General features: G+C 33.7%; 9 protein-coding genes and 1 pseudogene across 12 annotated transcripts; 5 read left to right on the top strand and 5 right to left on the bottom strand.

Annotated features, from left to right (window-relative positions):
• Positions 1-11,985: 11,985 nt before the first annotated feature.
• LOC122589043 lies at positions 11,986-21,786 on the top strand (annotated as a pseudogene).
• A 687-nt stretch (positions 21,787-22,473) lies between these two features.
• Positions 22,474-25,002, top strand: LOC122588284 (protein NRT1/ PTR FAMILY 2.8). Its single transcript, XM_043760398.1, has 3 exons — positions 22,474-22,588; positions 22,720-22,937; positions 23,450-25,002. The coding sequence occupies exons 1-3, from the start codon at positions 22,474-22,476 to the stop codon at positions 24,908-24,910; spliced, it is 1,794 nt and encodes a 597-aa protein (XP_043616333.1). The 3' UTR covers positions 24,911-25,002.
• Positions 25,003-31,839: 6,837 nt separating this feature from the next.
• Positions 31,840-32,852, bottom strand: LOC122588285. Its single transcript, XM_043760399.1, has 2 exons — positions 32,416-32,852; positions 31,840-32,338 (listed from the first exon to the last, which is right to left on the bottom strand). The coding sequence occupies exons 1-2, from the start codon at positions 32,850-32,852 to the stop codon at positions 31,840-31,842; spliced, it is 936 nt and encodes a 311-aa protein (XP_043616334.1).
• Positions 32,853-40,843: 7,991 nt separating this feature from the next.
• Positions 40,844-43,963, top strand: LOC122589417 (protein NRT1/ PTR FAMILY 2.10-like). The gene is made up of 4 exons (XM_043761710.1): positions 40,844-41,066; positions 41,735-41,952; positions 42,194-42,744; positions 42,854-43,963. The coding sequence occupies exons 1-4, from the start codon at positions 40,961-40,963 to the stop codon at positions 43,752-43,754; spliced, it is 1,776 nt and encodes a 591-aa protein (XP_043617645.1). The 5' UTR covers positions 40,844-40,960; the 3' UTR covers positions 43,755-43,963.
• Positions 43,964-45,216: 1,253 nt separating this feature from the next.
• Positions 45,217-50,736, top strand: LOC122587319 (protein NRT1/ PTR FAMILY 2.11-like). The gene is made up of 4 exons (XM_043759450.1): positions 45,217-45,439; positions 45,536-45,753; positions 45,991-46,550; positions 49,699-50,736. The coding sequence occupies exons 1-4, from the start codon at positions 45,337-45,339 to the stop codon at positions 50,603-50,605; spliced, it is 1,788 nt and encodes a 595-aa protein (XP_043615385.1). The 5' UTR covers positions 45,217-45,336; the 3' UTR covers positions 50,606-50,736.
• A 516-nt stretch (positions 50,737-51,252) lies between these two features.
• On the bottom strand, positions 51,253-55,837 carry LOC122589333 (dnaJ homolog subfamily B member 1-like). Its single transcript, XM_043761621.1, has 2 exons — positions 55,063-55,837; positions 51,253-51,914 (listed from the first exon to the last, which is right to left on the bottom strand). Exons 1-2 carry the CDS (start codon positions 55,680-55,682, stop codon positions 51,473-51,475), a joined length of 1,062 nt encoding a protein of 353 aa, XP_043617556.1. The 5' UTR covers positions 55,683-55,837; the 3' UTR covers positions 51,253-51,472.
• A 7,689-nt stretch (positions 55,838-63,526) lies between these two features.
• LOC122586525 (calcium-dependent protein kinase 10-like) lies at positions 63,527-67,095 on the bottom strand. Its single transcript, XM_043758512.1, has 7 exons — positions 66,276-67,095; positions 65,504-65,647; positions 65,258-65,410; positions 64,945-65,060; positions 64,675-64,842; positions 64,317-64,544; positions 63,527-63,895 (listed from the first exon to the last, which is right to left on the bottom strand). Exons 1-7 carry the CDS (start codon positions 66,937-66,939, stop codon positions 63,722-63,724), a joined length of 1,647 nt encoding a protein of 548 aa, XP_043614447.1. The 5' UTR covers positions 66,940-67,095; the 3' UTR covers positions 63,527-63,721.
• Positions 67,096-73,074: 5,979 nt separating this feature from the next.
• Positions 73,075-73,800, bottom strand: LOC122588286. The gene has a single exon (XM_043760400.1). It carries the CDS (start codon positions 73,798-73,800, stop codon positions 73,075-73,077), a length of 726 nt encoding a protein of 241 aa, XP_043616335.1.
• Positions 73,801-88,068: 14,268 nt separating this feature from the next.
• LOC122589072 (pentatricopeptide repeat-containing protein At1g74750-like) lies at positions 88,069-92,505 on the top strand. Its single transcript, XM_043761317.1, has 2 exons — positions 88,069-88,225; positions 89,748-92,505. The coding sequence occupies exon 2, from the start codon at positions 89,751-89,753 to the stop codon at positions 92,271-92,273; it is 2,523 nt and encodes an 840-aa protein (XP_043617252.1). The 5' UTR covers positions 88,069-88,225; positions 89,748-89,750; the 3' UTR covers positions 92,274-92,505.
• A 444-nt stretch (positions 92,506-92,949) lies between these two features.
• LOC122588792 (zinc finger protein BRUTUS-like At1g74770) lies at positions 92,950-101,199 on the bottom strand. Of its 4 annotated transcripts, none has more exons than XM_043760993.1 (13): positions 100,687-101,149; positions 99,876-100,097; positions 97,445-97,639; positions 97,017-97,369; positions 96,700-96,928; positions 95,020-96,599; positions 94,725-94,946; positions 94,506-94,643; positions 94,202-94,436; positions 94,062-94,121; positions 93,713-93,784; positions 93,494-93,607; positions 92,950-93,233 (listed from the first exon to the last, which is right to left on the bottom strand). In XM_043760993.1, the coding sequence occupies exons 1-12, from the start codon at positions 100,933-100,935 to the stop codon at positions 93,506-93,508; spliced, it is 3,657 nt and encodes a 1,218-aa protein (XP_043616928.1). In that variant the 5' UTR covers positions 100,936-101,149; the 3' UTR covers positions 92,950-93,233; positions 93,494-93,505. The 4 variants fall into 4 exon arrangements, with proteins under 4 accessions (XP_043616928.1, XP_043616927.1, XP_043616931.1 ...); XM_043760992.1 differs by having other exon boundaries at positions 94,506-94,652; XM_043760996.1 differs by lacking the exons at positions 92,950-93,233; positions 93,494-93,607; positions 93,713-93,784; positions 94,062-94,121; positions 94,202-94,436 and having other exon boundaries at positions 94,505-94,652; positions 94,725-94,766; positions 94,876-94,946; positions 100,687-101,199.
• Between the last annotated feature and the right edge of the window lie 14,750 nt (positions 101,200-115,949).

The following is a 115,949-nucleotide window of genomic DNA, read 5'->3' on the forward strand; positions in this document are numbered from 1 at the left end:
AATCAAAAAGATTGAGACATTTAATTACATAATTTTGTAGTTTATTTACATGTAAAATGTTATAGAAATATATATTATAGAATAAGAGCTTTTTCTCTAAATCTGTAAGTGGTAACTGGTAAGAGTGTTTCATTGAGTAATTTAAATAAAAGATGTATTCGACGATGAATTTTTTAACGCAAGACAAATTATATTGGGAAAGGAGAATAGGAGCCGTTGTTTAATGCAAAGTTCAAAATTAGAAGTTTTTGGTCAAGTTTCCTCATTGTGCGAGTGTGCTTCACGTGCTACAAGTTGATGACATGTTAAGTTTTGATTGGCTGTCCAAATCATGTATGGTATGGAAAATGTTGAAAGAAATAGCTTCTGGACATGGATTAAAAAAGTCTAACGCGACACTGCCCAACTCTGATCCTTTCACAAACATCCAAATCTACGTCTCTCTTTTTTGTAGAGTTAATTCTTCGGATCATCCCTATTTATCCCCAAAATCAAATTTTATCCTTTTAAGATTTAGTAATATCATTAATAAGAATATATTTGATATGTCTAGATAATAAACTTAAAAGATATGTTTAAATATCTAGCGATAAGACATAACATGATTAAAGATGAAGATTAATAAAATAATGTGTGATATCCATATGTACATATTTTTAAACCTATATTTTAGATATATGTGTCATTAACAGTTAATGATCTTTGATAAGATAACTAGATTAAACCCGCACGTTATGCGGAAACTGAGAACATAAATTAAAAATATGATAACTGATAATTACAATTATTCATAATTTATGATAATATAAAAACTATTATATTACGACTGATGTAAAAAATAAAATTATAATTTATAAATATATGATACACGTCAAATATGTTAAAGCATGACTAATGAAAAAAATAAATATTTATAAATCATAAAAAATAATGATATGTATTTATAATAAATAATTTTCAAAAAAATATAATATAACGTATATTAATATCTTTATACCAATGTAATGTTTGAAAGACTTATATATATTATTTAGAAATTTATATAATACAAATCAAAGTCTGAAAAAAAAATTGTAGTTACATGATGACAATATCATCAAATATTTGAGTAAAATTGTTAAACTAATAGTAATAAAAAGAAAAAGATAATTATAATGGTTTGTACGATTAATTAGCAAAGTATATGTGAAAAATGCAACAAACAAAGCCACAATGTATCCAAAACACTATTAAAAATATTCTAGAATATCACAAATGGAAAAAAAAATATCCTATAAATGTTATATCTAAAATTAGTAGCAACCCAATAAATAAATATACTATTATTAAATCTATATTTTATCTTTATATACATATATTATATCCATATTTATATTTTATACTTATATTATATTTACATAATCTACATGGCATAAAATAATACCAAAAATTTTAAAAAATTCCAACTAAGTAAAAATCCTAAATGTCATATAAATAAAAGTGCCACTTAAGATTTTTTATATCCTCTTATATCCTCTTTTAATTATATAGAGGAATATAAGATTCAAAAATAATCCTTTCCTTTAACAAACGTTTAATAGATCAGTATTTGCATTGCACGTGAATGTTTCACCTCTAAAAAGACCCTAGTGATTCTTTTTATATTTTTCTTTTCATCTCTATAAAATTGATAAATAATAATGAAAAAATAAGTTTTGTTTCTTCCATGCTTTTGTCAACCAAGAACTTCACAAACCAAAGAGAAAAAAACCATCCATGCACGAACATGCATGGGCCGATGGGCGGTATTACATGGGACAGGCAATTGAGCAGTCTCAAGTTTTGAAATTTTGTAATTTTTTTTTTAAAGTTAATTATTGAAATGGTACTTAATGTTTGCGTCATATTACTGGTTTCATACATTTTCTTTCGAAATTACGCTGATCATACCCAACGTATGCAAATTTTCACTCAGACCATACTGGAGGCTAACGTCGTCACGTGGCCGTTAAAAACTCCCCCACGTGACTTGCACGTGAGGGGTAAAGATGTAATTTCACGTTTCTTATTTATTTAAATAGTACCTAACGTTTGAATGATATTTCTGATTTCATACCTAATGTTTTTCTTAATTACTTAAATGGTACCTAATGTTTAGTTATTAGAAACAAAACCAAATACTACTGTTCTCATTATAGTTCGCCAACCATATTGCTACAGAATTCAAACGAACAATATACATGATACGAGCAGCAACCCTGATCCATCAGCCCAATCATCTTCACAAGCCCAGCTCGTTGATGCAAGGCCCAAAAGGGAGTCCAAGAAGAAACCAGCACGTTACTTAGTTTAATTTAGTTTATTTGCATTATTTTGTTTTACTACACGTCTCATGTAGTGGATAAGGTAGTTGATAGAGTCAAAGAGTCATGCATGGAAGTTTCCTAAGAAAATGGCATGTCGCCATAGTGGTAGGTTGAGTCGGTTACATTGCACGTTTATATATTCTTGTACTTGCATTTGGAGAAATATATAGAAAATTGTCCCAAGCTTTTGCTTTATCTCTTGGAGCCTGATCCCCTCTAAGGATCACCCATCATTGGTGCTTTCATTCTTCAAACTCCACCATGCCTCCACGCAAAGAACAATCTGATGAACAACAACCATCCATAACCGACCTCCTGCAACAACTTATTACTTCCACTAACCAAGCCACATCCCAACAATCAAACAATCTTCAAACTCTCATTGACGAGACGAAGGCCCTCCAAACCAAACTTGACCTTCAAGCTACCCAAATCACAAACTTATTAGAAAAAATCTCGCCTGACACGTTCTCTAGTTCAAAGAAATCAAACTCCCTAATACACCAGAAAACTGGTCCATCATCTTCTAACACCAACAACAATGCAAGATCACCAAAAATTACAATGTCTCTGTTTGACGGATCTGACCCTTTAGGATGGATTTTCCAAGCCGAAAATTTCTTTACCTTTTACAATATCCCCAACACTGAACAAGTCGCTCTTACAGTTTTTTACTTCATTGGTGATGCCCTCGCCTGGCACCAAAACCTCTCCAACAATGATTTGCTTCCTTCCTGGACCACGTTTAAACGCGAGGTTGAAAGACGTTTCGGACCTTCAACATATGAAGATCACAAGGCCACCCTTTTCAAGTTGAAACAAACAACCACAGTATCCGCCTACCTAGCCGAATTTGAGAAGACCAGCAACCGCGTCACGGGATTGTCCCCAGAGTCACTACAAAGTTGTTTTGTTTCTGGTCTCAAACAAGACCTACAGAACGAGTTAGCCATTTTACGCCCCACTCCTCTATATGAAGCCATTGCCTTAGCCAAACTTGTAGAAGATAAAGTGGGTCAACCTCCAAAATTCAGATCCAATTACCCCAATTCCAAACGTTCTACTTCCACCACAAACCAGCCTATAACATCAGTCACACTTACAACCACCACCCTTACACCTCAAAACACACCAGCACGTCTTCCCACACAAACCAAACAAACCACACCCCTCACATTCACACGGCTCTCAGCGGACGCGCTACAACAAAGACGAAAAGAAGGCTTGTGCTTTAAATGTCCAGAAAAATACGTCCCAGGCCACAAATGCTCACCACCGCAATTTCTTCTGATTGTTGATAATGATGACCAGGTCAAACTTCAGAAAATAAAACGGACAACCAACCAGCCCCTGATATACCACCACAATTTTTAGCACTTTCTGATGCTTCTTTTTTTGGCATCTCATCGACGCAGACCTTGCGAATCACCGGCTACATTAACGGTACTCCTGTCACCATTCTCATCGATGGTGCTAGCACCCATAATATCATCCAACCACGCTTAACATTGTAACACCCCGACAACGGCGGAAAACTCGGGATGTGAGATAAAGCACACGCGCACATGGATGTTACATAGGAATACTAAATGAGTGCATACATTAAGAATAAATAGTCAATTTCATAACCAAACAAGCATAATAGTAGTCATCACACACAAGTTAAAACAGGCATTCAAATAGAGATGAGATAAGTTCCCACGCAGGGGAAAAGGTTAGGCATGTTGCCATCAAGCATAAACAAAAGCATGCAAACTTCAAAATCTAGCCTGCAGTCTGCTAAAAGTCCCATGCTACCAATCCTAGCCACGATTTGCTTGATTACCTGAAAGTAATACTTAAACGTGTCAACACAAAGGTTGGTGAGTTCGTAGGTTTGAGTACATAAACAAGTTGTATAAATATGTTTTATGTCGTCAATAGAATGTTGAGAACAAAGTAGTATGAAGTGGCTAGAGACTAACTTTGCACATAAGTATGTGTTGAGTATAGATGTGCACTTACGGTACCAGGCTAGCATATATTAATCGTGCACACACAGTCATCAACATGACCGGCAAGTATATCAATCGAGCACTCACAGTCATCAACATGACTGGCTAATATGTATCAATCGAGCACTCACAGTCATCAATATGACCGGCTAATATGTATCAATCGGGCACTCACAGTCATCAACATGACCGGCTAATATGTATCAATCGAGCACTCACAGTCATCAACATGACCGGCTAGTATGTCACAAATTAGTCAAATAGCCATAGAATAATAAAAGCAGTTACGGCATGTAAAAGCATGTGTAGTATTCCTTTCACCCCAAAACATAAGTAAAGAAAAAGGGGCTACGAAGACTCACAGTGATCCGGTACAAGCATAGTTCGCAAGCACAGAGAACAAGCACATATATAAGTAAGATATATCTATTTGAATCCAAGTACGTCTTGATGTAAGCCTAATCACAGGTCATTGATCATAGATGAACACATGTATTAGTTCTTGTGATTAATTATTCACTGAAATAACCTTGATGAACTGATGATTTGGTCCTCTGAAGATCTATGAACGTTTTGACTCAAAAGAGTTTAATTGAACTTTAAGTACGTGAACTGGACTCGAACCGAACATCTTAGAACTCACACATAAGTACTTATCGTGTTAATGAGTTGAATCGTGTCTTTAATACTGAACTTTAGACTTAAGAACTCAATTTAGTTGTTCATAGAACTCGTGCTTTAATAATCAAGATAGAACATGTCTTTGTATGCTTAATTAGGGTTTGCACAAAGTACGTTGCTTTAGATCGATTCATGAACTAGCTTTGATGTTAATAAGTAGCCTTTGGTGTGATTGATTGAGTGATAATGTTGTTATGAATTGGTTTGGTGATCATGTACATGATTAGATTGATTTAGGGTTAAGCATGAGAAGCTATGGAACAAGTTCGTCTAGGGTTTGGTACAAGATCGTCTTGGCTCCCATGTTTCAAGGTCGTCTTAGCTGATGATGTCTCAAGATCGTCCTAGCTATGAAGCTCAAGATCGTCCTAGGAGCTAGGGTCCAAGATCGTTTTAGGTTAGGCTTAAATCAAGATCGTTTCAAGTACACAAGACTTCAAGATCGTCTCAAGGTTTCAAGGGCAAGATCGTTTTAGGGTTTCAAGTGCAAGATCGTTTTAGTTTCTACCTTAGCCAAGATCGTCTCTCAAGATAAGAACAAGATCGTCCCATTCCAAGACAAGAACAAGACACATGATTGCTTGAATTAAACAAGTGTTTGAGCAAAACCAATCCAAAGGATCAGTTACCCATTCAACGTACCAACAACACAACACCACACAAGATCGAACGAGCAAACTCAAGGTACCAATAGGCTGCCTAGGACGATCTTGGGGACCAAGATCGTCTTACTCAAGACCGTCCCACCTCTCAAACGGGCTGAAACAACACATGAACAATATACGAAGATCTAGATCAGTTTCCGGACTTGTGAGAACTTAAAACTAGTACATATATACATAATAACACTAACCAATAACACTTTTAACAACTTCAAGACCATCTATAACATGAACAAGGCGTGACACATCAAGAACAAGTTTTCCCTCATTTTCAAAAATGGGTTTTGTAGATTAAAGCATGTGATGACCCAAATTTGTTCATAAAAAGGTTACTAGACACATTTAGACACAAACCCATTAGCTATTAACACGTTTTTCATTTAAAAATTTGGACCAAATCATCAAGAACATAAACTTGAAAAAGTACACTTTTAATTTGATCAAAAACTCAAAATTTGTTGTTGTTACCTGAGATTTGATTTCAGAAATATATTTTGATTATCACAAGGATGCTAGAAATACAAATGATTTTGGTTTAACAATCCAAAATCAAAAGATGAATTTTGTGTGTGTGAATGTGGCTGCAACTATGTGTTTTAGAGTGAGAAAGAAGAAAGATGAAGAGGATGATGAATAGTTGTTTTCTCTCACTAGGGTTCTCCATCCTTTCTTTATATACCTTTCCCATATTAAATGAACTCAATAAATACAAGGGCTATTTGCGAACATTTGAACTAGAACTTTTATGAACACGAACGTTTACGACTCGAATTTTGGTATTTTATCGTATTAAATTATAGACTCGTCATTTAAATTAAGATTTAAGATCAAATGGGCCTTCATGTATACACATACTTGAGTCTAAAATATATCAAGAACTTAAGTTAAATTGAGCCGTCGAATCGTTCTAATGGCGACTACACGATTTGAGGAATTTATTTAAACATTTCTATGACGGTTGTTACAAACATCCGCCCTTAAAATCCATACCAAACCAATGCAACCCTTCTCGGTTATGGTCGGGAATGGTCAACACATTTACTGTGAAGGTTACTGCCCAAATGTGAACTTGAAACTTCACAAGACCCACTTCCAAGTGCCATTCTTTGTGTTTCCGGTTCAAGGCGCAGATGTCTTATTAGGTATTGGCTGGTTAGCATCATTGGGCCCGATCACATCCGACTTCTCAATTCCTCAGATCTCGTTTTCCAAGGATGGCAGTACGTGCACTCTCACGGGTGAACCCATGAGTAGGTCCATATCTCCGAGTTCCTTGGCTTCATTAATCAAAAACGGGTCAGTTGCTTCTTTACATTCTCTTCTTGGTGATTCAGACCCCAACCATACAGTGTCCAAACCAACTACTTTAACCTACACTGACCCCACAATTGCCACCCTACTCACAACTTTTAAAACACTGTTTCAAGAACCCACCTCTTTACCACCAAGCCGCCCTTATGACCACCACATTCCATTAATAGACGAAACCCAAACTGTTAACGTTAAACCATACCGTTACCCACATTACTGGAAACAAGTGATGACAACATTAATTATAGAAATGTTACAAAATGGGGTCATTCGACCAAGCCAGAGCCCTTTTTCTTCCCAAGTTCTCCTCGTACAAAAAAAAGATGGGTCATGGCGATTTTGTGTCGACTATAGAGCTTTGAATGCAGTCACGGTTCGGGACAGATTTCCTATTCCAACCATTGATGAATTGTTAGATGAACTCCATGGTGCAACCGTTTTCTCTAAAATAGATCTCCGCTCCGGTTATCACCAAATATGAGTCGCCACCAAAGATGTCCACAAAACTGCTTTTCGTACCATGGACGGACATTACGAGTTTCTCGTCATGCCGTTTGGTCTCACTAATGCCCCATCGACGTTTCAATCAGCCATGAATGATCTTTTCCGGGCTGTTTTACGTTAATTTGTGCTAGTTTTTTTTTATGATATCCTCATATATAGCCCGGACTTGCAAACACATTATGGTCACTTACGTTTTGTATTTGACACCTTACTGCACAACAAGTACCATGTGAAGCCATCTAAATGTGTTTTTGCAATTCCACAAATATCCTTTCTAGGACATCTTATCTCACGTGAGGGAATGGCACCTGAGCCCGAAAAAGTGCAAGATATTCAACATTGGCCAACACCAACCTCCTTTACCACCCTTCGAGCTTTTCTTGGCCTCACCGGTTACTACAGACGGTTTGTTCCACATTACGCCCACATAGCCTCACCGCTCACAAATATCTTGAAACAGAAAACCTTCCAATGGAGCACCGCCGCAGAAAACTCATTCACTGACCTCAAACAACATATGGAACACTTGGTCACACTAGCCCTGCCCAATTTCGAAGAACCTTTTGATGTCACTACTGATGCATCGGGCATGGCCATTGGGGCAGTTCTCTCTCAGCAAAACAAGCCCATTTCTTTCTTTAGCAAAAAGTTGTGCACAACTATGCAGGGGCAGTCTACTTACACTAAGGAACTCTATGCAATCACTGAGGCAGTTAAAAAGTGGCGCAAGTACTTATTGGGGCGTCGTTTCAGAATTTTCACTGACCATCATAGCCTTAAACATTTGCTTACTCAAACCATTCAAACACCTGAGCAACACAAATGGGCAACGAAATTAATGGGGTTTGATTATGAAGTGCATTATAAACCAGGGAAAGAAAATGTTGTTGCGGATGCTCTCAGTCGGGTTGAAGTTCCATCATGTTTTTCTATCTCTTACCCTATAGCAGCTTGGCTAGAGACACTTAGAGAGTATTTTCGACAAGACCCACAAGGAAAACAATTGGTTCATCAGATTGTGGAAGACCCAACAGCCTTTGCTGCCCATTCCCTTCGTCATGGCTTAGTTTACCGACATGGCAAGATCATGGTTCCCCCTATTCCAACACTACGCCTTAAGCTCTTGCAAGAATATCATTCTTCATACTTAGGTGGCCACGCGGGTGTTACAGCAACTACTAAAAGAATTGCTTCGATCTTCTCTTGGGTTGGCTTACGTAAAGATGTTGAGCTTTTCATCCAAAATTGCCAAGTATGTCAGGCAACCAAGAGCCCCAATCGTAAGCCTTTCGGTCTGTTACAACCACTCCCTACACCAGCAGGTCCATGGCTTGATATTTCGATGGACTTCATAACCCACCTGCCATCATCAAATGGAAAGACAGTCATTTGGGTGATCGTTGATCACTTTTCCAAGTTCGCCCATTTCGTCGCCTTGCCAACCCACTACACAGCCACTTCTTTGGCTTTTGTTTTCATGAGGGAAATTTATCGTTTACATGGTTTTCCAAAGACAATAGTTTCTGATCGTGACCCGTTGTTTGTGAGTCACTTTTGGTCAGAATTATTCAAGCAAATGGGAACTAAGTTACTTCATTCGAGTTCCTACCACCCACAAACAGACGGGCAAACTGAAGTCGTTAATAGGTGCTTGGAGTCATACCTTCGTGCTTTCGTCTTTGATAAACCATCAGATTGGCAGCGGTACTTGTACCTGGCAGAATTCTCCTACAACACAAGCCACCATTCATCTATTAATATGTCTCCATTTAAAGCAGTGTATGGTCGTGATGTTACATCCATCCATGAGTATTTCCCAGGTGACAACAACATTGAATCTATTGATTCATCACTACAGGAGCACGAATGACTACTTCAACAATTGACAACAGCTATTGTACGAGCAAAAGAACGCATGGTAAAGCAGGCAAACAAGAAGCGACTGGACAAGGAATTTTAGGTGAATGATCTTGTCTATCTACGTTTACAGAATTATCGACAAACTTCAGTTCAATCAAGGTCCAACCAGAAGCTGTCAAAACGCTTTTATGGTCCTTATAAAATTCTGGAACGTATTGGCAAGGTTGCATACAAGCTAGAGCTACCAGCAGGTTCGAAAGTACATCCGGTGTTCCATGTCTCATTACTCAAGAAACATTACAGCACTGAGGATATCACCACAACTGCATTGGATGAACTTCCGGTTGTCGAAGACACTCAATGGGTTCCTGAAACAATCCTGTAGAAACGAGTGTCTGATGCTGGCCACAATCAACTTCTAGTTAAATGGCACAATCGGCCTCTCGAGGAAGCAACATGGGAATTGGCTGAAGACTTTTGCTCCCGTTTTCCTCAGGTTTCCAACATTGCGGACAATGTCGATTTTCAGGAGGGAGGTATTGATACGAGCAGCAACCCTGATCCATCAGCCCAATCATCTTCACAAGCCCAGCTCGTTGATGCAAGGCCTAAAAGGGAGTCCAAGAAGAAACCAACACGTTACTTAGTTTAATTTAGTTTATTTGCATTATTTTGTTTTACTGCACGTCTCATGTAGTGGATAAGGTAGTTGATAGAGTCAAAGAGTCATACATGGAAGTTTCCTAAGAAAATGGCATGTCGCCATAGTGGTAGGTTGAGTCGGTTACATTGCACGTTTATATGTTCTTGTACTTGCATTTTGAGAAATATATAGAAAATTGTCCCAAGCTTTTGCTTTATCTCTTGGAGCCTGATCCCCTCTAAGGATCACCCATCAATACACCTGATTAGTTTGGTTACAAGAATTCTTTTTATGTCCAAACTGTTATATTTTAAGCACTTACAAAATATGAAGCCTCGTCTTTGGCAGTTACTTTTTTTTATGTTTATTCTTTATCTTTAAAAATATAAACTCAACAAGAACAAATATTTACCCATTTGTAGTTGTTTCATAGTCGTGCCTTGCCTAGTTTATAGTTATCGAACATAAAAATAATAACGTATAACTTATTTGGTAATTTAATCTATTTAATATTTTAATCCAAGTTTCTCCTTTTTCTATTTTATTAATAATAAAAATATCGAGAAAACTAAAATATAAAATAAAAATTATATGACAGGTCGAAAATTTGGAAAGCAAGTTGCATGCGTAGCAAGGTCGCTCCTAATCCTAACCGCCTCTCAAGTCTCACCATCTCCCTTTATATATATCCCTCTATCTCCGAACTTTTTGTACGGATACGACTAAAATCAACCCATTTGGTGTGAATACGAAGTTTTGTTTGAAAATTTACAAAAGTACAAAAACCGGTGTCTAAGACACCGGTCTTAACATTTTTGGGCAAAACCGGTATCTCAAATACCGGTCCTATCATACGTGGCAACCAAAGCCGGTGTCTTAGACACCGGTCTTCAACTTGTTTGTCGCTTCCCTGTCAAAGCTGATGTCTTAGACACCGGTCTTAAAACGTGATATGATTATTTTTTTTTGAAATTCGACTATTATTCAAGTAGATCAATCGAGAGGTGTATGTATATAATGTTTAAAGTTATTTTGTTATGATCTGAAAAAGGGAATTTTATATTTAAAAAAAACTTAGTTGCAGTTTTTTTTAGGAAGACGATGACAATTCTCAGATTCTTTACTTTGACTATATATTAATATCTAAGTTTCATTTTAACCCTTGCATTATTAACATATTTATGAAACTGCTTTATTAGTTAACAAATTTTCCTTTGAAACCTTTTTTTTAATATATTTTATTAGATTTATATTAGGTGTTTTTTTTTATTCAAAAGGAGATTTTATTAAATATAGCACTAGCGAGAAACTAGTAGTACATTTCAAGAGAACAAAAACAAATCAAATTACAAGTTAAAACTACACCAACTCGACCAATCTATTCGGAGTTTTGGTGATCTATTTGTAATCCACGAAAGATTTATATTAGGTTTATTTTTATTATTAATAAAAAACTATTAATTATATGTTTTAATCACTTTATAAAAAAAAATGTTTTTAATCTATATAATGTGTTTTATAATATTAATATAAATGATGATGTGTTTTTAATCTTTTTTTTCTTTCTTTCTCCTGCCAATCTAAAGCCTTTTTTCATTAGATATTTTGTTTAATTTAACTTAATTATTGTGTATCCAATCTAGTTTCCACTCTAATCTCCCCTCTTCATCAATACCAATATACCATTAACCCTTCTATGTTCTACTTCTACCTCCAAAGACGATTGAAGATAAACGCCAATACTTCATCGCCTAATATGTAAGTGCGCTTTTTGATTTCAAAAACACATTCCACCCCTCACTCTTCTCGCATAGCCACCTGGAAAAAAGTTGCAGCCATGTATTACTTTTTCGTCTACGACAACACCGTCCCTATAAATTTTATCCATCCAAAACACCATTACACATGTCTATATATAGCTCCACCCTCATTTTTTTATTCTTTTATTTGCCTCCACATAATATATAGTGATAAACATACGTCACCTTTCAAATTTTCAATTCCTATTTCTATTTCTTTCTAAAGTTATCTTCTTCCTGAACGAATAACAAACTGCTATGTTTTCTTCTTTTTCTTCCGCCATTGACAATCTTTAGTTTTTTTTGAAAGTAAACAAACACTTGGCTGGGAATTCAACACGTGGAGTAGGACCGGTGTCTAAGACACCGGTTTTGACGGAGCTACAGTTCATCCGGAAATCCGTAATCTGAGATACCGGCTTTTAGTTTTGATGAAGTGAAGACCGGTCTTTAGACACCGGCTTTGTCAGAAATTGCGCCACGTAACCCAAGACCGGTGTCTAAGACACCGGCTTTGCCTCTAAAACATTAAAACCGGTGTCTAAGACACCGATCTTCATAGTTTTACAAAATTCTAAAACAAAGTTCATATATGCATCACGAGGCTCGAAAAAAGTAGTATCCGTAAAAAAATTCTCTATCTCCATGTACTATTTACGGTTTCAAAATCACTTCCGGCGTCAACGAATTTGCTATATCCAAATCAAAGGTAATTATAATTTTTAACTTTATTAATTTGCTCATAATCATTCTCAATTATTATTATATACGTTTTATCTACAGTTTTAACTTAGTATTTTACTACTCGTATTATTTACAGTAGTCATCTTTCTAGCACGCATACGAACCCTAGCACGTGATCCGCACGAGGGAAGCGTGTTCACTTATTAAATTTGGATATATTGTGTGTGAATATATTATTAATTAACTGATTCCGTTATATTTTTTGGGGGGTGATTTTTTACGTTTCATTGAATTCGAAAGCTCGGTTGATACTATAAGAATGTCGAATTTAGGAAGTGCAGAAGAACATGCTCGAAATAAACAATACGAATACAAAGCGAACTCGAGTTTAGTGCTGACAAGTAATTCTAGGTTTGTTAAGCGATAGTTAGGAGCCAAGTGGAGAGGCAGAGAGTCTTTGAATGGAAAAATCGAGCCTAAACGTTTCGGTGATCGGGCTTATATTGGGAGGCCACATGAGTTAAGTAATAAGAATAATAAGAAAAAGAATTGTTTTCAAGATGTGAATGATGATATGATTAATAAGGGAAAAAGGCGGAGGATTGTAAAGGAAGAGAGTGTGCTTGCGTTAACAGAGGATGGAGGGGTTTACGAGCCGAGAATGATGGAAACACGAGCTGCTTATGAGGAAATGCTGAGTGTGATACAACAGCAGTTGGGCGGGCAGCCCTTGAGTGTTGTTACTGGTGCTGCGGATGAGATTTTGGGTGTGCTCAAGAACGATACATTGAAGAATGTTGACAAAAAGAAGGATATTGAGAAGGTGTTGAATTGTATGTCAGATTGGGTTTTTGATCAATTGGTTTCTATTGGGAGACGTATAACAGATTTTGATGATGCAGGAGCAATCGGTGAAGATGGTTTCAATGGTGTTGATATTGGTGTGGCTGTTGAGTTTGAAGAGGATGATGAAGAGAGTGATCTCGATTTGGTGCAGGAAGATGATGAGGATGATGTTTTGGATAAAGATGGGGATAACGGTATGCAGATGGGTGAAGGTATGGCTGTTGATGACTTAGACGATGGTGATGAGGATATGACACTTGATGTACATGAGATTGGTGCTTATTGGCTTCAGAGGAAAATATCTGAGGCTTATGAGCAGCGAATTGATTCACTGGAGAGTCGGAAGCTTGCTGAAGAGGTACTAAAGATTCTTGAACAAGGTGATGATTGTGAAGTTGGAATGAATTTGTTGGTACATCTGCAGTTTGATAAGTTTAGCCTTGTCAAATACCTTTTACAGCACCGGCTGAAGATTGTGTGGTGTACCCGTTTGGCCAGGGCGGAAGAGGAAGAACAGAGGAAACTAATCGAGGAAAAAATGATGGGAATGGGTCCTGAATTGTTTGCAATATTGAAGCAGTTACATGTTATGAGGGAAACAGCAACGGAACGACAGAAAAACGTGGAGAAAAGCTTAAGAGAAGAAGCAAGGCGTTTGAAGGATGGGAGTAGTACTGGATTAGAGGACCGGGATCAAAGGGAGATCGTTGACAGGGATACTGGGAACAGTTGTTTAAATGGTCAACGGAGCTGGGAATGACTCAGTTAAATAGGGTTCAGAGTAAAGTCTATGATGCTGCCCTATTTAATGCAGATAATATGTTACTTTGTGCTCCTACTGGAGCTGGGAAAACCAACGTTGCTATGCTCACCATACTTCAACAGATAGGTTTGCATATGGATAGGGATGGTTCGGTCAACCATAGTAACTACAAGATAGTCTATGTGGCACCAATGAAAGCCCTTGTTGCTGAAATGGTAGGAAACCTGTCTAAGCGTTTGAAGCATTATGGTGTCACTGTGATGGAGTTGAGTGGAGATCAGTCTTTGACCCGACAACAAATTGAGGAAACACAAATTATCGTGACTACCCCTGAGAAGTGGGATATTATAACTAGAAAATCAGGAAACTGTACCTATACTCAACTTGTGAAGCTTCTAATTATTGATGAAATCCATCTTCTGCATGACAACAGAGGACCTGCTCTTGAAAGTATCGTGGCAAGAACTGTCAGACAAATTGAGACCACAAAAGAAAATATTCGGCTGGTTGGATTATCAGCCACTCTTCCCAACTTTAATGATGTTGCAAAATTTATGCGTGTTGACGTAAATAAAGGTCTCTTTTATTTTGACAATAGTTACAGACCTTGCCCACTTGCTCAGCAGTATATTGGAATCACAGTAAAGAAGCCACTGCAAAGATTCCAATTGATGAATGATATTTGTTATGAAAAGGTTATAGGTGTGGCTGGAAAGCATCAGGTGCTTATATTTGTGCATTCAAGGAAAGAAACAACGAACACTGCCCGTGCAATTAGAGACACTGCTCTTGCTAATGACACTTTGGGGGTCTTTTTGAAAGAGAATTGTGCAAGCCGTGAGATTCTTCGTGAGCATACAGAGCTGGTAAAAAGCAACGATCTTAAAGATTTATTACCCTATGGTTTGGCAGTTCATAATGCCGGCATGGCCAGGGCTGACCGTCAACTTGTTGAGGAACTGTTTGCTGGGGGACACGTTCAGGTACTGGTTTCAACTGCTACTCTTGCCTGGGGTGTAAAGGAACGCAGATTTATAATCCAGAAAAAGGAGCATGGACGGAGCTTAGTCCACTAGATGTTATGCAGATGTTAGGTCGTGCAGGGAGGCCACAGTTTGATATTTACGGAGAAGGGATTGTAATAACAGGACACAGTGAGCTGCATTATTATCTTTCCCTTATGAATCAACAGCTTCCAATTGAAAGTCAGTTTCTGTCCAAATTGGCTGATCAATTGAATGCAGAAATAGTCCTTGGAACTGTTCAAAATGCAAAAGAAGCCCTCAATTGGCTTAGCTACACTTACTTGTCTGTGCGTATGGAACAGAACCCCGCTCTTTATGGTTTATCACCTGATGCTTTGAAGAAAGATCAATTACTCGATGATCGGATGGCTGATCTGGTAATTTTCTGAACACACTCCAATTTCTTTTCTTTATAGTTTTCATTTTGCAGATTATCATTTATTATATTCCGACGGATATTTTTCTTGAATATAAATACTTTTCCTAAGAGCTATTACCTTTTTAGTTTAATTAGGGATGCCATTGTCAGAAGAAAATTCAAAAGATAGTGATGTTTCCATTGTTTTAAGGATATAGCTTTAGTGCAGTTTTCTGATGTGTCTCAAATTCATGTGCTGCATTTTCCCCATTCAGGCCTTAACTCTACGCCATTTAACCAAAAGCTGGTTTGTTCTGTATCTGTGAAAGCCATAGCCAATAAGAGAGGTGCATCTTAGCGTCTGCAATTTAATTGTGGAATTTGGTTCATCATTTTCTATGGTGGCGCATTACCTCTGTTTAATTGCTAGAACTTGTTGGCTTGGCTGTTATTGTTGTAATATAGTACCCCCTTACTGTGCCAAAGTCCAGATTCAGTGCTATTAATAGGTGTTTGAATGCACTTAGTCAACAATATATCGGAGATTGTTAAACCAAGTGCTGGGTTGGGGTGGACAATAACTTAGTGTGTGAAGTTTTAAGTTGAGTGCTATGTGGTGCTTTAGTATTTCTAAATGCATTTCTTAGCTAGTTTTTACTTTTTAAACATGCTGAACATGTTCTATTGTATATGGGAACTTAGTAGTTTATATTGGAATTTTTTTTTTAGCATTTTGTTTAATGTTGTTAAATACGGAGGATTTAAATGTAAATTGCTGTATATAGTTTGGTAATAGACATTAGAAATATCTGAGAAATTGATGCTTATGACTGTTCCTTGCAGGTCCATTCGGCCGCCACAATACTGGACAAAAACAACTTGGTGAAGTATGATAGAAAAAGTGGCTATTTTCAAGTCACTGATTTGGGCCGAATTGCAAGTTACTATTACATAACTCATGGAACGATTGCCACTTACAATTAGCATTTGGATTCCACTATGAGTGATATTGAGCTATGTCGAGTGTTCTCACTTAGTGAGGAGTTCAAATATGTAACAGTAAGACAAGATGAGAAGATGGGATTGGCAATGCTTTTGGACCGTGTTGCTATTCCCATCAAGGAAAATTTGGAAGATCCCAGTGCAAAGATCAATATCTTACTCCAAGCATATATTTCTCGGCTAAAGCTTGAAGGACTCTCTTTGACTTCTGACATGGTGTTCATAACTCAGGTTTGTTCTATCTTTTTACATTTTCATTAACTTTCTATAACTTGTGATTATTTTTTTTAACTCAAGTTTGTGTTTTGGTTTTGCAGAGTGCGGGTCATCTTATACGTGCTCTTTTTGAGATCATACTGAAACGAGGGTGGGCACAGCTAGCTGAGAAAGCTTTGAGTTTGTGCAAAATGGTTAATGACAGGATCTGGAGTGTCCAAACCCCTCTTCGCCAATTTCAAGGGATTAAAAATGATATTTTGATGAAACTGGAGAAGAAAGATCTGGCATAGGAAAGGTATTATGATCTGTCATCACAGGAGCTAGGAGAACTAGTTCATGCCCCAAAGTTGGGGAGAAATCTTCACAAGTGCATTCACCAGTTTCCAAAGCTTAATCTGGTATCATATACTCAACCGATTACCCACACCATCTTAAGGGTTGAGCTTACAATTACTCCAGATTTCCAGTGGGATGACAGCATTCATGGTTATGTAGAACCGTTTTGGGTGATTGTAGAGGATAATGATGGGGAACACGTACTTCATCATGAGTATTTCTTGCTGAAAAAGCAGTATATCGATGCAGACCACACTTTGAATTTTGTTGTCCCCATTTATGAACCTTTCCCTCCGCAGTACTTTATTAAGGTCGTCTCAGATAGGTGGCTTGGGTCATTATCGGTTTTACCCATTTCATTCCGTCACTTGATCTTACCTAAAAAGTATCCACCACCAACAGAGTTGCTGGACATGCAGCCACTCCCTGTGACTGCTTTGAGAAATCCATTATATGAAGCTCTTTATCAAAAATTCAAACACTTTAATCCCATTCAAACTCAACTTTTCACGGTGCTGTATAACACCGATGACAATGTATTGGCTGCTGCACCAACAGGAAGCGGGAAAACTACATGTGCTGAATTTGCTATTTTAAGGAACCATCAGAAAGGGCCAAATAGTGTTATGCGTGCTGTGTATATTGCTCCTGTTGAAGCACTTGCCAAGGAACGGTGTAATGATTGGAAAAGTGAATTTGGAGACGGTCTGGGGTTGAGTGTTTGCATGCTGACCGGAGAAAGATCAACGGATTTGAAATTACTTGAAACAAGCCAGTTAATAATCAGCACTCCTGATAGATGGGATGTGTTATCTCGTTGTTGGAAGCTGAGAAAGCATGTTAAGCAGGTAACTCTTTTTATTATTGGCGAGTTGCATCTGATTGGGGGCCAAGGTGGTCCAGTTTTGGAGGTGATAGTCTCAAGAATGAGATACATTGCTAGTCAGGGTCATAGCATTCGAATAGTGGGGTTATCGACTTCTCTTGCGAATGCAAAAGATTTAGGTGAATGGATTGGTGCCACCTCACATGGTATTTTTAACTTTTCACCAAGAGTTCGGCCAGTACCCCTAGAAATCTATATTCATGGCACAGACATTGTTAATTTTGAGGCCAGAATGCAAGCAATGAGCAAACCAACTTACGCTGCTATTGTACAACATGCTAAGAATAAAAAGCCAGCCATTGTGTTTGTTCCTACAAGCAAGCACGCCTGCCTAACAGCTGTTGATCTGATGACATACTCGAGTTGGGAAAGTACACTTTTTGCTGCAGCGAATAATGAGAAGCCTTTGTTCTTACTACAATCTGAAAATGAATTGGGCCCATCTATTGATAGAATTCGGGAACCTGCGTTGAGGGAAACTCTGAAATATGGCGTGGGCTATCTACATGAGGGCTTGACTACCACTGACCAAGATATAGTTAGGACACTCTTTGAAACTGGTTGCATTCAAGTATGTGTAGTGAGTGGTGCTATGTGCTGGGGTGTTGCTCTTCGTGCACACTTGGTGGTGGTCATGGGAACACAATATTATAATGGTTCGGATAATTCGCACACTGATTATCCCGTTACTGATCTTCTTCAGATGATAGGCCTTGCGAGTCGACCTCTTGTGGATCAATCTGGGAAATGTGTTATCTTTTGTCACACCCCACGTAAGGAATACTACAAGAAGTTCTTGTTTGAAGGGCTTCCAGTTGAAAGCCATTTGCATCATCACTTACATGACAATTTGAATGCTGAAGTGGCTGCTGAAGTGATTACAAACGAACAAGAAGCTGTTGATTATATAACCAGGACTTTTATGTACAGAAGGCTCACCCAGAATCCTAATTACTACAATCTTCAAGGTGTCAGTCAAAGGCATATATCAGATCACCTTTCGGAGCTTGTGGAAAACACGTTAGGTGATTTGGAAGCAAGCAAATGTGTTAACATTCAGAAAGATTTTGTTCTTGCATCTGACAATTATGTATGGTTGCTTCATATCATTATATCAGTTATAAAACTATTGAACGATATAGTTCTTTGATAACTAGTAAGACAAATTTGAAGGCTCTTTTGGATACATTAGCTTCAGCATTGGAGTATGAGTCACTCCTGGTACGGCCTGGTGAAGAAGAGTTAATTCAAAAGTTGGTTAATCATCAAAGATTTCTCATCAACAATCCAAATTATGCAGACCCACATGTTAAGGCTAATGCACTGCTACAAGCTCACTTTTCGAGGCATATAGTAGCTGGAAATCTTGGTTCTGACCAGAAAGAAGTGCTTCTTATTGCTAGTAGATTGCTTGAAGCTATGGTTGATGTTATTGCAAGTAACAAGTGGCTTAGCCCTGCTCTTTTAGCTATGGAAGCTAGCCAGATGGTGACACAAGGCATGTGGAGACAGGGTTCTGTTCTTTTGCAGCTGCCACATTTTACAAAAGATTTGGCCAAAAAATGCGAAGAAAATCCCGGAAGTAGTATTGAGACCGTGTTTGATTTAGCGAATATGGAGGATGATGAAAGGCGGGAGTTATTACAAATGTCAGATTCACAGTTGATGGATGTCGCAAAGTTTTGTAACCGTTATCCTAGTATTGATGTATCATATGACGTGTTGGATAGTGATAATATTAGGGCTGGGGAGGATTTTGCGTTGGTGGTGACTCTTGAACGTGATCTTGAGGGTAGGACTGAGGTTGGGCCTGTAGATGCGCCAAGATTTCCGAAAGCTAAAATAGAGGGATGGTGGCTTGTTGTCGGTGATACAACGAGTAACCAGTTGCTTACAATTAAGTGGGTTTTGTTGGAAAGGAAGTTGAAGGTCAAACTTGATCATATTACCGCTCCAAGTGAATCCGGGAGGAAAAGCTTTACTTTATATTTCATGAGCAACTCGTACATGGGATGTGACCAGGAATATAGTTTCTCTGTCAATGTCAAAGAAGCAGTCACTGATGATGACAGTGGAAGAGAGTTATCTGTAAGTATGGTTTCAGTTTAGTTCTTTCTTTCTAGCATGTCATTCTCTTTATGGAATTACAGCCTTTGGTTGTGACATCTTCTGCTGTGCTGGGTGTTTGACGAACAGCTATTTATAACCTCTTTTTTTGTAAGGATAATTTTTCTTAGACACTGGTCTCAACTCTACATTTTTATGGGTAAATGGGTTACTATTTGTTGGATGATTAAACTTGGTTCTCCTTTGAAGAAGCTTCCTACCACTGACATTGATGGCAGTGCTGTGGTTATATGTTCCCTTTCTCCATCATATTATGCTAATATATATAATAATTCATATGGGTTTTTTCTTTGTTTCTTATGATTATTGATATGTTTTTGTTACTTCTGAATCAATCAAATTGTTCATTCGATCTATGTGATATTAATTCAGCTGGCAACACATCTTTTTCAACAATATACAAAATTTTAAGACACCATTTTGCATAGTTTAGATATTTATATGACTTTTGAGATATGATTTGTTTTTGAGATTTATATGCATAACTAGTATTGCCTGCATTTGTATAGATTTATAGAAATTAAGTACTCTCTTAAATGTGCTTCTTCAATGTACTAGTTTTGAAGTGGAAGGTGGTAGCTATAAGTGAGCGATCGTATCTAACAGGTTTATTTCCAATTTTAATAAGTTTTCGGTTAAAGGGATTATTCCGAGAACATCGGCAATGGATGATCTCAGGTTTGTTTTTATATTTTATCATTCGATTCAATTAAAATTTGGCTATCTGTTATTCCTTTATTGTTATTGATGATTTGTTCCATTATTATATCATGCCGCATATAGGATGGTGCCCTTAAAGAGTAAATTAAATAGTTCGTTCTCTGTTTATTTGATCGTTTTTCAAATGAAAGGCTTTTATTGAGACAATTGGTTGCATACGATGTACTTTGTTTTTGTGTTGCCTTAGTCATTGTTAGAATTAATGCCCGCAGGATTGAGAGTGATTATTTTAGCAGAAATGTACATGGGTTTTGGTTCATTAGAATAATGGGGAGGTGCCGCGAAAAAGAATATTGCTTTTCCGATTTTACAATTTCTGATATCCTTTCAGCCATTTTCAAGATTTGGTTTAACTCAGGAGATGTGTCCAGTATCGATTTCAGGCACATTGATAGCAGAAGTTAAGTCTCTTGGTAGCACAAAGAAATCTATAAAACAGATAGAAAGAAGGGCTTTGGTTGCAAGATCAAAAGCCATGGGAATCAAGTGTTTTGTACGAGTAGTAAAGAAGGTGAATTGGAGGTATGGTCTGAAGTTTTGATGGGTGGCTTATAAACGGAATCGATGGAAAGGATGAAAGAGTGTTTAGAAAAAGTCACTTGGGAAGAATAAAGGATATGGGAGGAAACAGGGTTATAGATTTGTGTTTTAGTGGAAATAAGATGTTTTGTGACTAGAAAAGATGAACAATGTGTTGATGTTTGGGAAAGCTGGAGAAAAGGATTTTGATTCTTTGAGCTTTAAAGTATATTCATTTATTGTATAGAATAGCAAAACACAATATTAGAAAAACAAATGTTACAGTATTAATTGATATGTGGTCTTTTAGTTTGAAGTTCATACAGAGATTATATGTCCAGTGCAGCACTCAGTTTTTGGGAAAAAGCTTTAGTGACTTGGCCAATGGGCTGTAGTGGGTTGTAGTGGAGGGTGTCTTAGAGTAGGTTATTTATTGCTGTATTTAGACTTCCAGGTCTTCGAGTGTTTTGGTTACAAATTATAATTTGGCAGTTATGTGGAATATGTGTTCAGAGTATTATAGTAGTTCATCAAATGTTTGCTTTATAGTTCTTACGCATCAAAAAAACCCAACCCATTACCGAATAAGCTTGCACAAACTGACGCCAACATTGGTGGCGCGAACTACCTTGTTGAAATAAATTCTTTCATCTGGGTCTTTCATCTGGCCCTCCAACCTTTCACGTGTATGTGTATATTGTAAAAACTTGCTGCGTAGATTTAAGGAAAATATTTAATTACATAGTGCTCAAAGCCTCGAACAATACCACAATGTGGCTATAAAACAACCGAAGATGTACTTCTTAAAGTTTGATGACACATATTTAGAAAAAGAAAAAAAAAAAAAAAAAACTACTACAATAGATTAGAAAAATCGAACAACAAACTACTGCAGTCATTTTAATTTAAAAAAAAAAAAAAAAAAAGCATGTGTACGTGATGACTAATTAAGTTGAAGTTCATTCATTCGGCGAAAATGTAGAACTAAACTCCATCAACTTAGGATCCTTAACAAACTTATCCTTAATATTTTTACTCAACAAAAAGATTTATTCACGTGTGACATAATCACTACTACAAAGTTACCATTTTAACCCTGATTGTAACGATCATAATTACCCTTATACCCTCACCGATCACCGATTCTTTATATATAATTTCCATGGTCATAAAACTAGCTTGAATAAAAATGGAAACCCGCCGTCATTCTTCAGCCACCTCCGAGGATAGAGAAAACACTCCGCCGCCGTCACAGCCGGCCAAGAGTACTAAAGGAGGCTGGAAAGCAATCAAATATATTATTGGTAACTAATAATCAACGTTTTTTACGTATACGTATTGGTTTTTGAGTGTATATTGTGTAACAAAAGTTTTTATTAGTTCAAAAATGAAAGTGTTTGATTTATTTTTTCTTTTTTGTTTTTTGATGGAACAGGAAATGAGTCATTTGAAAAGTTGGCGTCGATGAGTTTGGTTATGAACATGACTGTTTATCTACGCTCGAATTACAACATGAGCGGCATTTTTCTTGTGAATGTGGTTTCGATTTGGATTGGTACATGCAATATTTCGTCCCTAGCCGGTGCGTTCTTATCAGATGCTTATATTGGCAAATTCCTTACTCTTCTTTACGGCTCCTTCGCATCCCTTCTGGTACGTAGATCGAGTTTATACAAATATATATGGCATGGAGTAGATTTTTATATATCCGTTCAAATATATATGGTGGTTGTTGGATATCGATCCAATCCAATTCTAAAGTAATTTTTATAAAGGTGCTATCACATACTCATAGTAGTTATTATTTGTATTAATAAGGTGTTTGAATATGCTATATTTAATTGTGAATATTAACAATGTTGGGAACAAGCTAGAACGTTATGTGCAATCCTCTCATGTCTAAAATGAACATAATAAATCATTTTAACATATAACCTATATGGCTATATATCATGTTTGAAGAAAGAATATGTTAATGCATTTGGGTTGTAGTACTATAAATTATAGCTAGTACTACATCCCGCTTCGACCCGTACCCAAACATGCCCGCCCCGCCCATTTTGCCAGACCTATAATTCATTAAGACTTTGTTTTTGGATAATGTATGTTAATATTTTTTTGCATGGTTTTAAGTGGTTTAACAGACTAGTTATTTATTTAAACAGGGTATGGGTATGATGACATTGACTGCAGGTGTACCAAAATTTAAACCACCCAAATGCAGCACCAATCATCTTAACTGTGTTCAGCCTGAAAACTGGCAACTCGGGCTGCTCTTCATCGGGCTCGGCCTTTTAGCCTTAGGAGCTGGTGGTTTAAGGCCATGCGGTATTGCATTTGGGGCTGATCAATTCGATACCACCACACCCAAAGGCAAGAAACAACTCGAAAGCTTCTTCAACTTATGGTATCTATCCTTTACTGTCGCTCTAATCGTAGCTCTAACCGTAGTTGTCTACATTCAAACAAACATAAGTTGGGTTATTGGTTTCGCAATCCCTACGTTCTTTTTGTTTTCCTCTGTCACCATTTTCTTGATTGGCCGGCATACGTATGTAGTCAAGAAACCGGAAGGAAGTGTTTTCACTGATATCGTGCAAGTGATCGTTGCTTCAATACGAAAACGTAAAGTCCCATATGATCATAACAAAAATTACTCATTTTATCATCCTCAAAATGATGATAATCTAGAACAAAAGAATGTGGCCCGAACACAGAGATTTAAATGCTTAGAGAAAGCAGCAATGATCGTTGACCCGAGTGAAGTCAATGCAAATGGTGTGGCTGAAAACAAGTGGAGATTATGCAGTGTACAACAAGTTGAAAACTTGAAATGTGTAGTTGGAATCTTGCCTATTTGGGTTTCGGGTATGGGTTGTATGCTTGTGATTGATCAACAAAGCACATTTGGGGTTCTTCAAGCAATGCAAATGACCCGAAAAATTGGGCGCAAGTTCATGATCCCACCGGGCTGGATGAGTGAAATCTCGATGATCACTTTATCGATATGGATCTTTATTTATGAAGGGATTTACATACCTAAACTTATGAAGCTTTTAAAAAGAGATTCAAGGTTAACAATGGTAATGAGAATTCGACTAGGTATCATTATGTCCATTTTTTGTATGGTAACAGCCGCGCTTACAGAAAGAAAACGTCGCGATTCATCTTTGGAAAACGACACCTACATTGCACCTATACATATCTATTGGTTGATTCCTCAATTCATGCTTTCGGGTTTGACAGAAGCATTTAACAGTGTAGCCATTATGGAGTTTTTCACTACACAAATGCCCGAAAACATGAGGACAGTTGCAAGTGCAATATTTTTCATCACATTATCGATCTCGAGCTATTTAAGCTCGTTGATTGTCAACATTATACATAAGTTAACAAGATCAAATGGAAGGACCCCATGGTTAGGTGGTCATGATCTTAACAAGAACAAGCTGGACTATTACTATTTTATCATAGCTGGTTTTGGGGTTTTGAATATGATTTATTTTACATTTATTGCTTCTAAATATGTTGCTCCGGCGAAAGTCATCGCGGTGGAGAAGGAGTTGAGAACGGTTGAAGCTGGTGGCAGTGGAAGAAACCTGTCTGGGGGACACCGTGAATTATGAAGAAAAAAAAGAAAAAGGAAGAGTGTATATTTGTTACTTATGGTTTATATTTCTTAGAATGAGAGACTTTTGTAATTTATGTTTTCATTATTGAACCCAAAGTTGTTTATCAATATATATAATGAATTTAAACGTAAACAAAATCAATGTGATCTGGTCATCATTTATAAATAAGATAATTTTATATATGAAATTGAACCTGATAAAATGAAGTATAAAGGAATAATAGAAAAGAAACTTTAATTAACTAGAAAACATGTTAAAGATGTAAGGAGAAAAAATAAGTAAAAAAAAATGAAAATGGAAAACAATAGAAAAATATTTATAAGTTTTTCATTAAAAGTTAAAAAACATTGTTTTCTGTTTTCATAGAAAATTTTCTTGGAATAGAATGCGATTTTGTTTTTGATGTTTTTATAGAAACTTTAAGTATTTTTATATTTACAACTAAAGTTTTGTTTTAGTTACTTTTTGCCACATAACTTTTAGTTTTTAAGCTTCCTCCATCAAATGTTTTTTTCTTTCTTATTTTTACCGTTAGGTATTGCTTGAATAACTAACGGTTGTTATAAAAGGATATTTAATGCAGTTTTTTTTCAAGTTTTTTCAAGTTTAAGTTTGTTAAGTTTTCTAATATTTGTCACATAACTTTGTGTTTATTAAGTCCTTTACTACATAAGTTTTGGTTTCTTAATTTTGTTACCAAAATTTTATTTTCGTACTTTTAACCACAACTTTTGTTTTCTTAACTTTTGCCACGCAAATTTCGTTTTCGGCTTAATGTTTTAACTTTTGTTACTACGGTTTTGTTTTTAACCCGAGACAACGCCCGGGTAAAAATACTAGTTATATACTTAGGCCTCTCCTTATAAGGAACCGTTTCTAACCTACGTCTAACACTATTCATCAGTTTCTCTCTCTTCTAGACACACCAAGACACACCCTTCCTTATAACCCCCACTTCTAACACCATTCATCCATTATTATATTATTTTATTTTATTTTTCACAAAACTAAACAAACACATTTATTTATAATTAAAACACATTTTATTATTAAAAAACACATTACAACACTTAAAAAAAACATAAAACACATTACATTTATTTGAAAACTTAAAATTAAACTAAAAAACATAAATTGTGAAAAATCACATTATTAGGAAAGAAAGAACTACGCATCAACGTTGACGGTCGCGTTCTAGGAGGTTCCAAACATGTTCAATCAGAGCATTGCCGAGTTCATGATGTGTAACATTCGAGAAATTTGACTTTTGTTGACCCATTAGTTTTGTGTACATTTGATTAATAATGATCATTTACTCTATATATGATCGAGTTTGGCTATGATTTAATTGTGTTCAAGGTGAATATGCATTTATATATATAATGATCGTTTTTTTTAGTCAAGTTGTGTTTACATGATATTCAAGGTGTTTTATGAGATCGAATGGTCGTTAATGTAACGGTCGATTGCAAACTTGTGGTGTAACTAGATTGATTATATAAATGAACTATCCATGGGTCAACCCATATCCTAGACCCATACCCATGACCCAACCAAAGTCTTACACCTCTCTCCCTCTCATTCATTCATTTTCCTTATCTCTTTTGCTCTCTTAAATGCAAGAGCATTTAACTCTCTTGCACTCTCCTCCTTCTCTCTAAAATTAATACATCAAATTAAATGTTTCAGTCAAGATTTTGTTAGGGTTATTCATCTATATCATCATCTTATCAACATATCAAAAATTTGGGTTTATAAGTGCAAGAAATCATCCAATTCGGGTCAATTTCGGGTTTGACACTTTGGTGGAAGATTTGGTAAGTAAAACTATCTCATATTCACCATTTCATGTTTATAATCATGTTTCTAGTCATATTCAAGTGTTTTTGGGTCAAGAATCAAGTCAAAAATGAATTTGGGTCAAACTAGGGTTCCATTAGGGTTGAAATGGGTTAAGGATCGATTTGAGCAAGATTTGGTGTTATCGATCGAGTTTGTGATGTGGGTTATGTTCATTTATGTTTAAGTTTGAGTCTTGAAGCTTCTCCTAGTCGATGGTTAGGTCAAAATGAGTTTTTAGTTGGAAATTTGGGGTTTATGCCCGTCACTGGGAGCACGGCCTCTGAGAGGCTTAGCACGGCCTCTGCAAGGCTGAGCACGACCTTTGTTCTGCACAAATACCCTGCTCCACCGTCCTCACCGGATACTTTTTCACTTCCCGCTTCGTTCCATATTCAATCGACTTGTAACTTCATGGGAAGTCTTATAACATCATTCTAAGGTCAACAAAATTGTTTAAACTCAAATCTAAACACTTTGATTTTTATGTCGATTTTTGGTGCTAAGTCGTTAAAACGTATTTGACCAAAACTCTTACTTTGTATCCAAACATCATAGAGTCACTTCTAACGTACCTATGGTGATTGTGGCATTGTATAACTACTTATACCATATCGTTAGGATACCTTGTGATGCTATGATGTTGATGTAATAGGTTTGTGATCGTTGTGCTCTCCGTTCACCCACTTAAATCTCTTTCTAGCGACTTCTAAAGCTAAGGTGTTCATAGCCTCTTTTCTTTACATGATTTTGGGGTGAAAAGTGTACATCGTGTTTCATGGCTTTGTTTAATCGTTATGTGTTTGTTTATGTAAGTAATCAAGGTTATATGATTGTTTGGCTTGTTTATCAAGGTTATGTACTCGTTTGAATTGTGAATCAAGGTTGTATGAATGTTTCGCTAGTTTATCAAGGTTATGTGCTCGTTTGAATTGTGAATCAAGGTTGTATGATTGTTTGACTAGTTTATCAAGGTTATGTGCTTGTTTGAATTGTGAATGAAGGTTGTGTGATTGTATATGTTCATATCGAGGTTATGAGGTTCATTAAATGATTCAATCAAGGTTTCAAGGCTTGGTGATCGTTTAACGATCCTAATTATGAGATCATTTAATGGCTCAATCAAGGTTTCAAGGTTGTGTGATCGTTTATCGATCCAATTCAAGGTTTTATGATCATTTAATGATCTAATTATGTTCGTATCAAGGTTAAACGGTTGTTATCCCGACACTTGTTTCTTATAGTCAAAACCCACGAACTCACCAACTTTATGTTGACGCTTTTTAGTACGCTTTTCAGGTAATCAAGTGAATCAAAGACGTGATGGATGATTGCATTGCATGTGATAGGATTGAGCTTGGACTTTTGTGGATCCGTGATCCATTGCACCCGTTTATAGGTTATGCCTAGGATCGTTAGCCATCATTTGGACTATCTCTTTTGTAAACTATTGATGGTGTTGTGCTCCTTGTGTATTATTTGATCCGTAACTTGTATATGTACTTGAATTATGTATGGATTACTCAATCCTTGAATGCAGTTAGCACCTCTACTTAATTTCCATGTCACGCTGAGATTTTCTACTAATGCCCTAAGTTTCCGCCTTGTTGGGGTGTTACAGAATGGTATCAGAGCCGTGGTTATAGAGAATTAGGTGCAATGACCTAGACTATAACCATTGCATAAACACTTCATATTTAGCTTGCTTGATAGGAAATTATGTGTGCAATGTGAATTGTTTGGAATGTGTGGAATTGTTTGATCAGAGTTCGTAGGGTTTTGATAAACTTATTGATGATCGTAATAGTGTCGGGATACACCGTTAGTTGTTGGATCATTGTGATGAATGTTGGTGTGTGGAATATTGGAACCATTTGTCATTTGTCCCTAGCAAAGTGAAACGATGGCATAGGCGGAAGTATGACATTCGGTAATCATAGAGGAGCCTGATCAACGAATCCATGATTACCCTAAGTCATATGGAAATTAATGATCTCGTAGATTGCGCATTGCGGATAAGGCATAGTAGGTAACCCGGTGTGTCTAATGAGTGTTGGTTAGGTGGAGGGTTAGCCGTTGGTACACCTTGTATACATACCCGACCAATACTTAGAAGACATAACGGAACCGAGTTCTGACATCCATTCAATATATTAACGGCGTGGAGGGTTAGCCGCTGGTACACCCTGTATACATACACCTTTAATGTAGTGAATGTTGAAGTTAGATTCAGACTATGCTTAACCCGCCTTGTTATGACTTGACCCCCCTTGATATGATATTAATTGATTTGTGATTATATTGTTGATTGTGAACTGTGTGATCGTTGAAGCCTTAGATTATTGCCATGTTAATATCCCCGTAGAGGTAATTATATTTGTGCAATGATTTAAAAGGACTTGATGTAGAAATTGTGTGTTACTTGAAGGTCGATTTTGATATCCGTGTGTGAACTGTGGAACTTAACTTGTTAATCTAACACGTGTGTTCAGGAAAGATGGTTAGACCAAAGAGAGCTAACACTAACTATAGGCGTCAAAACGAGCAAGAAGAGCCAATTGTTCAAGAGAATGAAGGTGAAATCGTGGCGGAAGAGGTGGTAGAGGCGGTAGGGGCAATCGTGGAGGTCGTGGTGGCCGAGGTGGCCGGGGTGGTGCCAAACCCCCGGTAAGAACCAAGGTTATCACTCAAGCTCTCAATGAGCTTATGCCGGAACTTGTGGCCCGAATCTCGGCGGCCATGGATAGGAATGAACAAGAAGAACCGAAAGATGAAGCGGTTCATATTGAAAATGAGAATGAGAATGAGAATGCGAATGGGGAAGATGTTTATGTTCAACAAAAAAACAACAATGCTTATCGTCAAGGTTGCATTTTTAAAGACTTCAAGGCTTGTAGAGCTGTGGAGTGGAAAGGTGAAGGTGGAGCCACCGGTTGTTTAGAGTGGCTAGAGAAGATTGAATCCGTGATCCCTAGAAGTGGATGCACTCTTGATCAAAGAGTCTCACACGCCACTGGCATGTTAAGTGGTGATCCACTTGAATGGTGGAACCTTGAAACAGACTCCTTGGGGATCGATCTTGCTAACTCCATTCCTTGGGAGAATTTCAAACAAATGATCATTGCTAAGTATTGTCCACCCTATGAAATGAGGAATTTGGAGGAAGAATTTACTAAGCTCACTATGAAGGGAGCCGATCATGTGGGGTACACTCGCCGATTTGGCCAACTTTCTAGACTCATACCCCATCTAGTTAAACCCGAAGATCGAAAGGTGGAGAAGTATGTTGTCGGTTTTCCCCATAAGGTGAGGGTGCTTGTTACTCACCCTACCATGCCACTAACTATTAATGAAGCTATCACCCGAACCGCTAGTGTCACCATGGAGCTTGTGAAGGGTGGTGAGCTAGGATAGAATGAAAACAAGAGGAAAGATGTGCCCGAGTCTAGTGGCACAAAAAAGATGAAAGAAACCACCAAAAGAGGCCATCAAGAGGTGGAAAAGTGTTTGCAGCGGTCGTTCCGGCAAGGGAGGCTAGGGCTATTCCTTTATGCCCTCGGTGTAATCGTCATCATAGGGCTCACACTCGGTGTGATGCTTGCTTTCATTGTAATCAAGTGGGTCATATTTCAAGGATGTGTCCTACCAACCCTCGTGCCGCTCCTTTGAATCCTATGCCTCTCAATGTTCGATATCCTCCTATGGCCCGGGGTACTTGTTACGAGTGTGGTAGCCAAGACCACTACCGTAATAGGTGTCCCAACCTCATTGGCCAACAAGTTCAAGTGACCGTGCACCCGAATCAATTGCAAATTGCCGGTCCCAATCAAAATCGAGGACAAGGTCAACAACAACAAGCTCCTCAACAACAACAACTAGTACCACGTGGAAGAGCTTTTGCCATGAATGCGACCGAGGCTCGTGTCGATCCCAATGTTGTAGCAGGTACTTTTCTTCTCAATCACCAATATGCTACCGTGTTATTTGATTCCGGGGCCGATTATAGCCTCATTTCCAATGATTTTATTCCGTTGATCGATGCTAGTCTTAGCCCGTTGTCTTATCACCTTGAACTCGAAATGGTAAATGGTGGATTGTCTAGAATTAGTCAAGTTGTTCGTGATTGTGTGCTAGAATTATGTGACCACCCGTTTTACATAGATTTGATGCCTTTTGATATCGATAGTTTTGATGTAATCGTGGGTATGGATTGGTTGTCGGCTATGAATGCGATGATCGATTGTGGTAGTAGGGTTGTGAGAATACCATTGGAAAGCGGGGAAGAATTGGTGGTCCAAGGTGAGACAACCGAGCCATGGGAAGGGAAAGTGTATAGTGCAAATGTTACTAAAATTGAGTTAAAAACCGTGCCCGTAGTTAAAGACTTTGCGGATGTATTCCCGGATGACCTACCGGGTTTGCCTCCATCTCGTGAACTTGATTTCCGTATCGATCTCATTCCAAATGCTTCTTATACCGATCTCATTCCAAATGCTTTTTATGATCATTTAATGATCTAATTATGTTCGTATCAAGGTTAAACGGTTGTTATCCCGACACTTGTTTCTTATAGTCAAAACCCACGAACTCACCATCTTTATGTTGACGCTTTTTAGTACGCTTTTCAGGTAATCAAGTGAATCAAAGACGTGATGGATGATTGCATTGCATGTGATAGGATTGAGCTTGGACTTTTGTGGATCCGTGATCCATTGCACCTGTTTATGGGTTATGCCTAGGATCGTTAGCCATCATTTGGACTATCTCTTTTGTAAACTATTGATGGTGTTGTGCTCCTTGTGTATTATTCGATCCGTAACTTGTATATGTACTTGAATTATGTATGGATTACTCAATCCTTGAAGGCATTAAGCACCTCTACTTAATTTCCATGTCACGCTGAGCTTTTCTACTAATGCCCAAAGTTTCCGCCTTGTTGGGGTGTTACATGATGAGTCCTTCTATCGCGCACCTCCCCGTACATACGAAGCTGTGTTGAACACCTTTCAGTCCACGTACTAGTTGGGAGGACAGTATTAGCTATCAACTCCTCTTCAAACTGTGTGATTGCGCGCCTGTTATCTTTAACGATCATGTTGTGCAGAATCACACAACATAATATGATATATTTTGTTCACACTATAGGCCTGGGCTTGTTGCTCAACAATCTGCCAACGACCTTGAAGAACCCCAGATGCTCTCTCGACATCCTTCCTTGCAGCTTCTTGGAATTTCTTGAACTTGGTGGTTTTCGGGTCCATCCGGCATTTGAAAGACTTCACAAGAGTGACCCATTCAGTATACATACCATCTGCTAGGTAATATGCTTTTCCAAACTGGTGGCCATTAATCAAAAACTCTACTTTAGGAGCCCTGTCATGCCAGATCCACAAATCATATGAAGCAACCGCTTCAAGCATGATTGTAGGATGGCCCTTGTTGCCTCGCGTGTACTGCCCTTGCCATGCCATCGGACAGTTCCTCCACCCCCAATGCACACGATCTATGCTACCAAGTATACCCGAAAAACCATGAACCTGCTCATGTTTAACAGTTAACCGCTCGATATCTGCTTCTGTTGGCCTTCTCAAGTACTCGCGTTGATACAGCTGCCATACAGGTGTATCACACACTTGCAGAAAGCGTCTAAACACTGGTACCCCATATCTTGCGCCATTTGCAAGTACTCGTCCAAAGCATCAGCCTTATAGCTATACGCTAACTGGCGTATTGCGGAAGTACATTTCTGAAAATTGTTAAAACCGGGGCGACCAGAAGCATCCGTCGCCCCTTTGTGGAAAACTGAAAGTGCTAGCGGTTGAACGCTGTTAAAGGAGTGTATATCTCGCGCTATGCGGATAAACATTTCCTTTCGCATTCTAAACCTTCTACGAAACATGTCAGGTGGGTAAGTGCAGTTAGGCGCAAAGTAATGATCGTATAATAGTTTTGCAGCACCAAGGTGATCTCTATTGATCACCCTTCTAGTCAACTTGGGTGCTGAAGAACTTGAAGCTGCTTGGCTCTCGTTTTCTTCTTCGTCAAAAATAACATTAAGACAAGCGCTTATTGCCCCGGGATTGAAAACTGCATTCATTTATGAAACAACTCGATTGATTGATTCGTATTCGGTTGATTCATAATCAGAGCTAGAGGAGGATGATGCTGATGAATTAGACATTTGTTTGGGGTGGTTTGTGCTTGAGATGGTTTAAGATAGATAGAAATATGTATATTTGATAGTGTGAAATAAAAGGATAGTGTGATAGTGGTATATATAGGAGAAGAAAAAGAAAAAAAATACAAAATTCAACAAAACTAGCCGTTGTATTTGAAAACTTTTGAAAAAATCTTTTTTTTTATTGGCAACGGAAACAAGACAAGAAAGACCCACAATCTACACTTCTTGTTGCGTTCAATTTTGGAAGCGTTGCCCGCTAGACGCAACGATGCTAGTAGCGTCGAACGGGTCTTGCGCGTCGGATGGCCTTCAGACGCAACGCCGATGTCCTATATAAGGACCGGCCTTAGGACTATAGTTACCACACAGAAAAATGTCGTATATAAGGTTAGAGAAAAGTTTGATATCTTAGAGAAAAATGAAGTTATACAGTCAACCACTCCTTTGTGATAACAACATTAAACATTAAATTAAAAGGGAATCGTATATCAACGTTGAACTTGATCACAAATATACATCTTACAAAATTGAACTTTTCTATCAATGAAGGAGAAGTTTTTAATTAAATATTTTCTTCTATTCATTACATATTACGGATATTAGTATATTACTTCGACCAATATATAGATTGTAAATTATGTGTTCCATGTCCAATATCCTTTCTTTATAAAGTTACAAATTTAAGGGATTAAAAAGTTAATAGTCCAAGCCTTAATTTTAACGTGTTTTATTGTGCTAAGTGAGTTTATTTTTTGTGAGATGAGTAATAACTGATTTAAAAAAATAATAATTTAAGATCAGAGGAATTTCCTATCAATCCACACTTTAATATTATTTCCAATAAGGAAGGAAAACCATATCTTGTAACTTGTTTCATTTTTCTAGTGATAAAAATAAAACACAACAATATATACGTCAATATCTTGCTCCAACAACTATCATATATGCTCAAAAATGACTGCCATTTTAGTATAATTATATTTCCTTTTCATGATGATGTCGATCAATCATAGCATAAGATGATAGTCATATATATATATATTATTAAACAAAATAATAACATACATGTTAATGTAATCTTAAAAGCATTTTTAATATATTCAGCAAACGATATATGAATTTTACAAGGTCTATCTCTCAATCTCTACCTTTAACTGTCGGATATTTGATGGGTTTTGTACATCGAGAAAAATAAATGAGACTTTAACAGCTGGAAATATATGATGATGGATTGATGGCTTAAAGGTAGATTCTTTGGAAAAAATGGAGTTAGTCAAAATGAAATTTGGCTTGGAAAAGATGGTGCTTGGGCGGGTAAGAAGATGACATACAAATGTTTCAAGTGTAATACGGAGTAAATGGGAAGGGATATCCTAAAATTATAGTTAGGATAATTTTAAGGAATCTTTTCTCGTAATAAGAATAGGTACTCATAGATGCATTTAAAAGTTACATACTCATATTATACGTTTTTTTAACTAAGTAGTCCTTAAAAGAATCCGTGTAAAACCAAATATTGTTACAACTTTTATTAGGAAATATTTTCATTTTATTATGTTTATCTCAAGATCAGTGGTGGATCAAGAGATTTAAACAAGGGTGTACACAATTAAATAATTTTTTTTTAATATAATGTAGTTTAATAGATGGGATTTGCTAACTAGTATCCTTAGTGCATCAGTTAAGTAGCATTTAATGAAGTTCAACCTTTCTAAAATATGAAAATATGTATTAATTATTCATTTAAAAATAGAAATTGTTATGTTAAATTAATACACATTAAATATAATTTTTGATTAATAAGGAAATAACAAGTTCATTAAATGTTTCTTAACTAATGCACTAGGGGCACTAGTTTTAGAGTTTTTTTGTTTTTTTATTTTTTTTTGCATTTGAGCATTTAGCTGTTTTTCTAGTCATACATATTGTGCAAATCACTTACCACGTCATTTACAACTATTATTATACTCAATAAATCCTAAGAGTAATCATTAAAAGATGTTAAAAAGGAAAATCAAACGATAAAAGAACATTGAGCTTAAAAGCACTTTTTAGAAAAATAATGAGTAACACTTAAAAAGACTTTCTATACAAGGAGTTTATGAAGAGTGATTTAATAAGATTTTGTAATAAAAAATAAGAAAAAGATGATAAGTTTCAATTCCAGTAGGGAAATAGATAGGAATACATACATTAGCTTAAACTTTATTGACCGGGATGTCAGATTCTAAATAAGCTTTGTTTTTGAGGATATGTAGTTATGCACTTAGTAGTAAAATTATAAAAATAAACATAAAAAATATTTTTTTTTGCCATTGTATAGGAACTAAACAGGATATGCAATTGCATACCCCCTCTACAATACATGCATCTGCCACTGCTCAAGATGACGAGTTAGTTTTAATTTATTGTTACAGATTAAATGAGATTAATTTCTACGTTTATGGTTAACTCCAACTAAAAATTCGAATTTGAAACTTCTTTTGAAGTAACAATAAAATAAAATTTGTATTTAGATTAATTTTTGAATAGTCATATGCGGACAAAATATCAAGTGGTTATAGTATAAACAAGGATTTCCTAAAAATTTGGTTTACATGTGCACCAATTGAATAAATAATATATGTTCATTATTGATTTGATAGTGATCTTTACGTCTTTACTCCCCCCCAATTTAAAAACTTAAACTAATTAATAATTGCTTTTCGAAAAGAAAATTGTTATTTTCTATGAGTAATATACCTCATGGAATATAGATGGAAAATTTGTAAATGTGGGAGCGACAATAAATTAATTATCACTCTTCTTTCATAATAAGTGATCCTATCATATTATTTTATTTATAAAAAAAAACCTATCAAATGCATGTTTACAACATATTATATTATTTTTTTCGCATTTTGGTCATTATTATAAGTGAAAATAATTATGATGATTATTAGTTCATAAATTTTGGTTTGACTTGTCATAAATTGAAGTAAAATGAAAAATGAACCCAAAAGGCTTAAGCATGGGTTTAAGCAAAAAGATAACACAAAACCAATGTTTCAATTAGTCGGACTGTTTACTTGAACCAAATTAATCATGAAAAACGGAATACTTATCCGGTCCAACCAGATTGACTAAAATATTAGGAGTAATTTTTACATCATCATATTTACAAAAATATTAATTTAATTAATACACAATTACACACTCATGCATTATATTAAATTAATGAAAGATACTAATATTTAATTTTAAAAATATTAAAAATAAAATGAACAGAATTACGGATTTAATTAACGTTTAATTTATGCATATATTTTTATTTAACATAATAATTTTTTTACTAGGAACAAAACAATAGGTTTAGCCGATTATAAACAGATCCACTTATATTTAAGTTGGTCAACCAACCGGATAATTAATGATCCAACTTAGTGAGCTGGTCTATTAAAACATTTCATCAAACCACATCTTTTCTTCCTCTTACAAATATAATGATGAGATTTATGTCTTTGTAGAGAAGTAAACAGCGAAAATAAATTAACAAACCATATGTATAATCATAATTAAGAATAATCAAATATCCGATGATTCACATATATATGTCACACATGCACCCTCTTGAGTTTTTGTGTTATAGTTCACGTACTAAATTGATCTAAATTATACTCAGTTGGTATAATTAGCTGTAATTAATAGTTGGGCTAAGCAATAAAAATGATTCAGTAAGTTGTTCAGATCCAGTAAATATAATAACAGTACAAATCTGTTCTTCAAATGAATGTTATTTTTGTTTTTTTAATCTCTTCCCGTCAAATCTTATCTTTTTTTTTTGACAGGTGCACATTACAATAATGTCGAAGCACTTCCCACCATAACATGGTGAAAACCAACTCAACATTGGGTAGTCGGTTGTCTAAACTGGATCCCGCTACATCCAAACTGAGTTGGCTGCCATAGAAAAGCCCACGCGAGTACTCGCACCTAGGCAACCCACAACATCCAATAAACTGGTCTGGGTTTTAAAAGGGACCAAGAAATGCTCCTGGCAAGTCTTGAACCCCCGCCTAGGGGAAAACCAAGGTATCCTCGACCAGCTGGGCTGGCTTCATTGGATCCGTCAAATCTTATCTATTGATCGATAGATGAATAGATATTAAAAAATTATTTTGATGCCAGTGTGAACGGTTGAGATGAGGGAAAGCAAGTTCAAATCCAAAACATCTTCATATACATCGGATGTGTATGTGTATAATACGTGTTTGTATAGTATGTATACGACGACTAGTGCGCATATGCCACTTGAGCGACCTTGTCGATTTATGCTTTGACCATTGGCGAAAAATGTTACATTTGGTCCTACATGACTGATCAAAAATCTTGCTCTAATTTTAAATTCTAATAAAAACAAAGCTCATAATTATTCAGGTCCCCTGTTTTTGTGTGGTTATATGACTGTTGCGAAACTAGCTAGACACATGTGCCTTGAAAAAAATACATTATTTGCAAATTATAAAGAAATTGAAACCAACCATTGAAACAAAATGTTTTAAAAATCATTAAAAAGTTGTTCATCTATACTATATTATATGAAAAAATAACATTTTATTTATAGAATTGTTAAAATATATATAATATCTTCACTTAACACCTTTAAAATACTTTCACATATAATATTTTCTTAACATTAATGATTAAATTACACTATCGATCCTTTGTATTTTAAATATCGTCATTAACTCTTTATATCAATTACTTTTACTTATATTATCTACACCACTCGACAACGCCTTCACCACTAACTGTTGCCTCATCGTCGGTACGACCACCGCCGCATTTGCGTGGGTACCGTGCTAGTATATTGAAATATATATATATATATATATATATATATATATATATATATACGAGTAGTGAAGGGATCAAGTGAGAACCAATATATATGGTGAGAACCGTGAGAACCATTGAAAAATCATCTCTAAGGGTTTTGCCCTTAAAATTAAGGGCTACGCCCGTACCGTAACAACCGTCACCATTTTCGCCGCCCATCAAATCCATATTATTCTCATATGCGTCCAGTTATAACCCCTTTAGAACGGATGTAGGGCAACGCCCGTACAGTATTCATACGTTTTCTTAACCCGTAACTCATATGATTTTTTACAATTTTTTTTATTTATTTTGGAATTGGTTTTAATTTGTTAAAAGAAAATAAAAAACAAAAAAAGTTTCAAAAAATGAAAAATAAAAAAATCACACAAAAAGAAGAAAGATAGAGGGAAACTAATGGTTCTCACGTTTCTCTCCATATTTGTGGTTCTCACATTAACCTACCCTATACAAGTATATATATATATATATATATAAAATGTAATATGTAATTAGAGGGCGTGTTCAAGCTAGCTAGAGTAGTGCATCACTTATTGCAAAATTTTAGAAACTAAAAAGTGATTTTTAAACGTGGAAATTCAAAAAGTGTATCTACGTACGTTTGAATAGTTGAGTATATATATGTGCTAATTTTAAATAGAATAAACAAGCAAATCCAAACAACACTCCATGACTCGCAACTAGAAGGAATACAACTCATATATGAATGGTAAGTGATATTCATACCATTTATTTTAATGGATGTATCACAGTTGTGTATTACTAACTTGTACAGTTAGCTATATAATTTATACATTGTGGTACATCCATTAAAAATGATGGTACGACTATCATTTCCCTATATGAATGAATGTTTAGCTAGTCGACCGATACAAGTGTGTGCTTGACTGCTTGTCGAACGATTTCTTATTTTTAAAATACTGCCACCATAATTACACTCTCTAAAATACACTCCCAGCCTATGCAAACGTATGGCCACTGGTCAATGGGTGCCCTGTGGCTAGGGATAATGGCAATGGACGAGAAAAAAAAACCGTAACCCACGGATATCCATCCGTCATGGATGGGTAATATAAAAACCGTGTATACATAACGGATATCAATATGAACCCGTTTACGGATTGCGGATGGATAATGGATATATCATATCCGTCATGGATATATCCGTTTAGCAAATCCGTCATACCCAACTAAAGCATATTTATTATAGTTGAAAAAACTTGATAATGATGCTTTTATTGACATAACTTAATAATAATGTTTTTATTGACTCGGTGTCGTTGATCTTAGTAGTTAAAGAGATCAACTCAAGTGTTACTTGGAAGTTGGAACTTTAGTAGTTTTATTGAGTTCATTTCTTTTTTAAAAAAATCTAGTGATCGACTGACTTTTTTTCTTGGAGATTTATTGTTTTTTTCTTTTTTTTCTTGTTTTTATTAATGGCATGTGAAAATTTGTGCAATGGTTGTTCTTTGTTTAGTATGCATGTCTTTTACTGTGATGGATACTGTTAGATTTATAATGAAAAGCGTGGATCTATTTGCGAGCTTATATACCCGCGGATGATGAACATGGATTAAATATTTAATCCGTTTGCGGATAAATAAAAACCCGCATGGATGGTAATGGGAAAATGATATCCGCATCCGTTACCCGCGGGTGTCATCCCTACCTGTGGCCGTCTACGCACATTACAAGCAACTTCACAGATACGAGTAAGGCTCATGGACCAGCCTCTGGTGTCACGTTTTAGATATAGACATTCTTATTTGTAAAACTCGACCTCGGTCGAGGACTCGGCCTCGAAATCAGCTCCTCCAAGAGTCAGGTCCGACTGAATTGGACTAAACTTTGTCAACAATCAAGACTCGGGTCAACTTTGGTCAAACCCATCCGACTCGATCAAAAATCAGCCGACTCAGTCAAGACTCGGTCGACTCGGTTCAATTTTATTTTTCTTTTTACAAAATTTTTTTGATAAAATTCTAATTGGTTTAAATTTTTGTTTATGAACAATTTAGTTTTAATTTTAAAGTATTATGTAATATTCTTTAACAATTATATCTAGGTTTGAAGTCTATTACATATAATTTCAAATTTATTATTATTCTATATAAAAAGGTTAATAAAGGTTCTCCCCGATTCCGATCTAAGTTTTTAAAAACTCATGACTCTTTTACTCGTTCTTCCGATCCCACGTTAGGGTTCTCCAACGTTGTATGTGGTAGTAAGACGCAACATAGGTGAATACTATGCACAGATGAACACGGTCCTATACTCCTATATATGTGCTTTGTATCTGCTTTATATGCTGTCTCGGAAAAAAGGGAAAACCCATGACTTCCCGTCATGGGTCAGATGGTGAGAATATACATGATATATGGATGCACACAAGATAACAAATTTTATAAGCTTTACAATTATTTTTTCTTTGTACTTCCAAAAAATGTACTCGTATATAAGTTTGTCAATTTGTTTACATTTGTAATGTTTTTCTGTTTTCAGTTTTGGTTTTTCGGTTTCATATCAAGCAATTAGATCTGATTATCCAATTTTACGATTTTGTTTTCACACCCGTAGATGACATATACAAAATATCTAAGCAAGCCACTTCAACACATTAGCAAACTATTATAGCACATCGAACTAAAACGCTAAACTCATTTTGCCTCCAACCAATATACTGAAACTTTAGTTGTCCATGTCACCAAATCATCATTTACATAAAATTAAAAAAACACTATATATTAAATATACATACACACACATACTAAAAAAACGAAAAAACTAGAACAGGTCTCACAAACTAAGTTTGTATTCGGTTTGTTTAGGAGCAAATTGACAATCAAACTCACAAGTGCAATAAAAGAAAATTGATAAACCAACGGGTAAAGTGTCCAATGGAGATACGCATCTAACACCACACACGGTGTGGCAGTGTACCTCATGTAGTTGTCTCAATCCAAATATATAGGACCCACTCCTCCCAAGTTCTTCAATAAATACATGTATGTCATTCTTTCCCCTCTTATATAAGGAACTTCTGTTATGAGCCAAAAACTCACACACACGCTTATCCCACTTTTACACATAGATTTAGATATACATTATAGAAAGAAGAGAGAATTGTAAGTAGTGTGAGAATCATGGATATGAAGGAGAAAGCTGCAGGTATGGAGAATGGAGGTGAGAAAGTAGAAGTAACCAAAGAGCTTAACTACAGAGGAGTCAAAGCCATGCCTTTTATTATAGGTATATTTTTACTCATCATAGTAATTATTAACCCATACAAAGACCTTAATTATTAATTACTATCTACAGTTAACAATATCCAATTATGCCATTTGCCGGGTTTCGGAACAAAAAGCTCAAGTATACATACTCTTACTATTGGTTATTAATGCATGATGAAGTGCCTAACAGTAGGATTCTTCAAGGTTTTAATGAATTGTATTCCGTGTTTGATTAAGCTTACTAGTTTTCATCATACAATTAACATGCATAATTGCATATATATATATATATATATAGCTAGTTTGATCATTTGATGATATTTGACATTTTTCTTTAAAACGGTAAAGAAATTGTTAGTGGTGGGTTTAGAATTTAGGTATTTTCCCCTAATGTTTGATTTATGCAACTAGAACTAAATCACCAAGATTTACCGATTTGTATAATTATGCACTTGAAAGTTCTTCGATACCTTGATCCAGATATATTGCAACTAGCTTTTAGTGAACTACAGCGTTACGTTAATTAATAATATGTCTTTTTGGTGAACTTACGTCAACCATCTCTGTACGTAAGAGAGTTATTGAAGACTTTTTTATAAACACAAGTTGCTACATACCATTCAAATCTAATAATAATTCAAGTATAATTTTTGTCTGCATTTTAATTTTCCACATCATATCATGTAGGGAATGAGACATTTGAGAAGCTAGGAACGATTGGGACATCTACAAATCTACTTGTTTACCTAACCACGGTATTCAATATGAAGTCGATAACGGCTACTAATCTTATCTACGTATTCAACGGTACTTGTAACTTCGGTACCCTAGGTGGAGCTTTTCTTTCTGACACTTATTTCGGTCGGTACAAGGTCTTAGGAACGGCTTCATGTTCATCATTCCTGGTACATACCAATTCTCTTATTTTTATAATATCTAACGCCCTAAGGGTTGCACTTAATGTGCATAGAAAGTCTGTACTTTTCGTATCAAAAGTCCAAAATTTAATAATAAGTATACAATTATTCAATGAACCATAAGGGCCGCGTTTAGCAAAACTAGTTTCATATATACGCTGATTATCATATTCCAGTTTATACCAATTTATATTCATTTTATTAACTTTTTTATGTTATAATAATTCAGGGGATGCTTGTGTTAACATTAACAGCAGCAGTCACAACACTTCATCCACCTGATTGTGTAAACGCCCCATGTGTCGGACCAACACCATGGCAAATGGCTTTCTTGCTCTCTGGTTTCGTGTTTCTAATCATAGGAGCTAGTGGGATCCGACCATGTAACTTGGCTTTTGGTGCAGACCAATTCAACCCGAATACAGAATCTGGCCAAAGGGGAATCGCAAGTTTCTTCAACTGGTACTACTTCACATTCACTTTCGCTATGATGGTATCATTGACTATCATTGTCTATGTGCAAGCCAATATCAATTGGGCCATCGGGTTAGCTATCCCTACGTTCCTTATGTTCCTATCATGTGCCGTGTTCTTTGTGGGTACGAGGATTTACGTCAGGGTGTTGCCCGATGGCAGCCCTTTAACAAGTATTTTTCAAGTCCTTGTGGCCACTGTGAAGAAGAGAAAATTGAAGATTCCAGAGGAACCAACAGTTTCCCTATTTAATCGTGTCTCCTCGAAATCCATCAACTTAAAGCTTCCATACAGCACACAACTCAAGTATGTATTAAACCCTAAATCCTGAACCCTAAATAAGTCGATAATTATAAACACATTGTATAAAGAAACTATATATTTTTTTTTAACGACTTGGTTGCTATAATAACAGGTTTCTCAATAAAGCTGCGATCATATCCCCAGACGACAAAATTAACCCAGATGGAACATCAAAAAACCAATGGACACTTTGTAGTATCCAACAAATAGAAGAAGTGAAATGTGTGATCAAAACTATTCCAATTTGGTTATCTTGCATAATGTACAATGTTTCAATCAACCAAATGCAAACCTACACGGTCTTTCAAGCACTACAATCCGACCGAAGACTTAAGCCAAGCTCATTCCAGGTTCCAGCTGCATCCTACTCGGTCTTCCAAATGCTAGCCCTTACCGTATGGATCCCAATTTACGACCAAATCATAGTTCCATCTCTCCGGAAAATAACAGGCAAGAGACAAGGAATTTCACTCCTTCAAAGAATTGGAGTCGGAATAAGCATTGCCATTTTCACAATGCTTGTTGCAGCTATAATCGAAACAAAAAGAAGAGATGTAGCCCATTCCAAGCCAACACTCGGGGTTGAAAGAGGAAAGGGTGAAATTTCATCAATGTCAGCCTATTGGTTAGTGATTCAATTGTTGGTGGCCGGGCTATCAGAAGGGTTTGCCATCATTGGTTTTGTAGAGTTTTTCTATAGGGAGTTTCCTGAAAACATGAAGAGTTTCGCGGGCTCTTTCTTGTTCTGTGGGCTAGGTATGTCGAGTTACTTTAGTAATTTCTTGATAACGATCGTTCATAGAACGACTCGTGAAGGCGGGTCTAGAAACTGGTTAGCTCAAGACTTGAACGAGGCAAAGCTAGATTACTATTATTATTTATGCATGGGGTTAATGGTGTTAAACTTTTTCTACTATTTGATGGTCGCAAAATGGTATAAATACAAAGGAACCGGAGAAGAATCAGCTGACGTGGCATTAGAAGATATGTCTACCCAGAAACATATTGTTTGAATACGTTCAAACTTTGAGGGTTTTACTTAAAGATCATATTTCCTATATTTAGTGTTTATGTAGCCAGATTTGTGGATGCACGTTAGTATATATGGTGATTGGAACTTTACAATAGTTTGGATTTCGGACCGTGTATATAATATGCTATAAGCGGAATATTGGAATTCATATCTTTCAGATAATTTATTTCAACTAGCTTACAAATATCATGTGATGCATGTCATAGGTCTCAAATTAGATTAAATTTTAAGAAAATACATTAGTATCATTACTTAAGAAGTTATGATCATGTGCAATAACTGATGTTATCTGTATGCATAGTATATATGGTGTTGATCGAAATTTATCGTATCGTACCCGAATAGGCGAATAATAGCGGAAATAACACATCTGAATCGCTAGGGCCTATTCGGTTAAACAAGTTTGGGTTTAAGTTGAGATTTTTCAAATCGGGTTAACCCAAAACCATTAAAGCTAGCTAGATTGAGGCCCAAGAAGTGTTAATTAAGGCCCAAATGGTTGACGATTGAGCTTACGTGTATAAATTTAGCCAGGAAAAAAAAGTGAGAAAAAGAACCCATAACTTGTATTTTGTAAACTCACTATGTAAATGACTAATTAAAAAGTTTGATCCAAGATCAATATCTTATCAATTAACTGATATTTCAATGATTAGTATTATCTATATTTGTATTATAGTAACAATTTAAGAAGTAGCAACCCATTATTGTAAATGGTGGTTGTTTATACCTATATCACTAACAATATATATCTAAAACTATATGTAGCTAGCTAGTTTATTTGTCTTAAAATTATGATTAACATGCAATAACAATGTTGTGCATATTTAGTAACTCTCTTTTAGAAATGCTTTTCAATCATCATGTAAAAAAGTTTACTGCAAGTTAATCATAGTCATCGTCATAAAAACAATAATGGTAAAACTCCATTTTTATATACATTTTCTTTTTTAAGAAAAGGAAAGCTTAACACGATTTAATAGGAAGAAATTAATAAAACCTGAAACAGAACAATGAGATATTGACAGTCAATAATATTGTTAACTTATGAAAAGGAAGAGCTTAGCACGACTTATTTTTTGTTGAAAATTATAGCTATTCAAAATTATTATTTTTTTAAAACTCATATCTAAGTATGAACATCGATATTATTATTATTATTATTATTATTATTATTATTATTATTATTATTATTATTATTATTATTATTATTATTATTCAAGACTTTTCATATTTGTAAATGTAAAGATATTTATACATTCATACAAGTGTTATTATGATATTTTGTTGTATATTTTAAAAAGTATTAAAGAAATAAAATGTAAATGAATAACATTAATTTTTGTCCTAGTGCTAGTTAGATTTTTTATATAAAAAAAAATAGAAGGGAGTGATATTTTAACTCGGGCCCGAAAAGATAGCATGTATATAAAACAGCAAGTACTCTCACAACAAACGAACATCCAACCTACCACCTCCTTTCACATTCTTCTTCACAAGATAACTTTCAATTCATCAGCTTAATTAACTAAACTATTCAATTCAATTCCAACAACTTAACAATGGAGAAAGACAAAGCTGCCCAAATGGTACCTAAAGAAGAAGAAGAAGAAGACGAGCCCGAAATCAACTACAGAGGAGTCAAAGCTATGCCTTTCATCATAGGTAATTTCTGTAAACATACATATATGAAGTTGAATTTCACATGGTTACAATAAAATTGAGCTAACATATATTTTTGCTGGAAACTTAATTTGTCAGGAAATGAGACATTTGAGAAGCTAGGAGCAATTGGAACGTTATCGAATTTGTTAGTCTACTTAACGACTGTGTTTAATATGAAAAGCATCACTGCCACAACTCTTCTTAATGTCTTCAATGGCACCACCAATTTCTCAACCCTGCTTGGTGCCTTCTTGTGTGATACTTATTTCGGTCGTTACAAAACATTAGGCTTTGCTTCCATTGCATCTTTCTTGGTAATTTGCACCTCTTATATTCTTCTTATCTTTGTTACTTGCAAAACTACTATATATGTAATGGTTTAACTTTTATGAAAAGCAGACTATGAAAAAGACATCATTAATCACATTTTTTAACGATGTACGTCTTTCTTATTTGTAGTCTGCTAGCTTTTCAAATAAATAAAAACTACACTCTTTTGATTTGTTTTCTTGAATTTTATTGAAATGATGGTTTTATGTTCGACTTTTTAGGGATTGCTGCTAATTAACTTAACCGCGGTATTTAAAGCACTCCATCCGCCCCAATGTGCATCAAAGAAAGGTAGTACGTGCGTGAGTGCCACACCTTTTCAATGGCTATTTCTGCTAGCTGGATTCGCGTTAATGATAGTGGGAGCAGCGGGTATTAGGCCGTGTAACCTAGCTTTCGGTGCTGATCAATTTAATCCACACACAGAATCCGGAAAAAGAGGGATAAACAGTTTCTTCAACTGGTATTTTTTCACTCTAACATTCGCCCAAGTGGTTTCGGTTACTCTTGTAGTTTACGTTCAATCCGACGTGAGCTGGTCCATCGGGCTAGCCATCCCGGCTATCTTCATGTTGTTTTCGTGTTTCTTGTTTTTTGGTGGTACAAAAATATATGTGAAAGTAAAACCGGAAGGAAGTCCATTCACAAGTATGTTGAGGGTGTTGGTTGTTGCGGTAAAAAAGAGAGGGTTAAAACTACCACATGAAACACAAAGATCACTTTACAATTATACACCACCGAAATCAATTAATTCAGCTCTACCTTACTCGACTCAATTCAGGTAACATATATAATGTTTTACTTTACCTACTGATCGATCATTTATTTTGCATCATACAAAGTATTCTTTATTACGAGTATATTTTATACATATATGTCCTGAATGAAAGCATGACTATCGAACATTAAATTCTCACACAATTCAACATGCATAATAGAACTAAATATAGAAGTCAATTCACCTTTTTCATTTGTTTCCTAGAAGTCTAGCTAGTACAATAATTTGTTCACATTATTTTATTGTGGAGATATTATACGAGTAAATGAAGGATTGTGGAACATGTGTATCTTAATTCTTAAAGCAGCATCAAATAACTTTTTCTTTTCAAAATAAAAAATATCAACATTTTATTGAAAAGATAGCAAATTATAGACTATATATTGATCCACATAAACACTACACAAGACTCATTCACGTTTTAAACCCCGGTGTATGAGTAAAAGCCCTGATCATATACCTCCAAACTGATCATCGGACTATTGTCCGTTGGTCTAGCTAGCCTCGTTGGAAAAAAAAAAAAAAGTATCAACATTATTCTTAAAATATATTTATACATTTTGATGTAATTTTCCAAAAGAATATTATATACATTAATTGCATCTTAAACCATATACAAGATAATCCACGTAAACAAATATTATGAGTTAAGTTTCAAGATCTCTTTGTAGTATTCTATCAAGATAAAATAAAAACCGTTACCGACAACTATATTAAATTAAAAAAAGTATTACGAGTACAAGATTATATAAAATAACAAACTATTTGTTTTATAAGAAAATTCTCTGACATGATATATATGCAATCAAATATGAATAATGGAAATGGGATGGTGGACATATGTCAGACAGCATTTGCAAGAAATAAGCTGATAAATGAGAAATTCATTATTAAAAGTTTGAAAGAAGTCGTATTCGGAATAGATGGATACATAACAATTTGTTGCCTACCATAAGTGATAAATTTTGTTTTCTAATAATTGTAATAATATAATAAAGTTTGCTTTTCATGTATCAACTTATTATTTCAGTTCAAAAAAAAAACTTATTAATTAATTTCTCTAATAATCAAACGACGTAAAGTGTGTCGATCAACAACTGAATGGCAAACTTCCATTTGAACAAATATGCCTCTTTTGGGTCTTTGATTTGCCATTAGAATGGGTATAACGTAACTTGTTTCGAACTATAACTTTGATAAGTTAATATTTAGCTAACTCGGGGTATTTGGAAACTACGTTTTAGATCGATTATTTGATAATTATGTTTACATAACGTAAGTAACAAAAAAACGAGTGACCGAAAAGTAGTAATTATAAATTTTGAAAAAATAGACTTGTGACATGCATTTTCAAAATGCAAAATTTATATGAGACTCACGTTATTGTCATATCTCAAATCCGTCGACACACATTTCCATAGAGTGGCCCACAACAGTAATTGAAACAAAATCAAAACTCACAAATCTTTTGTCTCATAAGATAATAATGGGATGTGAATATGTGAATGGTTATATCACGTTGCGAATTTACTTACTTAGAACGCTATTTGTACGTAAAAATTTAAAACAAACAGTAAGTGAAATTTGAAACCTCAAAAGTCAAAAACCTGGCTACCTTATGCCTTCATCCTTGTTTGGTCCCCCATTCGTCCCTCCTTGTACCCATTCATCCCCCAATGACGAGTTGTTTAACCTTTTTTTTTTTTTTTTCTTTTTAATTTGTGAATGTATAATAAAATAAATAGTGAGTCCAAGACTAGTCCTAAGTATAAGGTTAGTTTTATGGTTTTTTTGCTGATGTGGCGCTGATTAGGACTAATCCTCTGGAGGATGAGTCCAGGCATAAGGCACCTCCTAATTAACGCCTTAATATTCCACCTGTTTTCGGATCAATTAATCTATGGGCAACAAGTATATACGTACAGTATAACCACACATATCATTCAATCATTTAAGCCTTTTTGGGTATTTAGCATACCATTTTTGATGTGGACATTCAATATATATCTTCGCGACAACTCACTTTTAGTCTTTTTATATTAAAAAAAAAAAAAAAAAAAAAGGTTATATTTTCGTACGTAGTTTACGTGCTTTTAGTAATGCTAGTAAATCCTACCTTTGCATTAACTAACACATTTCATTTTCTACTTTGTGTAAAGTGGGATTTGGGGCATATGATAAATGTCGGAATTGGCCAACAAGTGTTGGTTAATAAATACTTTTTGAGTTTTAGGTAAGAAGAACAGATGGGTAACTTAAAGTTTGTGTTCACATATCCATTACGCGACATCAATAGTTATTGCTGGTACCTACTACTCTACACTTATGGACCATTTCTTTTGATATCAAAATTTCAATTTAAAAGACAAAATCCTAGTTCACACATGATATGTGATATAACACTTTAGTAGAAGACTAGAATATTATGCAAGGTCCATGAATAAGTGACCTTAGTCTCTTTTCAATTATTGGAAAATCTTAAAAGCTCTCCACATGCCACGTCAAAAGTCAAACTTCAATCACACACCCACCTTTGACTAAAGTTGATAACCTAAGTTATATTATTATTGTTGTCTAAAAGGTACCCAATTCAAAAACAAACTCTTCAGTTAATAATTCATGACTATATTGTACAATAAATATGATGATTGGGGGTATACAGAAAAAGATTTGATCCGTTTATGTGTTAGGTAGGGTTCGAACGTTTGTTCGTGATTAGTTAGTTGATACATTCATTTGTATTATTTAAGTTATTTTAACACATTTGATATCAATTTAATCATTTTATAAAACATTAATTGTTATCATAGTTAACTGATATTATAATTTGAAGTAATGAATAGTGTTTGTATCACAAAGTTTTCCATTATTTGGAGATGGCTTAGGAGCGTGCAGCAACCATAGCTTTAGGGATACCTTCAAAATTGAAATTTTATCATGAATTTTTAAAAGTTTCCTATCAGTTTTAAATTTTGCTTCTTTTTTTTTTAACTTTTCTCTCATGAATTTTTTAATTTTGCCCATTTTAAATCTTAACCTGGTACCGGCATGGATTTTATGTCATCATTAACGACATGTGTAAGAGAATTTTCCAATTAATTAGGAAAGTATAACGGATGATTGATAATCGCAAAATCATTTTTTGTTTCAGATTTCTTAACAAAGCGGCGATCATAACGCCCGAAGACAAAATCAACCCAGACGGATCAGCATGCTATCCGTGGAAGCTATGCAGCATCCAACAAATAGAAGAATTGAAATGTGTAATAAAAGTATTACCCGTATGGGCTGCAGCCATCATATACTCAATAGCCATGACCCAACAAACCCAATATGTTGTGTTTCAAGCCCTTCAGTCCAACAGACATGTTTTCAACTTCCGAATCCCAGCTGCTTCATACACTGTCTTCACCATGATCACTTTAGTCATCTTCGTGCCAATATACGACCGTCTCATCGTTCCTCAGCTTCGTCGCATAACTGGCAAAGAAGGCGGTATCTCACTTCTCCAAAGAATCGGGTTTGGGATATCTTTAACAGTTGTAGCTTCACTTGTTTCGGCTTTAGTGGAAGAAAAAAGGAGACATCTTGCTGTTACAAAACCGACATTAGGATTTGAACCACATAGAGGCGATATTTCATCAATGTCTGCATTATGGCTAGTTCCACAACTATCATTAGCTGGGTTTGCCGAGTCGTTTACTTCTATAGGTTTAGTTGAGTTTTACTACAAACAGTTTCCCGAGAACATGAGAAGTGTTGCTGGTGCATTTTTCTTTTGCGGGATGGCAGCATCGAGTTATTTGAATAGTTTTTTGATAACGGTTATTCATATGACGACAAAAGGGGCACCCACTGGGAACTGGTTGCCTGAGGATCTTAACAAGGGTAGACTGGACTACTTTTACTTCTTGATAACTGCTATGGGGCTTGGGAATTTATGTTACTTTTTGATAATTTCAAGGTGGTATAGGTACAAAACTAGCGACGCCTCTGTACATGGTGATGGTGGTGCCATGGTCGAGATGGAGAAGAAATCTGCTAAATCTCAAGTTTGAACTGTAAAACAGAACGTTTATATATAGAAAATGAGATTGCTAGAGTGGTATAGATTATCTAGTGGCAGGTATAATTGTATTCAAATTAAGTTGCATATTTATACTTCTGTAATTCATGTCTGTTGTTTTAACTCTCAAGTCAATGGCTCTATTTATCCAACTTTGTACAAGAACATCCTATTGTTCTGATGTCAGTTTGATTGTCTTTACTCTATATCAATTACAAAAAGTAGAAAAGGAGGTTTATGAGTCGTAGTTGCACCGATAAATCACACCTACATATCAACTAAGGCTTGAATCAGCATGCGTATTAGATTACGGCCATCGTTTCCATAACATCTCTTGTTCGATATTCTATATGGTTCATGCAGAACACTCTCACACGGTCAGAACAAAATTAGGGCCTTTAACAAACAAGCACAGGCCTAAAAGTTGCAAGCAAAGAATCTACAAAAGATAAGCGCTTGCAGAACCGGCTTCTTCAGAAGTAACAAAGCTTGTACAAAAATGTAAAAGTGATCCAATTTCTAAATAAATTGAGCTTCTAGTACTGATCCTGTTCAAGTTAATGTATTCAACTCCGTTAAGATAACTCCAAAAACCAAGCAAGTTACAAAATAAGTACCAATCAACAACAAATGACAATGTAAAACCAAAGGAACAAGTTATTTCATTTATCTAATGCGAGTTACTCGCCAACAATATGTGCCCATTCTCATTAGTCTAGACTAACTGAATCCAACACCCACTAAAATACCAGAATCCATGCTCCAAACTGAATCATATACACCATTAACATGGATTTTCTTCAAAAACCTTACTTCAACTTTTAAACTTTTAATAAAATAAATAAGAATAATTAAGCTATCAGCTTCCACCCAAAACTCTCTTCAAATCAGACTTCTGTTCAGATGTAAGCCTTGACGGGTACCGCACATCAAACTTGATTCTGAGATTCCCTTTCTTCCTAGGCTCTTTTGATAATGGCATTCCTTCATTAGGAACAGTTAGCTCATACCCCGGTTTCACCATTTCGACCACTGAGATCGCGAGATTTCTTCCATCAAGGGTTGTGATTTCAAGAGTCTTCCCTGTGAGAGCCTCCACAAGTGATATTTCTTGATTCATCAATAAGTCATTACCATCCCTTGTGTAAACATCATGCGGCTTCTCATCAATTACAAATATGAGGTCTGCTGCTATGACACCAGGTTCTTGGTTACCCTTCTCGGGAAAGGTAATTTTTGTGCCCTTCTTCCAACCAGGTCTTATCTCAATTGTTAAGATCTCCTCCACAGTCCGAACCTTACTGTGTTAAAAAAAAACAAAAAAAAAAACAAAGACAACTAGGTAAAAATAAAGAGAAGGGATGCTGCACTCTCTGCACTTCGGAGCATAAAGAACATAAATATGTAAAACTAAGCCAAAAGGCCAGTCATTCAACGTATGAATTGTACAAGAAATTAGACACATAAAGAAAAACACATGTATACAGACTGGTGAGATAAGACTCCAAATCATAGCAGGTCTTACCATTGATTTGTAGATTTTTTACTATAAAGAGTTAGAGATGTAAAGAGACCACTATCAAACCCTTGCATAAAAATGGACTTAAATTCTCTGAACCAGCAGATCATGCATTATTTCTTACACGTGAGAACCTAAAATGTTCTCTACCTAAATTAATGGGCACTAACGCTTTCTACCTAAATTATGTGGCTGTACTGCTAATAACACGGACTCCTGGAGCATACTTATCGTAACAGTGCTCTATCCATTTTCCTGATGTAGAAGAAACGAATAAAGAATAGTGGCAAGATGATGGCAGGATTACAAGAGGTATTCATAGGAGAAGATATCTATGAAGCCAATCTAGAGAAAACATAACCGCAAGAGTGTCGGCAATATAATTTGGTTTAAAGCTCAATGTGAGATGCAGTCTCAGAATCAGCAAAAAAGCGATAGTACAACCAGATATACAGGCATATCCCTTTACAATAATACAGCAAGTGGAACCAAAGTACCAATTCAAGGTGGTAACAGAGCACAAGCTCCTGTTGATAAGAGAGAAGATGAACGATATATGACAACAGAGCTTTTCAAGAAACTTAATCAAAATCAATGAAAATTATTTCATATAGTGATTGATTTTTACAAAATTGCTGACTAATATCAATATTATCCATGGGTTATATTTCGAGTTACAAAATCCTAATAACAAAATTCAGATTGTGAATAATTCATATTTGGAAAACAGAACCAATAAACTAAGAACCATAGTGAAGAGGCATAAGAGTGGCGTTAACTCAAAAGTCCACAAGGTTTGGAAAGGTTTCCAAATGTTAGTTTGTAAAAGCATCTTGTAGTATAACTTTCATCCAGAGATATGTCACAAATTATGTGGATAATTAAGGATCTGCAGATATATAGCGAAAGTAACTAAAGTGTGCGAAGTTGCTAGATGTGTTGATCACACTTCAAGCACTATTATTGAAGCTTAAATGCATGTACTTTCCAAATCAAGTTCATTGAATTGATTGTAATGTCCATGTAATGTTATTTTGATTAGTCTGTTTTGCTACAAGCTAAAGTTTAGGGAAATAGATTTATGAGCAAAGTATGTTGTTGCAATGTGGCCAGATATGCTTGCATATTAATGATAAATAAACCATGGTCCATGGCCAACCGCCAACATTCTTATGCTAACACCAGTTTGTGCTAACGTGATGTATTTTGCAAAAAGAGAAAGCATGATACATTCTTAGAATATCTATATTAATATATTCACTTGTCTTGATCAAATAATCTATAAAGCAAACATATAATAGTTTTTCTCAAAGTTTCAAAAAATGGCAAAGGTACATTTATTCGAGACAATTACACATGATTCTTACATACTACACTACAAAAATGGCAACAAAAAAATTAAAATTAATCCGAAAAGACATTCATATGTTGAAACTTTAAAGGTAACAACTTGATATCTTGCATATACTTATAAATTAGATAGTGACGTATTTATATAGAAAAGAAATTAACTCGTGTCTAGAAATTACCTTGAGATTGAAAATACTACAGTTATAACTAGATCTTACAATCTTGCTTGCTATTATACTACAAGGCGTCTCTATCCTATAACTCTATAAGCCATAAATTAATCCATATGTCCCCTCCCACCCAAGGTATTAACTTGAATTACCGTCATATTGCATTTCATGCAGATTAACTACATCCCATAATATCCTTCAGAATTGATATGATCCAAGCAGTTCTACTTTCTAATATGTTACTGGAAGTTGTTGAGTTGGCTAGTTGTGTTCATTGTAAATTTCTTTTGCCACAATCGTAGATATGGGGTAACGGTGAATTTAAGAAGAATAAACGAGAAGATATACATGTTAAGAGTATCAACACTCAACAGTACTATTATACTTACCACTTTACCAGGTCTCTATGTGGTAACTTGTGAGAATCAGTAATTTAAAAATATAATGGATTGCGATCTCCTTCCAATCTCCTCACACCCTATGTTAGGACTTGTGACATATAGAAGATAGGGCAATTCAGATACTAAATATATCCCTTTTGTGTCACACTACTTAGTTCCCTTTCATCCTTGGAAAATTATTCCATAAAGTTTCAATCTTTTGTTAGAACTTTGACAACTGACAAGTTATCTACTTGTGCTTATTCAAGTTTGCTTCTAATTGGCTACATTAAACCTTTAAGGCGATCACTCCGCCAGTCCGCTGTCCGCCTATCATTCCACGAAGGCTAATTCTCTAAAAACTTCCAATTCAAAATTTTCGTGAAACAAGGAACTGAAGTCAAAAGCTTAGCAAAGTTTGTTACTTTAGTTTATAGAAGGTCCTGGCTTTGCATCTAGACAAAATGGACACAAAGGAGAAGATTTTTTGTTACCAAATACTTCCTAAAACAATAAAATTTAAGGTATACTCACATAGCTCAAACTTAAACATCATCGCATATCACTTTTATAAATACTTTTTAAAAAACATAAATTTGTATTTACATATATATATATATAATCCGGAAGTAACCAATTCCTGGAACGTGGAAAGCAGTAACAAAGAACAACTAAATACGTGTAAAGAAAAGACATTCAAGAGGCAGATAGGATAAACAATCTACAATTGTCGATCTCCTAAATCTTACTTCTAATTCATATCAAAAGGATGCCTAATGTCTTGAGAGAGTCCAATATATAAAAGGCAACAAGAAGTTTGTATTGATTTAGGAACAAAGTCTTAGTCTTTCAAGCTTTCCTAATATTAGCTCAACCCCGAATCACTTAAGTTGGTACTAATACGATACAATAATGCAATGGACCATCATACATCCTACTCATTTACACACCTACCTATCAATCATACATCACATTTTCTCACAATTACACATTAAACACCTCAAAAATGATCACGAAAACAAAAACGTACCCGAAAGAATCAAGAACGGTCCTAGAAATCTTCATCTTTTTCTTGGCACCTTTATAGAGATCAGCCAAACTACACGCCAACGGATTCTCAACAGCCGGCGCCTTCCTACTCGACGAAGCACCCTCCCCTGAACCCGAACCCGCCCCATTATTCACATTATTCCTAAAATGCCCTTCCTTAAACTTCCTCCCGGACCCACCACCCCCACCCCCATCAGACCCACCAAACAATTCCTCATATATATCCTCAGCATCCCTCGGATTAAACCTATAATTAGGGTTTGGATGTTGCTGCTGCTGTTGCTGATGATAATTACTACTACTATTATTAAAGTGATGATGGTAATACCCACGGCCGGAAGATGACGGCGGCGGCGGCGGGACTTGGCCGGACTTCAAGGCTTCTTCACCATAAAGATCATAGATCTGACGTTTTTGTGGGTCGCTAAGAACATCATAAGCTTCAGAGATTTGTTTGAACTTAGATTCTGCTTCTGTCTTGTTACTGTTGTGGTTTTTGTCGGGGTGCCAGATCATTGCGAGACGACGGTAGGCTTTTTTTAAGTCTTCATCGGTTGCGTTACGATTCACTTTAAGTATGTTGTAGTAATCTATACCCATTTTTTAAATATGGTGGTGGTGGTGGCGGTGGCGCGTGGAGGGTTTGGAAGATGATAATGGTGGCCGGAAAAAAGGGGGGGTTTATTGGACAAGGAGAAAACGTGTAGGTGTGTATGAAAGAAGAAGAAACGGCTATTGTGTCACACATTCTAACGTGGGTCCCTTGTATTGCTTATGAGTTATAACTTATGACACATTAAAAAAGAAAAAAAATATATGTTGCTAAAATCATGAAATAAAACAAAAACATGTTTCATCTTTACAACCCCATAAAAATCACATGTTTGAATATAAAATATCTCTCCATGAAAATCATAGTAAAAGATTGAAAGCATGTTGCTAAAAGCATACTAGTTAACCCCTGTAAAAAAGTAAATACAATTCGATATCATCTTATTATTGTTTTTGTTTATTTTATGAAATATTAAATGAACACGATGCGACAACAATGCTGACAGCTACAAGACGTAGTGTTGGTTACGACGATGGCGAATAGCCAAATACTGTATGCTATTATTGTAAGAAGAGCAGTGTATTTATTTTTAAAATAATGTATAGATGTTATAAGTTAGTTTTATTAAAGGTATATTTTGTATTAAATTAATTCATAGATAATGTTAGTTGTATTTGTAAGAATGTTTTGTTTATTTAAAAAGTAGAAAATTTTTTAAATGGAAAAAGGTTTGCTTTAATAAGGAGTATTGGTATTAAATGTTAAAAAATCAAGCATACATCATTTTAATTTAGTTTATATTAAAGTAGCTAATAAATGTACAATAATTATTAGCCATCTACAACAAAAATATATATATTTTATTACACGGTTTATATTCTTATGGATGGTTAATAATTATTGTAGATATCTCATCTTTTGAACAAGAAGATTCCTATATAAGTCCTCGAGAAATAATGTTAGAGAAGCAATAGATCTCGAGCCTCATACTATATCATCAAATTTTGTTATATCCTACCGATTTTGTTTGTATAGACTTATAATATCATATGTTTGAAAATTGGTCATCGACAATAGAAAGGAGACGATCGATTCAAGTATTTTTTTAATGGTTTTTTTTTAGTCATTAAGTGCTGATTATATTATTAAATGATTGAATATATAAATAATATTTTTATACATTAAATAAAAAATAGATAAATATCAGTTATTTTTGTTTATTAAGTTAAAAAAATATTGACCAAATATATTAAAATCTTAATTATTAAATTTATTAAGTAAAAAAAACAGAGTTTTAGAGTAATAACTATAATATTCTATAAAACAATATTGAAAAAATAAAATGTAGTAACATTTTTGTTCTTTCTCTAATCAAGATTTTAGCATAAATACCATTTTAGCTACATATATAAGCTCATTTATGTCATGTTAATGCAATAAGATTTTAAATTAATCCGTAAAGTTTTTCAACCTAGCATTGTTCTTTTTCAAAACGACTTTTAAACAAACTATTTAGAGATAAGACTCAACTCAGACAAAATCAGTTTTTTAAACCAGATGTCACACATTCTATACTAAGTAGTCATCTGAAGAAAAAAAATGACAGACCTTCTTTCAAATAAGTTAACGAGTATTAATTCTCTAATCTTTTAAGAAAACCTTGATGTCCGTTAATCCTAAATTATTGACTAGCAATTAAAGTAACTAACAAAAGCATTTTATTCATAAATCCAACAATATTCTCATTTTCTTCGAGGTTTGTATTCTTTTTAGTGATTTGAACTTTTGAAGTACATTGAGAACCAATTAATTATTGTTATATTCTATATTTTTTTCTTTTAATATTAAATGTCTAATTTTAATTTTTCTATAACTTTGAACAGGATTATCTTTGTTTTTGTTATACGAAGGTTGGTATTCGCGCATTGTTGCGGTTAAAAGGTAATGATAATACAAAACAGTGGGGGGAATCGATATGCGTGTGTGTAAATAGGAATGAGAGAAAGAAGTGACTGTGTGTTAGATCTTGGTAGGGTGTTTGTCTGATTGTGTTTAAAAATATAGAATTAAAGGTAATGTGTGAATTAGGCATTTAGGGACAATATGAGAATACTGAAAAGATTGCTGAATTTCTCAAAATATATAGTCTAATATATTTTATAAGAGATTATAAATATAGATATTAATTGATGAAAGTTATATTAATGAAAAGTATATTTAAAACTTAACTCCTACATGTATTTTATATAAAGTGTTATTTAGCCTAATCAAAAAAGTTTACAGTTAAATTTGAAAACAAATGATTTAACAAGTTAAAATTAAATAATTAATATGAGAATGAAAGAGTAGAATTTTAACAAAGATGTTAAAAAATAAAGTGTTTACAATGTTTTGATGTATGGGATATATTTTAATGTTGTGGACTTGTGGAATGTCTGTAATCTGTTTGCATTATTATTTCTTTATAGGTCACTGGTAAAATGTGAATATTTTAATTTGCTTTAGTGATGGTCTATCATTTTACTGACTCTAGATAATTGTATTTAAATTATAGGTACACTATTTTTTTTACCATAACCAGTGAAAACTTTGACTTCCATTTGACTAGGAAAAATCAAATACCAACAAATATTTTACTGTTACCATTATGTCATTAATTAAATTAATTAACCTTAAATCCCAAAAAGAATATTAAAAAAAAATGATATTAGAGCTTCATGTAGATGTGATCATCAAATCGAGACGTATCAGTTAGCAATGATCATTACAATTTACAAGTATCGTTAAAAAGTAAAGATGTGTGGATTTACCTTAACGTACAAACATTTTTCGTCATTACCCAATGGTCCCAAAATGTTACACCTTTATCCATGATATTGTGAGATTTATAACTTTATCATAGAGTACAATCATCTCGACATCTAGTTGTAACTTGTTGACTACTACTTTGCTGGAATGTGATTATGTGAACTTAAATCACTATAATGATTTTTTTTCCAATCATGTTACTGTGTATTTTTATATAGAAAATTTATATTTTCTAAAATTATATAGAATAAACTTCAAACTTAAAACATAATTGTTTAAAAACTTTAATATAATTCTTCAAAGTTCAAGCTTCATTCATTAGAATCATAAACTTAAACCAATTTAGCATTTTCTTTTTTTTAAAAACAAAAAAAAAAACTTTGACCAAAATTGACCTGAGTTTTGACCCGATCCGGCCGATTCTTGACCGATCCACCCGATTTTTGACTGATCCAGGCGAGTTTGATCGAGTTTTACAAGCGACGAAGTCGTTGACCGATTTTTGACTCGATTCCAGCCAACTCGACCCATTTAAACCCCGATTTCGATCCCGAGTTTCCGACCGAGTCGGCCGAGTTTTACAACACTGGTATTAACACCAATGGCATGGGTTCTTTCATTGTTTCTAGGACTTATACTGTGTTCTAAAGTCTTATTTTTAAAGAATAAAAATAAAAATTATGATAGAGAACGGAAAAGATGAAATCATTTCAAGTCTATCATAAATATGCAAAAAGGATTTATTTAACAAAACTAACATGGTACCCGCGCGTTGCGGCAGAATACCATGGTAAAGGTTTCTCATGTCATGATTAACAAATAAAAGTAAGGGTGAACAATCAATTAAACAACATATGATGGATAACGCAACTGCAACAACGACCAATGTTAAGCTAAAAATATCATGAATTAAAAAATATCTAACAAATATCTGTATATGCAATTTGCAACTTAGATGTAAAATTAAATATGTATTGAAAAACTCATGCAAAAATCAGATCCTTGTTTCGGTAACATAAAATTAAATATGTGGGGATGGCTGGACAGGCGGTGGAGAAGGTGCAACGACCGGGTACAAAGTGGGAGTTGGGGCTGGAACAGTCCGGTTCAGGGTGTTGTTGACTGTAGCGGCATTGGGGGCTGCAGAAGGCGAGGTTGGAGCGTGTCCATTGGATGCATTGATGGCATTAACAGGTGTTTGGGGATGTGTGTGCGATCATCGGTGGTGTTTCCTCCGGCAGGATGAAGAAGCATCGGTGGATAGACCCGTGTTAGCCAGTTCAACACACAATGTAAAGAGCGAAGGGTTTTTGTATGAATGTAGTATGAAAGTTTTGAGTGGAATGAAAGGTATTTATTTACAACTGGGTATTGATAATGTGTATTTTAATTATGGAAATTATTATGAAATGATGAAAAGATTGTTGTGAAAGTTACAATCAATTTTGATATTCGTTTATAAAGTTTGAAAATCTTCTTCTATTTGAAAAATATGTACTGAAAATCTTCTTGGTGATGATCACGTGGGGAGTTGACATCTGTTTGGAAAAGGATTTGGAAAAGTTTTATGATCATTAAAAAAAAGAGAAAATTACATTTTTGGTACCTCAATTTGGCAAATTTTGTATTTTTAGTCTCTAACTCAAAAAATTGCAGTCTTCATACCTAAAGTTTTGTGTTTTTTTCAGTTTTGGTACCACGTTCAAACGGCGTTAAATTTTGCCTTTAACGCCCTCACGTGACAAGCACGTGAGGGTTATTTTAGTCTTTTGACCTCGTTTTTTTGAGAAAAATACAGTTTTGATAACCTTAAGTTGTTAATGTTTTCACTTTTGGTACCTCAAGTAGGCAACATATTTTTATTTCACTCTCCAATTTTCATCTCAGACATTAACATCTATCAAAGAACACATGCTCCAAAATCAACAAACATGATTTTTTTTTTTTACGGCTCCTAAAAAACACCCAATAGTGTGTATCTATTCTTGAAATATTATACGTTGTTGGTGTAATTCAGGTGATTGTGAATGAACCGAATGCATTGGTGGATAGATGGCCAGAAAAAACTCATGTCGCCGAAAAATTCTCTCTGGTGGTGTATGATCTGAATCCTCTCACCCCTAATATTATATGTTGTTGGTGTAATTGCGGGTGATTGTGTTGATTTTTAAGTGTGTGTTGTTTGATAGATGCTAATGTGTGATATGAAAATTATAAAGTGTTAATGTGTTATATAAAAATGTTGTCTACTTGAGGTACCAAAAGTGAAAAAATTGACAACTTGAGGTATCAAAACTGTAATTTTTCTATAAAAAGAGGGGGTCAAAAGACTAAAATACCCCTCACATGCTTGTCATGTGAGGGCGTTAACGGCAAAATTTAACGCTGTATGAACGTGGTACCAAAACTGAAAAAAATACAAAACTTTAGGTATGAAAACTGCAATTTTTTGAGTTAGAGACTAAAAGTGCAAAAATTACCAAATTGAGGTACCAAAAATGTAATTTTCTCTAAAAAAAAAATAATTACCATAGTTAGAAAAACAATTTGATAAGAAAGAATTGATTATGTTCACATGGGGTGGTATTTGAAATTCAAATAGATGTAGGCAGGATTCGTTTGTCACACTGGAAGTTTTGTACATTAAGTGTTTTATTTAGTGGAGGACAAAATAGACATTTCTCTTCTTGTAACTTTCAACCAGGGTTATTTTCTTTAATATGGAGTATAGATAATTATGAAATAATGAAAAGATTCTTGCGAAAGTTACAATCAATTTTGATATTCGTTTATAAATTTAGATATACTTCTTTTTATTTGAAAAATATGTATTGAAAATTCCTTTAAGGTAACCCCGGGTGATCAAAATACAGGCCAACCTGTCAAACCCGTTTAACCGGCCCGAAAAAAACCGAGCCCGACCCAACCCGTTAAGTATATGGTCCGGTCCGCAGGCCTATATTTTATGAAATCTCGGGTTACGGGTTGGGTTTGGCTAACCCGGGGAAAAACCCGAGAACCCGCCAACCCGAACAACATTGACATTACATTATAATAGGACTCATGTAAACTCACAAAAATATATATATATATATATATATATATATATATATATTATATATTATAATAATAATTTTTACTAGTATTTTTATATATTTATATATGTATTTCAGTATTTGATTTAGTTTTGAATTTCATCCAACACACTTTTTTTTTATGTAAAATCATGTTAATAATGTAATTAGAAATTCTCACATAAATTCTTAATGTTGTTGTTGATAGTTAAAGCACAACCAAAACGAGAACCATTATGAGATATTGTATTGTAATTACACCATTATTAAAAAAACCTTAAGAACACTTAAAAACCATGAAATATATTGTTGTTCTCCGGGTTACGGGTTGGCCCGCAAAAACCCGAGCCCGCGTGCTAACCCGGACCGGACCGACCCAATGAAACATGAGCTGGTCCTCGGTCCACATATTTTGTATTTTTCGGGTCACGGACCGGGCCGGGTTGAGGTTGGGAGTTGAGCCCATGATCACCCCTAAAGGTAACCGTTACCAATGAAGTCTAGACCAAAATGTGAAGTTTAAATATGCGGTTCGATCTTTCGGGGTGCCCAGATCATGTGGGGATTAGGATTGAGATATTTTATTGGCATCATATGGCTCATACGGGGTGGGTCGATCAGTGGCGGACCCAGGATTTATAGGGACGGGTAGCACAAATTTTTTATTGTTGGCTTTATATCGACGTAAAATAACGATACCAACTAAATTTATATGATTTTTTTAGATTTTTGACTATTTTTAATGATTGTTAAGAGTTTTTGGCAGTTTGGGTAGTTTTCATTTATCATTTAATGCACAAGTACGTCTTTATGAGTTTATTATTAGGATAATCTTTTGAAAGTTTTGAATTAGTTACATTGACGGGTATCACATATTTGTTTGACCCGTAACACCAATGAATAATATATCATTTTCCAATTAAAATTACACTACATGGATCTAGCGGACCCGTAGCCCGATCTACCCCTAGGTTTAATGTAGGTCCACCCATAGATCGATGGGTATCCAATTGTAATACCGATGCTAAAGTTCTCCCATTACCCTTTTTTTACACTTATGGCCTATTCGTCTAAAAAGTAATATAAATACAGTTAAATGTAGACTCAGGTTAAGGTGTGTGGTATCTTTAAGAAAAATAAGAAAAGGGCAATAAATTGTTGCAGGGAAAAAATCGAAAATAACATACATATGGCATATGGGCATATGGCCATATGGGATTATGGGCCAATGTAGCAGATACCTAAAAGGCCAAAAGTCCAAAACATACCAAACAAGCATCTGGATGTATTTTGGTCATGCTAAGCCCAAACGCCCATGGAAATCAGTCCAAGATAAGATTTCTTACAAAATCTATATTTATACTTCTATACTTTTATATTATACTTCATTATAATACAAACGGTGAATTCTTAATTCAACAATTTTTTTCTACCTAAAATACCTCTGTACACAAACAAAACTATACACACTCCTCATTTCTTCTTCTCTAAACACACACAAACACACATATCTCACCATAACCACCCACCGTCATCAATCACCGCAGTTCATTACCACCTCAGCCATAATTCCCAAAGCCATCACCGTTTAGCTACCGCAGCGCACAGACATCGATCTGTATTCATACATATAATTTTCCTTTCAATATTTAAGGGATTAAGGTTAAAGATCAAGTGTCAAAATCATTGGTTTTATTATTTAAGGTATGAGATGCTATTTTGTGTTATCATAGTTGGTTCTCAACTCTATCATTTTCAGATTTGCTGTCAGTATAACCAAAAAAAATGTTTCAAAAGTATTATATAATAATATCATGATGTATAAGTCATAGTTTTTTATTTAATAAAGATTAAGATACATCAACCAAAACATTTCATATGCAACTCTCGTCAGGAGGCCTTAAAAGTATACAGAAACATGTAAACAAACAAAATATCTATAAATTCATATTACCAATACATCTGTAAACAAAAAAAAAAAAAAAATGAAAATCAAAAATTTTTAGAAGTACAAGAAATTAGGATGAAACAACACCAAAAAAAATGGTTACAGATATACAAAAAGACATATATCAAAATATATACAACTTGAAGCAAAAGCCGGACCAACATTTCTGTTTGCAATGAACTCTAAAACCCGATATGCAAATCCCTTTTCAATCCGATGACAAACAAAATGAAAGAATATTATGGACTTTGTATTCTCAAACCATAACAGTTTGACCCGTTAAAGCGTCTTCAAGCTGCAATGCTCCATCCTTCATCAAGTTAACACTCAAGCTCTTAAATCTATCTCTTGAGTATTGTCGTGATGCCTTCCTCCAATCCGTCCCTGATTTCATCATTGCAACGAATTCCTCAAAACTAATCCGGCCATCCTGAAAACAATGTTTGCCAAACGGTAAGCTGGTAAGATTTGCGGGTGTCAATTATGACTCATTTACTTATTAATGATCTGAGTTCGATTATGTTTATCTTAAACGATATAAAGGGGTAAGATCATGTACTTACTTCAAAAATGAAACTGCTTAAATGGGATCAATGAATCAAACATATAAAAAATAGGTCAAATAGTATATTTAATGCATAATCTGTGTAATGTATAATTCAAATCAAAGTATATTTTGTTTCTGAAAGAAAACCTTGGTATGCATATTGACACGAAGGTAAGTACATTTCTGGACCCAAAAAAAATTGTTAGATCAACCAGCCCGTAGAACAAATTGTATGTTTTGACCCATTACCCAAATTCCTACCCTGCCAGATTTTTCTAAGGGTAGCAAGAGTTGAATATTGTACCTTATCTGTATCGACTTCTTTCACAATTTCATTGAGTACTGCAATGTCTGCTTGACCAGGTTCATATAACACTTGTTCTAGCTCATCAAGTTCAATAAAACCACTGCCATCTTTATCAAAGAACATAAATGCTCTTCGAAGATGCTCGTCGTTTTCCATCTTTTGCAGGTGAATTGTCACTGCTACAAACTCTCCATACTCGAGGACTCCATTGCCATCAACATCAGCCTAGTCAATGAACCAATGATAAAATCTTAGTACCCAAATCTTGATAACCCCAAATATTTTTTGTATAATTTTAGTCAAATATCAATAAAATGTATAGATGTATATGATATCCAAGTTTAAATTAAATTACCACATCCATGAGCATTTTGATCTCAGGATCAGCCAATTGTGAACCAACTTTCTTTAAGCCAGATTTAAGCTCATCAAATGTAACTTTTCCATCGCCATCGGAGTCCATCAATGTAAACATATCTCTAATAACTTCTACTTCTTCAATAGACAAGTGCTCTGCAATCACCTACACCATCCAACCAAAAGACAAAAAAATTTACTTATATGCCTTAATAGAAAGACTAAATGTAGTAAACAAAAGAACATCAGCCAAATTAACGCCGCTTACCCTCAATGCTTTCTTCTTGAATCTATTCATCACTGAGAATTGCTTGAGTCTTGTCCTAACTATATCTCCCAATGGAACATTCGAAGCCTTCTTCTCGTTCTGTATCCATGGATGCTCTACAAGAAAGGTGAAACTTAGATAAAATTATTTTAATCGAAATCGATTGTCAAGTGGGAGATGTTTCAACTTCATTATCAGTATGATGCTATGATTTCAAACTTTTTTGAAACATTTATCAACATTCAAGTGTTGGTACTATATCCTATAGATTAACCTCTGGATTTAACCTTCATATGATTTATCTTAAACTTACCAAGAACCTGCTGGGATGTTAATCGCTTCTTGGGATCAGGTTCTAACATCTGCCTAACGAGACTTTTAGCATTTTCAGAAATTTGAGGCCAGGGCTCCCTCTTGAAATCAAGAACGCCCCGAAGAATTGCCAAAGCAACACCTTGCTCAGTTTCTGTGATCAGACAAAAAAGAAAAGACAAAACATTGGCATTAGAGTGTTAAACCACAAAGCTTAAATCATCAAATTTAATGTTTGTAGTAATACCTGCCCAAAATGGGGGAACACCACACAATAATATATACAGAATAACTCCAGCACTCCATATATCAACCTCAGGTCCATAATTTCGCTTCAAAACCTCTGGTGCCATGTAGTAAGGACTACCCACAATTTCTGAAAACCTTTGCCCTGAAAGCAGAAATCAAATAAGGGTAACCCAGGTAAGATAAATTCATAACCCAAAATCGACACGCTCATATGGTCTAAAGTGCCGACTATAACAGAATTCAAATAAGGGTAAACCCAGGTACACCTAGGCTTGAACCCATGACTTGTTGGTCAATTGGTCAAAAACTAGTAGCTTATCAGATACTCCGTTCAATTACCTGGACTAGGCCCCTCCATACAATGTCTTCATATTTTGACTAAAATATTACTCCAGGAAAAAGACATCAAAATGGAATCTAAACCAATCATCCTAATTCCAACTAATCCAATTCATCCAAACCCTTTGATCTAAAAAATCTCACCTTTAATAAAATTAAATAAATCTTAATAAAAACTTAATCAAGATATATATCAAGATTCAAAATCTTGGAGATAAATCCAAAGATTTCAATATCTTGGACTTAGAATCAAAATTCCTAATTCCATCATATGCAGGGTAGATCCAATTCTTAGGATTTAAGATCTAAAAACTAAAAAAGTTTGCAACTTTACCATCTTAACATATAATTCAATCTAATCAAACACTAACCCAGAAATATAAACACAAAACTATATATAAAAAAAAGGCTTTTTTTCAATATGAACATACCTGGCTTGAAGAAAACAGAAAGGCCAAAATCAATAGCCTTGAGAGCAGAATTTTCTTTCTTATTAGCAAACAAGAAATTCTCAGGCTTCAAGTCTCTATGAATGACACCATTCTCATGACACATTTTAACAACTTCAGCAACCGTTTTCGCAATTCCGGCCGCCGCACGTTCGCTATAATGACCTCTAGCCACAATTCTATCAAAAAGTTCACCGCCTTCACATAACTCCATAACTAAATGAACAGCTTCATTATCTTCATAAGTAGCACGCAATTTCACAATATTTGGATGTTCAGGTAACGTCGACATAATCGCAACTTCTCGACGTACGTCTTCCACGTCGACAGCTGTACGTAGTTTTTTCTTGGAAATCGATTTACATGCGTATGCATGTTTTGTTTCTCTGTCCGTACACAAATATGTGACCCCAAATTCACCTCGGCCCAATTCTCGACCAAGTATGTACTTGTCGGATATTCGAGTACGATGTGTTGCTAGTTGAGAGAAGTCGTTTAATACCCGGATAGGGACCGGGCTTTCGGCGTATGGGTTGGGTCGGGTTTTGTGTTTGTATTTGTTGTTTTTTGGTTGTGGAGTTGGTGGTGGCTCGTAACGGTTGGATTTCGGTTCGTCGGGTCGGATGCATGTTGTGCAGTTGCCCATGGTGGTTTATGGTGGTGGGTTTTGTTTTTTAATTTTAGTGGTGGTTTATGGTGGTTGGAAAGGAAGTTGTGCTTGCCGGAAAAACAAGATTGATTAGAGAAGAGTACATTTCATGGAAACAAAAGGGAAAATAAAGGATGTTTTCTTTCTGATATAAAAAGTCAAATATATTGTTCTACTACTATACTTTATTTAATTTATTATTATTTTCCTTTTAAGATATATATTCTTTTAGAAATTTTTAATTAACATGTTTTGGTTAATTATTTTCATTAACCCTAAAAGTGCTTTTTAGCCAATGTTTATCCTTATAACTCACTTTATACTAAATTAATTCAATAGAATAGATACTATTGTATTTAAATATATACATGAGTATAATATGTACGAGTAATATATATACCCTCATTTATTTTTTTTACTTTTTTTATGGATTGTTGGAACATTTAATCTGTAGTTCAAAGACTAAAAGACTGTAACTTAAATTAAAGATGATGTCATCATGTTGATCTAATGGTTATAAAAAATGGAAGTTCAATAAATGATTCAGATTATTTCATTTTAACATCATTGAAACATGAGATCAAAAGATTTAGTAGAGAATAAAGTAAAAAGCGAACCAACATTAGGATCTGATCATAATCGCCCTGAAGTGTTTGGAGCAGTGTATAATTCATGTTTAATTAGTTCAACAAGTAAAAGAGTTCATTACAAAAATCGTCATTGTGGCAGACTTTTATCCCCATATTTCATAAATTATAGTTTTGGGTTTTGATTTTGGAGTCTCATCGACAATTTTGGTTAAAAAGTTAACACTTCTTGTTAAAAAATCAACGCTTTTGGACCAAAACTGTTAATTGTGCTCTAAAGATAGCGACCAAAACTTTAAATTATGAAAGGTAGGGATAAGGTTTATAGTTTTTAACAAACCATATGGACGATCTTTGTAATTAACTCTAAAACAAACCTATGAAAAAAAATGAATATGTTTAAAAATCTTCATAATAATCTTCCTAATATTATAATTATACTTATAAGTGTTCTTCACTAATATCTTTGAAATAGAAAAGGTCGAGACATATCCTTTTTAAACTAGATATTTGAAATCATGATATATTTTGCAAACACAACTTCAAATATTCTAAAGCGTAGAGGCTAGAGATATCTCTAAGAAGTTAATTAAAAAATACATTGTCTCCCCATCTATAATTTTTAATGTAAAAGTTAACTTTAGTTGCTCATATATAAACAAATAGACAACTCACTATGGGTGTCAATTCATCACTTTTCATTCTTGTTGTTTATCAAAAGATTGAATTTAAGTAAATGCATACAAACTTTTTGGGTAACGGCTTATACTGATTATTATTTTACTATAATTATTATCTTGTATGACAATGAATTCCGAAGTTCTGAAAAATTGAAATCTGCGATGATACATATATGACAAGCTAAATTTTACTGAGCATTTTTACTAATTATTATCTTATATTATCATCTTAAACAAGTACATCCAAGTAAGAACCAGCTAAGAGATTCACCTGTATCAAAGTCTGTTATGTAAACAGAATGATTGATCTATATTTTATGATTAAATACTATATAGATTAATTAGTTAATTACTCGTGTATAGTATAAAGTACAAACAAAAAAGAATAATCTCTGGTTGTTAATTTTATTTCTAACGCATTCCTTTCCTTACTTGAGATTTTGGTCCCCATATTTGTCCAAGTATGGTTGGACTCTTCGAACTAAGAGTTATGAGGCATCATAATCAAGTAAAGTGTTAATACTACTTATTCTATTACTCGTATCTTATAAAATTAGTACACGTTTATGGTCCTGAATTTGATGATTTAAGACACCCATAATATTCAGCTGACAAATGTTTCTGAAAAAAGACCAAAAGATAGGAAATCATATCTATAAATCTAGAGAAAATTACATTTTTGGTCCCTCAATTTGGTAAGATTCACAGTTTTTGCTCTTAAGTGAATTAGTTACAAAAAAAACCCTTAAAGTTGGTCGTTTTTTTCATTTTACACTTTGTGACCTAACGGAGTTCAATTTTGGCCGTTAACCCTTACACGTGCCAAACATGTTATGACATTTCTATCATTTTCACCTTTAAGATCAAAAGTGGGAAAAATATACAACTTCAAAGACCAAAAACGTAAAAAAATTTGATCTAGAAAAATGAACTTTTATATTACTCATGTCTTTTCCAACTTCTATATTCTTATTCCTTCATCATCCTCATTCATCTCAAAACCCAAAATTTACATCCAATCTTATTAAAACTCCTTTAAAACAACTACAATCCTATAAATTCTAACAAACATCAATTATATATACATGTATTAGTATTATATATCAAACCCAAAAAAAATCATAGTTAATCTTACCAATTCTAACCTAGAATGAAATACTGTTAATTTTTATTTGTCTTTGTATACAAGGGTAGTGGTTATAGGTGGATACGGTGGCGATGAGGGATGAGTAGAACGATGGCGGTTGTGCTCATGGTGGCCGGAATTTGGTGGTGGTAATAATGGGCGGAGTTTGGTGGTGGCTGTAGTGTATGTTTGAGTTTTTGAATTTTTTTTTTAATCTATAAATATATAATATTAATAGATACGTATTTATATAGTTAATGTTTTTTAGTATTTATAGGATTATAGTTGTTGTAAATAAGTTTTATTAAGATCGGATGTAAATTTTGAGTTTTGGGATGAATGGGGATAATGAATAAAGAAGAAGATGAGAGTTTTAAATTTTGGGTCTTGGGATGTAAATTTGGGGGTTTGGGATGAATGAGGATAATGAAGGAAGAATAATATGAGAGTTGGAGAGAACATAAGTAATATAAAAGTTCATTTTTCCAGATCAAGTTTTTTTACATTTTTGGTCTCTAAAGTTATATATTTTTTCACTTTTGGCTTTAAAGGTAAAAATGACAGAAATGTCCTCACGTGTTTGGCACGGGTAAGGGTTAACGGCCAAAATTGGACTCCGTTAGATCGCGGAGTGTAAAATGAAAAAAACGATCAACATTATGTAGGGTTGTAAACGAACTGAACAGTTCACAACCAATATTTAGTTAAATGAACGAACATGAACAAAACTCTCGTTCGTTCATTTACGTTCGTAAACATTCAATAATCTGTTCGTGAACGTTCGTTCGTTTATGTTCATGAACCGTCGTTCGTGAACAATATTTGTGAACAATACTTTGTTTATGTTCGTGAACATTTGTTCGTTATGTTCATTTACAAATATAAATATTTGCTTTATATAATATATATATATTATTAATACCTAACTATTTAAGAAAAAATTTAAATAAAAATACTTAATTTATAAATATTTCCTTCGCTTGTGTTCGTTCATTAGTGTTCGTTCGTTTGTGTTCGTGAACAATCGTTCATGAACACAAACGAACGAACATGAACAAATAATTTTGTTCGTCAATCTGTTCGTGAACCGTTCGTTAAGTTAAATGAACGAACATGAACAAGATCCCGTTCGTGTTCGTTCGGTTCGTTTACAGCCCTAACATTATGGGTTTTTTGTAATTATTCACTTAAGTACAAAAATTGTGAATCTTGTCAAGTTGAGGACCAAAAATGTAATTTTTTCATAAATCGATAATACATTTTATTCCTTATTTTGTTTATCTTTAGTTAAGATATATACTTCCTGATTCCTCTATAATTAGTTTTCAATTATATAAACATATTTTGGCGAAGACCGAGTCGTGTAAATGAAAGTTTAGAGTCATTAGACAACCGAGGAAGTCAAAGTTGCATTAGGACAGGTTGAATGGAAATTAACGAAAATGAAGGAGGTGTCACACGAGGCCTTCTAGATGAAGTCTACACCACAACATTTTCTTTCAATGATTTTGATAATTTCATCCGTATTATCATTAATGACTGTTTTCTTTCTTCTTAAATCTATCGAGAACATATAATAAAATACCACATACGTGTTTGTTAGTGTTGACTCTTGACTTTACGACTACTAGAATTTTTTAAACTCAAGTAGATACAAGCCTTACCTTAAAAACAATAGATAAAAGATAAAGGGGATGTTAAGGATTGGTTTTTAGGGGTATTTGATATAATGGAATGTCAAAAGGAAAAAACAAATGAGAAAAACTTTCTTTGTTTAATTGCATCGGAAAATGAAATTAAAAATGTAAAAGTGAAAATGGTTTTTATTTTCTCAATTTTCTATAAATTATAGAGAATAGAAAAAAAAAATTGTTATGTTTTGATGATATATCACGTGTTAATTTTAATTATTAATTAAAATTTTGTATTTATCGTATTAATTCTCGATTTATATGAAATGACATAATTCATTCTATTTCAATTATTTTAGATTTTTATTACTTTTTCATTCATTATAATTCTTTCTTATCAAACAACCCCTTAATTCAAAGTAGTAATATGTTAAAAAAAATATATATATATATATACACTAGGAATAATGTCCCCGATCCAATAATATCTTATATACGGGTACTTATTTGATGAACCTATGTTTTCTCGTTCGAGATCGAAAACTTGCGGGGTTGGTGACGAATTGAAAATGCTTTTTAGAACATAGTTGTTGAAGTTGTTGACCAAATCAACACGTACATCGATCGATATTTTGAAGTTTGAACCCTTCTCAACAAAAATATATATAGGATGGATTTTATAGTATTTTGTTTAATACTTGTACTAGTACAATATGAAAGAAACATATAAACAAATTATAATGGATAATGATCCATTATCGGTCCAGGTTTTTATCAACTAGTCTTTCCGTCAACATTTGATACATCTGTTTTTATGTTATATGTCTTTCATAACTATTATACGAGTAATTGGAACTATTTATCCCTACAACATTTGCTTGCATCCTTTTATAATTGCATGTTGAAAGAAAAACCATATATTTTTAACATTAATCTTAGATATAAATATATAATTACTTTTACAAGTCACATAAGTTAATGATTTTTGGTTTCTCATGGATATTGTTTGGTCAAAATCAACTACATGTTAATTAACTACCTGTGATGGAAGAAGATGAAAAATAGTACGAGTACTATTTATTACAGTGTGAAACTTTCTTTGAACTAAATTAGGTAAAATCAAAAATTTTTGCATAATAGTAATATGTTTAACATCAAATATCAAATATTAAAAATCTACCGATTGAAAAAAAACAATGATGCAAAAAGGTACATAATACCTTTTGAACCAAGCTCCAATTGCACATGACTTGTAAAAGGGCATACACATGAACTGTAAATGGTCACAAAACAGTTGGTGTTTGCATGCATATTGCATAAAGCCATGGATGATAAATACTATTCAATAAAAAGAGGTCTAATAGTAATTTAAAAAACAAACGAGGGTCCATCTTGAAAACTGTAAAAGTGCAAGGTTTAATTGAGAGGCAAAATGAATAGTTTCAAATGAGGCCCCTTTAAGTTAAATAAAATGATTAAAAACGTCCTTTATTTTTAAAGCAAAGGCAATGGCTTTACTAGGTCTACTCAAGTACACAAGAATATCATGTTTGTAGGATGGAAGCATAATAATGATGTTTCAAAAAATCTTGTTTATTCGTAAAGTAATAAATCTTGGAATACACGATTCATCTTGAACTGAAAACCCCTAGAATACTCATTTGATAGCAAAATCTAGAAATGCGCCAAGTATAATCTTGGAACACTCCTAATGAACCCAATATTAATCAATACATTGTCACATCAACGTCATACATTTCCTCCAAATTCACACTCAATACACAATACATCCAATACATACACTCCAACATATTTATTTTCAAACTTTTAATTTAATAAACCACAAATATAATTTATCAAATAAATACATAATATTATATAAAATTCTAAAAACAACATTTTATTAATAAAAAAAATTACAACACATAAAAAGAAAACATAAACAACACATTAAAAAAAAAACATAACAACACTTTAAAAAAAACAACAACATCATAATGAATTAAAAAAACACATAACAAGTAATCTACTCGTCGTTGCCTTCGTTTTCATCATCAGACACCTCAACGAACCCCTTGTGCTCGTCCAACACCTTCGCTATCGTCTTCTCAATAAAATTTTGTTGTCGAGGATTCGGATTTGATTAACCCACAAATGAAAATGTCGCGTACATGGTACGTTTTTTTTTCTTCCTCGTGAATAGAATCAAGGGCGTCCGATTTTTTGTCAATAAAAGCTTGTTTGGAGCTTCCAAGTTGTTCGAGACGCGCGACCAACTCGGATGCACTTGAACGAGATGAGGTTGCATCCGACGATCCCGATGTTTGTGGCGTTTTCTTTTCGACTTTGGGGGGGGGGTGTCGTGGAATCGCATCCGGGCCGAAGAGGTTGGTGTCGAGTGGCTCTTCTTCGTCGAGTTTGATGGGCAGTTGGTCTTCATCACTAGACTCGATGATGCGGGAGATCATTTTCTTCTTTATCGCCATGCCATCGACACCGGTAAAAGATAAAAACTTCAGTCTATCTTTTAAAATGGTCCAAGCTTCATACATTGCAAATTTCCCACCCGTTTCCAAAGTATACGCTTGCCTAGCTTGTTCCATGACTTGCGCGTCATTTTCGCCACTACGTCGGTCATCATCATACTTTTTGTAAATAGTGTTAAATTTCCCGACTTGCTCCTTGATGAGACGCCATTTACCCGTGATTTGATCGGGTCGACGCTTGATTTGAACCTCGACATACATGTCGAAAACTTTGTTCCAAAAGTGGTCACCGGTTTGTGAAGTGCCAACGATAGGATCTTCGAATACATCGAGCCAACAAAGGGTCATGTGTTTTTCTCCCTCCCGGACCATGCTACTTTTGGCTTTTTGATGACTTTCTCACCCACGGCTTTCTTCCCTTTTGCCTTCTTACGTCTCGTACTACTTTCGGGTTCCGGTTCGGGTTGGGGGACGGGTTGGGGTGTCTCAGGTATAGGTTGGTTTGGAGGGGTCATACGAGGTTGTTGGGATAGTAGCCATTGTTGGTATTGTTGCCATTGTTGGAAGTTTGGATCATTTTGGTATGCCGGGTAATAAGGTGGTACGAAAGGTTGTGGCGTAAATGGTGGATATTGTGGTGTTGATGGTGAAGTATCGGTTGAATGAGCACCCGTTGATGAGTTAGCGGGAAGGAAGTTTTGAACCGTGTTAAAGAAATCATCGGAAGCGAAACGGTTGAAAGCCATTTTTAATTTTGTAGTGAAGAAGAAGATGATTTTGAGAGGAAAAAGATGATGTTTGGTGTGTGAAAGGTGGTATGATTTAATTATAAATAAGAAAAAAAAAAATTTAACAAGCAAACTAGTCGTTTGGTACTTCGGCCTCCAACGGTTGGATGTGGAACAAAATTTGAAATTATATGTCAACTTCGATTAAAAAAAAACAATTTCACCTCCTTCCTCCTTATTGCCCACCACGGAGCACTCCTATACGCCGCCGAATACGGACCAATACGGTCCCCAATGGTGTGTACCGTATTGGAAGTCGAATACGCGGGGTGCTCTTATGAAGTTATAAGCTCATACTTTGATATTGATTTTGCTTTGAATTTCTTTAGAACGAGAAACATTTTTTGCGCTATCATCACAATTGTGTCTAATGAAACTTAGAACTCATAACTTTTTGTTTGTTAAGTAATGGGTGAATCTCATATATCCCCCTCTTAATCTCTAAAATCACGTATATACCCAAATAAATAACATAATATCAAATATAACCAATATAAATATTAAATTCTCATATTAACCCATTTCATTATATAAATTTAATAAAAATAATTCTAAATAAATAAATTACCGTAAAAAACATCAAAAGTGTGTCTAAATAAAAAAATAGGTAAGTTGCCAAACTTTTACAAATAAGATTCATTATGTAGTTACGAATATTTGTTTTTAAAAAAAGTATATATTAACTTTATAAATTAAGAAAAAATCATAATTACTTTTCGAACCAATTGAAATCCTTTTTTCTAAAACCAATTGAAAAACAATTCTCTATTATTAACTTCTGCGAAACATCGTTTATACTGAAGTTTTATTCTTATTTTCCTTCCTTTAGCTTGGGAACATTGATACATTTCTTGTATTCTTGTAATGTTTTTTAGATAGAGGCATAATTGATATATTTTTATCAATACATTTTTTGATAGTATAATATTAGAGGCAAGATTGGGATTTAATTGTGTGAAATTGATTTTATCAAAAAAATTTAAATGAAATGGATAAATATGAGAGTTTTAGCATTTAGTTTGGTTATATTTGATATTATGTAATTTAGTTGGGTATGTATGTGATTTTAAAGGTTAAGAAGAGGAAATATGATAATCTCCCGTTAAGTAATGGTTAAACAAAAAGTCTTTTGATTACTAGTTTTTTTTTCTTTCTTTTTTTCTATATTCCTATTTTTATTGGAACCAATAAAGGTATGATAATTCTCACGTGATTCGTTATGCTATAGCATATAGAAAGTGGATTTGATAAACTAAGAACAGCCCAACAACAGTTTCAGGTCGTCACAAACAATTAACACGATTCAAAATTTCAAACATATTGATTATGGATCTATGGATCAAACTTATATACATATAATTTTAGGCTGCTTGTTCTTCTTCTTTTTTCTTTTCAAAAAAATTTATTGAGAGTTTGAGACCGTGTAAAAGATGTGCAATTTTTTTTTTATATACATATCCTTCTTTAATTGAAAAAAAAATGCCTTGCTGTGGTTGATTAAAATGCATGTATACTCCATTTATCTTTTAAAAAAATCGTTTATGATTAGACTCTAGTCACTCCGTCTCTACCATTAGAATATGACAAGCATAGTACCTTGCGGCGAATACCATTGACAAAGCGTTTTATGTCATGATTAATGTCTCAAAAGTCTAAGTTTTTGGTATGTGTGAAAGAGATAAAAGTCTAAGATGGATAGTGGTATACAATAATAATTATATGTGTAAAGGCAAATAGGTAAATTCATATGTCCCAAATTTATAAACTTTTCAACACCAATCGATAATCTTTGATAGGAAGTATAGATAATTTTAGTGATTACATTTACATATGGAAAAATGGATCTAAAGTGGCCCATATAATATGGGCTTTTAAACCCATATCCGCTGCGAAATATGCTCATGGGATTTAGAAAGTCCATCAAATTGACCATATCATAATTCATAAACCATTTAAAAGGACTACAGAGGACAGTCTTGTACAAAATGAACATGAAGTTACAAAAATACTTCATGAGAAAAATTTATTGTATCGCCGAAAACATTGATGATATAACAATGTTTTTTTTTAGAAAAAAAAGAAAGTTTTTAACAACGAAATAATTATATTGCCAAGTTTGTTTTTTTTTTTTTGTTGAACAGCAATTGTTATATTGCCAAGTTGAAATGCTATTGGAGGTAAATAACTTTTTATGATGTTTTAGAATTGAGATTCTTCAAGAAATTTTGATGTTTTTACTCTATGCACTTAATTTTGGTCGCAAGGACAAATGACTTGGTAACAAGGACTCGGCCTAACCATATATAAGATAGTCTATCAAAGCCCAGTAGCTCCATCAGATCATTTGTACCCATTTCTCTACATTTTTTTTTTTTTTTGCTACACACTAAACACTAGTATATAAACACACTACAACTCAAGGTCGAAAAAGTTTTTCGGTACAACTACAGGATTGTCACCCTAGTAGATATGTGAGTGATTTCATTTAAAATTCATAGAAAATTCTAAGGCATTGGATTCAAAAATAGAGGACTCAGATCAAGTCCAGTCAATTTATGACAAATTACAAAGAAATCACATATTTTTATCACATTTGATATACCTATATATTATGGTAATGCGTTGATAACCGTTATGAAGTGATCTAGTAGCAAGTATTCATTTTCTTCCATAAAATGTATGAGGTTAATTTTGTCACGTATAATGATTTTGTTGTTTACATCTAAACTAAACAATGATTTTGTTGTTTTTTATATAACCCGTATAAAAAGTGCTAGTTTGGTTGTACTATACGACCAAACTAGATTATTACCCGCGTAATACGTGGAAAACATAGATAATTAGGGGGTGTTTGGTATTGCGATTACAAAACAAAATCTACGTTTTCAAAATAGATTATGCGTTTTGAAAAGGCATGCAGGTACATGCTTCTCTAAAACTGTGTTTTCATAGCCGATAATCACTTTTTCATACAAACACCTTTTTAAATTATTTGCGTTTTACAAACGTAATAATCAAATAATCACTTTATAACGCAATCCCAAACACCCTCTTAGTGATATGTTAAATTTTTATAATATCATAAGTTGACAAATATTTAACCAGACAATAATTAAACCACTAAAAACATGAAGTTACATTAGTGGTAGTTTAGATTCCTGTTAAAAGTGATCAGACAGTTGAAAAATAGATACATCATCTATTAGAATTCTCACTAAGTAAAGTTTTCTTTTATTTGGATGTCTTTCATTCATTTGGATATGTCTGCATTGTCATTGTACTTGTGCTTTAACGTTTTGCTCAGATAATTTAGTAATACACGAAAATTACTAAGCAACTTAATTATCAATCTATATATCGCATGTTATTTTAATCTAACTTAAAGTTATACATATAATCATTGCAATTTTCATAAAATTATTTTTCTGATATATGATTATGATAGCTTACTATAGACTCCATATTTAGTTTTTTTTTTAAGAAGACCGGTTTGACATTTGGTCCGGTTTTCATAACATTGATTTAATAAAAACGTTATACGATAAAAATCATATACAAAAATCCTTATAACCAAATTTTATTCATTATATGATAAAATTCTTATAAAAAAATATAATTTAATTAAAACGTATTACATGAAAAAAAATATTATTGTAAAAAAGTAAAAATTAATTTTAAAAATAAAAAATGATATAAAATATAAAAATATTAGTTTCCATAATTATATCACTAAAAACATTAATTATTAATGTCTACACTTAAATAAAGAAATAAAAATAATTTAAACTTATTAAAATAAAATTAAATCTAAAAAAGCTAAATAAGGTATATGACATCATTATGTGATCTAATGACTCTAATTAAAAGTTAAGCTTTATCTAAAAATCTATATTTCTCTAATTATAAATTAAAATTTTTTTTAATATACATATTTAGAGATAGAGTAGTTCTAAAGATGACAACACAAGATTCCAATAAAACGGAGCGTCGTCATGGATGAGATAATATGTGTGCATATCTTGGGGACAAAGTAAAAAAAACCTCGTTTCCGGGTGGTTTGACTTATTATCTTCAACCATTCATTTCCCAAACTCACAAACTAATAAAGTAGAAAAGTAATAAATACTCTTTAAATATAGTCTAATACTCTAATAACCTTAAACCATGACATGTGTTATTCATTTATTCTCTCTCTTGATTTTATTTATGGATTTATACACATGTCATGATCAAATTATTATGAGGATAATAAGGCTATTTGTTAACAGGATTTATCATTTCCCAATTCAATAATATCTATACCTACATCTATATTATATTATAAAACAGATTTTCCTTAGATTTTCAACATTGAACATGAAATTTTCAATATTGATTTTAAGTACTTCTCCAAAATGTCCCTTATATCTATTTTATTTTTATCTAAAATAACTATAATACCCTTTCACTCTCTTCAAATCTCAACCAATCATCTTTTTTCTTTCTTATCCATAAATCATTTATTAATCCAATTCATTCAAAATCTTTTATCTCAAATTCCGTACATCGATAAATTATAAAAATTGAATGGGTGTTCTTAAAATTTCATGCTCTTTCATTAAAGATGTCATTCGATATACTTTCGACAAATTTTTAAATCCGAGGGCGGAACCCGCACGGCTAAGGCATTTGACTATCATACTCTATGACATATCAACTCCTATAACCTATCATACTCTATGACCTAGGTATCACCCCACCATCTCACCGCCGCAACGCGCGGGTACTTGCTCTCGTATAAAAAAATAGCCTTCTTTATTTATGGAAATGTTAAAAATATTGTAAGTAATATGACAATAATACCCCTTAATCTTCTTCTAAATCATCATCTTCTTTATTCACTAATTAAATTATCTTCACTACTATATTTAAAATACCCTTAATAAAAAAATTATATCGCCAGTCCTTCAACTATTAAAAAAATTACACTAATCATTATACTAATTACATTTACATCAATAGCCTACCCCAATATCACCTATCGTCGTTGCACTGTTGCCACCGCCGTCGCATTTACGCGGACACGCCATTCTAGTACATAGAAAAGCATACTATATATGGACGTGATGTAATTTGATTGAATATTTTTCTGTCACTAGACACTATATTTTTTAACGGCTAGGCACTAGTAGCGTAATAGTTTTTAACAGCAATTGTCACAATTTACCATGAAAATTTAATTGTATAAAAATAATATGATACGTGTATCCTAAAATAAAAAATATAGTGTTCTATATGAATAAAAATGTTGCCTCAATAAATTAATTTGTTAACAAAACATAGATTATTTATAGCTTTATTTTAATATTTTACGAAAGAAGCAAAAGTACGTTATTTTTTTTTAAAACAACATTAGTATTATTATTAGGACTTTCAATGAAAGACCGAAAGACACTACACATAAAGAACAAACTAATCTATCTTTTTTACTACGACAATTAATCAAAAAAAATGATGAAGAAACGATATCTTTAAAGATATCAATACTAGTTAAAGTACTACCATTAAAGACAACATTATTCCGATGCTTCCATAATGCCCACCACCACGTATAGAAATTCGTCTCTAAAATAGTCTTGAATTTCTTTAAGATTGGTAGACTCGATATCCATTATAGACAATTTGGGGGATTGAAGTCTGAAATTTGAAGTTGAAGCCAATCCTTCATCAGCACACGAAGCTCACTAGTGATGTTACATGTCTTGAAAATATGATTCGACGTTTCAGCATTTGACTGACATATAGGACAACAAATAGAAGGGATCTCAATACCTCTACGACTAAGGTTAAATCTAGTAGGTAGACGATATTTCAATACTCTCCAAGTGAAAATGTTCACCTTATTGGGTATCAAAGAGTTTTATCAAGTTTTACTTTCTTCAACAGGTAAGAAGGAGAGGTCTAGTACATACCTTAAGTCACTCACTGCAAAACATGTATTTCCATTATTAAGGTTCCATCTACAAAGATCAGGTTTATCATCCAAGCTAACCATATGTAATTCAGCAAGTAATTCAAAAGGTTGCGAGTCTTCACACCCACCCCTTATTTCCCTACACCACTACCAAGTTCTGGATCCGTTTAAGACACGTTCTGAAATGAGACAATCAGGTTGTTTTCCTTCGACGGTACCTACTGGACAAAGATGAGTCCCCAATCCAAATGTCTTTCCAAAATCTTGTATTAAGACCATTACCTATTTTTCGAGAAATAACAGAAGATGGCAAGAGTTCATCACCATGAATGGTTGCTGATGTCATACATATTTGCGTCCACAACCCCTTTTGTTTACTTTGAAGCGTAATATAAGTGTTGGATTCTTTAATCAAATAGCAAAAAATCTAAACTAGTGAGGCTTTTTTTCTCATGCTAGTTGATTGGTAAAAAGTCGTCGAGTGTCCAACATAGAAAATATTTACTCCTACTGTATTGCGTAGACACTTTCATATATGTTTTTGATTACTTTTTGTATGTTGGGTTGGTTATCGTATACAACTCTATGTTTTTTCCATGTTTGAGCACCATGTTTTCTGTTTTGGAATATGATGTTATATGGTAAAAGAGGATGGAATGGGGTAATACATATTATTTAGAAATTAAAAAAATTATAAACCTAACATAATATTCATTTTACTACCACTTTTAATATGTAATCGATGTGTGTTATATAAAAGAGATTGAGCGAACAACGTCGGGGGCGTCGAGGCATGTCAGGTTTCCGACATTGTCCCTCATTCAATCGTTGTCATTGGGACCGATGTGGCTTCACCCACGTTGGTTTTGGGCAAGGTGGTTGATTATATTTAGTTTTTTCTTAATTAATTATTGTGGGTAATGATTGAATATAGTGAAATACTAGATTTAAACCCGTGTCAAATACACTGATTGTTTATGACATATTAAATATAAAGATAAATATGTGTAATTCAAGAAAACTTGTGAAAGAACAAACAAGTGAATTCAAATATAAGAATGTAATTTAAAACCGGTAAATTTAAATATAAAGAATGTAATGAAAATCAAAGTAACAGAATGTAATACTTGAATATTGACAAAAACGTTTAACTTGTTCGTCTATTAATATCATGTCAAGACTTGTAAGCCGAGTTGGTTTTTTGTATTTATTAAGATACAATATTTTTTAAATTATTTAATTAGTTGGATATTTGGATAAATATGACTTTTATATTTTATGTATCTTATTCCAATATAATTATTAGTTTAAGAAAAATGTTTAAAAATGTAAATTTATGATGGAAAACATAAAAGTATAAATTATATTATGACATGTGTTAATTTAATTAAATTAGAGAAATTGAGATTTATAATTGATTAATTAAGGTTATGTCAGTATCATTTTAATATATCTCTTCTCTCTTTTGATCTAAAATAAGATAGTTTAGGACTAATGTGGCATAATTATTTGTTTGACAACTAATACTTTTGCTTACTTGTCATTTTTATATATTGTTTGATATTATTTATTGCCAAGGAATTTAATTATTATTAAAAAAAAGAGTAATAGTTTAAACTTTTAAATCTAAAAAGATGACTTGCCTTAAAAAATGGCATTGATCGTAAAGTTGTTAAAAAAAATTGAATTTTAAAATTAATAATTTAGCTTCCTTTAACCAATATTTTTTTTATTTTTGTTTTGCATTTTCGTTTCTATTGATAATATAACAAAGTTGGATTTTAAATTTATTTTGCAGTGTAGGTTGATGATAATGGCAGTCTAAAAAGTTTGTTTTTTTTAAAAAAAAAGAGCAAAAAACAAAAGGTATTTATTATATCTAACTTATCTATATATAACTAAGAGATGATTGATGAGCTTCCATTTTGTGATAAAAACCCTTATCGAAATGCTTCATTTCAATGCTTAAATGAGTTATTATTTCGGAACTATCGGTACTTAATGAATCATATGATTATGCAGATTCACGGAAGATGCGAGAGAGTGTAAATGACATTAAGTGACTCAAGAAAGAAGCCTATGAAGTTTACAAGGAAGTGATTCGGGAGTCAAACGAAGACGCAAAAGCACGAACAACAGGCACCAGCGCCACTGGCCACAAGCCAGCGCCGCTAGCCCACTTCAACCCAGAACCAGCGCCGTTGGTCGGCCCACAGCAGAAACCGACTTAAACACATATTTAAGTCAAACTAACCCTCAAAACCCTAAGAGAGAGCCGATTCAGCAGCCCTAGCCGCCCAGCAACAACCCTAGATCGTCTTTGCAGATTCCAAGGAGGTTTTAAACCAAATGTAATTCAAATTTTGAACCACATGTCATATTCATTTTTACATATCAATGCTAAATTAAGAGTAACCAGACCACCAAAACCTAAATCACCCACTTTTTTACCTGACAATTATATTTTAGTAAATCCATTACATTTCATTTTCCGAGTTCGACCCCCCCCCCCCTTCTCCTCTCCACCAAAAAAAGGAAGTTGTGATCTTTATCAATCGAAATAGAGAAAAATAATATATCCTAAATACTTTGAATCTACAATAACTTTACAAAATTTATGAAATATAACCATAGATGGAGTCCCCACTCCAATTTGGTGAATCTTATCTTATTTTCACTCGCAACTGTTCTTTAATAACATCTTAAGGGGGCTAGCAATCGAGTGTGTCTCAGAGAATGAGGTTCCATATATTATTACCATTTGTTTACACAATAACACAGACTCAGAACCATGAATCACATCAATAATATTAAACCTAACTTAATTTAGACTTTGAACCACATGTCATATCCATTGGTACAATATCAATGCTAAATTAAGAGTATCCAGACTACGAAAACCTAAACTACCCACTTTTTACTTGACAATTGTATTATAGTAGATCCATTACATTTCATTTCCTGAGTTCGACCCCCCTCCTCCTCCTTTACCCCTTCCACAAAAAAATGAAGTTGTGATATTTATCATTTATATATCCTAAATACTTTGAATTACCAAGTTAGAATTTATCATTGACAACACATTAGTATTGAGTTTAGATTTTATTCTGTAATAACTTTGCAAAATTTATGAAATATAATCATGGATGGAGTCTCCACTCCAATTTGGTGAATCTTGTCTTATTTTCACTCCCAACTGTTCTTTAATAACATTTTAAGAAAGCTAGCAATCGAGTGTGCCTCTGAGAATGGGAACATATATTTGCCTACATATTATTACTATTTGTTTTACACAGGAACGCAAACTCAGAACTATGAATCACATTGATGATTTTAAACCTAACGTAATTCAGATTTTGAACCAAATGTCATAGCCATTTGTACATATCAATGCTAAATTAAAAATATCTAAACCACCAAAACCTAAACCACCAACTTTTTTATCTGACAATTGCCTTCCAATAGATCTATTACATTTCATTTTCCGAATTCAACCCCACCTCATCCTTTACCTCTTCTACAAAAAAAAAAAGAAAAAAGAAAAAAGAAGAAGTTGTGATCTTTATCAATCGAAATAGAAAAAAAAAAATAATATATCCTAAATACTTTGAATTGCCGAGTTAGAATCCATCATAGACAACACATTAGTGGTGAGTTTAGATTTTATTCTATAATAACTTTGCATAATTTATGAAATATAACCATGGATGAAATTCCCACTCCAATTTTGGTACAATGTAAACTTTTTTAAGGGTATTTTTGTAATTTTGTTCCTACAAAATATTAATAAATAAAGAATACATATAGAAATTAACTTTGTTGTCATAGGCCTTTCTTTGAAAGTATATCACTTGGTTGGAAACATTATTTTTGAGATAAACCCCTCTATTGGTAGAGTAAAAATTTTAAGTTGTTTTTATTTTTGAATATAAAAAAAATGGTTGGCAAAAGGGTTTTTTTTTTTTGTTTGGGTAGATGTACACTACATTGATAATATAATTGTATGTAAAAACGTTATATTTTTTTCAAATTCCTTTATAATAGTAATCACAATAGTCATGCATATTTAGAAGCTAAATTATATATCATTAATTTCGATAATTTATTTTATGTTGTTTAATATAGCGCAACTTTTCTGTCACCACATGCTCCAAAATTACAGATCAATGTTAAAGATTGACGTTCCCAAAGTTGTCACTCACCTAAGCTAAACTCGGCCTTCTCAACACTGTCGTTGATAATTTCTAAACCCGACATAATATATATATATATATATTGTAGATATAGATTGTTACGACATTATTAATATTCAATTTTATTTTATTATTTTTTAAACTATAGCTTATTATTTTTATTAATAGAAATTGATCTATATATTTTATATGAAACATATATTAAATATTTCAAATTAAAATATGTTTTATTTTTTTTCATATGATATTAACTATTATTCTATTGGATCTAAGATAGATATTATTGTTCTATTATTAAAATATATATGAGCTATTAATCTATTGAATATTTTATATTAAAATTATTGGGTAAAAAGTGTAAATTTGTTATGGAAAATCAAAAAGTGTAAATTAAATATAAAGAGGGATTTTTTTGTATAGTTATAAAAAGTATAAGTATTAATATTGTCATTTAATAAAGATGAAATAATTAAATTTGATCTAATGGTTCTAAATCAAAGATGGAATCCATCCTTGTGATGGAAAATCAAAAAGTGTAAATTAAATATAAAGAGAGATTTTTTTTATAGTTATAAAAAGTATAAGTATTAATATTGTCATTTAATAAAGATGAAATAATTAAATTTGATCTAATGGTTATAAATCAAAAATGGAATCCATCTAAGGGTTTTTGTTTGTTTATTAATGAATTTAGTACATTGTTATATATACATTGATAGATTACTATTTCTTTAAATATAAGAACTATATATTTTATTTTTGAGAAATTTGAGAGTTTCCACCAATTTAGTGTCAGTACTTAACAACTTTTATGTAATATTAGTTTAATTTATAATTAAGTATATTTCGATTTATCTTAATCCTAATTCATGGTTAATGTGACTTAAGTCTTTGTGGGTCAACTAAGTTTTTTGCTTATTTGCTATTTTTTAACGCTTTTTAGTATTTTATGATATTATTTAAAGGAAATACTTAGTCAGATCTATTGTTTAAGGAATATATGATGGAATAAGAAGTTTTAAACTTTCAACTTAGTCGCGTTTACATATAGATTATATCGAATTATTTTATCATTGAATTAATTATGATATAGTTATTTTTTTTTAATATTTTGAACCTTTAAAAGATCTTATTTTACTTTTAAATTAAATAATGAAATTCAATAAACTATTTTATTTTTTAAAATTGACCTTTTCAGTTTTTGGTTTATGCATTAAAATTGAACTTCTGTGATTTATTTATGAAGTCTATTTTATATACTTTATTTTTTGATTTCAGTTATTGTTATGCATGATTTAAATATTATTTAAAAAAAGTTTATTGATTACTATTAACATGTATCCATTTATTATGTAACTATCTCTAATAAATAAGTTTACATTTCAACATATTGTTGCTACAATATTACAGTGTTATAATTTTAAAATTTGGAAAATGCATTATTTAACTTTAACAAAAATTTTACGAACAATTATTAACGCATGAATTTAATCTAGTATTAAAATTATATGAGTATTAAGAAGTTTAGTTTTAAACGTGTTTGTTACAAGTTTGGTACACTGTTGTATAATTGTTGATATGACAATTTTATGAGATGATGATGTGAACCATTACATAGGCAGCATGATTGGATCAGTGGTAAATACCCTTGCCTCTGGAGACAGAGGTCATGGGTTCGATCCTCATCTCATGCAAAGGTTGGAGGGCCTTTTCTACCATTTAGATAGAAACTGGAAGCAGCCTCTCTTCTTAGGTAGAGGTAAGGTCTGCCTACATCTTAACCTCCCCCATACACCGTCGAGGTATTGGGGCTCAAGACCCGCGGAAGACGACACTGAGCATTACTTTTGATGTGAACCATTACATATTAAATATCCACTTATATCGAACATGATATGATATATATGCAATTAAGACCTAATTTACAAACAAACTTAATTTTAAAACAAATGGCAGGTTAAAGAATTCACGTTTACATCTATATCTATCTATATCTATAATCCCTTATAAAGGGTATTCGAATTAAGATTTAAGCATATTTTTCTTTCCTAAAATACCCTCAACATTTACATTATATTCACACACCTTATCCCTGAAGTTTCAAAATTACCCTTACAAAAAAAAATGAAACTTTATTATCTTTACATTAACTTACATTACCCGACACCAATTATCGATGTCATCACTATCCGTCACCAACACCACTAAACCGTCATCGCCGTTACTGCCGCTGCATGGCGCGGGTACCATGCTCGTATCTACATAAACAAACCATTCATTTAAAATAATCCATGTTGATTTGTTTTATAGAAAGAGGGCACACCGCACACCAAGAGTTAGCGGAAGAGTTAAGACCGTCATTCCGTATTAGAAGTTTTATATTATTGTTTGATTTTACGAGTGTTATAAATAATTGATGTCATATATATAAAGTATTGTTATGTTATTGTTATATTATTATTTTTATTTATATCTTTGACAACTTTAAGGGCTCATTGTTGCAAAAATATGTTGTAGAGTATTTTTGTATTGCTTGAAAGATTTATTAATGTATCTACACATGATAAGTGGTCAAAAAATAATAATATTAAAACGACTGAAAAAATCGTTTTACATGCTCCATGAGATTGACATAGCCACACACAACCATCCTCACTCGTTGTGCACATAATGGGGACTCCAGACCAATGCGAGAGCTTGTCCCATGCCAATGGTAATGCCAAAGACGGGAGAGAAGGAGGTGAGGATTTGGTCAATTGGGACCGGCATTAGGGTTGTCGCCGTGGTGCGATATTTTTGAGGGGAAACAATTTACTCGTATTGTAATCTCATTAAAGACAAAGGTTATGAACAGTTTCAATTTTGTCTTTTTATGCATTTTTTAAAATAAATATAACATTTGCTTTCTATCCGGAAGGTTAGGGGTTCGAAACTCTCCAGCCCCATATCTTTTTTTTTGTTTTGTTATTGAAGGATTTAAAAATTTACATTTTGCCCCCTTATTATTTATCTTTCTTCCCCTTTGCTATTTGTTTTTTGTTTTCTGCCCCCTCTGATTTTCTATTGTACTTTCCTTTTTAAACTATAAAAGTTTTATACTTTATAGAAAATAACATAAATTATATTTTACTTATTTAACATTTTATTTTTTTTAACATTTTGTCTTTTTAACATTTGTTTCCTAGCTTTTGATGTACATTTTTGTTTTGTTTTTTTTTTATTTTCTTTTCATGACTTTTGTAATATTTTTATGTTGTAATATATTTGTTTTACATATAATTTTTTGAAAAATTTTGATACTTTTTTGTTAATTTATTTGTATTGATTTTGTTATTTGGTTTTATTTTTTTAGTATTTTATTTTTCTTTGCGGGTACGAAACCATAATTTTCTTTTGATTTGGTTTTTGGGTTTTATTTAAAAAATTTCTTGCCGTGATTTTCGAACTAATTTATGATAATGTCATTCAAAAATTACTTTTTTTGACGCCGCCCGATCAAACTTTCTAGTTACGTAGTATAAGGGGGGGTTTGCTAAAAAAACATTGTAGTTATGTGATGAAGTCCGTGAAGGTTGGAACACGTGGATATAAAATTCAACAGAAATAAAAGTCACAAAATATAGGGTTTACAAGTACACCAACACATACAACTTAGAAAATATCATATAAATAGAAAAATCTCACACATAAACCCCTTTGGTTTCCAATAAGCTTTACTGCAAATAAACAAACAAACAAATGAAAAAAATATAAGACCTCCCTCATGCCCTTGACAGAGTATGGGGAAGAAGTAGCCGCCACCCTCTTTTCTCATCATCTTTCCTTCATACCCATATCAGGTAATCACCTAAATTCATCATCTTTTGATCTTTAATCTCTTAAAGTTTTGAACTTTTTCATGTGGGTATCATTACTTTGTTGAGAATGTTGACTCTTTTTGTCAAATGGGAATGCATTCTTAATTCTTAGTTTTCTTTCTATCATACCCTTGATAGGTAATCAGCTAAATTTATCATTTTTTTCATGCTTAATCTCATCAAGTTTTGATTTTTCCATGTGGGTATCATTTTTTTTTTTGTTGAGAATGTATTATGTTTTCGTCAATTTTTTGATCCTGGTTAAAGACAATGGCTTTTTATTGTGCGTTTTTGTTAAACTTCGATGTTCTTGTGTTCTTTTGGTATTTGGTAATGTAAAAAAAGTTTTTTTGTTAAGATTGGTTGGTGGTGCTTTGAATATATTCATAGAAAATTTTGAAATGTCATAAGTTTCAACATTTGAGTGTGTGCTTGATTAATCTATTAGTCACAAAACATTTATTTTTTTTACTTGTGGTGTCAAGTAATGCTTTTTTTCTTCTTCTTCTTCTTTTTTTTTTTTTTCTTTGGGGGGGGGGGGGGGGGTACCGTTTGATTTTGTTATGCGAACAGGTTGAAAATATTGCAAGTATGTTAATCCATGGAAATGTGATCAAAGTTTTTGATTTTTGATCTTTCAAGTTGGTCTATAGTAATGATGTTTGTTTGTTCTCTATAAAAAAAAAAGAAGAGAAAGATTTGAATTTGGTGTTACAAACCAGAAACTGGTTGTGTAAAGATTGAAATTTTATAGTACCATGCTGGACTGTTAAGTTCAATCTTGGATCTTTTTTATGTTTTGGTTGTAAACGGTGAATATCGTTTTAAAGGCAAGAGCTTAAGCGTAGTAGAATGATCAATTAATTATCTTTAACTGATTATATGCATAAAGTTTGTGGATTTCTCTTTTGCAAAGAGATATTTTGACATTTTCTTTTCGGTTTATGAGGAACTAAATATTAATAGTAATACAAGTAACAAGGATACACTTTTTTCTGAATTATGATCATGCTGTGCAATGGAGTAATAATCATTATCATTATAGATGTTTCAGAGTGTTTGATGGGCATACGGTCTCATGGAATATATAATTAGAGCCAAACAAAACTTATTTGATCAAGATTATGGACCAATTTTTTTGTCATGATCAAAGTAGTTGCAAGGTGCACTTTGTGAATATGACTAACATTTAAGTTTAGGTTATGAGTATATCAGTATATGTTATTATTCTTGAAGTCTCATCTTATCCATTTTTATTAAAGGGGGAAGTAAACAAGATTGAGTGTTGTTTTATTGTTTTTATCTTATAAAGATTACAAATCTGTAAGGAAAACCTTTCCTTTCATGGTAAACCTTTGACATGCTTGCTTGTAGTCATATTAGAAAAAGTGCAACGTTTGATTCTGGTTCCCAAGTTCCTCCACTATGTCAATGTTGAATGCATATATGGCCTCTAGTTAGCAGTGACACATGTTTCTTTATATTTTTTGTATAATTTCTCCAGAGGATGTTGCGTACAAAGCAAATTGGTGTTCTCTCCCAGTCAGCCAGGTCTTTTTTCCTCAGTGGGACAAGATGTAGCGCGGATGGGGGTTCATGCACGTGTTCAGAAGATGAAGCTTGCACTTCTAGAAGGCAAATCACTGCTGCAAATGGAGCCCGACATCCACAAACAGCATCTTCCTTGGTGCCCAAAGCTTCCCCTAGAGTATTGACTTCTGGTAAAACTGAGTCCAAGATAGTTGACCATCCAGCTTATCACCCATCAAAGTCAACATCTTTGGCAAAACCTGATTGTGTAAGTTATGCTGATGATATAGACACGATGCAGCCGTCTGGTATTACTACTGGTCATTTTGTCAGAGCTGGGATGGCAGCTGTCAACTTTTTAAATGATGTGGTTAGTTATAAGATTCCTATGACTGAAGGGAGTTCATTTGTTGACTCAAATCAGAACTACGTGGTTGAAAAGGCCCGTCCAGCAACCGCTAAAACCTACAAGAAGGTTGAAGTAGGGACGACGACTTCAACTAACACCGCCAATTCATCAAACATGAAAACTTACAAAAAGGTTGAATCACATACATCTGCCCCAACAAGACCGAATGCTAAAATCTCTTCAAATGTCAGTAAAGGCAGATCAGAGAAGTACTCCTCAGGTAAAAGTCAAAATTACAACGTGGTCAAAGGGGCATCTAAAAAGTCAAAAGATTGTGTAAACCACTTCATGGTTGGTCAGCGTGCTCCAGAGTTCCGTACAGCCGAAATGATGTCTGTAAAAGAAACCCGGGGAGTATCAACAAAGTCCGTTTCTCAAACAGGTCGTCAGTTTTCGGGTTCGGCTCATATGGTGGAGAGCGTTGGTCAGATATTGAGACAGCTGAAGTGGGGTCCTGCAGCTGAAGAGGCATTATGGACCCTCAACTGCTCTCTAGATGCATATCAAGCGAACCAAGTACTCAAACAGCTTCAAGATTCTTCTATAGCTCTTAGCTTTTTCTATTGGTTAAAAAGGCAGCCCGGATTCAAGCATGATGGTCATACTTACACAACCATGGTTGGCATATTGGGTAGGTCCAAGCAGTTTGCGGCGATTAACAAGCTACTTGATCAAATGGTTCAAGATGGGCACCCTCCAAATGTGGTGACATATAATCGTCTCATTCATAGCTATGGACGGGCTAATTTCCTCAACAAATCTCTTGATGTTTTTGATCAGATGCAAAGAGAAGGTATCGAACCAGACCGGGTCACGTATTGTACCCTCATTGACATTCATGCAAAAGCGGGATATCTTGATGTAGCCATGAGCATGTATCAGAGAATGCAAGAAGCTGGGCTTTCACCAGATACGTTCACTTTCAGTGTTATAATTAATTGCCTGGGAAAAGCAGGTCACTTGGATGCAGCCCTGAAACTGTTCTATGAGATGGTTGGTCAGGGGTGCGTTCCAAATTTGGTAACTTATAACATCATGATTGCTTTACAGGCGAAAGCAAGAAACTACCCGACTGCATTACAGCTTTATCGTGATATGCAAAATGCGGGCTTTGAGCCTGATAAAGTGACTTACAGTATAGTTATGGAGGTTCTTGGTCACTGTGGGTATCTTGAAGAAGCCGAAGCTATTTTTGAAGAGATGACCCGGAAAAACTGGATCCCAGATGAACCTGTTTATGGGCTTCTAGTGGATTTGTGGGGAAAATCAGGAAATGTTGAAAAGGCGTGGAGTTGGTATCAGGCCATGCTTAATGCTGGTTTGCTTCCTAATGTGCCTACATGTAATTCATTGTTAAGTGCTTTTCTTCGGGTACATAGGCTTTCAGATGCATATAATTTAGTACAGGGTATGCGCAGTTTAGGATTAAACCCTTCTTTACAGACTTACACGTTGTTGCTTAGTTGTTGTACAGAGGCGCAGACATCTTTTGACATGATGTTTTGTTGCGAGCTGATGGGAGTCACGGGCCACCCAGCCCATGCTTTTCTACGGTCAATGCCATCCGCAGGACCTGATGGGCAAAATGTTAGAGAACATGCCGGTTTGTTCTTGGATCTTATGCACAGTGAGGATAGAGAGAGTAAGAGGGGGTTGGTTGATGCAGTAGTGGATTTTTTACACAAGTCGGGTCTCAAGGAGGAAGCAGGCTCGGTTTGGGAGGTTGCAGCCCAGAAAAACGTGTACCCAGATGCGGTTCGTGAGAAAAGCTCGTGTTATTGGCTTATAAACCTTCATGTGATGTCTGAAGGGACTGCGGTGACTGCATTATCAAGAACATTGGCATGGTTTCGTAGAGAGATGTTATCATCAGGTGTTTGTCCAAGTAGGATTGATATAGTGACGGGTTGGGGGAGGAGGAGTCGGGTCACAGGGACCTCATTAGTTAGACAATCTGTGCAGGAGTTGCTCAACATTTTTCGGTTCCCATTTTTCACAGAAAATGGGAACTCAGGGTGCTTTGTAGGCTGTGGTGAGCCGCTTAGTCAGTGGCTGGATCAGTCTTATGTCGAACGTATGCATTTACTATAGGGTTGGCCGAGGTTTACAATAATAACAATTTTGATTAATTGATTGTGATAAGGTGGTTTCCATTCATCATGGGTTCTGGAGAATTTGCTCAAGAACATAGGGCTCTGATATCAAGAGTTTTTGCAGTGTTAGCGGTAGCAGTGATGGTGGATTATTTCTCTCTTTTATTATATGTATCTATGATCAAGAAACAAAATCAAACATTATTATCAATCATAATTATTGTGGATTATTGTTCGTGCTTATCTGCATAAATTCTGATTTTAGAATTGGTTTCTCTTAAAAAAAAGCCCAAATGAGGTCCCAACCTATGAAGACCTTTTAAAAGCATATTATTACCAAGCCAAATGTTTGATAACAAAGGTCAATATCACATCAAGATAAAAAAAAACTATAGTTTGAATCGAGTAAATGCAAAATGATTGATAAAAATTTGAAAGACTAAAATTGATTATGACCAAAACTTTGATAGCTAATCTTACATTCAAATGTTCAATCGTTTGTCTGAGTTTTCTACCCATGAAATCGACATGCTTAAAATATGGTTAATAAAGTTGTAAGCAAGAAGTTTGGGACTTTTTCCCATCCAGGTTTCTGTTTTGGTTTAACTATTCGTATACGAGGTTGTAAATCAATTAAACATAGATTGAGATGAATTGAGTTGAAGTCCTAGAAGGAAAATACAAAATGAGCTTCTATTTGTGAGCTTTTTAGTACGTGTTCACTTGCATCACATACATAAGTGCTCTGAGAACAGTGCAATACGGTCACCCATAACAGTGCTAATTACATTAGTCAAAACAACTCCAGTGACAATATCGAAAATGTTTTTGCTGGAGGGAACTTATTTGATGCAAATAATAACAACAAACTTTAAATTTATACATGATCATTATGACAAAATCCAGTCCCGCTTCAATACCATAGATCCCAAGGAGGTAATATGCAACCATGGAAAGCCTTCAAAGAAACAAAGTTGGCATATTATGAGTATATGTAAGTAACTAAGTATATAACAGCTGTATAACTAAGCATCCTCGAAAACTTGAGTTTGGTACATACAGGAAAATTTGATTGATTGGGAATTAGTGAGTTAGTGTTCAGATTACTGCACAGAAGAATACTAATACGACTAACAAAAGCAAAATGCAGGAAGCTAAACTAAACTACTCTAGAACATACACGTGTCACTACCAAGCAGAGAGTGAAACCACACTCACAATTCATCTGATTCAAATAAGCCGGGTGTTGTAGGAACCACAGCGAGCACATTTATGGTATAACCAATGAAACGATGCTGTTCCTCTCTTCTCACAGTCATTGCATAAAATATCCTGAAATCAGTGTTTGAAATTGGTCTCAAGTATATGCATTTCACATGGTATATTGGTGTTTTAAAAATTACATGCAGGTGTGTGTGTATATATAGTGTTCTTAACCTGCGTCTTGCCAGAATACTCCTCTGGAATTTTCTCTTCAGCTAGCATTGCATCCAACATCCCGAAGTATACCTGGCAGAGATAAAAATTTAACTTGCTGGAAATTATCATATAAAGAATGAGTACTATTGATCCTGAGGTCTGGAGTCAAAGCAGTTCATCATTGTTTTAATATTACATTTATATAGGTCATACATAATATTACTGAAAAGACTATGTATTGCAACTTTGTAAGTTGTTGCATAAGCGATAACAATGGTGGAAATATATACGCAGGTTTTTTTTATCTAATCCATTTAAATATATAAGATGGCATTCTATGTATATATTAGGTTAATAACAAACTCACCTGCATATCTCCCAATGACTTGCTGCATATCGGGCAAGTATAGTTGGAGCAAGTGTATTCCTGACAGCCATCAAAGAGTCAACATAGCTGGTTATAAAAGAAACATAAAAAAAATAAAAATTAAAAAATGAAATGAATACCTGAAAACATGAGGAATGCATTACATGACCACATGCAAGGGCCTTCACAGGATTGCTGGATGTGAAGATGTACTCATGGCATATTGGGCAATTGTCTTCAAGATGCTTCACTCTGCAGATGTGAACCAAAAGTTGCCTTCCCATGCAGGCATTGCAGTTCATGCAATGAAAGTAGTCCACACCCAGACCTTTCCCAACTCTGCAGAGGTTACAATATGGGCAGTGGTATATTTTCCTGTTCACAGAATTTTTAAGGATCAGTAACAATAATTAATAAGCAGTATATAAGCATCTTAGAGTTCACCTCTCGTCGTCAAATAGTTTGCAGATGGAGCAGTAGTATCTAGCCATTGATAAATTGTTACAAGAAACGGTTGAGCATGTTGGACCAATCGGTTGGATTATCAAACACTTCATGCACATCATCATGGTTGTGGCTTTTCTGCATAGACTAGTATAAAGTATGAGAAACTTATAAGATGTTCATATTTCACAGAGAAAATTTCAAGTGTTTCACATGTACCTGTCCATTACATGTTCAGTATTTGCTTCATCATGGCAATATCTGCAAGTGTATATCTTGTTACAACAGGAAGCAACAAGTTTGCAGTTCCGCTTGTAGTGTTCACATCCGAAAACTAATCTTTGAGCATCACGATAAGATGGATAAGTACCTAGAACATCTTGCTGATTATCTAGCGCATCAACATCCACATGAGATTTTTGTTGTGTATTGATCCAACGGCTGAGAAAAATGGAACTCTGGGTCATAAATCAGAACAAGTAAAGAATAAAGAAAATACAAAATTGATTTTAACCTCATCATCAGATTCTGTATAATGAATGATTTCTTCTGGGGCTCCAATGTTTGGTCACAATTGACTCTTCTTATTGTGGCCTCAAGTTCTTCTTGACCCAATACTAGTACAGAACTTTTAGCTGTTTCAATTTGACGAGTAATACTTGATATCTCTATGTTTGACTTGTCAAGTTCACTGCAAACCTTACAACCCTCCACCACTTGGTCTTTGTGCGATTGATTTTCTTTTCCATCATCATTAGAACTTTCACATTGCATAATTCCACAGCTAATCATATTGCTTTTTGATAAATCTCCGTTTGTATCACACAAACTTTTTCCACATGGCAAGTACTTTGAGATTATTTCCAATGTCTCTGCAGCTGACATAGTCGTCATAGTTGATTTGTCAACCTTGGGAATGTCATATCTTTCCATACCATCCCACCATTCTCCTAACCATTGATCAAACATTGTGTTCTTGGCAATCTTGCGCCATACAGACATGAGTGCGTTGTGTTCTTCTATTGTCAAAGATTCTGCAAGCCAACGTATCATTTCTTGTAGAGTTTCTGCTCGTGTTCTTCCAAGCATGGATCCTATTACCTTTTCTTGCTCCTTGACAGACAGATGTTCTCTAAACAAAGGCCATAACTCAATTTCTTCATGGTCCACATGGTCCGAAAGCATTCTATTCATGCATTCACACATGTCATGGAGCTTTACACATAGCTGACGATACATTACCATTCGTCCACTTAAGACTGAAACATACATTTCGGAAATCTGATCCAGAACATAGGAAATTCTGTTGAAGTACTCAACATCCATTTTATGATCAATGGAGTATGAATGACTAATGTTCTGGGTAATTTCCTTTGCTTCTAGGGCTGGAAATGCAATTTCATCCTCTGCATCGCTGTGTATTTTATGTAGAACCCGTACAAGATGGAAACGTCGGTAAAACTCTGGAAATAAATCATTATTGTCAACCAGATTAACAGAAATAGAAGCAAGGTTTTCCATATCCTTCTTGAGAGCTTTGTGGAAGAAAAAGATAAGATCCACTGGTTTTGACTCTAGATAGCGGAGGGAACTTTCAGAGTTATTCTCTATACAATTTGTTGAAAAGTGAGTAGAAGTTTTCAAATTTTGAGGAAAAAATACATGAAAGTTGATCCCGCTAGAGTATGATGCGTCATACATACTACTGCTGTAAAAGGCAGACGAAGAGCTAGATACACCTTTATTGACCGTCTGCAAGTACGGAAATGCAGAATTGTTCTTAATTTGTTCTGAAAAAAACGAGCATCTGTTCTCGAATGCTGCACGCAGATCTTTTCTGAAACTGTCAACAGATGTCTTCCCTGAGTAACCAACGCGTACCCATTCATACAACAGGGAAGATAGCGATTTGTTAACAAAAAGGCGTCCTTGCTTTATGCTATGCAAAATGGACTTTGATTCATCCTCTGATAAATGACTTGAGAACCAAGTAACTGTGCACTTGAGCAACCCAAGTGGCATCATCTCAAGACTAGCATATAACAACCACCACTGCATTTCACGGCTGCAATTCATGATTATAAAAGGGAAAACCTGCCAGAGTAAAAACCAAGTAAGTGATAGTACAAGGGACTTTATGGTAAGCATTTTAAATCTTAAGGCACTTTAAAGGTAATAATAGAGTTTGTCTTACCTCAATTTCTACAAATGTCAGGTACTTGTGGATTCCTGTGGCAGAGACTTTTAGTTTATCACATAGATCCTCCACAAAGTTCGTTGCTGACATCACAGTTTCGGTCGTATACAACAACTGCTGCAAACCTTCAATTTGACTGTCATCCAAGAACTGTTGATATGAAGGACCTGGGCAATTTTCAGCCAACTCTATGCACATTGAGTAGAAGAGTTTATCCAATGCATAGCTGAATATTGGAAACTTAAACAAGTTAAACAACGAATGTAAGCATTAGTTGTTGCATGTGTAGATTACGCAAATGACAAGTATGTTACCTGTAAAATATGATGACGTCAGCAAAAAACTTGAGCTGAAAAATAACAGGAATGAATCCTGAAAGATCTTTTGAATCTCGAATTGAATATAGCTCTTCAAGAACTTCTAGCAGATCCTTATGATAGGCAGTGTGCCATAAATGAGCACCATCCAAAGGATTGTATTGAGAAGTTTCATAAACTGCATATTCACACCCTGGCTTCATTGGCTCTCCGCAATGACCCTCAGATTTATATACTTCTAAAATCTTCCGAAAATTAGCACGACCATTGAGGAATAGAGATCCTTTTCCATATTTATCAAAGTCTCCAGTGATGGCTTGCTCCTTTGCTTCAAGACATGATATTACAACCTTCAAGATGGATGCCGAAAAGGTAGATCAGTATGTTAAGTTGCGAACCGATTCAAATATTGGATCAGACAATACCTCTTGCAGATATAAATCCTTAGGTACTACTACTTTTAGACATTGACGAACATTGTCCCTTTCGTCTGAAGAGAGGAAGGAGTTCATCCATCGAAAGAAGTCTTCTAAGAGTAGCATAGGAACACTACACATAAACTGCCAAACAAATGAAGCCTGTTCTTGGGTAGAGAATTGCTGAGTCAGCAAAGGAAATACCTGTTACATTTTTAAAATCCAATCTTTAAGTAGCCAATCAAATGTTCTTTCTTTTTAATTCAATATCTTATTTTTATTTACTTCAGTCACACATTGATAGCATTATATTATACCTGCTCTATTATCTTTTAAATGAGGATTATTTTGGTACCTAAAGGCAATACCACAAAGGTTCTTTAAAGAACAGAGTTTAACGATTTAGATAAAACCCTTAAGGGACAACACATAAGCATTTATCATTCTGTCCATTCGTTGTGAAGGGACAAAATTCGCATCTAACTTAGCTCATTTGGCGCGTTTGCTTTTCACATTCAGGGTTTACGTCATACCCCTCTTTAGCCAAAGATGGAAGTTTAAAGCTGACAACTTTATGTCAATTATGAAGACTTCTGTTTCCAACTTTAACTAGGTAGATGTTCTTTTGCTGGTTATGTGGTAATGGTAGCAATAGAAGATAATCAATAATTGAGAACACTATGTCAGCTTACACCATGTCCACTAATTAATTGTCCAACTTCAGAAATGTATCTGTCATGGGGAAAGATATTTGGATGCTTCTTATCTACAGTTTTAATGTTTATTGAAGGGTATGGAATATAAAGAGCAATAGTTAAAGTCAGCAACAAGCCAACAAGCTTTGCTAGTTTCACAGACTTATACCGAAGGGTTCAAAGTCTGGATCCAACATGAACATATAGATTATAAAGTAGATTCATTATGATATGTATAGTTTGTCATTTATATATTATAGTTTCATAAAGGCACTTCTTAAAAGTTACTCATTTGTATACACTCAGTTTTACCACACGTTCTATGCATGCCACTTTACAAGCCGGAGTCTTTCTGGAAGCAGGATCTCTACCTTGGGTAGGGGTATGACTATATACATCTTAATTACCTCCCCCATATCTTGCACACACATGGTATTTGGTACTGCTGCTTAGTTATTCTATTTTGACAGTCGATCATTTAACAGTATAGTTAGCAAAAGTTGGTTGATATATCGATTCTAATGCTGAATTTTCTAATGCAAAGGAACTATATATAATACATGTCACTGAAATAACTACTTGTTTAGTAGCAAAAAGCTATTACTATAGGAGTATATGCTTTAAAAAGATACGTAGAAATACACTAGGGGGCATCGATCTCTTTGTGATTTGTCAGCAGGATGCAGTCCTCTGGATTTTGGGGGTATATCTCAAGGGCTCTCTAAGAAATAATTTGGATTCTGATCAGAGTGGTGTTTATATTAGACCGTTATATATGTATTAGTTTAAAATATGTCATAAGTTTGAGGTAGTCGAATGAAATAAATTCAAGGTAGTCAAATGTAATTTGTAATTCTATAAATTGATGTCAATGAGAAGGGAAAACCCCAAGGGAATTCATTATCATCTTACATGGTATCAGAGACCATGCATATCCATCTTAAATTTAATTGTGGTAAGAGTGAGATAATTAATGAAATAAACAGGATATAAGAGATCGCTTTTTGAGTGAGATCTCAACTATAGTGCGTTTTTAGTTAATATTCAAAAATAGTTTTTGACAGTCTACGCTTACATTTCTGCAAGACTTAATAATGAATGTTTTATATACAGCTCTTTACTCTTTAACTATCATCCAGTTAATGATACATCTTTCTTGCTACCCGTCATCTTTGTATCCTACGTTTCTCTATGAGTCTATGTACAAACTTGAAGATTACATATATTTCATTCTTTTAAATGGGGACCTCTACCTCATTATGTAAGTTCATGCATTATAAGGGTTGAAGAATGAGCCGGCGACTCATAGGCAGTGGCTTGGTTAAGGGAACCTACCGGAGCCGTAGCGAAAGCGAGTCTTCAGAGGGCAATTGTCACTGCTTATGGACCCTTCAAATAATGTTTGAGCCTATGTTCAAACCAAACAAACCCACCTCCTATATGAGTTAGGCTGGAAAGAATGCCCGCCAAGTTATTTACAGAAATTATCTTTTATATGATATGATTATGGTGCATATAACCTTTTAGACATGAAGTTCTTAAAATAGGGAAACTACCTATAATCCCCCTTAATGAGTTAACATTGATACACATTGAACGTAGAAAAAGATGGCACTATTGTCGTGATCTAAAAGCTGCTTTGTGATTTTTGAATATCGACCACAGATAAAAGCAAATAAGAATAAAATGAACTCATTAATTTCAGTAGTATGTAGTGAAACCAAAAAATATTAGTTGTGTCATACCTGCTCTTCTTCTTTTGCCATATGCTTGCAAATACTGGTCTGCAATGTACCAATGAAGTAAACAAGCTCTTGAAATGGCTTAGAAATACAGCTTTCATTTTCATTCTTCAACACATCTAGATAATGGAAAATTGAGTCCAGAATATCATTTGTGCTCGTATGTTCAAGCGAATATGCAGACACCACATTCTTTACATGTACATCCAACGCTCTAAAAATCACCTGAAATTATATAAATGAAATCATCACTAAATAAAATCAACAATATACCAATCCTGAATCCCCACAAGATACAATTAACTTAAGCGTCGGGGTCAGTCCACAGGCACGCTACTAAGTTGATTACAATGTCAAAGACGTAATTAACAAATACAGAAGGATATGATTGTACACTACTATAAGCTAGGAGCATAAGCTAAGAATTGCCTTTCACATATTGTTCTTAGCAGGCCTGGTGTCGATCTACTTGACCGGTTATCAACATTTCTTTACAAAATTAACTATGGACATTCATCTTCTAATTATAAGAAATAATAACTTGTAAGTCAACAGAAGTCAATTTAAACATGATGATACTATGAAATTTATTTATTTGTAATCCATAACTATATAATTACGATATCGGTAGGTTAATCCGTTCCACACGGGAAATGATATGATCTTTTTTGTCATACACAAAATTACACAGTTGTACATTGTCCAATATCACCTCTTTTTTCATATCAACAATATATATGTGTGTGTGTGTGTATATATATACATTATATAACTAGCTATAACTAAATAAATTCAAAAGGTGAAACAAACGAACCTCATCTTCAGCGACGGAGTGATACTTATTAACAAGCTTAAAAAACTCGAACCTGCGGCGGAGCTCTTGAATGAAGTCAGCAGAAGAGATGATCCTGCTGTTGCCATCATTCAAGGCCTCCGCCGCAGTACGACGTAAGTCCGCCACTTCTTTACGTAGCGCATTATGAAAATGCAACAACAACAATACCGGAGATTCCAGTAACCGTTCACCAGAAATAACCGTAACTTGTTCGAAAACAGCCGACATCAGATACTAATACAACTTCAGGCGGAGTAACCGCCAGAACTATGTTACTCAACTCCGGCCATTGAACTACCGTCCGGCAGATGATATTATAAATAACAACCGGAGAAGTGAAAGGAAGTACAGGCATGGAAGTTGTGGCGCATATAAACCCGTCGATCAGATATAGAGAATTATTATTATAATTGTTATAGTTTTATTATTATTATTATTATTATTTGTTTCTATGATGAATTACTAATTAATTATTGTTATAGACATAGTCTGGAATTTTTGGCCGTTCAAAGGCTTCGTGCATTGTGAATTATTAAAAATAATAATGATAATTTGGAAGTATTAAAATTGGAAGGTTGTGAGTAATGATTGGGATGTTATACCAAACGGCATAATAATAAACGACATACAGGTTCCACGTTTGTCTGTGAGTTGAAGTTGCAAGTAAGAGGCGTTGAACATGCAGTTTATACCTTCACCACCTAACTCTCTCCACGCTCCGTTTCTTTCTCCTCATTATACCAAACGGCATCATTTCAGTTATTTGCATTTTGTTAAATAAAATGATATGTGTAATCCAATAGTCTCTCCAGGGTAATCCACTAAAACAATAAGTCATTTTCTTTTCGTTAGTCATGTACATAAGATTTATCATTAACAAACACCAAATATTTTAATTTTCATTAAAGATCCAATTCGAATTTCGTCCTCTTTCATTAAAGTCGTCAAAAGTATATCGAATTGGATCTTTAATGAAAGATAACGAAATTTTAAGACTACTCATGCTTTTTGTTTTGTCTAAAGATTTGCAGTTTGTGAGATAAAATATTTTGAATGATTTTGATGAATTTTATTATTTAATTGAAAAGATTGAAAGAGAGAAAGAATGTGTGGTCTAGAATAGTTCTTGAGTTCTTTTTTTTTATGAATTCTCAAAATAACTCACCCCTATATTATACACAACAATTTAGAAAAATAAAATAAAATTATACCAACAACTACACTATTAATGTATTACACATCTATATACCCAGACAAATAAAACTTTTTCTTTAACCTTTCTTTATTAATTTTTGTTATAAATCAAAATAACCCAAGTTTTTTTAATCTCCCAATATAGATATATCTCAAAATTAATGATTCGATGACGATGACTTCTAAAGAATAAACTTATGACAATGAAGATAATATTTGTATGTATTCCCTATTTTTTTTTTAATTTATTAAAAATTTTACATTATATTAAAATTGGAGTGGAGAGAGTTGCCCCAATAACAAACTCATCCTTGTACGCCTAAAGTATATCGAATTGGATCTTTAATGAAAGAGGACGAAATTTTAAGACTACTCATGCTTTTTGTTTTGTCTAAAGATTTGCAGTTTGTGAGATAAAACATTTTGAATGGTTTTGGTGAATTTTATTATATAATTAAAGAGAGAGAAAGAGGGAAAAAATGTGTAGTCCAAAATGATTCTTAAGTTCTTTTTTATTTGTGGGTTCTTATATAACCCTTCCTCTATATATATATATATATATATATATATATATCACAAATAACTAATTATGATAATCATAATAGTTATGTATTAAGAAAAATATATATAAGCTAACTATTTCACAAAAGTATATTTTTCGGGTTTTACATTATGATTGAATACGTTTTCATCTAATAAGACCTTATCTGACACGTGTGGTCTTTATTTATTAAATAAATAATATATATTAGATATGAGTGTTACATCCGGTCATCCGGTGTGTGAAACGAAATTCTTTTAAGAGTCCATTTTCTATTCTCGAAGCAGGTCTTTTTTTTTTTACATTTTCGGATACAACTTATATAAGTACGCCATATAACTTTTAAAATTGTGGTCTCGCAAATAAAATATCCTAGCTCCCTCTCTAGAAAAAAATGGGAGAAAATTTACATTTCGTTTTTCCTTTGAATTTTCAAAATATAACATTTTATCAAATTCTATTCGTTTGTAATTTATTCTTTGGAAAGATTTTATTTCTTCCAAAGTTATCCTATGAACGAAACACGTCTTATCATTCAAACAGAATTATCCAAACCTCTTTATTTTGTTCCATGTGACGGGTTGCGTGAAAATTTTCCACCCCTCGTTAAAAACACTGCCAAACAAAAGTTTGAGTAAAATTTCACCCATACGTATTAAAATTTACCGTAGATGTAATGTCACATGCTACACGCGCCAATGAAGTGCGCCTTGGTTCCATTACTCGAGTCCAGCGCATCAAATCCCGGGCCTTGCGTCTCACGTGGTGCACAATCCAACGCAGCAATGACATTGACAAGGCAATATTAATTTAACTTTTAACCAAATATCACGCTATACAAATCGTGTGTGCCGGCCACGAGCTTTGTCGTCACGCGATCGAGATAGTCAACAGTCAATGCCTTTGTGGTTTTCGGATTTTCCTTTCTTTCATTAATGTTTTACTTCCACCTCAAAAGTTGTAACGTCACCACCTCAAATAATCCATTGAATGAAAGTTATTTGATGCCTTCTTTCTTTTATTATTAAAAGAAATACTGTAATAAACTAAAAAGTCCTAAGGCCAGAGTGAGTACTTATCAGGCATGGCCCAGGTTTGCTGAACCCGATCGGCTATACCGTCGCCGCTAGTCGGGTAGCATTTCGAGTAAGTTAACCGAGCTTTGGGTTCAAATATTGGAACGTTAGCTTCGTGGATCCCCCCTCCCAAACGGCTAAATCACCTTCTTTAAAAAAAAGAAAAAAAAAAACTTTTTTAAACCTTATTTTCTATCTTTTCACCCATAAAACCCATTTATTCTTTCATTTTTTACACCACAACTTCCTTTTAACCAAAATCCCTTCCATTTTCACACATCTTATTTCAGATACATTTTCATCAAATATCTTTCAAACTTGTGCACACATCTTTCCTTCGATAGTTTATAAAATGGCAAACAACAATTCAATGAATATTCGTTATGTTAAAATGGCGATTCAAGTCCACCTGAATTACGACTCTAGACACCGCTCTGGAGTAAACAACGTCATTCAGGACATTTCTGAAAACAAAGTGGCTTACCAAGCCGAAATCGACCGACTTGAAGCCCACAATCGGGTTCGTACCGCCGCCGAAAATAAGTATGTGGTGTATCTTCGACAAAAGATCGATTGGTTGGATCAACTTATTTTCCAACTTACCACCGCCACTACGACTTTGACAATCACGCTAACCCGTGGGGAGTTTTGGCAAGGCATTGTCGATGGTGGTCGGTATGTGGATTACTATACTGACCCAGAGGAGATGTACGTATCTCTCCACTTGGCGACGTTGTCGGGTCTCTTGAACCATACCGCTACATTCATCGAAACGACGGCGATAGTACTGTGGACTCGGACTATTCCGAGTGTTAGTCGTATTTATTTTTAGTATTATGTGTTTTTTAGTTTTATTTAAGTATTATTTATGTATTTTAGTATTATGTATTGTGTTTTATTTAAGTTTAATGAAATTATGTTTTATGTTTATATGGTTTTAATTATATGTATTAAAATTAAATGAAAAAGAAAAAGAAATTGGGTAAGATTGGTATGTTATGCCTACGATTTGGATAAGAATTTAATAGTTTTGAGTTGACGAGTTTTAATTAAAGGATAAACTAAGTAAAATTGGATAAAGGAAATATACTCCTTCCACTCTAACAAAAGCAGAAATACAAGTAAGATTTAAATACTGGTTCACTCACATGAAAGTTATGAATTTGATCATTACTCATTGTAAAAGCGGGGGTTGTTTTCAAATTTAGTTAAAATTAAATGCAGTTATTCTATGTTGGATTAGGAAAAGCCTGTGTATATTTTATTATACTTTTAAAAATAAAATTCATAACATTATATATATTATTAAATGGAATGAAAACATGTCACCTGCGTGAAAAAATAAATAAATGGGTGGAATCTCCTGATTTCATGTATCATTTGGTACCCACTAATCACTCAGCCAGGTTGGTGTTTAAGTAAATCTCAACCACTTAATAATCCTCTGATTATCGTAAGTTTGCATTTAGCAAGACTGAAACCCAAAATTACTCCTGGAAACTGATGACTGGTGGTCACTAGGCTATTACCCAATAGTTAGTAACTCACCTACGTGGTGAGTTACCATTAGTCCACATAACATCATGTAAAATGTTGTCAAATCGTGTCTGCCTGATCTTTTTATTGGTTTTTTGCACATTCTTCTTCCTTTTGGGTTTTCAAACAATATATTGCAACTTTTTTATGTCTATATCCCGTACATTTACCGTTATTCGGATTTTGTCACATATCATCCCGCTTGGGCTTTCTATTATGGGTTACTTATTGGTTTTTTAACACAATTTTTCGTTTGGGTTTCCAAGCAGCATATTGCAATTTTTTTATGGTGATATCCCGCAACGTTATGTAACTTTATTTGGTTTTTGCACACTTTCTTCTTTGCGGTTTCAATTAATATATTGAAAACTTTTATTCGACTTTGTTCTTTGTGCATATTAAATATACATATTCGATATTATAAACTTTTATATACATTTTTGGTATTGTTTTAATTAGTACCCTCTAAAACAAAATAACCATTTCAAACGCAAATTTAGAGCCCATAATGTGGGGTTCAAATTATACTAGTGTAGAATATGATCAGGGTTATTCTATTTTAGTCATAAAAAGTGATAGTAAATTGGAAAATGGTTGATGCATAAGAGCGATTGTAATGGTGATGGGGTGGTCAGCGTTGAAGCCAACGACATCGGGGTGATTAGGTGGACTGTTAGTCTGTTACCACAATCGGGGTGGTGGTAGGGTGGTTGTGGTGTGGAAAGCCGGCGTTGGTGTTTCGACGTCGGTAAGCTATGGGGTCGTTCAATTTTTCATTATTAATTTTTTATTTGTGTATGGATTATGTGTATTTGGATTTTGAAGTTTCTCAATTTCATTTTTGTAGATATGGTTATGGCGTCTCTATGTGCAGAGATAAAGGAGTGAAAGTAATAAGCCTTTCATTTTATAGTTTTTTATATATAAATTTATGTTTACCATTTAAACCATGAAGTTTTATATGTTTACAAATTATGAAAACAGTTTATAATCTAATAAATGAATATATTTAAGTTCAGATTTATTGTTTTTAAAACTTTTAATTATAACTATATTCTTGTTAATTATAGTAAAAGGTTTTTATGTATATAGATAAATATGTTATGTTTTTAATATAAAATATATAGATAATGTATGATATGGTGTGGTTATTGTTACGAATGTGACGTGGTTGCTAAGGGTGGAGGGAGTATCCATCCCTTACCCAAATTTACCCAATTCATCCTGCAATCAAAACTCGTCAAATCACAACTACCTAATTCTTACTCAAATCCTAGGCATAACATACCCATTTCTTACCCAATTTTTTTTTTATTACATAAATATATTAATTTAAAATATTTCATTTAAAAATTAAAATTAAACATTACCTAATAATAATAATAATAATAATAATAATAATAATAATAATAATAATAAGAACATAAAACAAAAAATAATGAATAATAACATTTCAGGGGTAAAAAAAATAAGAACTTTTCAAACTGGGCATGTAAAACTCATAAATATAACAATAGTTCTGGGCCTTTATGAAAAACTTTGCAATTATAATATACAGTATGTATATATGTTTCAGCTTTTCTTCTTCTTCTTCTTTGTGTAAGTCATCTGCAACTTCTTTTTTTTTTCCTTATGAAACGGTCTAACCTATTAATATTGAGGGGACCACCTTTCCAATGTTTAAAAAATTGAACCCAACACTCGGCTATGTTAATCGAAATGCTACCCGAAATGCTTTACCCCTTAGTACTAGTACTCCTCTCGGCCTAAGTGGTTGTAGTGTGATCCTCACATGATAATGATATGGCACACCACCTTAGTGTGGTGGTGTGACCATTATAAATGCTCTAACAAAATATTTGTTAATATGTTCTTGTTCATTTATGTTTTTCTTCTTTTATTTACTACTCATAAAAGTCGATAATGCTATAATGCTCAATTTAGTTTCTATCCAAAATATTTTACATGAACGTGTATGATTTTTTTTTAGTTTAAGCCACTGTAACTTATTCCTATATTAATTTTATAATTTTAAACCAAAGTTATCTTTTAATATAATAAAATAAATGTGAAGTAAATAATACATAAATAATGTTGTATTCAAACTCAAATTAAAAAAATATAACTAATTTATTTTTATATTATTGATAATAATTAAATTAAAAAAAAAGACAAATAACTAATTAAATTAAAGTCATGATAAATACTAGAGTTGAGTATTGCATTAATAAGGATTTGCATTGTTATCAAAATTCCTAAAATATAGATACCCATATATATTCCTAAAAAAAAATATTACATAATAAATATCTATTATTATTACTAAATATTACGAGCAATAATAGCGTAGCGGACATCCCCGTCTTACAATGAAGTTTGGGCATTTGGAGACCAAGGTTTGAATCCGAGCAAACAAGGTTTTCCCCCAATTTAGCGTCGTACCTTTTGTAGCGGTTAAATTGATGTGGTTTTCCCTTCCATGTGGTTCCTTGAATTCGTGGATCGGTCGTTAGTAACTGCCTGCTCATTTGGATGTAACGGCTAGCCGTCCCGTGACACGAATGTTCAAAAAATAAATATCTATTATTATTAGATAATAGTAAAATTAAATTTAAAGTAACCATAAATAATAAAAATTCTAAGAATTTGACAGATACGATATTATTCACTCAAATTTCAAAGAAACCTTTTTCATACAAAAAATTCCATTTTTAGTTATAGACACATCAAATGCCCAAAAATTAACTTTTAAAGTCTTGAGTTCTTTCAAATCTCACTTCAATAGTTGGTTAAAAAGAATGGTTAATTAAGGAGGAAGTAAATTAATAACATCTAATGTCATCTTTCATATATTTTGGTTTCCAATAATATCTTTGACAATTTATGAAGAGATTCATATATAAGCATAACCATATCTAAGATAAAAATGTTGCTTGCAAGTTTCAACTAAGTAGAAATAAACTTATAGTCTTGTCGGATATGAGAATGGAATTTTTGTCTTGTCTTCAAAAACAAATGACCGAATCACTTGATCAACCGGGTTGGTTTGATTAAAAAGAATGGTTAAATAACGATTAATTAAGGTGGTAAAACATTTAATTTCAAATCAATTATTGAATGCGCCGTGTGAAGCGCAGGCATGACACAAGCCTCCCAATTGACAACACGTTTCTCCTCATGTTCTTTGTTGATGGAAGCTTCTTTTGGCTCTTTCGCGGAACGAAACAAACCAAGTAATTAAATACTTGATTAGTTGATTTCATATGTTTTAGAGTGAACCGTCTGGTGGAGTATTATATAACTTATTGGATTAAACAAATTTAACATGTCTATCATCTCATCATGCATGAGCAATTATTTGGTATTGTCTTGAAGAGACGAAACTGTAATATAAGCATGAAAAAAAGTTAGCAAAATATAATTTGATCCCAATACTTTCTTTTAAAAAGTATTGGATTTCTTAAAATTCAGCATTTTATTTTCTTCTCAAAATACCCCTGCTTAAACATAAAACCCTTATATACATTTTTTTTTTCCATTTTCTCTAATCATTACATCTTCTATCACCCCCCCCCCCCCTCCTTCTTCACCGCCTCCATCGATCTCCACCATCGCCTCCCTTTTATAATTCGCTCGTTAAATGTAAAATGGATCAAGTATATGAGTAGGGAAAGTAAATTTAAGTTTATTAAATTCCTAAGCTTGAGTATGAAACATTTCACACATTAATTTTTTTAATATTTATTGTATAATAAATGATGACTATTCGAACCCATAAATTTAATTGGTTAAAAAATTGGTAAGTGATAATATTCATACCTAAGCTTAGATATGACTGGGTGACTCTATTTGCCCTTTCGATCTATTTCTTAATTGAACTAAAGGTAAAACGTGTTCTGAATGGTCCAGACCGAAGGGCTTGGCTCCCAGTTTTGGTTGATTCTCGGGTATTTGGTCTTGCAATTGTTTACTCTTTTTTCGCATTTCCTTTTCGTTTTATCCATCCTTAATATCTCGATTGATATAAGTTCTCCTCAGAACTTGAAGTCTCGAGTTGGTCAAGCAAACTGATTCATTCAATTCTTCGCCTCCATAGACAGTTGACGACAAAAGAAACGAAAAAAACAATCCATATAAATTGACGTCGCTCAATAAATTTTGTGGTTGATGTTATTTGTAAACTAGTGATGATAGCACTAAATACAATCCATAATTAAGGGGGCAAAGCAAAAAAAATAGCTTTTCAATGAACCTTATATATATAAGAGTCTAGTGATTAAAGAACTTGTAACTGCTCCAAATATAAAAAAGGTAATGGATTTAAATTCTACATATGAGAAAAATAAAATAAAAAACAAAGTTCTGTTTGGTTAAGGGTTTTTGCTCATTTACGATGAGGTTTCTTATAAGGCTAAGAAGAGAGGAGGTGCTGGAGGTTGGACTACTTGCACTAGGGAGCGTCACGTGACACCCTGGGTTGTTAAAGAAAAAAAGTGAAAGTAAAGTTGCCTAAATGATGAGGTAGACTAATGATTGATTTGATTTATTATTATTTTTTTTATTGTTTATTTTATTATTCAAAATACATTTTATTGTGTTAATATATAAAGTATACATAGAACATTGCATAAAATACAAAAAAATAAAACTACAAATATATTATAAAATAAAAAAATAGGGGTGTAAAATAAAACTAACAAAATTTAGACAACTGCTCAATAACTATATAATAGTTCAGGGTTTAAACTGAAACTTAACTTTTATATATAAATGTTTTTTATTTTTTTATTTTTACACGGTAGCAATAGATTATTATTATTTTTTTTAACACCATTATTACAAGGAAAATTAAATAAAAAGTTCTTTTCTAATTAAAATAATTCCCATTTTCAAACAACTAGTTTAAAGAGGAGTGTCCGGTCAACATTTTTCAAGCAAACCTTAGAGAATGATTGGAACACGGATCCCTGGGCGGGAGTGGTGTTTTTAGCGACCTAACGGTGATTCTGGCGTGGTTCGCCCCTTCTTTCACCCCACTCCTCTCAGCCTAAGGGGAGTAGATATGATTGGGTATATTAATGAGCCATTCCGATTTGCCATTAAAAAAAATCAATTTAGTGATAAACTATTTGTAACTGCTCCAAGCACAACAAAAATTGAATGACTTCATTATGTATTAAAATATTGTATATGAAATCTGAAAATAGTTTTAAGATATGATTAATTTACGTACTATACTTAAGTATGTGTTATTTAAATCTCTAAGAACTACGAATAACAAAATCCTTAATTAAATAAGATTTTTACTAATTTTGTATCTAGAACGACGAATAATTTGATACCCATACTTGGCAAACTACATGTGAGGTTAAACTAGTAACTAGTTATCTGGCTGTATACATGGAATATGTACAAATTACTTATCTATTTTAAAACGGAATAAATGTTTCATTATGTAATCAATACAAAAATTTGGAAAACTAATTTTCAACCTTATAAGGTTTCATCTTTACTTTTAAATTTTAGTTCATGTATTGATGGATTACAACTTATATATAGTCGATCTAGTGATAAGACAAATAATATATGTTCTTCAAGTCTCACATTGTTCATTCTTTTAGTACCAATTACCAATAAAACCTAGACGTGTTGTAAACTTCTAAAAACACAAGTTTGATCCTTAGGGTGTCAGATCATGTGAGTATTAGAATGGAGTATTGAACCGGTATATAAAATTCATTCGGGGTGAGTTGATAGGTATTCAAAGATGATATCGGGACTAAGGTTCTCCCATTACTTTTTTTTTTTACAATTAATGAAAAAGTAAAAACAATTTTACATTAAAAGGGTAGTATCTTTCTCAAATAGGAAACGACTTACTTACGTTGATGCATCATGATTTGATTAACAAACTTAATCTGACTCGCGTTTTATAAATAACGATCGATATAACAGATTTCAAAACATAAACGATAGTGTTCTTTATGATTTTTATAAAAATATGACGTAAAATTTAATACAAATCTCATGAACCATCAATCTAATTTACTCCATATCTTACTCTTATAATGAAAAATCTTTGTGCTTATGTATCTTAAGTACGACTATTTTATTTAAAGTCAAATGTGTTTAACAAATCACAAAGTCAACTCGCATACTTACGCAAGTAAAACTCCGTAATCCGTACCACCATATAGTATAGATACAAATATCTACATGCGATTTAAAAAACTTAATATATAGCATTTAAATCTGAAAGAATTATCAAGTGATGATCGGTACGTTGAAGATTTATTAAGGAAACACACGTCAGTGGCATAAATCGGATCGATTGATGGAGTTGAATAATAATGCAAAAATGTTAGTTTTTGGGTTTGGTGAACTAATATTTGAGCTGAGATTGTCTAATTTAATAAAAACAAGTTTCAGTAATCAATAAATTTGTAAAAAATCAAATCAAGTTGGGATGACTTAACTAGGGCTGTAAACGGTTCGGTTAGCTTGAAATTTCGAACCGTTTTTCGAGTTTCGGTTCGGTTAACTATAAATTTTGAATCGTTAATTTCGGTTACCCGAAAAAGTCGGTTAATTTCGGTTTCATTTTCGGTTAACCATTTATTAAAGTTATGTTAATATAATGTTTAAGTTTTCAATTATAATAATCAATTTACATTGTATTAATTAATTTTTTCTATGTATAATAGACATTTAACTAAATTAGTATTTTGTTTTATAAATAAATATACATTACATTTAATTTTAAATTAACTTTTTCTAACGTTATATTTATGAAATGCAATTTTTTATTTAAGAATATCATGATTTACTACTTAAAATGTTTTTTATATGACAGTATTAATATTTTAGATAAATATTTTAAACAAAGTTAACAACTTTTTTTTAAAAAAGAGTATATATATATATATTTAAAAAAATTACTTAGAATATTCAAAATTAATCACAGATTGTGAAAGAAAGTTAGTAAAATTGTTAATATTTTAGGTAACAAATACAAAAATTTAACTAAATAGATATGTAAATAATGTATTCATGTAATACATATATGTGTAAATATACATATATATGATTATATGTAAGTATATAACAAAATTCGGTTCGGTTAACTGCGGTTAATAACCGAACCGTTATACATCGTTTTTTTTGTTTTTTCAGGTTTCGGTTTTTTCGGATTCGCATCACACGGTTCAGACCGGTTTTCGGTTTATTTCTTACACCCCTAAACTTAACCCACCACATATGTATATTTTTCGACAAATTGCCTAAAAATAGACAAATAATGTTCGTCTTTTAGATTTTAAAAAAAAGTTAATTTTGCGACACACAAAAGAAATCATTAGTCATCAATGTGTAACATCCAAGGGGTAAAAGACTTTTCAAGTGAGGTGGTTTATGGTAGCTTACTGTGCTACCCTTTTATTTGTTGATTGATGAATACCCCCACCCCCCTTTTTTTAATTAAAATTAACATTACGATTATATTATTATAAAAAAAAAAAAAAAAAACTTTTTGAGACGTCTTGTATTGTTTGGGATAATCATTCTTCATCTCTTAATGCGATAACTAATATGGTACTTAGATAACTGAGAAATTTCTAATGAGAATTTGATTTGCTAGAGGCTTTTTATGATTTTCACCATGTTGTAAAAGAACAGATCGAGCCTCGAGGTACAGTAGTGATAGGTCATATTTATATTCTAATGTAGTTTCTTACATTTTTAGGCAAGCCAACTAAATATTGAAATTGGGATTGGAATAGCAATACATATTGGTTCCTTAATACATGTACTAGCAAGTAGCAACGGAGTATCTGGACAAATGCAATACTAAAAGCAAATTGCAGAGTTATTGGTTCTTTGATAGGTGGTGGTGATAATGGCGACAAATGGTGATGGTAATGGAAAATTGTAAACCAATGTGTTTTGTCAAACAAAGATTTTACAAGATTGTGTTACTATGCAAGAAAGAAAGGAGAATTTGTCTACTACAAAATTTAGTCAAAGAGCATGAGGATAAATAGTTACTTCATGGACGGCATTACATTTTTCCATCAAGTTGAAACATGTTACATGTGGTAGACAAATTACATTTTGTCAACATTATTCACTATTCTTTTGCAGGCTATAGTTGTTTAGATTATATTTTGTCAACATTGTATTGTCATGCATAGTCTATAAATAGATGCATGAAATAAGTTACAATTGCAACCAAGTTTCTACGTAAACAAAAGTTTTCATATTTTGAAGTATTACTTCCTTTGTAATACTATCACCTTTTATCCAAATTTTTAGTCTTCAAGTTCTATACAATCAAGTTTCATTAAGATTTAAGTATTTCCCATCATATTTCCAACATAAATTGGCATCAGAGCTTGTTCAATCTATATTGGGTTAAACGGGTTACAATATTTTTAACACTCATGGCAAGACAAGGATTTGATCTTAGTCATGTTGTTGTCCCAATTTTCGATGGTGAAAACTACGATTATTGGTGTGTCAAAATGGAGACATTATTCCAATCTTTAGATGTGTTAGATGATGTCCATAATACATTTAAAGAGCCATTATCAACTGAAAAACAAACGGTTGAACAAATGGCTGAATTAAAAAAGAAAAGAAGCAGAAATGCAGCTGTTTTAAGTATAATTCAGCGGGGAGTTATACCGTCAATTTTTCCAAAGATCATGTGGATCAAGAATGCTAAAGAAGGTTGGGAAGTTCTCAAACAAGAATTCCAAGGCGATGTAAAAGTGAGAGCTATCAAATTGTAGTCTCTCAGACGGGATTACGAGAATATGAAGATGAAAGAAAATGAGTCACTTAATGACTATTCGTCTAGATTAACCGATTTGGTTAACCAGATGAAAAGTTATGGTGATGAAATTGAAGACCAAAGAATCGTCGAGAAAATTCTCATTACAATTCCAGAAAAATTTGACCCAATTATAGCAGTCATTGAAAACACCAAAGATCTCAAAACTTTGGGTATTCAAGAATTGCTAAGTTCGTTGAAGTCCTACGAGGAACGCATGACACGTCACATAGGCAACGCGATTGAAAGTGCATTCCAGTCCAGCTTGCAAAGTGATAGAAAGCCATCACAAAGTTACGAAAGAGGGAGTTTATCCTATGGTGGAAGAGGAGGCAGAAATTTTAGAGGTCGAGGACGTGGCCAAAGCTATGGAGCTTCAAGACCCCGATTCAACTTTGAAAGAAAATCACCCGCCGAAGCAAATTCTTACAAGTGTTCGATTTGCAAGAAAGATAATCATGAAGAAAAAGATTGTTGGAACAAAGGAAAGTTTCAATGTTCTTATTGTAATCGATTTGGACATCTTGAAAAATTTTGTCAACAAAAGAACCAACAACAACAACAAGCCAACTACTCCGAAGAAAAGCAAGAAAATGGAAATGTGTTTTTTTGTCACTCAGCCACCGTCAACAAAACTGATATTTGGTTTCTTGACAGCGGTTGTAGTAATCATATGACCGGTGATGAAAGTATTTTGGTCGATATTGATACTACAATTAAGTCTCATGTGAAAATGGGAAATGGAGCAGTGGTGCAAGTAAAAGGCAAAGGCAAGATCCCGGTGGAAACCAAAAGAGGTATCAAATACATTAATGATGTTTTGTTAGTTCTTGATCTTGACCAAAATTTGCTTAGTGTTGGACAACTTGTAGAGCATGGATACTCTATTATTTTTGAAGGAAAAGGTTGCAATATTTATGACAAAGGCAAGAACAAAAGTTTAATGCAGAAGATAACAATGGGAAAGAACAGAAGTTTTCCCATCACACTCAAATATGGGAATCACATTGCTTTAAAAGCAACAGTTGCAGATGAGTCTTTGTTATGGCACAAGAGACTTGGACATCTGAATTTTCAGAGTCTAAATTTACTTCACCAGAAAAATATGGTTGGAGGTTTGCCACAAATTCAAAAAGTTGAAGGAGTTTGTGAAGGGTGTGCACTCAGGAAGCATCATCGGAAACCATTTCCGAAAGGAGTTGCTTTAAGAGCCAAGGGAATACTCGAGCTAGTACACACCGATCTTTGTGGTCCAATGAGCAATCCTTCTCATGGTATCTATTTCATTCTATTTATTGATGATTTTAGTAGAATGACATGGTTTATTTCATGAAAGAAAAATCACAAGTTTTTGGAATTTTTAAAAAGTTTAAAAGTTTTGTTGAAAAACAAACTGGTCGTTTTATCAAAGTGTTAAGAAGTGACCAAGGCAAAGAATATAATTCAAAAGAGTTTGATAAGTTTTGTGAAGATGAAGGCATGGAAAGACAGGTTACCACACGATATACACCTCAACAAAATGGTGTAGTCGAAAGAAAAAATCAAACCGTGGTAGAGATGGCGAAATCAATGTTGCATGAAAAAGGTTTACCAAAAAGTTTTTGGGCAGAAGCAGTTTACACGGTAGTTTACTTGTTAAACAGAAGTCCCACAAAAGCTCTAAATGACAAGACTCCACTTGAAGCGTGGAATGGAAGAAAACCCTCGGTAAGGCATCTTAAAATTTTTGGATGTGTTTGTTATTCTCAAATACCAAAACAAAAGAGGCACAAGTTAGATGAAACAAGTGAAACTTGTATTTTTGTAGGCTATAGTAGCAAATCAAAAGCTTATAGATTGTATAGCCTAAATAAGAAAAATGTCATTATTAGTAGAGATGTAGTTTTTGATGAAAATTCTTCCTGGAATTGGGAAGAAGAAAAGAAAGAGGGAACAAGTGTTTCTATGAAAAATATGCAGGATGGAGCTGTTTCAGAATTCGAAGAAGATCATCAAGCAAATGATGAAGTACCAAATGAACCATCCCTGAGTTCACCTCCATCAACACCAAAAATCCAAAGTTCTC

This window comes from Erigeron canadensis, chromosome 2 (assembly GCF_010389155.1).
Source record: "Erigeron canadensis isolate Cc75 chromosome 2, C_canadensis_v1, whole genome shotgun sequence".
NCBI lineage: Eukaryota > Viridiplantae > Streptophyta > Magnoliopsida > Asterales > Asteraceae > Erigeron > Erigeron canadensis.

What these genes read in the sequence shown, in the direction of transcription:
- LOC122588284 (XM_043760398.1), top strand. Translation starts at nt 22,474, where the DNA reads ATGGAAACCCGCCGTCATTCTTCAGCCACCTCCGAGGATAGAGAAAAC. An exon ending in AGCAATCAAATATATTATTG is followed by an intron (nt 22,589 to 22,719) that starts GTAACTAATAAT and finishes TTGATGGAACAG; the next exon opens with GAAATGAGTCATTTGAAAAG. An exon ending in GCTCCTTCGCATCCCTTCTG is followed by an intron (nt 22,938 to 23,449) that starts GTACGTAGATCG and finishes TTATTTAAACAG; the next exon opens with GGTATGGGTATGATGACATT.
- LOC122588285 (XM_043760399.1), bottom strand. Translation starts at nt 32,852, where the DNA reads ATGAATGCAGTTTTCAATCCCGGGGCAATAAGCGCTTGTCTTAATGTT. An exon ending in CAAATGGCGCAAGATATGGG is followed by an intron (nt 32,339 to 32,415) that starts GTACCAGTGTTT and finishes GTACTTGAGAAG; the next exon opens with GCCAACAGAAGCAGATATCG.
- LOC122589417 (XM_043761710.1), top strand. Translation starts at nt 40,961, where the DNA reads ATGGATATGAAGGAGAAAGCTGCAGGTATGGAGAATGGAGGTGAGAAA. An exon ending in CTTCATGTTCATCATTCCTG is followed by an intron (nt 41,953 to 42,193) that starts GTACATACCAAT and finishes ATAATAATTCAG; the next exon opens with GGGATGCTTGTGTTAACATT. An exon ending in CCATACAGCACACAACTCAA is followed by an intron (nt 42,745 to 42,853) that starts GTATGTATTAAA and finishes CTATAATAACAG; the next exon opens with GTTTCTCAATAAAGCTGCGA.
- LOC122587319 (XM_043759450.1), top strand. Translation starts at nt 45,337, where the DNA reads ATGGAGAAAGACAAAGCTGCCCAAATGGTACCTAAAGAAGAAGAAGAA. An exon ending in AGCTATGCCTTTCATCATAG is followed by an intron (nt 45,440 to 45,535) that starts GTAATTTCTGTA and finishes TTAATTTGTCAG; the next exon opens with GAAATGAGACATTTGAGAAG. An exon ending in CCTTACTCGACTCAATTCAG is followed by an intron (nt 46,551 to 49,698) that starts GTAACATATATA and finishes TTTTTGTTTCAG; the next exon opens with ATTTCTTAACAAAGCGGCGA.
- LOC122589333 (XM_043761621.1), bottom strand. Translation starts at nt 55,682, where the DNA reads ATGGGTATAGATTACTACAACATACTTAAAGTGAATCGTAACGCAACC. An exon ending in ACCGTTCTTGATTCTTTCGG is followed by an intron (nt 51,915 to 55,062) that starts GTACGTTTTTGT and finishes TTTTTAACACAG; the next exon opens with TAAGGTTCGGACTGTGGAGG.
- LOC122586525 (XM_043758512.1), bottom strand. Translation starts at nt 66,939, where the DNA reads ATGGGCAACTGCACAACATGCATCCGACCCGACGAACCGAAATCCAAC. An exon ending in TTCTGTTTTCTTCAAGCCAG is followed by an intron (nt 65,648 to 66,275) that starts GTATGTTCATAT and finishes TTCTGCTTTCAG; the next exon opens with GGCAAAGGTTTTCAGAAATT. An exon ending in TCAAGAAGAAAGCATTGAGG is followed by an intron (nt 64,843 to 64,944) that starts GTAAGCGGCGTT and finishes TGGATGGTGTAG; the next exon opens with GTGATTGCAGAGCACTTGTC.
- LOC122588286 (XM_043760400.1), bottom strand. Translation starts at nt 73,800, where the DNA reads ATGACCCTTTGTTGGCTCGATGTATTCGAAGATCCTATCGTTGGCACT.
- LOC122589072 (XM_043761317.1), top strand. Translation starts at nt 89,751, where the DNA reads ATGTTGCGTACAAAGCAAATTGGTGTTCTCTCCCAGTCAGCCAGGTCT.
- LOC122588792 (XM_043760992.1), bottom strand. Translation starts at nt 100,935, where the DNA reads ATGTCGGCTGTTTTCGAACAAGTTACGGTTATTTCTGGTGAACGGTTA. An exon ending in TGGCAAAAGAAGAAGAGCAG is followed by an intron (nt 97,640 to 99,875) that starts GTATGACACAAC and finishes AAAATGTAACAG; the next exon opens with GTATTTCCTTTGCTGACTCA. An exon ending in AGTATTCTGGCAAGACGCAG is followed by an intron (nt 93,608 to 93,712) that starts GTTAAGAACACT and finishes CACTGATTTCAG; the next exon opens with GATATTTTATGCAATGACTG.